Genomic DNA, 118,057 nt, shown 5'->3' with positions numbered 1-118,057 from the left:
CATTGATGTGGAAGGTAAATGATATTAGGCATGAAATTATTTGCTTAAAACATGCATGACATGTGTGGGTTGACACAGTAGGGTTCACAGCTGCAAGTTCAGGTCAGCACTCCATAGAAACTGTCAAGGTTGTTTCCAAAGGACAACGTTAAGGGGCAAAAGCTTGCTTTCCTAATTTAGGAAAGTCAGAACAAAAATTATCTTTGCAACAAGACGCACACTGCAAATATTCTGCCTAGCTTCTTAAGACCGAGATGAAAATTTTCTAATCACTTTCTCTATGAAGTCGGATCTCTTCACAATTAAAAGTCTCTCAAATGTATTGGATAGATCATAAATACATAAATACATACATACAAAATATATAGATTGTACGTGGGGAAAAAAAAAAAAGCACAAAACACTATGCAAGTACACAATGAACGCAGTGGAACTGAAAGACTAGCCTGAGCCATGGTTTCAAGGAAATGTATCACTTGCAAGCACGTCTAGCACCCCACGTGCCTGCACAGCAGGAAAGCCCATGCAGAGCAGCTCGCGACTGGAGGTTCCTCCTCAGCAAGCAAGGATTTGCCCAGGCAGGTGTGTAAGGGAGCACAGCACAGCAGAAAGGACAATTCCTGGAAAGAGCAGGGGGCCAGAAAGGCTTTCTCACAGTGGCAGCATTCGCCCAGCAGCTCCTTGCAATGCAGAAATGGGAATTAACCCAAAATTTCCTTCCTACCCATCTGGCTGTAGCTTTGACACCGATAGGAGCAGCTGCATGTCACCTGTTATCTATAGAGTGCTTGCTGGCCAAGAAACCTGTGTCACTCCCTTTGGGTTTTAAGTTTTAATTTTCACCTGCTGTGGAAAGATAAAATGAATTCCAGTTCAGCTTGAAGATCCTGCCTGCGCAGGTGTGCTGCAAGAATACCACTGCAATGTTCAGTTTAAAGCTGGGTGAATGCTTTGGATGACTACAGTAATTATCAAAACAACTGGTTTTAGTCCTCCCCACTTTAATCTGAATGAGTTTTGCCAAATAATTTCTGATGACCTTTTTCCCAGATAAATAGATCTGGAGGAGGAAAAGGAAACGTTCCTGCCTCCTTTAACACAGTATCCAGCACTTGAATTATGTACAACACAGGGGCTCTATATTCAAGACCTTCCTCTTCATGGAACTATATGAATTCAGATTTTTATTTTCCTACATAAATTCATCCTCTAATTATCGTGTTTTTCCTGGGTGCAGTCCTCAGTCCCTGCTCATGATACTGGCATATATTGTGTGTATAACCAACCACTGCCCAGCACCTTGCCATGGCTGCAAGCAGGGCATGGGGAAGGCTTGGAGGAGCTCAAGGGGACCGTGAAGGTGCCCACCTGCAGGCTCTTCTGCTCTCCTCAGCTGGTGATGGGGGGTGAGAGCTGGTATTTGGTGTGCATTTTGTACAGAAGCAGGATGGAAGAGTTGTCACCCTCCTGTCTCTTGAGGCTGCGGGATCCATCCCAACTCCACTGTTTTCTCCATGGGTTGGGTGGGGAATTTAACCCAGGTTCTTACATCTCCCTAAAAGACCAACAGTGTGGCCATGCAGCTGTTAAGCAGGTGGAACCCATGACTCTAAACTTCTGTGAAACAAGCCCTTTGATTTTTCCTATTTTCTAACTACCCCTAAATAAAGCATCAAACTTCCCACACAATGGAAAAACGTATGCAAATTGAAACTTCTTTAGTTTTTCTTTTCATCAAGAAAAATTGAAAACATTCATTGTGAGTCAGTCCAAATAAATTTTAATTTATTTTTAATTTTTCAGTTTGGCAACTGATCAAAAAATCATCAGTACAGTTCTAGCTCCACTGTTATGACTGAATATTTTGTATAAATATAGCAAGCACTCTGCACACTAAAAAGAGCTTGTACAGAGAAAAAAAAAAAAAAAAAGAACAACAACAAAACAACTAGGACACAAAAGTACACCTAGGTTATTTCTCTTTGTGTTACTAGCAATATGTCAGTGAAATTAGGCCATCAGTGACATGTTTATAATCTACAATTTTTAAATTCCCATCCAGTTACACCTATGCCACTCCTTTGTTTTCAGTGGCATTATATAGGATTAACTGCAGAAGGAATTGAGTCCTCAGAGTTAATGAAAATGTTGGTGGTGTCGATCAGGAAGGCATAGTCAGAAGCTACAGGTAAAGAGATTTAGATGCTCAATATGAGGCAGTGGGGCAGTTGTGGCCAGGCTTTGAAGATCATTATCTGTAGAAGAAAAATGCTGCTGGGTTCTTGCAGTGGTGAAACTGCAAGCTAAAGGCAGGGTAAAGTATAGCTGGTAGGCTTCCCTCGGAGGCTCCTGTTTTGTCCTTCCTCTGGAGGCCCTGTTCTTCTCAGTCTGGTGCTGCTACATCTTTAATAAGATCAATAATCTTCCCCTGCTTTAGCAGCTTCATGAATTCTGATTAAGCTCCATGACAGTGGCTGTGCATTAAGAATAATAGGTAAGAAGAAGACTTTAGTGTCTCAATCCATGAGACATTATAGCTCCTTCTTTAGGCAAACTGCTATTGATTTGATCTTTTTTCTTTTTTTTTTTTTTCCTTTTTTTTTTTTCTTTTTTTTTTTTTTTTCAGTGTGGCCTCTGTAAATAAAGCGCAGGCACACAGCACACTTACTGTACCACTCCTCTTCCCTACTGACCAATTGTTCCTAATGAAGACTTACTTTAATTGTTCCATGACTACTGACATGTTTAATTAAAGGCTCACACGGCTAGGTCTTTGGTGAGAAAATGGAAGGTGCTCGCAAGAATTAATATCATCAGAAATCACAAAGGTACACTCAGAGGCAAAATACTCAAATGATCTCTAGTGCTGTGTCTCAACAAAACACCAGTACATGAGTTTCTGCCCAACATTAAAATTCAATTAAGTATTTTTTGGGAAAAAAAAAAAAAAAGACTACCACTGACAGAGTAAGTCATCTGACCACAGGAAGCTGTGTTGACAAAAATTCATAAAGTAGAAATTGGAAACCCATGCTCTCAAGCTTTCTTGTATTAACAGTTTAATGTCCAACCATGTCATATATAATTTATGAGAACTCTCTAATGTGATCCAGCCTTGCATATTTTGCCAACTATTATTCTTATTTAGAAAGCAGTGAAGACCAAACCACTCTCTCTGATTTCCAAAGCCATTTTTTACCATTTAAAATATATATTTCTTATGGTAATTTTCCACAGACTCTGCTTTTTGCAAATCCCTACTTTCAGTCCTCACTAATGGGCTCATTTGGGTTCTCTTCTTTGCCACTGTTTTCTTTTTGGAGATGGAGAAGTTTAGGGTAATTAGACGTCTGTGTGTGGGGATGAGGCAGCTGTGCAGGAACATGGACAGAATTATGTTGTTGCTTCGTTGTTTTTTATGGAAGTGTCATCTAAATGCAGTTCTGGAATGACTCCTTTTCATCTGTTGGGACTTCATCTATGTAAAAACATCCATAAAACCTCTTTCCATCCTTGTAATGTTTTGTTTTCTATGATCTTGTATATACTTCATGTTTTAAAAGTAGATTTCTTTGTCACTTATGGTCCTTCTGTGACTTAAGTAGCATCTAAGCATCTTGGTTTAATGGCTTTATGGTTCTTTTTCTGTATTGAAACCCTTTTATTTCAGCTGCTTTTTGTGAAATGGATTATGTGGAAGAGTGCCCTGTAAAACCCCTTTGTAAATGCCATTTTTGTTTTTTAATATCTGCTACTAGTTGTGAGCATCCATTCCACTGGGAGCCCTCAAGAGATATGATAGATGCCAAAAGCAGCATATTTGGAAGTGGGCCTGCAGTAGAATGAGAAAAAAATGATCAACATGCTTTATTTGGGAAGGTTTCCATGGCCCAAGACAGGCTTTAAAAAATAGAAAGGGAGGAGAGAGACAGCAGAATATGAAAATATTGACAGGAATAATAAGCAATGGGTTGAAAATACTGTGGGATGGAATGGGAAGGAGCAGTGGGTGAGCCCCGTGGTAGCTGCCCTGGTAGAGGTGACCATGCCCTTCAGAGCAGTTGCCTCTGCAGTTAGATGAGGAAGCAGATATCCACGGTCTCGGGAGCACCCTGCAGCACAATAAATATGCCACAAAGGTGAAGCGAGGGGGAAATTGAATCCAGAAACAGGGAAACTAAAATTAAATGGGAAACAGTCTGATAAGGAGAAGTGAATGAATAATCAGTGCATGGAGACTAAAAGGGAGACATTTTTAATAAGTTATTTCAAGATGCAAATGCTTCCTCCACTGTTTCCTATTTGCATTTTAAAATACTTCGGTATCTTGGACTCAAGGTATCTAGAAGAGGACTAACCTGCTTCGGGTCAGTTGAAAGGTGACACAGAAGAGTATCCAAAACAGGTCTGCTAAAAAAATAAACTTTGCTGAAGTTTACTTTAAACTTTAACATACTGTTGCTCCAAGGACTATTCGAGACTGCTGTAAGTGAAAAATGGAGGTGGAGAGAAAGGTCAATTTTTTTGTCTCTTAATATTGTATGTGTAGGTATTTTCTTATTGCTTTTTTGTTTTGTTTTTAAATGAAAATATTCCTATTGATTGTGTCTTTCTAGTAGGAACAATGAAAAAATAAATACATTTTTAAAAAGAGCAGTACAAGCCTCACCGCTACTTTAAAATCACTTTAGAACAGAGCAACTTTCAAGCTGGCAGCATGCTTGTAGATCCCAGTACACCAGCGGGCAGTGAGTGCCAAGGAGATGTGCACCAGTGCTGTGGCCAAAATGAGGACCTCCTCTAATCCCTACTCCACTGACTGCGGGGCACTCTGACCCACAAGCACTCAGGTTCAGGTGTTTGAGCACAGCATTGCCTTTTCTTCACCAATCCTACACGTACAGACAAAGCGGCTTTGCCAGTTGTGCAGTGGCGTAAAAATAAAGGAAATTTTCGTCTTTGTCCTCTGTAACGATTTGTGTGCTTCCAGCCTACTCCAGCTTGCACTGCAGTGTGTGTGCAGTAAGGCTTAATCACATAGAAGCCAAGATGAAACTGGAGGAGCCCAGTAACCATGGAGATTAGTGATCAATAATATAATACTATTTGTTTATAAATTATCCATAGCCCCCATATCATTTTGTAAAAAGCAAATAGGCAAGTGAGAGCCAGGCAGCATGTTCAATTTATAATTATTTTTCAAAATCAAATGTGATTATGCTTTCTGTGGGTGACTACCTTCCCATTAATAACGTTATTTTCAAATTGTTCAATACAATATGGATCGGTGGAGATGACTGTGTTTCGAGGAGAAATATAATGCTCCTCAATAAAGGAGCCACTACAGAGCTACATCTGAAGGCTCTGTAGTGGAAACAGCTTCTTCTTTTGACCAAAACTCTTAGGAGATACCACTAGGCTGTGTTACATCTTGTGGTGGATTAGGAAAAAGATCTAAAAGCATGTGCACCAAACACAAAATGCAAGTCACATTCCTAATTCCTTTTACAGTTATAAAAAAGTCCTCATCATGAAGTTCAGTAATGGTGGCAACCATAATTTGAAAGCTATCTCAGAGAATGGCAAAGAAGAACCTGGAGGAGCTTTCAAGCCTTATAGGTGCTTTTCCTTTTGGGTCAGACTAAGAAATGTTCTAACTAAGCCTTGTTTATCTTCCTCCTAATTTGTAGAGAAGAAACTAATCAGTTTTACTGACTGTAGTTTCCACTGGAGTGCTGGTAGTCATCAAAATTTAAACTTTTCACTAGTCTGGCAAATTTGGAAGGAAAAAAATAATTTTCCTTCATTGGTATCTATTTCAATGCTTTTTGTGGTATTTCCACATCTTTAAGATTTCTAAATTGTTTTTTGAATCACTTTGCTAAAAATAGATACTAAAAGCAGAAAATATTTTTTATATGATTTTATAATTTTAAGTAATGCAAACACATCAATGACCTGTTTTGTGTTTCACTCCATGATGAGTTTGTTTGGGAATGTTAATTTAAACATTTTTACCACAGAATACAAATTCTGCCTCCTTAGCAGCTACGTGTATAAAAGGCAAAGCATGGAGAAACAGGAAACATTTCAGAATAATCTACTGGAGTATTTAAGCATGCCCAGAGAGTGAATGAAAGTCAGAAGCTGGGTGATATTCTGAAATAAAAATATAGTTACATGATCTGCATTGAGAGGATAAGAATTAACTGATTATGACAAATCCCGCTTTTGTAATAATTACATAATAATTATGTAATTGTCATAACAAATCCCACTTTTGTGACTTCACAAGAACATACATTATCTCTGCCCTTTAATCCTGTGCCTGAGGAATCCTTGCAGTGAAGTCCTGTTTAAATACAAGGGGCACATATACATGTATGTTGGCATTTCATCTTGGAAGTCAGTCTCCTTGTCATCCCAACTTACCATGCTTTTGTTTGAGTCCTGGAGTAATCTTGGAGTGTGCAAACTCGTTTCCTTTGAATGAAGGAAAGAAGATAACACCAGAAGATGTGCTGCAGAGTCCAGTGGGCATTTGGCCCATTGGACAACAGCAACAACAATCTGACCTAGAAATGTGTGTTAGGGTGGGTGTTGAGCCCTCAGCCTCAACCTTTTTACCCTCCAGATCCACTCCTGTTGGCCTGCTTTATTTACTAGAGCATGGTCATGGCTAAAGGGAAGTGTTAATACCCTGAGTGCAGTACCGAGAGTATAATCTTAAACTGATGCCAAGTTTAAGAGAATGAAGGGGTCTTGGGATTTTCTGAAAATCTCACGTTCTCCACAGACGTGGCCATCCCATAGGAACTTCAAACCAAGCTATTCCACTGTTTGCTGCTCCCAGGTTCCTTCAAAGACTTGCACAGCACATTCAGAAGCTGTGATTGCACCAGGCCCAAAATGAGAAGTCTTACCAGTTGCCCTATTAAGACTGATTTTACATTGGCCCTGCTGACTCTCCAAGTGCCGGATAGAGCTGGTGCTGGCTGTATGTGAGATTTGGTCCTGGAGCCTCCTGCAGAGGAGCAACACTTTCACAGCCAGCAGAGACCTCGCTGCTCTGCCCCGAGGGAGCTGCGGTGTTGCTGTGGTGAACCCAAGCGTGGAGAACTTGTTTGCCCATGACATCAGGCTTAGTTCCTCCTTCACTGCAACACCTGGGAACATTTGTTTTTCAATGGTATTTTTATTTTGACTGTGAACAGACTACTCGAACGATCTCTCTTGGATTGTTTTTCTTAAAACCTTCTGTTCATTATATCCAGCCTGTAAAAGCAGAACACAGACTCCTCTGTCTGAGGTGGAGGAGGAAGGCAAGGATTAAATTCTGACTCAAGAACCCCTCAGGAAAGCTGTCATGCTGCTGCTGAGCATGGCCTTGGGGAGGGATGCTCTGGGACACAGGGTGCTGAGGACTGAGGTCCTGGATCTCTGTCGTTGCGGGTGGGGATGTGCAGAAAGGCACCACATTTCTACCCACACACATTCTTACCATGTGAAGGCAACACAGGGAAAAAACAGTAGGTGCCAAGGCCTCGTCTTGCTGTGTACCCGGGACGCAGCTTGGGTGTGTGTCTGAGTCTGGAAGTCGGTGTCTCTAACTCCTGAATTAGATGTGTAATTACTAGGAACTGTGACACAAGGGCTGGTGTCTGTGAGAAACAGAGTTCAGATCCAGCAGGAGCTTGGAAATGGGGGCAGCAACCAGGAACAGGAGCAAAATTTTGCCTTTGTAGGAAAGCAAAGCTCCTGGCTTCCAATTGATCTTCTCGCTTCCACTGAGATCAATGATCGCTCTGTCTCCAGGAACAGCAGGAGAACCCAGTGAGGGGCTGCAGGCTCAAATCCGTGTCAGCGAGACAGGCAATTAGCTGAACGTGCTACCCTACAAAGCACAGCTCCCATGTCAGCTGCTGCCTTTTAGGATCCCTGCAGTAACAGCTACTTTGCTGAGTTTCTGGAAATACTCCAGATAGAGACTATTCCCCCCAAAGAAGGAGAATTCTCCTGCTCAGCTTTGCAATCTTGACGCTCTTGTAGATCAGAATTGATACGTTTGTAATTGCCTAGATTTAAGAAAGAGAAACAACCCCAGGGCAAGGCAGACCCAGCTCTTGCCCAGGATCCCATCACATTGGCTCCAGTTGCCATGCCACCTGGGCTATCAACACCACCAAGCTACAACACCCTCACCAGGCTGATCGCTGAAAGCATCCAGACACAGCAGACTATACCAATGAATTTCCCTGCTTAGTAGAGCCGAAAAAAGGTGAGACGTAGTTGCCTAAAAATAGCAATGAGATGCAATCATGGGGTGAGTCCTGTTAATGAGAACACACAAGTCGCACGCAGGCTCCTTGGCAGGCATTGCGCATGCAAACAGCACATTTTTACATTTTTAACAAGCATGGAAGCCAGCCACTAGTGAATAGACTTTCTCCCTGTCCATTTTTAGTCCTTCTTTGAAGAAGAGGTCACCACAATTCTTTTTCCCGAGCTTCAGTCTTGGAAATAACCAAGTTGCTTACACTTGAAAAAAAAAAAAAAAAAAAGTAGGAAAATAGGAAAATGTAGATAAACATAGGCAAAAGACATGTGATATGTTTAGACGTCTCCCTAACAAGAGGAATCACTGTTCTTGACCATATTTTGCCAGTTCTTTTGTTATGATGATTTTCCCCACATTTAACACTTAAAATCAATCACCAGGAGAGGGATGAGATGGGGAGTGAAGGAAGGGCAGCAATCAAAATAATAAACAATTTGGTTCCTGTGAGAGACTTTATCTGTAATAAATGGTGAGAAAAATGTAATGGTGAGTTTTCTTTTGTGTTCATGAAAAATATTTTCATACAAAATCAGTATTAGCACTCTAAAAAAGCTTTAAAAACATACGATCAGGTTTTGTAGTTAAGATGGGAAAACATTTTAAATTGGAAATGTGAATTTAATCTCCTCAATTAAATGTAAAATATTTAAATACTTAACCTGATTGCTGCCAACTGCAATTTCCTCTAATAAGGAATTATGAGGATAGAGAGTAGTTCTTAAAGGTACATAGCTCACATGAAGTTATCAAAGACTCAGATCTAGAAATTGCACCTTCACCTATTTGTATAGCCACTTGTAATTAGCCACTTCACACAAACTGCAATTGGGAAAATTTTGAGTACTATTTCCATTGGGTATAAAATAATAATAATACTAATAACAACAAAAACGATAATAAACAAAAACCACCACCACCACCACAACAACAAAAAACATAATCTTTTTTTTTTTTTCTTCAGGTGAATTATCTGGTAATTGTGTTATTAACAGGAGACATGGCAAAACAACACAGGATTCCAGCCAGTAGAGCCATGTGAAGCATCTGACATCTGAACTAAAAGGACGTAAGAAAATTCTTCAGGAAAAGCTGAAAGCAACACATTTCTTTGTGAATAACCATTTTATTTATATATATATATATTATATATACATATTTATATATATATGCACACACACTATATATATATATATATATATATATATCATGAGCTCATATATTTATGAACATGGTTCTGCTACCCAAACTTTTTTTATAGCTTTTGCTATAAGCTTTAGAACAAGTCTTGTTCTCAGTTATGACAATGTTAATTATAACAACTTTGATGAAACCCAAGTTTATGAAAAAATCTCTTTTTCCTTTCAGAACTGCTTTTGTGTGTGTGTGTGTTCATAATATCTCCATGATGTGGACAAGATGTAGGCAACAACTGGAAATTGAGCTTCCTGAAAAATATGTGAGCTCACAAGGACAATTTCCCACGTGTTTGGAGAAAGAAGAAGATCAAAAAACTACAAGTCCTACAATAAAGTGTATGTTCTGAATTCAGAATAAATCCTTTTTAGGAAGTGGTCATTATAAATTAACTTTCTCTACATCTCACTACTTTGAACTGTTGTTCACAGCATAACTAAAACTGCACATACAAAATGAATTATTATTTTTATTTGACTTTTTCTTTAAATGCTACATATTCTAATTTCCCCCTTCTCCCTCCATGGCTGGCAGCACACCAGCTCTTTCATTATATTTGGAGCAAAGAAACACTTTACTGAGCCTTTCCCAGACCACATTTTCAGTACTTAAACACTCTGAACAAATCAAAATACTTATTTAAAAGTAAATGAATTCCCATTTGTAATACAGCCTTCCACTCTTAATGACAGGCCTGATCTCCACAGAAATAATTCATCAGAAGAGAAGTAGGGCAAAAAGACTGAGATAAATTCAGCCAATTTCCAAGCACTTAGCTGGAGCCATGGCTGGCAGTAACAGCCACACTTGGCTCCCCTTGTAGACAGCCAAAGGAAGAGAGGACGAGCCAGAAGGTAATTCTGATCTTAAAGCTGGCTGAAGAGCTTCTTTCCCTCCTCTCCTGCAAGTAGATGGAAACTCGGATGGCTGGGATTGTAATTAGGTATATAAGCATGAAGAAAACAGAGAACAGAGATTTGCATCTGAGAAATTTTCCTCTTGGACCTTCTGGCCTGCATTGAGCCTGCACAGTGTATTAGGCACCTAAAAGTGCAGGTTGGATGTGTCTGGGACAAAAAGTTCAAGGGCGGAAATTCTCAGATAAGAATCTTCTCTCTTCTCTGTTTACTCCATATTTCATCATCTCAGTAATATAATAAACACCACAGAAGAGGCTTTCTCTAGGTCAAAGGAGTTTAAGATCAATAGATATATACAAGGGGAAAAGGTAAACAGAGTAAGCCAAGTTTTACTGAGTTACCATGGACTGGCAGGTTACTGGGTCCTCATTCCCAGACTAAAATGGCAAATCAGAAGTCAAATGTATTTAAAAGGAGAACTTTTTCAGCATTATATTCATAGAATGCTTCTTCAGAGAAGACTGTCAGCCTGTGGATGAGTGAAAAGAATTCGAGTCAAGATGATGCAGTACATCCCAGAAAGGCCTTGCTTTCCAGACTAATTGTAATTCGTCTAAAACAATATTCTACTCTCAAGTTTCAAGTTTTCAAGACATGTTAGGAACACTGTTCCTGTTGCATGTCATGAAGATGAGGGTGAACAACCTCACCTAAGTGATCACTACAGAGTACTTTTTTTTAGTCACTGTGCACATATTCTTATGAACAGATAGAGTGCCATTGCTACACAAGATCCTCACAGAACAAGTCTTCTCTGGCTTCTTCTTGATGTCTAAGATGTGTATAATCAGTCTGGGGATGACTTCACCATCCAGGAGATAGCCTTTAGCATCTTGGCCTGCATCTCCCATTGTGGTCTAAACAAGGTGAAATGGCTCAGGCAATCTGCTAAGATTGATGGATTACTATAAGTTGATCTTGCTCAGTTCAAAGTATTTAAAAATATCTGGTTTATCAAGAAGACAAAGTAAGATTTCAGCATGACCTTACATGCTTAAAACAATTGTGTCAAGTCTCTGTTGTTACATGAATAGTCATGTAGGAGACAGAAATGGAATTTCATCCAGTCTGTATTGTTTTTGCCCACAGGGTATCAGTGTAGGACATGCTTTTTTAAGGACTATAAGCACTGAGATACTTGTCTACCAGGATATGCCTTAACCCAGAAGCAAAGCATCTGGCAAGACCCAAGGGGTTGGAGCAGAGTATCCCCTGAGAGGCATTCAACTGATGTCCCTGACACAGGGCACACTCTGAAGTCCCTCTGCTGAAGGAGGGAGGGCCACTGGAGGTGCTGGGGAAGAGGGATATTTTGAGAAATGCAGAGATTATAACCACACTTAGAGGTCCTAAATATGGCAGTGAACTGGCTTGGATGAAACCTATAATCTTGGAATAGTTTTTTTTTTCCTAGACAATTCTCTCAGATTTGTACACATGAACAGCTAGAAGGAGTTTGTCATACATTTTTTTTTTTATATATATATATTTTTTACAGAAATAACTGCAACATGAATAGAGGTAATTTCACTAGCTAGTCTCTAAGTAAACAAAATACATCATCTGCTTTTGATCATTCACTCTAATTTTTACAGCTGTCTTAAGACTTAAAATTTGTCTTCAATTTAATTTGTATTAAGATTCAAAATGAATATTAATACTGATTTCTACTGTAAAGCTTTTTAGAGATCTACAGCAAAATGCTGCATTGCAATTTCTCAATCAACAGACTCTTATTTGATGCCATTTAAAAATCTGATGGCAACTTCTAGCTTTGAAGCAGTAATTTTAACTTCATCATTGACAGTGGATGCATATACTGCACAGCACATGCAGTAAAAATATATAAAGGTAGTAATTTTAAATCCTTGTATTAATCCAATATCCACTGCCCATATGACACCTTACCAGTTTGTCTGCCCAAAAAGCACAAGTTAAATTACAATATGAATTAACCTACATCAGTAATACAGAGAATAAGTTAACCCTGTCAACCATGATAAAAATTTGTCCATAACTATTCTAAGACAGATCTATAATACCTACAAGTACTGTAAAACTACTTGAAAAAAGGATTTGGCAATCCTTTCTGGGATAAATTTAATGCATATGTTCTATTCGATCCTATCAAGTAGAGGGAGAAGTGGAGAAGTGTAAATGTTTTTTATTTGAGACAACTGAAGGAGAACTAACTAAACTACAAAAGACATTAAAGTCAAACAAAAACAAAAGGATCCTTTGACTCAAGTTGGTAAGATAAATATTACATCTTTGACAAAAGCCCTATATAAACATAAAATAGACAAAATCAGAGCTACAGGAATCTAAAAATGTCTAAGAGCAGAATAAGCCAAGCAGATGCACCAGTAGTTTCTAAAAACAGCTGAAAAAGGAAATTACAGCATAGTTCCCAAAGCACCACACATTTCTTGGTTTTCTTGAGGAAAACAAACAGCAGATTTCTTCATAAAAAAAGGGTGACACAATGGTCAGACTGAAGTCCCAGTCTTTTTCCGTTCTAACAAGTATCAGTTCCTTTAAGTAAGCAATTCTCTTCTCATCATGGTGGCCCACTTTACCTGAGGCTCTGTTTCCTGAGCTCACCTGGCTTCTTTTCCAGCGTGATTTAGATGGATGCCCAAAGCTGACCTCTCGGTGCAGTTCCATGAATATTTGGATATGAGTGGCTACTCTAACCATACTGCTGATACCCACAAACAGTTGGATGAGGGATGTTTATAATTGAGGCTCATCTTTTTTTTGTTTGCTTCTGAGCAGTTTCTTTTATGTTCTGTTATTGAAGTGCATGTGTTGAATGACTTAAGAGGACAGCCTTGTAAATGAGATCTTTGATCTCAATAGTTTATTTTATCTTTGCAGCAAGGAAAAGTGAATTGAATTGGCTGGCAGAACTAAGCCCCCTCTTTCCTCTGTTCTACAGCTGCTACATCCTTCTGGGGTCATCACAGTTTCCACTTCCACCACTAGATACTCTATTTTGCTGAAGAATTAAAGAAAGGCTTCTCTGGCATTTCATCATAACCTGCAGCACAATGCTGAAAGCTCTGCAGCTCCTGGTTTATTGTATGAACCATGCAGCACACTCAGACTGTTTTGCTTCTGTAGAAGGAATGTGTTGGATAAACCACTGAGCTCTGATACAGCAAAACTCTGTGAGCTACCCTGATGCCTCATGAGAAAGCAAACTTTAATATTCACTGTCCTTTTTTTTTTTTTTTTTTGTAAAATACAGTCTAGAAAGACTACAACATGGAAGGTTGCAGACAGAACACAAGTATTTGTGCTGAGATGTTGAAAGAAATATGAGTTCAGTCGTTCCTCTCCCACTATCTATATTAATGCACAGAGGCATTACCATTAGGGACCACTGTGCTAGCTACTACACATACACACAACAAAAACAGACACCACAGGGCACAATACCAATTTGCCTCCTGGTTTGGATCGCCAATATATTATCGTCATATTGTTACCACCTGCACTTCATTTAGTTTCTGCATTTTCATTACAGCCAATGTTAGCTGCTATAGAAATAATGCACAATGAAAACTTCGCTACGTCTTTCCTGTCCATCCCGTCATTATCCCCCACCCCAGTTTAATTTAATTCTACTATGTATTTTTCCTTCTAAGCAACTAAAAGAAATAATGGATACATGAGAACTCTGCCATGTGATAGCAGGTAGATTTTTGTACAAAGACAGTAATTTTTAATTGCCTCAAAGTCATTGCATGCAGAATAGTCAAGACATGCCAGGCTTAGTCAAGACCTCTAGCATCCTCCATGAAAGCCTATGCTCATGAAGAGATGAAGCACCACAGAAAGGCTGAAGGAACCCAGCGTGGCTTAAACCTTCTTCTTCCCTCAGCACTAAAAAGAAGCCTGCCTTTGGATTTTAAGGAGTTATTCGGTGGGTTCTGCCTCTCTGTTGCTGTAACAGACACTGACTGGCTTTGAAAGGAAATCTGGTCAATCTGGAATTGCCTCGTCACCAGAGGAGCAGTTGCAGTTACCCAAGAAGGGAAGGAGTTATCCCCTATTAGTTGCAGTTCTGGTTCCTCTCCATGCTCACTAGGCTGAGAACAGAAAACCCAAAGCAAGATGAATTGTCATGTCATAACAAAAGGGAGGTGGTGGGGAGGAGAGAAAAGCGGTTTCTCAAGCACAAGTTTCAGGCTATTGTTCTGAACAACCCACTTGTCTTGCAGGGGAGGCTGCTTTTTTTTTTTTTTTTTTTTTTTTTTTAACATGACAGGTTCTCTAGCTAAAATGCAATGAACTGTGCATTATTTTGAGCTATTTTAATTACCATAGTGACTATGCTCCTTGTCTTTTCCCTTTTTTTGCTCTAGGGTCAAAACCTCTCATCTGTGACCACACAAGTGTGCATTGCCAGCTGCAGTACTACTGTAGCATCGAGGTTCAGATCATACTTTACAGAAAATGTCAGAAAGTGGATCTGCAGCCATCTCCTTGACTGACCTCCTGTGCACCGCGTTGTCTGGTTCCACTTCGGGGTTCGCCACCAGGGAATTGTCTGTAGGGACTAGCTCACGCTCAGCCTTCTGTTAGGCTGTTCTGGATGCAATTATTCTTTGATTTACCTCTGAACATGTGGGTTTCGCTCTCCTTTTTCTACATTTAAAATTGGACTTTTCCAGAGGCCTGTATTTACAACTTTTCCAGAGGAAATAGGAAGTGTCTTGTTATGTTTGATTTATTGGAAAGCTCCATAAGGAAGCTATCATGCAAAGCAGAGTACACCTCTTGCAAGGAAAATGTACAGAACTGCAAACAAAACTCAAACTCTCCCATGAACCAAACTCAACCTAAATAAACTGTTAAATGGAGGAGTAAAGGCCTAGTATTATGTCCACTAATGGCAGTAACGAAGCTGCCATTTACAGCACTCCACTGGCACAGGATCACACCTCAGTCTTTCATTATTAGTTCTGGAGCTGACAATTTGCCTTGATGTTGCTGATACCAGCTATGAAGTATCTTTCAGTTCTGTCTAAACAATTTACGCGTGTATTCATAACACAAAGCAAACAGTTCTGTTCAAGTTCTCATTTTCATACAAAGAACATACAGAAAGGACTGCCAGGGCATTTTAGTATTTTGATCCTAGTATTGATTATAATAATGTGGGTTAAAATCTTTGGTCAAATGTTTGAAGGCCATTATATAGAACCATTCAGTTCTCACAGTGACAGAGGAATTTTTTTTTCTATGTAACAATCACCTAGCATACGATGCTAATTATGCCACACACAAGTGCTACGCATTTTTATATGAATTAAGACTGTTTGAAATCTTTCATTTTATGAAGATTTTGTGCCATCTTCATGTTATTAGTGGGCAAATGGTAATATCCATAAATCTTAGTAATTTATAACAGTTTAAGTGTATTTTTTCTTTTCCCAGTGGGAAGAACTTCACCTTTGCTGTCTGGATACCATTAGGCTTCAAGCCACTTTTTATGGATGATGTCAAGCAAGGGAGAGATCTGAGCCCCAACCCTTGCTGGAGAGAGGGCAGTGAAGAGACGCATTCCCGGTACCCCTGCTCATTATGAGTATTCTTGCTATGTGTAAATTTTACCCTTTATGGAACATGGCTAAGGATGCAGGCCAAATGTTTAACCTACTGTCCATATTTCTCATCATGGGTGAATAAAACCTCCTCCCCACCCTCCTTTGCATTTTATTTTCTTTTGAAAGGATGGGATATTGACTTGTGAGTGTAACAGAGCACAATTTTGACAAGATATAATTATTTTAGATGAATTATCTAAGATTAATAAAAAATGAATGCCAGAAAAGTTATATGCTATGTCAGCTAAGAAGGAAAGAACAAGTATTGTGAGTTTGTTGGCTTTCCAGCAGCGTCATGCAGTTCTGCTTCTAGAGCCAGGGAAACATTTCAGACTTGAAATGAACAGCTTGAATGGAAACAAGCTATTTGCAGAATGGTTAATTTTTAAAGGTTAAATATAAAACAAACATGGAAATTAAAGTTAGTGCTTCAGGTACTTGTTAACTAGAAAACTCAGCACACAAAAAAGTACAAAGCAGCTTTGTAAAAATAATTCTTCCTTCTAAGAAGTCTGAGCACCTCCTAGCTCACAGCAGTACTATTCTCTGAACAGTGTCATGGACACCAGCAACCTTTGCAGGTCACCAACATGGTATACAGAAGACATCAGGTAAAGGTGTGATATACTTGCTCAAAAAGACTTTTTTTTTTCCTTTTAAAATCAGGTCCTGACTTTTAAATGGCACTGAAAAAAATAATAATTCCAAATTAAAGCAAGCTCAAACTCCTGTAAAGCTGAATGGTCACAGCTATAGAGAACAACACAGGTCAAGCCAAGTTAAATTCTCACACATTATTTAACACATTTTTATTGAGAGTGCAGCACAGATACTTTCCCTGAAACAATTACTTCAAAACATTTATGAACATAAATTGTCAAAAATATGCTAACAAATATACTTAAATACATACATTAAAAAAAAATCTGGAAAACAAATATTTAACAGCCTAAGACACATTCACAATGTAATTTCTCCATCATTTATGTTTTTTATCTCTAACACAAGAGGACACAGGTCTGAAAATCTGCATATATTAAGCTATCACAGAGCACAGAAATTATATGAAAATATCTACTAGCATTTGGCACAATGCAAATATTCTACCCCAAGAGAAAAAAAAAAAAACACAGTGTAATCTTTTGAGATACACAGATTGTTATTCACGCAAATTGTGATGTTACAACAGCAACTCTTGTTTTAGTTGGAAAAACCCAAAGGTGGTGAGCAGGGGAGACGGTGGTTTGTGAGAAAGCATGTTTAGGTACTTAGCCATCTAATTTAGCTGGATAAGGAACAATGTAATGTTTTCCTGTTGTTAAACATTGCCATCTGTATCTCTGGCACACAAATTAAAAAAAGAAGGGTGTGACCATTAAAAGTACGTGTCCTGAGATTTCCTTCTTTAGGGGGCAAAGAGGTTAAAATGGAAAAGCTGATCCGTGTATAAATCAGGAACACATGTGGCAGTGAGAACAAACAGCAGCCAACAGGCAGCCCAGGAGGACTTCTCCAGGCAACAGGAGCGGCACAAAACAGGGAGGCCACAAATACCATCTAATGGGAAGACAGCGCAGTAACTGGTTGTAACTTTTGAATCAGTAAGTTTAATTGACTGGGTGAAGTACTCCTAACTATTTCAGTACTCAGAATTAAGCCTGAGTTTTAAAAGTTTTTGGCTGGGAAGCTCTCTGTCCAGTAGAACAAAGAAGCATTGCTGTAACATTAATACTGGCTTCTATCTGCAGAAAATCAAAGACGATCTTAAAGAAACATGTAGAACAGGATATATGTGCTTAGTATCAGAGTGAAATAACAAAACAGCGCAGATGTGCGTAGACTTCATCTTAAAGTTATGAAATGTTTGCGCCTACAGCCTACCTACGGGAAGTAGATACCAACAGCCAGCCCAGGCTGAAACAGCTTTACTTGATTTCTTTGGAGATAAACAGATACCTTACTTAGCAAGTTACAGTTCACTTAAAGCTAAAGAATATAACATAGTACCGAATAATAATCCTTTGGATCCAATGGATCTCACATCCAGTGGTAGGCCCCCAAAATATGAAGATGTTTAAAATGAGTTTTTATGTTCACGTTAAGACTTTTTCCTTGACACATACAGAAAAGATCAAGAAAACATTACAGATCACAAAGCACTGAATTTTCAAGTGTAAAGTCATACCAAAATCTTGATAAATTGTCATTGATGTCATAGGTGAGCAGTCGGTCAGGAACGTCATTACGGGTGCCCTGTACTGCTAACACATGTGGTGCTAGGGCAAAGGGTACATCACTCAGAAGATCTGACATGAAAGGGCTGCTTTCCAAATTTTGACTCCTTCCATTTCCCATCTCTGCACTTGATACCGTCAACTGCGATCGGTGCCCGGTATTTGTCTGAAGAGAACAGAAGAACAATAATTTAGACATTACAGACCAGGCAGCTAAGGCTTTTTACTTAGAACCATCATGACCTATTAATGAATAATAATAATAATAAAAATAGTTGCAGAGTTTAGTTCAGGTAGATCTGAATTAGCAAATCCTAATGCATATCGATACAATACTTTGGATTAAGTTGATTTTAATTAAGGCTGAAAACAACATTTTATTTCTTGAATGGTTTAGTGTAATTTCTCTATCTAATGTTATTCTGCATTTAAGAAAACAAAGGCTAAGGGGACTTTTTGTCATCAAGACTAGTCTTGTTTAGGGGAAATTACTGCATATAATTTCTTTCTTAAACCGATGAAGAACCTTCTGAAACACAGAATTTTGTTCTCCCACCCCCTTTCAGAAGTCATCCTACAAATGTAGGACTCTGGTTATTAAAACAACAACAACAACAACAACAAAACCCTCCTAGCCTAGTTCTTTCAAAGTATTCCCAATATTGATTTCCAATTTGAAACAGAGTTGTTTCACTAGCCAGTGAGGCCTGTAATATGTCAATTTATGCGTTGACAAATATGTGCTTTATAGATTATTAGAAAAGCCCAGTTAACAAAACTAAAACAAACAAACAAACAAACCCTCTAAACCAAAACAAACAATGAAATAAAATGTCCTGCCATACAGAATAAATCAATATAATTTACGGAAAATGCCATCAGATAGGATGCTGGACCCAACAGTCTTACAAGCTTTGATATTGGCTTACCAAAATGACCTTATTAAGTGTCTATCCTAAAAGTTCCACCATTTTAAAAACAAAGAAAATACTATTTACTCTGCCTCTGAAAGCAAATTTAACTTCCTTTACTATTTGTAGCAACAATGTGCTTTATAAACCAATAGTCCTCACATCATCTCAAAGAGTAAGATGATTGCCATAGGGATTTCTAATACATATAAGCACATACATAAATATTTAAATTTGACTTGTTCAAAAGTGCTTAACAAGTCACGTCAGCTAAAAACATTGTACATGAATTTCTGATTGCAGTCCTGACTTCTTCCTTTCAACCCACACATCCAGAAAAATCCAAAACTTACACTGTTGTTAGGGAAAGGAAAGCACTGAAAGCTTTAAATTTGCTAATCTGATGTTCAGCTGATCATAAGAGTCAAACGGGTTTAGTTGTTATGGAAGTTGCTTTCCTCCTAAATTATGTCACGATCTGAAGGTGAGTTGTGCTTCTCCAGATCTGACCTGTGCTAGCGCTGAATGTTACAGACCGTGGTTAGTACAGAGAATCTGAGGCCATGGCTGTTTGGCAGGAGGAGGGTTTTGGGTGGTGAGGTGGCAGTAGTGGGGCCTATGTACCTTGGAGAGTACATAACCTAAGCATTTAGCCACGTACAGCGCGCTCCATCTGCTTCTTAAAGGAAGGGCTGGAGCTGACTTGAGTGCAACCCGAGAACTAGTCATTTCTTACACAATCCAAAATCTCACCTAGTAGGATGGATAAACAAACATTAAACCTATTTAAGTATCAACAGTTAAACAGACAGATAATCTTGCCCACCCAAGCCAAACGCTTTTCTTTGCTGAGCAGAAGCTCACTGCTCCATGTGCTGTAGGGACAGAAGGGGTTAGTGGTGCTCCACGCTCTGAAGTAAACAAGATTTGGAAGCTTTTGTTGTTAGTCATGATGACTGGACACCCAAAGCTTAAGCTAAGCTTCCCAAGATCCATTACCAGTATGACACAGCATATTAATGTAAAATTCCCTAAGGCTAAGAAGTTTTAATAAAAGGAATGACTGCCAGATTATCACCCAATACAGAAGAGGAGCAGAGGAGCTCCAAAGCAGGCCAGTAATGAAAGCAGCTTCCTACCGAGCTGCTGGGACTTGCTTCCCAGCATACATCCTATTTGATTCTTTTCCTCTCTTTCAGATCACTTTCTTACTGATTGGCATTAAACTTCATTCTATGTAATAGGTATCAGAAAGGACAGAGTAGTCTCATCTTTGCCTATTCTTCCAGGCCACTTCAGAGCTTTCTGGAGATAAACAAGATACACGTCTGGGTTTCTCCTGTTTTCATAATATTCTGCACCCTGCCTCTGAGCCACTGTAATTCTGACATGTCTGTACTACGCAATTCCTCCAGTTCTAGTTTACAGGTCTTTCTGTCATATCCCTCAGCTTTTCTTTCTTCTCTTCTTTATTCTTATGAGTACGTAACAGCAATTCAGAAAGTGACATGCAACAGTAAAGGCAAGAGTTGATAAAGATTTCTTTTAGCTTTCCTTGCTGATTCTGGTACCTGTAGAGGGTAAGGAACATAGGAAAGCTAACAGATAAGTTAGAAAGATAGCCTGCAGAGCTGTCTTATGGCAGCTTTCCAAGCTCTGAGAATTAAATAAAATTAAAAAATAAAAATAAAAATTAGAAGAAAAAGAAAAAAGAAAAAACACACCACAACCAATAGCACCATAGTCTGTAAGTTCAGGAAAAACCCTAAAACCTCTTTTATTTGTCTCTTCTGATCAGCACAGTTATCTTCAAGTTGAAGACCTGCAGCTCTCACTTTAAAGGAGATCTTAGCTTCTGTAGTCGCTAATCAATTAGCAACACTTACAGGGAAGCCTTCCTTCTTGTCATGGCCGAATAGGCTCAGGGTGTGCATCAGAACAAATTCAACAAGATATTTCTGATATAGACATGCAGGTTTACTAAGAACACTACCAAACACACAGAACATGTATTTATGTTAATGATGTTTATCTGGAAAAACAAAACAAAACAAGAAACAGCACACTTCAAATATGTACTTAAACTTGCAGCTGCTGTATATTTCAAAGCTTCCCTGTAAAGTCTACTATGCACAGATTTCTTATATTCCCTCCTGAAAGAAAGAACTGGCGGAGCTTTTATTGAGGTGCCGGTATTTGCTTGTATGTCATCAGTCCTGTATTCTGAAGAGGAGAGCAAAGCCAGAAAGCCCAAAATGAAAAACAGGAAAAGGTTACATCTAGGAATCAATTAAACAAAATCTTCAAAGGACCTCCTGCCTCCCCCACTCCCACATTCCAGGGAAAAACGATCTCTCACTCGTTGTCCTATTCCCATAGCTCGGATGATAATCAGAAATCCCTACAATGCAATGTTTATTTTGTTTGGCAAATCATATATTTAAGAACACCTGTTTCTATCTTAATTGTCCCTCAAGCTGGATGAACTCAATTTACAATGCAAATTAGACCATCATGTGGCAAAACTAACTTCAAAGAGGGAAAAAAATGGGAGACAGCACAAAGCATCTTGGATCTTCTTTTTTCTCCCAGGAGCCTTACAGTTGTTAGAAGGGTGCCAAGTGGGCAGCCCCAGAAATGAAACCCTTTCTGCACACAGCAGATACTGTGTATTGACAGAGATAGGGCAACGACCAGCTGTCCTTATTCTCAGTCCCACTCCAAGTTTCAAAGGAAGGAAGGATGAATTACGTCAGAAATATTTTATAGTTAAACACTATTTTACCATACTCAATCTCTATATGAGGTTGTGAAGTTCTTAATCATCTGTAGATGCTGATACTATTTAAATGAACAAAACAATATAATAAACAAAGTCTAAAAGGGATGGGAGGAACATAGTGCAGACAAGTAGGGAACAAAGGAAAAAAAGTGTCTGGTCAGTATAACAAATGCTATAATCTGACCTCTGATCCAATAGTACTTGTGTCTCAGTCCATCCATCCCCTCATGAGAAGGCCTTGGGTCCAATATCACAAGCTTACATCAGAAATGAGAAAAGAACTCAAGATTTCCTATTTCAGTTCCACACATAAACCACTACTAACTCCCAAGAAAAAAAAAAGCTTTTTTTTTTTTTTTTTAAATCCAGATCCAAATTTCCCCACGCTTTCCCTTTTTTTTTTTTTTTTTTTTTGGTTATTTTTGTTTGTTTGTTTGTTTTTTAAATTACCTTAAAATGCTCGTGTTTACTTTCTCATTTCTAGAAAGTCACATCTTACTTTATTGGACTGACTTCCCTGGAAATTATGCAATGTGAAAAAAACATAACCTGGGGAGGATGCCTGTTCAACGCAGTGTGCAAACCCCAAGTGTGGTAGAAACACACTGGCCAAAGTCAACCTGGTCATACCTCCCTGCTCCTATGCTGGTCAGATAAGCAGGGCTTAAAAATGCAAGGGGCAGCATTAAAGTATGCTGCAAAGTTGTCTCTTTGGACACTTTGCCCCCTTCCAAAAGCAAGAACAACTGCTCCAGTGTGCAGAGATGGAGGCCGTGATAGACAGTATAAGCAATGCCGAGCATTGAGGATGGACAGCTGGAAAAATGGTCACATTTGCAGTTTAAATCCTTGAATACTGTGGACCTCATCTTTTTACCTGGTACAGTTTCATGTCCACTTTGGCAGCGCCCATTACCTGCCAGCTATCTACATACACAGACAAAAAGTTCCTGTCCTGAAAAATTCAGGTTGCACAAAGTATTTTTATGGTTTTGCCCAGTGCAGTCATTGCAGGCAATTTTTGGTCTTCGCTATGAAGAATTGTTTCTGAACACTCTTAAAATGATATTCAGATAATGGCCTCATGTGTAAGATCTTACCAAGCTAGATATGTTTGTCTTTGTCCTAATCATAAAGGCGTCCTATACAAGGGCTGAGACATATTTCACTCACATGCTGGAGAACCCACATCAGCGAACAGAGCTTGATGGGGCCAACCTGACCAGCAGGCTGTTATGGTGTCCGTGGTACTGGAAGGAAGAACTGGACACCCTAGTAGAGAACATCCATCACCCATCAGGGCTAAATCACCAAGCTGGTTACACTGCAAACACCAGCAGAAAGCTGCGTTACGCAATCAAAACCAAGGTTATGAAATGGCTTATGTTCTCATGCACGCATTCCTCAGGCACATATAGAACTGCAAGTCCTAGAGAATTTGATATCTCACATTAGTCACACTGCTTTCTACTTAAATGTCTAACTTATTTATCCAGAACACAATCTATTCAGAGCATATTCTCTGGACATTAGCTAAACAAAGCACTGCCAAATGCTATGACACACAATCCCGCTATGAGAAATATTAATTGAATGCACTTAGAATATCACCAAACAATTTACATTTCGCCAAGCACTGGGGAGTTCAAAAAATCAGTTAAAATTACAGAAGGTATGGTACTCAGACTTAATTCAAACAAGAAAGGTGTTTTCTTCGTTCTTGGCTTGGAACCCAAATGAAGAGGGATGAAAGAAGCAGTATGGAAACATATACGGTAGCTGGCTACCGGCTACTAATTGTGACAGCAAGGGTGTTATATGTTATTTCAAAACCAACAAAGTATAAAATTATCATCTGAAGTAAATTTCTCCTCTTACACTCTTATATCTTTATTTTTTATATCCCTCAGATGCCTTTAAAAACATCTAATTCGCTGCATCTATGTGTGCTAACCGCAAAGTCTGCCAAGAGCCTCATAAGGAAGAAAAAATGCAGTTTACAATGTACTGGGAAGCTGGATTTACAGTGCTCTGAAGCAAAATCAAAGATCAGTGCCAACATTATTATCATCCAAATTATTGAACAAGGTTTTCTACCAAAAAGTGATTTATCTCAAGAAATGCGTACTTTCTGTAAAAGAGGCTTTTTTTTTTTTTTCTGAGAAGCAGATCAATTTTCCTTAAAAAGCCAGCCTTAAGAAACAAGCAGTATGTTCAGCATCCCCACAATATCATACCTATGCCAAAGACAGAGACCTACAACACTGATGTTGATATAGAAATATTATCTTTAATTCAAGCAATTTTGCGGTATTATAGCCCATAGTGTGTTATAACGTGTCTTACAACGTAGGCAGCATTATGCAGTTATTTCTGATGTATCTAGAAATGGAAATTGTCTCAGTGGATTCATCTTCCAATTGTGTTTCAACTGATGCTTTTAAGATATTCACTGGGCCTCTTTAGAAAATTTGTAGGAATTCCAGAGTGAGCATCACCAGTGATGATAATGATCTTTGCCATTACTTTTCTTATTTGAAAAGAGGAACAGATGGAAAAAGAAGAATTACTTGCAAGGCTCGCTGAATGTTTAGCACATTGTATTCAGAAGTTTAAGTGAGGAGAAAAGGATCAGTCAGACCTTGCTGGAGGGGAGGAAAAGTGTACATGACAGCTTCTAAATATCACAAAGAAACAAACCCAAAACAACAGAAACAGAAGAAAAACAAACAAACAAACAAAAACCATACCCGATATACACCAATAAGTATATGGCCAACATCTTTACAGAATTCACCCAGGCTAGTAAAATACAGAAGCCACTGAAAAGGCTCAGAAAACTTCACAAGTGTTGGGAGCTGCTATTCTTTCGAGGTTCAATTGAAAGTTTACTCAGCATCCCCTCCAGGGACTCCAGAAGAAATTTGTTTCTGCTTTGGAACAACAAAAGCAGGTGGAAGAAAAAGTGCAGGAGACCTCGTAGTAGCTGGCTGCAGTACCGTAATGGCTTCTGGTCAGTGTATTTCTTTCTGAAGAGAAATGCAGCGAATGTAATTGTAATCCTAGTCTCAGATCAGTGTTGTCATTGGTTCCAACAGGGACGACTTGCACGCTGAAAGCTCCTGGCGAAGATCGAGTCCTTGGAGAGGCTTTTAGAGCAACAATGGCTGTCAATGGAAATCAGCTTTCCTGTTTGCTTTGGGCTCTCGTTTCCCAACTTTTCATGACTCATAGTCTGTAATACAGCACCGATCTGTCTTTCTTAAAGAGCTCCTGCTACCTGCACAAATGTCATGTCTTAGTACACAGCATGTTTTTTTCTCCATTTATCAATATTGCTACTCCAAATAACACAGAACCAGGTTCTAAAATAAGCTTTTAAGTATATTTTTTACTGATTTGTGACATATATTTTAGGTATTTTTCTTTTCTCTCTTCCTCTTTAAAGCACGCTTTTCAGCTTTTTCCTAGACTAGGACAGAATCAGGTTAACGTTCCTGAGATCTTAAATAAAATTCTAAAGAAATAGTAAAAAGTGCCTCTGACATTCTACAGTTTATTTTATTTTATTATTATAATAGAAAAACTCCCCACAGAGTATTCTAGCACACTGACAGCAATAGGGGAATCTGCTAAACCACACTTTCGTATTAGCAATGATATGCATTTCTACTTCTTTAGTAGAAATGCATAAGTAGACTTAAAGCAATTAGAAAAGTGTAATTGTTCAGAACTGGCTTTTTCAGTCATGCAGGAACAATTTGATATTCTAAATGCAGAATGAGCTGCCTGTATTTAATACATGCTCCTTGCCCCCTCAAACAGCTAAAACTGTTAATCACTGTAGAGGGGAAGCACTGCAAGGTTGCCATTTGAACTTGTGATACTTTGAATAGTTGCGTGGTTAAAGTGTGTTAATTATCCTAGTAAATACTAGAGATGCCTGTTAACACTTGTAAAATGCAATTCCACCCTGAAAAGTTTTAAGTAACACAAAAGACTGCATATCTGGAGTCTAAAGCATCTATGTCTTTATTATGTCCTTATATTATGTCCTTATATTATGCCCTTAGAAGAAAAACATTGTTTTTCTTAGTTAACAATTTTACAAACTCCAACTGAAATAAGATTAAGCTTCTGTTTTACTCAAACCCTTATAATAATGATTTGACACATGAAATACTTGGAGGGTGTTTGGTGATAAATTTAGCTAAGATATTGAACTTCATATAACTGAGATTGTAGAATGATATTTTTATTTCTAAATCCTACTTCTATACCTTTATTCCTAATACCATGTATTTTACTTAACTGTTTTATTCATTGTTTAAAGACAGAAGATCATAACATCTCAAATGTGAGCATCTAGAACAGGAAATTACATAATTGTGAACAGGGATGCAACATGAGGAAAAACTGTAGAACTAACAAAAAGTAAAAATAGGAAGAAGGCAGAAAATAATTCTAAATCTTCATTAAAAATAGGTCCTAATTTCCCACCATAATTAAAATAATATTTTTGCCATATGAATTTGGGCTATATAAACTTCTACAAAGAATATATCTAGGTCCCCATACAATGAAAATAACATCAAATTGTACAAGCCAAAAATGCAGAATCTCAAAGATCCAAAAATAGTAACTGATCTGAGTAAGAGGTGATACTGCTCTGAGCCTGCCACAGATTTGGAGCTTTGTCACTCAGTGTAGAAAAATACCACATTGAAAAGAATGCCTGATCTTCATGCTGATCATGATGTAAGGTTTGAACTAAAAGATGCAAAAAAGAAAAAAACAAAACAAAACATATAAGCCTAGTTTCTGCATTAAGCCCTATGTAGGTGAGGTAGGACCAGTGAAGGGCCATTTTTGTTTTGTTTTGTTTTGAGTGCCCAAATTTATTTTTTCTTTAATATAATTCATTTTCTTCTTCCCCTTTCCTGGAACCAGGGATATTCCAGCACACAAATGATTTTGTCACCAATTTAAGATGTCAGAACTCACTTCTGTCTTAGAACAATACTGTATCATGGGATCCTTCTACAGCAAAATGTTTTTATACTAAAAATATTTTTTTAACAATTACATTTGTATTGGAATAAAAACTTTATTCCCCTCCTTATCTTCCCTTCAATTGCAACCAATTCCAGCACTTCTGAATATTAATATGTAACATGCATACCAGCCCTCATGCACCCTCAGCAGCAGGGTTCCCTTTCCTGCTGCATTCCTGCACCCCTCTGCAGGCCCTAGAGCACAGGGCACAGTCTTAATACATGAATTTTGGACAACTTTCCCCTTTACAACATGAATACCATGATAAGAATTATCTTAGAAGAGACAGAGAGATGTGGGTTTAGTAAGGAACAATTTATCTAGTTCCTCTGTTCCTTTGAAGCGCTGTGCAAGCTATTCATAGCAAAGACCTCATACAGTATAATAAGCAACATGAACAATATTCAACACGTTGTGCTCGTGCCAGTGCCAGGAAACGTTGCTAACTAGGCCAGATTGTTATATTTTTTGCTGTAGCACATATGCCTAAAGATTAAAAAGTTCACGAAGATCACTACAGTGAGCAAACTACCAGCCAGAAGAACTGCAACTGAAAAAACGGGCAACTCCAGCCATCCAGCAGTGCATTCCTCAGCCAGAAGGCAGAGGTGAAGGACAAGGCAATATACTGCAAAATGAACAGAGAAGTCTGATAACTGCTGATAATGGATTTCTTCAGCAACTTCAGGGTCATCCCAAAGCACAAAATACTCACATTTATTTTGCTGCTACCTTAATTTCTGCTGGAATACAAATCTTTGATATGCACTGCTAAAATTCAGTTATCTATTGAAGCAACTTTGAGCCATGAATGAATTCCTTGTATGTGGAGCAGTATTTTTTGAGCAACTGGAATGCCAATGTTACTTATCCCCCCCAAAATACTCTTCTAATTGGGCTGAAATCAGGAGCAAAGTTTATATTTTATCTTTTTGACAGAGCCAGAGAACATACTAAGAAATGAATTTCCCATAAAATATTAATTGTATATTTAAATAAACACTATTTAAATTACCTATTTTAATTTATCAGCTACGTTTAGTCACTGTAGTTATCTCTAGGTCACTTGTAGCGACAAGATTTGAGTTTCTCTATACTGCTCCAGGCAAAAAAAAAAATAAAACCTTAAGACCTTTTGGGCATGTGACATCCTGAATGGGAGGAGCTCAGACAAACTGAGTCCCTGCTTCCATATCTTGTTCCCAACCCCTGCTACCGTAGAAGCTCCAAAACAGTAATCTACTGTGACAGAAGAAAGATGACAGTTTCTCTGAGATGGTAGATGGGTGTGGAGCAAAACCTCTAAAAAAGAGGGTAACACTTCATTCTCATTGTTCTACTCCTAAATGTATGAAAATCCAAGGACTCGGAGAGAAAGCTGTCTACTTCAGAAAAGAACCTAGAAAAGTCAAATGAAAATAAGAGACTAGTAGGAACATAGTTGGCCAACACGGTTTCACAAAAGAAATCTGTAATTTTTTCAGCAAATAGGACCAACTGGGAAAAGTTGCCTAAATGTGAAGTTAAAATGATGTTATTATTTGACAAGAAAAGTAAATCTCTCCTTGAGTTGTCACAGTAGTAAAGACATCCAGAAAATGTCTCCCTAGAATGTAAGCATCAGTGAGAGGAAAAAGACAGATGGGTCACTTCCATCTACAGCAAGAGCAAAATTTTCTTGGATTTGGTCTTTTGGCCTTCTGAAAGTGCTAATTGGTTACAGCTATTATAGGAAAGAAAATTACTAGTCTGAACCCAGGTGAAGCTTTGCTCCAGTGATAACTGCAACCAATGTTTTTGCAGTCCTTCATGAAGTTTTAGTTGGCAACTGAATCCCCAGATCTTCCCAGCAATCTCTCTCCTCAGTCTTGAAGAATATAAATGGATCCTCGGGCAGATGTATGAATAAAAATCACTGCACTAAGTGCTTTGTTCTGAGTTGTTTTTTTTTTTAATCCTGTTGCATATATATAAACCCAAGCTTGTGGCAAGAGTAGCACTACATTCTCTCTCAAAATTAAAAATGTTCTAAGTCTGAAGTGGTGAATTAGGCAAGTTGCCTAATGCAACTTTCTACCTGCTCTCCCCACAGAGATTCAAGTGAGAAATAAGAGAAAGGAAGGCTAGATATTTGACTCCAAGTTCCTCCATACACATCGTGTAGCTGGAGCACTCGTCAAGAGCACCGTCAGCAAAGACCTTACCAGGAGCTGGAGTCTGTCAGGCTTGGATCTACGAACACTAATTACAAAGACTAAGTTGTCCTCAGCACTTACTGCTTAGGCTTTTGAGACACAGGAATAAGAGTAAGATGACTCTCAAAGCAGAAAAGCACTAAATAAATAAATAAATAAATAAAAATAAACAAATATTGGCCACCTCTTTCAATTATGTAGGCCTCCTGCAGGCTCCTGGTTTTCTGTGGAAGGAAGACAATTGAACCACAATGAAAAGGAAGAAATGTAATTTTTTAATGTTTAAAATAGACTTGTTTTTCTAGAAAGTAGATCTCCTATTTGCATCGCAACACTAGAAAAGTATTCTTAAAATTTGTAACAATGTGGAAACAAACAAACAAAAATGTGCAAACAAATTTTATCTTGTTGTATTTTTAAAAAATACTTCAGAACAAAATTTGACTGTGTGCTACCCAGTCTTAAAAATCTGATGCAGATGAGAAGTGGTGAGGTTTTGGGGGATTTTTTTTAAGATTGAAATTAAAGCAGTAGCACATTACGAAGAAATAATCAATAAAATTATCAAACCACACTGATAGAAAGTACAGAAAAACATATTCCTGTCTTACCAACCTTGCATTTTGGACTGAAACGAGGCATTTTTGTGTGTTTTTTTCCTTTCCATTAAAATGGACTGGGTACTGCTGGTTTTTTTTGTTTGGTTGGTTGGCTGGTTTGTTTTGTGACAGTGAGACTAACCTAAGAACACTATTACTTTCCTTACATGGTGTTTAGAGTAATTATTAATAAGCTGCCCTATACCGCAGTCTTTTAGCCACCATTTTACACTAATGCATCATGTTGTAAATATCACTGTACCATCAGGCTATATTAGCATGCTGTCTCATCAAATGATGTATGATCTACATTGTATTTTAGATCAATTTTAATATTTTGAAAGCCCAGAAGGGTTACTCCCAGAGGCAGGATGACTGACCGATCAATGTGTTGACAGCAGCAAAGTGAACCAGCATTACTGGCTTTTAGTCCAACTGCATGTGTTTGGGCAAGAGATACAGGATAATCAGTAGTTTTATCTGGGGATTAACTTAGTCAGAAGATTCCAAAATTAGACAAAGGCTAAAAAATGTGAGTGGGAACATCTGGGCACCTAATTTGAGCATCTCCTACTACAAATAACCAGCAAGTGTAACCGAATAAGCACGCAATTTCATAAAGCATATAGCAAGTCTCTGCACAAACTAAATAGCGAGATATGCGAATTGTGCTTCTGGATACATGTGCCTTGGTCATTAGTTGGAGTACACGTGCCTCTGCCAAAGTCTAGGTCTCCAAATGAAGAGGCTGCCAATCAGGCTGATTTTACTATTTTATAACTTCTCCATGTGGGCATATACTTTGCTATCTGTAGGCAGTAAACAAGGTAAGTAAACAATGATGCTTATGGGCCACTTTTTCCCTACAGGAGGTGGTTTTGTCTGGTGCTGTGCAAGCCTCCCCAGTGGTACAGACTGATCACAGCAGTGGCTCCGCGCTCCCCAAGCATGGTGGTGGGAGGCAGGGATATCCAAAATGCCCGTGTTGGTGCTTGGCTTCTGCTTACAAGTATTTGCTAACCAGGCAGGACATTCAAGTCTCTTAAAAGAAGGTTAAGCATCCTCAGTTCTTGTCATAATGAAATCTCAACAGATGTTAAACAAAGGGATGATGTTACAAGTAGTAGTTAACTTGCAAACTGCTGTAGGAAAACACATTGTAAGAAAGCTGCATTACATTTTTGAAAATGAACTGGTTTTGATGAATTCAGATAGGAAGCTGGTGGCAACCACGTTAATTCACATCTCTCCATTCCCACTCCAGTTCCCTATATCTAAAACTACACTTCCCTTAAAAAAAAGACCATTGACATAGCCTTCTTGATGTTACTATGATTGCTAAGTATCTGATGTAACCCCAACTGTATATCACATTACACAGATAATGAATCTAACTATTCACTTCAGAATTGAAAAAAAATTCTGAAGGTGGTACTCTTATAAGACAAGGTGGTATTCTTATAAGACAAGCCCAGGTCTCACTGGTTGACTCTAGGTCAATAGATTGCTTGAATCTGAGTTCACACAGTATTTTTTGTGAGGCCACAGTAACTTATCCTTTGTGATGTGTATAAGCAGTCTTTCTCATGGACAATCACATTGCTTAAATTTTACACGTGCATGTATGTATACATAATATATGTACACACCCACACACCCCCAAGGTGCCCAACTATGAAGTGCAAGAAGTCCACTGGTCAGCAAGTTCTGGAGATCTTCCTTGGTCTTCCTAAGTCTTTGGTCTTCCTAAGACTCTTAGGTATTTTGAGCAATTATCAAACAGGTAGCAATATGAACATTACAATGTAATTAAGCTCTAAGAAGTAAATATCTATTACAATGTCATTGCTGACTTTTAGCTGACAGGGCTATTTACCTTCTTTCTCAGTAAGGTCACAACCATGTACCGCAACCTTCTTATTACATGGCAGCTCTGCTCTGTAGGCACTCTCAGTCTGTGCCTAGGGCTGTGTGGTAAATGCAGGTCCCCCAAAAACCTGTCAGCTACATACCTACTATACATGCAAAGGATGCAGAGAGCTAAGAAAGAAGGTGTCCACTGCAAGCACCAATACTGAAAACTTCACCTCCTTTAAAATTAACGTAAAAACTTAACTTCCTACAGTTTATACATAACATTTGAATAAAACATAAGACCTTCTTCTGAAGGTACCAGCATTCAGATAAAAGTGTGTGCTTGATGACCTGATGCAGACAGCCTTATTCCCTTCTAAGAGTGGATAATTTCATTAAGTGATTACTGCTTTACATACCCAATTAAGAAGAGAGAAAATATGGAGCAACTTGCTTTAAGGGCTTTATAGGTGAAGAAGTACTTGTAGTTAATATGACATATGACAAGCAATTAATCTAACCAGGCCACAACTAGAATCCTATTTTAAGAGGGCTTTAAAAAAAAAACAAAAAAAAAAAAAACAAAACCAAAACAAAACAAAAACCCCTAATCTGCTAATCTTAGCTGTTACATTTTCTATAAACGTTAAAATTTGTCAAAATGAAGCAAACTAATTACAAATGTTGGCCAATAATTTTGAAATATCAGCCACCTACTCTAAAGCAAAAGTAGGGAATTTGAAATGATGCAGCAAATCTAACCCAGAACATCCTTCCTGAATTTTTAAATCTGGAATCTTCTGAACCATAACCTAAGAGTTGGCTTCTCTTTCTCTGGTAACTTGTAAAAATATTAATGCCAGCCAAGCTTTAGTAAACACTAGATGATAACAGGTCTGGAAGAACTGATTAATTAATACACATATACATACATATATATATATTTAAAAAGAAAACAAGGCAGCATTAGTGTTATTCATGTGCTGGAATTGTATCAGATGATTGCCAGGTGATCTGCCCAAAAGGAGATCTTAAACGTCTATCAGCTTCAGCAGTACTTACTAATTTCTGTAGAAGACTAAAAGTAACAATAAAGTCTTTTTTTTTCCCTTCATTTTTATACTGTGCACTTACAACTTGCACAATGTTTTCCTTGGTATTTTATATCTTATGATATTTCTGTTTTCCCAACTGAAAAGTATGGCCCCAAAACAAACACAAAAGAAGTTGTTATTTACATCTATTCAAAATTCTTAAACAGCAGAGCTTTAAAAAAGATCAATTTAATGAAGATATTCTCTTCACATTCTGGTATATTTTTTTTTTCTAATTTATTTGAATACTCAGCCAAAATAGTGCACAGTAGTGTCTATATGGAGAAAGCCATAGATAATTTTAAATTTAGGTCAGGAAACATGTCCTTTCTGTCTGCTACTTCTCAGTTTATAGTATCAAATTATGCAAACAAAGGTCACAAGAACTATAACACAACAACTGCAATTCATAACAAAAGCTATGTCCTACAATGATAAGTATAACAGCAAGGTATATAATTAAGAGTGGCTATAACAGCAACATATAAATTAGATAATTATGGATTAAGCAGTCCCTTGGAGGATTCTCTCTTGCCCTAGAAAACGTATAACAAGCTCCTTAGATAGAAGGCAATAGCAATTAAGTATTTGAGGGAGAAATAGGACTATAAAGAAAACCAAAAACCAACACACAGTGAGAGGAAAATCTTAATTTACAATCTAAACATGGCTCTCATTTTTGGTAGTTTATTTTAATGCACTTACTGGGACAGTTTCCACCCATTAAATCTGCTGACATCTGTTGGCTAAAGAGCGCATGTCAGATTATCAAGAAGTGCAATATCAAATAAACACGAGCTGCTTCTTAAGGTGACAGTATGGAGATGCAAAACACTGCAGCTATTATCAGATTTTTTTTTCTTTCTTGCATCAATTTAATAATCCCAGGTGCCCTGGACACCAGACATACAATAATCTTCATAAATCCTAGTTCACAGCCGTACCATCTGTCAAAAATATTTTTTATGTCTCCTAATAGATATGCTACATAATTGCTTTCACAGTAGGACAAAAAAATATGGTTGCGCTAATTTGGTTTACCAATGGAATAGCTCATTATCAAAAATAACCCCATCGCATTACTGGAGTTTCCAGCACTCTTCATATATCAAAACAAACCTTTCCATTTGGTTACTATCTATAAGCTTAAATTCCCAATGAAAGCAGATAAAGATTGAATTATCTGGAAATTGTACTATAATAATGGAAAACCCACAAGCATGAAAAAAATAAGACCATAATATCTGTTTCTATTACAATGGTGTTGCACTGTTAAAATTAGCTTTGCATTTCATAGTCACAAAGAGACTAATTTCTCAGTCCTGCAGAGTGCTAAGCATTTTGGCCCCCATCCAGAAAAGCACTTAAATGCACGTCTAACTTTTAGTTCATGAGCCTGAAGCAACTTCAGTGGGATCGTACATGCTTGATTAGGCCCAGAGCACTCATTAGCCTGCAGGATGACCCGTCTCCCTAGGACAAACCTGGCATCAGGAGATGACCCTCCCAAGCCTCTGTCTACTCGCTGGCGATGGAAAGGATGCTCCACATGGGACTGTTCTAAGCAGGAGCTTCTGTTCCCACCCCTTGCAGCAAAAGGATAAACTTTGAGACTAAACTGAAAACACCTTTCCTCCTACAAGTTTCTAAATATCTGCAGTTCCTCTGACAGCACTACATGCAATGCGAAAACCTCGTAAAACAATGCAGAGTGCTGGGAGTGCAATTCTTAAGGGAGGTTCTGTTAAATGTTGCTAGCTGCAGCAAGATGGTCTTGTTCCAATCTTTTATTTCTGCAGTAGTTTACATAAAGTAAGCAATATTATACAGAAATATGTATTGGAGAATTCAATAATTGTGCAGAAAACAACTCCAGTAGTACCTAAGTAAGTGGGAAATTCCAAAGACAATGACAGTTACAAACAATACTCCAGAAAACATTTTGTTCAAAAATCAACCTCAGCTTCATTTCCCTTTTGACTAAGGAAGTGACCCACGAACAAAGCATTACTTTATCCTTCTTTAAATCACATTTCTAAAAGCACTTGTTCATGTTCCACAAAGTTGACATCTATTAAAATGTCACATAGATAATATTTAAAAACAAAACCAAGTTTCCAGAAACTGAAAGATTCAGTTGAAGAACTAAACACTTTTCTGTTCAACTATGCACGACAAATGTCTGGTACTACTTTGCAGTCAAACAAATATCTTTTAACATACTGCACTGTGTTTATGAAGGATTTTTGTTCTAATGCTAACAATATTATTACTTCAATTAATGTTCTATGTCTCAATGACATATTGAGTAGGTAATACAATGCTTTTCCAGTTTTGCTAAATTGGTAGATTTCTGCCACAAATTTATAAAAGCATACTCATTACTGCAAATGGAAATATTGTTTTCCTAATATCCCAAATTATCCATTTCATTTGATGATCCTCAGTTACTACATTTAATTTGAGAAACTGAGAGCTCCTTTGAGTAAATGTGAAGTCCAAACACCCAAATCCAGAGACTGGAATTAAAATGTATCTTAGTTGATGTTGTCAATTTGTACAAACATTTTTGCAACATACAAATCTGATTTTTTATTTTGAAAATTGCTTCTTTTCTCTAACTCATAAAAACTTTAATCTGTAATATTCTACAAGTTCCTGTTTTCTGAAGCTCCACAGAACTGAACAAACCATGGATGCTATAATGACCATCAGTTCACCATACCTAGCAAGAACACCACATTAAGGGAAACCACGTTTGTGCAGTAACAACAATACCAATGCATTTTAGTGCCTCAAAATTGCAGGACTTCAGTGGCAAAACACCTTGCTCAGATGTGCATAGATACAGAAATCAGACTAAAGTTTTGAAGAATGAAAGATTTCTGTGTCAGGCCCAGTTTTTAATTTACAAAGAAAAAATGGAGCTCTAGAACACACCCACCCACACATGGAGCATTCTTAGATGAGCAACATCAACGCACACACCTCTGATATACCAAGGAACTTACCAATATATATTGCAATGTCATTGAGAAGAGAGACAGAGACACTGTTAGTTTCAATGTTAGATATGAGAAAGAGAGAGAGAAAGAAAGGGTTAAGCAAAAAAAAAAAAAAAAAGGCACCACAAAAGCATAAAAATACAAACAAAATGTTTTATAGTTATCTTGCACATATCTAGGACTACACGGCAATGGAAAACAGGTTCATACTCATTGCAAAAACATTTTCAGAGGAGGTGGAGAAGAAAAATACGTGTACACCATATGCAAAAATCTTCTGGAAAGCCCTTTTTGGCATACACAGATTAAATATTAAATAAACCAGATGAAGAAAAAGAAGTCCAGATTTACAGCCACACAGTACTGAAACAAAACAAATACACAATAAAGACAGTCTATTATACTCACACATTTGCAACACGTAACATATAACAGTAACTGGGGAAATAAATAACTTATGTAAACGTTTGACAATTTCCATCACTGCTCACTACACTAATACTTGTATGCAATTCATTAACACTCCAGCTACAGTTCCATGTTTTCAAATCTTAAATATAAAAATAAGATTAACAGCAATAGCACACAGCCCAGCCTTCCCTTCTTACTGTTTCTTTTTCAAATCAATATCGGTGGCCTTGACAGTATTGTCATCTAATTACTAGTAATGCTTCTTTTTTGAGGAGGCACTTAGTCTGCAGAGGATGTGAATGTATTGAGACCTTCTCCTTCTCATTCATACTTCTCAAATGATCTGCTATCAAAGTTTCAGCATGCATGAGTAAAGACCTAATCTCCTACCTGTGAAGGTTGGCTGTAGGTCGGTCTGGTCTCTGGAAATGAAGTTTTGTCCTTTGACTCTCTGTTTTGATCATCAGCTGTCTCACCTAGCAAAGAAAGAAAATACCTATTAAATCACTGAAATCCTTCATGTGTTATAGGGAGTAAGAAAAGACCTTGAGTTTCCCTAAAACCAAATAGTACAATTCATTGGAGAATCAAATTCAGAATCAGAGTTCTCAAAGGGAGAACTCTGTTTATATTTATATTTTACAGTTTTGAACATGAGAAAACAAACACTGAGTAGTGGTCTGTGAAGACCAGGAGTAAATCTGTCTCAATTTGTTAAAGTGAAAAATACAGAGAAACAAAGAAAAAGAAAGAAAAAATAATAATAAAAAGGGGTCCCCTATTTTTTGAACACTTAGGACTGGCCATTAAATTCTAATAATGGCAAAGTGTCAAGCAAAGGAGATGTAGCAGTGCAAAGGCCATACCTGGTACAAGCATCATTCATGTCTCTCCAAGTCAAGCTAGGAGGACATGTGCATGGTTATTCTATCCTCATTTACAACCTAGTTTCTGTACAGGAGATATCTGTGCACAAGTTTCAAAAAAGAGATGCAGCATAAGAAAAGAAATTCCCTGGTTTTGGCCATAAAGGGAAAATGACTACTGGGCAGGCTGGACATTAACCTCATCCCATTGCATGGATGTGGCTACCTCTTTCTAGGATTTTGCAGCTGAGACATGATCTCCCAAAAGCTGCAGCTGGTACCAATCTAAGATGGGTAGATCACAGCAATAAACTAGAGGCAGAGTATTTAAGTTTATTTTAGAGAGAAGTTACATCAGTAATTTTAGTAAAAATGTAAAGGCAGTAAAACAAAAAAGCAGTGTTTCTCAGATATGGTAAAAAAAAAAATCTAACTTATTTCTCTAATTGTCTTTGACTGTGGGATGTTGTACAAAAAACTGTAAAAATCTTGTGGATTATCTCTTTATGCTGTTAGTTCAACTCAGCAAATAGTTGGTAAGAAGAGACAACTTAGAAAGATGAAAAAAGATTCAGTTGTGTCATTCTGGTTTTATTTTTATTTGAACTGATGGTGCTTTCTGTAATGGATTATTTTGGAAGCCTGTCTTCTTAAAAAGTCCTGCCGCCACAGTTCTAAATGAAGGGGTTTGAGTTACTGTAGCTTAACTCCTTTGCTAAGCCTGTGTTTTTGGCTTTCCTGTGCCCTTTTCTCCAGAGGTTTGTTTTGAAGTGGTGCACCTGGCAGAGGCTGCAGTGAACAGCAGCCAGCTTCTGCCCATTCCCAGTCAGCCTGGAAGCTGCGTGTGCTTGCACCAAGCTGTCACCCACCCCCAAGGACCCACAGTCAGACCCCTGGGTACACTGCAATATTTGGAAAAGTACCTTATGAAATCTAGCAGTAGTGTTTAGTCATCAGGTTTGTTTTAATACTCTAGGATAATTCCTAACAGTGTCAAGAGTGTCAGGAGCATCATCAGTAAATACATGTTGTAGGTCATTAATGCCTACACACTTCATTAGTGTCTACACCTTTTAGAACCTTCCTGGAGTTGAAAAATACTTCTCAGTTAGCCTGTAGTTCTCTCCATAAAATACTCCAAAGTACTTGCATTCATAGCGTCTCTTTAAAAAAAAAAAAAAAAAAAAAAAAAAAGATAAATGCATGAGGGAAGGGGAGAAGTGCAAAAAAAGTGGGAAGAGAACACAGGAGAAGGGGAGTCAGAGCATCTTCAATACCTCCTCATGACACTGTGAAAAATGAAATTTGTAAGCACCTATAAGATTATGATATAAGTAATTGCCATTAAAATAAATCATGTCAACCAATTAGTTTACATATGTACTGAAGTAGAAGTCTGCAAAGAAAAATTATTAGAGGTCTTGTGAATGCCATCTGCAATGAAATATTGCAAAAACTTGGAGAGGCGTGAAAATAGTTGGCAGATGTATGAAGAGGAGAATAAAACATATTTTTGGTACATTTGCTGTGGATGAGAGTGCAAACAAGTTGAAATCATAACAAATTGAGGCTAGATCAGCTTCTCCAGAAGTGAGGCTGGTTGAGCGCTTGGATCAACTGCTTCAGGAAGTAGTGGAATGTCCCCCTCTAAAGGGCTGCGGAGAGAGGCTGAAGAAACATCTGTTATGAATGGCTTCAGCCCTGCCAAGACAAGGAGGATGAATGACCTTTTGTATTCCCTCCCAGTCCTGTGCGCTATGAAAGATGCGGGAGGAAAAACACAGGATACCCCTCCCTGAGATCATGATTCGTCAAGGGAACAGGCAGATACTGGCTGCACAGAGACTTGTGAAGATGCAAGCAGACTGCAGCTAGCTGGACAAAGGCTAAGCAAGTGTGTAAGGGCTGGGTAGCCAGTCTGCAGCAAAGGGACAGGTAACAGAAATCAGTGAGAGGACTCTTATTGGGTAAAGCTGGGAGTATGCAGAAACATACTGAAAGACTTACACTGGAGATCTAAGAAACACATGAACCAACTTCTTCCTCCTCATCCTTACATACTATTCCTGAAAAAGCACTTGAAAGTTTTTATATTCGAAGAAACAAAAGACCTAATTGATATGTGTTAGTGCTATCCAGAATATACTTTTTTTTTTTTTTTTTCCTATGATTGGTTTTCCCTAAGATGAAAAGAAACCATTGCTTGAAATCTGGACCAAAAGGTCAAAAATGTAAAAACCTTCACAGGAAACGAGGAATAAGAACAGCTCATTGGGAGAGAAATTAAAGATTTTTTTGACTTAGAACTTTGACATCCAACTCCCACAGGTGGGAAGTTCATGGTATCTGGTGTTTCACAACCTGAATTGACTTTGTAAACTGAACTTTAATGCAGATCTCCTTGTTAAAAAAAAATGCAAATGAGAAAACCTCAACATGTTCCCAGATTTTCAGGTATATGCAAAAATAACCCATGAATCTTCACATAGATTGGTATTATTTGACTTAATGGAATTAAAGCAGTTATAGGCAGCTGCACACTAAGCTACCTAAGACATCCGCTTGGATAGTATAGTTTTCTAGAGGAAAAAAAAAATATTTTTGGTGTACTTCTTTGAAAGCTTCCTTTCTCAAATATCCAAATAGATTAATCAACATTATTATCACTCTATTTCTGCTAGCCCAAGTGATAAATTGACTTTCACATACCTCCCCAATCCCAGCCTCTCCCAGCTCCAACAGTTCCCAACCTATTATGCTTGCCATAACCGATGCATCTTGTCTCACCACACCCAAATTTTTTGTTCAGCTTGCCTTGGTTTCCTATTGACCTCAGTTCTAATCTCTTCCTTCAGTGCAATTCAAAGTTTCTCTTCCCTCTTCAGTCTCTGCCTCTTAAATGTTTTCCCTTCCGATCTGGTTTTACTCTTCTCTGCTGCAGCCCTACGACCTTCTTTTCTTGTCTGTTGAGATGTTAGGAAGGCGGATAAAGGTAAATGCTGATCAGACAGACAGCCTTGGGAGCAGGAACTAAGATAGGTTCCTGTGAACACCTTACACCCCCAGGTTTGCAGTTTTTTAATGGAAAGAGAAAAAAAAAAAAAAAAGTACACAATCCTGACATAAATAGGTATGTAATTACAATTTTGCCAAACTAAGCAACTGAAATCTGGCTCTGAAAAAATCAAGAGCACATAACGTTAGTCGACAGGGCTATCAGCTCGCCTCCCTCCCCCCGGTCCAGTCTTTCATCAGAACTGAATAGCAAATCCGTTCACAGGGCCAGAGGGACCATTGTAATCATCCTGCCTAACCCCCTGTATAAATATAGGCTATAAGATTTCTTGAATTAATTTGTTTGAACTAGAGCAAGTTTAAAGCTGTATTTTAATTAAGAGATAACAGGCAAAATGATTCATTTTACAAGACAATTAGATTCCTGGCTCATATATCCCTTGGTTTAAAAGCATTATGCAAAGTTTTAGTCATAAAACTCCTATTAAAAAATGAAGTCATGTACCTAAAATGTCATACACTACTCAGAGAACATACGAATTAGAAACGAAGGGATGCTGTGTGCAGTGTAATGTGGTTCAAACACTAGTCGCATAATCCAGATATGCAGGACATCACTGGGGGAATTTATCAGGAAAAAAAGTCACGCTCATTCCTGTAAAAAATTCCTTTACTTATCAATGAAAATATATTTTCATGTTTGAAAGGAGAGCAGTAGACTTTTATCCTACTGCCCAGATGAAGACGTATTTCAAGTCCTCAGTCTTGTTTTTAAGCTACATGAAGCCTCTTGCAGGTCCAAATGAATGATGTTGCACTCCAAGGTCAGAGATAGGTTTTTCGTTCCGCTGAGCTGGTGCTGGATTTGCACCAGCACTCCCCAAGCTTCACTGGCACCTTCTTTTTCCATGAGGGGCAGACAGGTGTTGCCCAGGAAAGAAAAATGCAGCCTAATCTACAGTATGTACTCTGTACACCCCCCTGCCCCACCTCAGATTTTTTGGCATCTTCAAAAATCGGCATTTACCTTCCTATCTGGACCTCAGCAAACTCTTGTATATAAAGGTTCAACCACAAGTTTGGCTTCTACTCAACAAGGAAGTGGGGTTTCTATTTATACTCTTTCCTCTTCCAGCATTTTGTCATCCTCAAGCTGTGTAGTCTCTTGATCAACAGACAGCATTTAAAAGTCTATCGTACCCTCAGATTAGAAAAAAGAATTGTAAATACATGTTAAAGTCCTCTGTAACTTGGTCTGCCATTTGTTGTGCTCTGTGCAAGAATCTGTGAGAAAGTAAACCATGTGCAGCACAGCAAGCAGTAACTAGATATCAAATACACAAATTTCCACATCATATTCAGCTTCAAAAGGAAGACGGTTATTTTTCATTATACTTTAGTTAGTTCCTTAACTATTTCTTGCCTGTCACTGCTTTTTCTATCCTACCTAAAAATGGCGGGATAGTAGTATTCTGGCTTCTGCTTAGAAACAAAAAGGCAAACAGTTTGAAGACAGGATTAGTGGGATCTGAAAATGGGGGAAGCTAACGCCATGGAAGCAAAAAGGTTTTATTGCCGTTTCTTGCCCCTCTTTTCTATTCATAAATCTTCCCCTCCTTCCCTCAGATAAGGAAGAAGGAACAGACACACCAAGTTTAAGTCACTAACAGAACTTCAAACTTCAGTTCATCAACAGTTGTACCACTATAACACTATCAACCTAGGGAGGTGTTTAGGAAGTACTGAAGTTCCCTCTCCCCTCCAATCATCTGACTCTCAGGTCTGCCTACAATCTCGCTTGTGTGCAGAAGTGTGGTTTGATAGTATCGCTTTTCAGTCCTGCTCTTCTCTCAGCCTCATTTAGCAGCTTCCGGTGACTTCAACTTCCATTGGTTTCCAGATCCAAGCTTTTTTAGTAAAAAGTTCCTCTTCTCCTTTCTCTGTGCACACAACACACGAGCAATCAGCAATGGACAATAAGCTGCTGCTATTTTCCTCCCTGCCATTTCCATCCTTAAACCTTGTCTCAACAGCTGCAGTTGCTTTTAAGAAGAGTCCACAGCCACATTTAGCACCAAAGAATAGTGCAGAGCTGCCACTCCAGAATATCAGTCAAAGATGTTTTCCATGTATATATTTCCATATATCTTTTGCAGGCACCACTTGCCCAATGAGCGAGCTGTGGACTGCGGTGGGGTGGTTCCAGGGAACACAGCTATTTCCAGAACTTTGGAAATCTTTGCTAATGAACACATATTGTATTCAAATACAGCAAAGTGGGATAAATTGTGATTTGACACTTGCCATTACAGATTAACATAACACTCACTGATTCACCTGAATCACATAAGGCACCGACCAGGTGCTATCCTCTTCAATGCATGAGATAGGACATGGATGGATGGGTGGTTCTTTTTTCTTAAAGTAGGACTACCATTTTGTATAGCATTAATGCTGTGCAACCTATACATTAACTCTTGTTAGCTTCTATGTATAGTTGGCAAAACAATGAGGTCATCCTAGTTTCAGGTCACCTCATCCTGGTTTCATATTAAAGCTTTTCATATTAACAGCAGTTTCATTTCAACAAGCTAATAATACCTCCTAAAAATCCAATATATCAGCAAAAAGAATCTCCACATCTGCAATTTTCAGCAAAACAAAAGTTTAAGAGTTTATACTGCATATGGGTAAAAGAGAAGGAAGTCTGAGTAAGCCCATGCTAAAGCACAGGTCTGTGTTAGTCTAAGCAGGCCCACAGTAAGGTTTCGGCAGCCCTATGTGGAATTTTAACAGTGCTTTTATGGCTGGATATTATGGGGTCCTATAAATGAACCTTTTAGCAGTAGTAAAACTTACCAGTATCTACCCTAGTTATTCTGATGAACCATGAGAAAATCTGTATAAAGTTTGCAGAGTGAGGACCCAGAAAGGCTGATTTCTTCATTTGTAAATTTCTTCAAATTTGTAAAAAGGGAAGGGAGGAAAATGTAACAAGGTAAACATTATCATAAATGTTCTTGCATTTGCAGACATGAAGCTAAAACGTCCAGTCCTTATTAAGAGGAACAGTAAACCAAACCTCTGCACATGCTACCAAAGATCATAGGTGTGCAACTCCAAATTTCCACCCGGTTGTATTTTGGCATCCCTTCCTTCTGTAGGTAATCTTAATGCAGAGTCTCCATCTTGCTAAACAATTATGTCACAGTCTTCTCAACCCACATCCCACTATCAAGACCACAGATCAAACACTCCCCAGCAGACTTTTTTTTTTTTTTTTTCCAAGCTGAAGCTCTTCGACGATGGCAACAGAAAAAACATTACAAGAGTTTCTCATGTATCTCCTGTAGAGTTTCAGTATCACAGATCTACATACTGATAAATTTGCAAAAAGCTTTTTACTCCTGTGTTTTTATTTTTTATAATTTATATCCAGCTTCTTAAAGTTTGACTTCTTTCAAAGCTTTCCTGGATCCTAAAACAACGGAATCTTACAGCTTAAAACCCAATCCATCATCCACTTCAGTAAGACTAAAGCATTCCCTCTCCCTGCAGTTACCAGGCTTTCTTTTAGGAGTGGTAAGGTCTTTCAGAAAACTGATTAATTGAAATATTCAACAAAATCAGGGAAGGGATCCCTGGAGGTCACATTAGCCCAATCTCCAGTTCAGTGTGGAGCTAACTTCAAAGTTAAACCATGTTGCTCAGGTCCTTGTCCAGATGAATTTTTAAAGTCTCCAAAGATGCAGATTCCACAGCCTCTCAGCTCTCATTTAGATCTATCCCTTTACTATTTGATCCCTCCAACCCACAGACACATTTCAAAGAAAGCTGTAGAATTCATTCATTAATGACTTGTTATGTTTCCCCCTTATGATGAAGTTTTACTTTTCTTTTTTTTTAAAAATAACTTACAATACTTCCATGTCAAGCAAAAAGAAAGGTTGAGGATCAATCCCATTCTGTTTTATGCTTCCATGTAAGTAATTTCCCCATTATGCTCTCCTACCAATCTTTCTAAGTGGCCCACAAGAACACCGATTCCCCTCATCACTTTCAGAAGACTTCACTCATCCATTTTGCTGTTTGGAAATCCCATTCTCAAATTCACTACCCTATATGCTGCCACACCTTTCATACTTTGTTATCAGTGTATTGCCCATGCCTAAGGGAGAACTTCACAACTATTCACTACTCTTCCTGTGTTACTATTACTGCTACTGCTTTATGGATAAGTCACACCATATCTATTACGTGTTAGCATTTTTCATGAATGTTGCCCCTGCAAAAAAATCTACAGAACTGCCTGGAAGGCATAGATTAGATGCCACATGCCAGTCTCCACATGCATTTGGTTGCAGTTCTTGACATTCCTAGAGAATCTTTAGTTCTTCCTGTCATTCACTCTAGCTGTCAATAAAGCCCCTTCTCTTCACATGAAAACAAATGCTACCTCCTAAGCCCAAGTGAATCATACTTTACTGGGGAAGTAAGCCATCTAACCTACCTTTTTTTTTTTTTTTTTTTTTTTTTTTTTTAAATTAGTTTCTTCTTTCTTTAGACTTACTGTTTACATAATCACTGAGAATTTACTGTCATGGTCATCTAGACCAGCTCAACCATCCTAGAATAACTAGGCTGTGTGTTAAGGTTAAGAATAGAATAAGAAGTCCCTTAAAATTTTATATATTTGAAGAAATTTAGACTTAAATTATATTATCTCTTTCCTTTCCATCTCAAGCTCAAATCTGCTTCCTGGGTAGTGACTTAGCACAATCCAACTTTGTTATATGGTGAGTCTGGTATGCAGCAACTGCAATAGCAGCCTCAGTTTGCAAGCCAGACTTTCTCCTAAGGTTACAGTCTTTTCACAAATCCTGTTTGCTTTTTCAAAGGAGGGAGGTAAAGATAATATTATTTGCCTTTATTTGTTCTATGTCTCTTGCTTAACTGAATGATATGGCAGACATGATTATCACAATCCCTCCTGCATTTTCTTACTTGAATTGGAAGGACAATAAGAAGTTTAAACTTAGAACAATACAAGTCTTTACCTCTTCAGTTCCTGATGAGTGGCAAAAGGCTATGGGGAAACAGTAACAACAACAAACTTCACTGAAGACTACAGCAGAGCTCACAGAGCATACTGTTGGTGAGCAACCTCCCCTTAGAAACACTTAGCAGTATCGTTTCCTTGCTACTAGTTCCACTAACCAATAAAACCTATATCAGAAAGAAACATTTATTATACCACCCAAATTTTCACTATGAAATTAAGCTTATTTTACTATACTTGTTTCACTGTGAGGTTAAGGCTCCCACCCATTTTATTCATGGTGTGGTTCTGAAGGCAATCCGGGCCAGAATGAAAACAGCATTTTGAACCCCACTTTGGTCAGGACAGAAAAACATTTTCCTAGCACTTAAAAATCTGCAGCATGGTCTGCCTGTTCAGACAGACACTGAACTTGCATGCCAATAAGGCCAGCATGCACTGAAATGATTTGCCTGACAAAAATTTTGGTGCTCATCATCTCATATTTGCATGTGAAAGTTGCTACATAAATGCAAATTATGTTAGAAAACCTGATGTAAATGTAAATTTAAGCTTTCCTAAGGAATTGGATTTATATCACCACTCTTCTGTCCCTGATAAGACAGGAAAACATTGTCAAATGTGGTTCAAACTGGACAGATACAGAAGAACCAGATTTTTACAGAATATAATCATCTGCAGGAAAAACCCATTGTACTCTTCTGCTCTTCTTGGCACAACTAGCAAATATCACTGTGGTTGGTCCCTGTGAATGACGGTAAGGGAAAAGCAAGAAGCAAAACTCCCTAAACAATGCATGGAAATAGCTATGGCTATTGTAGAGGAGTAGGACTAAGCAAAGAGGTTGCTGAGAAACTGAATGCCAGCATTTCCCCTATTCCACGGATCATGTTTTATTCTGCCTTGCATGAGCAGCTACCTAGGACATTCATGTTAGTTATTAAGAACTTTTTTTTTTTTTTTTTTTTTTTAAGTCTTCTAGAAACTCTGAAAGCTGATTTAATGCCTCCTGGAAGAAGAATTAATACCTAGGACAGAACACTCATTTAAGGTAACTTTTATGGTACAAAATTGTAAGAAATATTCTCTGAATATTTCACCACTTCAGAGCACTACCATGGTCCCAGAGATGTGGCAGTCCCCCACTCAACTCCAAAACAAAATTAAGCAGAATGAATTTAAAACATAAACAACTCACATAAAGTTATATCTATGCACCGGTAACACTGTGTGACACACAGGCACCAATACACCTGATGCAGAAGTTAAGTCATAATACCCAAGCTTCTGTCCAATGTGCTTTAGACAAGGCTTATAAATATTCTGGCTCACAAAGTTCCTTTTCCCTCTTTTTTCTGCTTTTGCATTTCAGACATATGCTTGCATGACATTTTAGAGCACAGCATATTTTGCTTTCCTCTAAAAAGAAGTGTAAGTTCTCTGTTAGGAGTTTGCATACTAACAAACACAAGTTTCTGAATACACTTACAATTGTTTTACAGAGATTGTGAATATAAAAAAGGAAAACTTACATCCAAAAGCAATTGTAATACATTATTTAATGAAACAAGCAAAGCATCTCTGACTCCAAAACTTCTTGAAATATTAGTTTTGGCTTCTAATATTAATTTCATTTTATTGCTACCACCATCTGATTTACTTCAATGTTAGGAAAAAGATAATAACATTGAAAAGCAAACTAACAAAAGAGGTTAACAAGTAGGCAGTCTCCTCAAAAAATTAAACATGAATCCATTTAACCCGTCCTCAGAAATGGCAAAAACAGCACAGTAGCTAATCTTTGGATCAGACTTCTCTCATGAATAACTAGCTTCATACAGATGATTAAAGGACTGCATATTTTTATTTATTTATTTATTTATTTAGAGCACATAGGTCAATAATGTGGATTAAGTAGGATTAAAGTGTTATTTTCCGATTACTTTTGTGGTTTAAGCAGGGTTAGTACTTCTAGGAACTTTATTTTAAATCCATCTTTGTAGAAGAAACTACGGCATAGAACTTCTTGTTTACTTTTGACTTGTAGGTAAACAACATGGAAATGTTCACTTTAACATATGATCAGTAGACTACATGATTTTAAAGACAGTGGGATAAATAGTATCAAAAATTCACAGATTTTTAGTATGTTTGATTAAGTATGTTAAAAACTTTCTAACCACTGCTTGGGCCCTCAAACTGCATTTCTGCGTTACACAGAATGGCATAGATTTGTGAAAATTTGAAGCATCAGCAAAAAAACGCTAGCAGAATTCCTTAAAACCATACTAAAAGGAAGGCAGAAGCTGTTAAAGAAATAGCGGGGGAGAGAAAGTGACAATTTCTGAAGAGACAGAAAAGCATAGTTTATGTAGTCTAAAAGAAAAAAATGTTAAAATATCTGTTTACAATGATAACAGATCAAAAAAGTCTAGCTGGAATGTTTTTGCTTGTGTTGTTCAATGAAACATCCAAACATTTGCATACACACAAAAAAAGTGATATTAACACTGCCCACAAAGCAACGAGGAAGAAATTACTTTAAAAAAATGTGCAGTATTTCAATTTTTCATTAAAATAAAATTACCAGGGCTTTGTACTGTATTCTTATCATGCATGGAGAAACTTAACAAAGACCACAGCCGGCTCTGACTTTTATCACCAACTGTTAATGCTGTGGAAGTGCCTGATGGCAGCGATCATATATACCAAGTTATGCCTACACTGTACATTAATCCCTTCCCTGAACTCTGCAAGGAAACAGCATCTTCCAACTGAAACCAAAGCATTTCAACTGTCCAAACCCATTGACAAGGAACCCACGTAGTATTGTGTGAGCTTCAAGAGCACAAAGGGTGACAGGCAGTTTTTGACGAGCAGCACTTCTGGTTTCCTGATGCAGCAATCACGCACCTCCCCAGCAGCCCCTGGGACCTGGTGGGGTGACCTGCAGTGGGTTTCATGCTCTGCAGCCAGGGTTCTCAGAGAACGTCAGACTTATGGGAGCCCGAGATGCAAGGCAATGTGTCAGTGATGTTAAAGGGGGCTACCAGATATGAGAAAAACATCCTAATGCTCAAAGATGAAGCTGTCCCAGGATGTCAAGCTTGCAAGATTCAGCAGTACAAAGGCCCCTAAATTCCCCCAAATCCAATAGGCAGACTGATTCAGAGTCTGATGTACAAATTTTTCCAGCTTACCTAGTTGCTCAACGTCAAGTTCCCAGGTATGCCCAATACATGCAACTTTTCTGCAGAATGATTGTGTCATTACATGAAAACTGAGTATCTATTTCGAAACCCAACACACCGAAAACAGCCAAAGCCACCCTACAAAAACAAACCACACACATCTGGCAACTCTCGTCTGGCTGCTATTTGAAGAAGTGTAATTCAGTCTGTAGCACGATCGCTATTACCCAAGGGTGAGTTTTCACCCCGTGGCTGAGCCAGGCTCACAGCTCAGTGCTGCCAAAAGGAGCAGCCCTGCCTCTTCCCCTGGTCCCATCGATGCCCCGCTGCTCCTGCAGTTGTCTTTGTGGTGACTCCCACTGAGGTCTTGTCAGCCACCTCAGCCCATTGAACCAGAACAGAAAAAAAATGAACAATTTATTATATTAGGAAATGCTCTTTTTTTTTTTTTTTTTTTTTTTTTTTCTTTCCAGAACAGATACGGATATCAGTGGGATGTAAGAAATTAGAGAAATACGTATTTTTAGTTTTCCCCTTTTCCCTCCCAAGTGGTCAACAGCACAGCCATCTTTTGCTTTATCCTCTTGAGAAACTTGCATAAGCTTTTGTGTTGGCAGCCCCTGGGAATCAGACAAGTCAACACCCACCATGCAAAGCTGAATCGCTGTGTTTAAGGAGCCACCTCTTGAAGCAAACAACATTAGTCTGGATGACAGGTCTGTCAGGATTTACATAAATGGGCTTTAAGAATTATTACGGGCAAAATAATTTTATGGAAAATCTGAAATTTTACTTGGTCAAAGAGCCCAGGCAAGTACTTTATTTCTTGTTGGTATATCACTTAAAATGTATGTAAGGTCATGCAACTTTTATAAGTTCTGATTAGGATGCACTTAAGTAAACCCTGAAGATGTGGAATTTTGCAAAGTTGAGACCGAAACATTCATAGCCATATTCTTTCCCATTTTTAGCCATATTCCTAACCAACTTAATTTTGAATTCAGTACTCATTTAGAGAAAAGCATGGACCAAAACTATCACTGTGTTTTCATATAAAACAAGCCAGCAAACTAACCCAGCCCACACAAAGGGATCCTATTCAACTGGTTGAGGACTAGCAGATGAATTTCTAGGTCACAAAGGCCTGAACAATTGTATCTGATAGGCAGCTGCTATGGTAGATTAATGATTTTCCCCAAACAAGACCAAATTCAGTTTCCATAATGAAGTTATCATATTACATGTACTCTACTCGGAAACATGTCCTGTCTTTGGAACCTGAAATTATTGTGCCACAACCTGCCCACAATCATTTTGCAGCCTGGTATGTGACAAAAAATAGAAGGGGAAAAAATAAAACCAAGGGCCATGAGCTCAAAATGATACTCCTTTCTTTGCCAAAGAACACGGCATCTGTCTCGAAGGCAAATAATTACAAAGCTCCTTCTAAGAGGAGGTGAGGAAGGCAGGCTGAGTGCCCAGAGGCCTACAAACACAAGCACTGCCACAGGACACATATCACACATGGTTGCCATCGGGCCAACTCAGTGCTGCCACAGTGTATAGGCCCTTCCTTCCTCTTTGCTTTGGGCTGTTTGCTCTTGCCTTTGACCTCATCCATTTTGGGACTAGTCCAGTTCCTCAGGGCTTCGGTTCAGCTCTCTAATCCAAAAGGTCTCTTTCTGCTGGCTGAATTTGCTGTCTTCTTAGTCTCACTAGCAGGCACCTGAATAGTACTGCCCCATGAGACACTAGGAGGTAATCGAGCAGCTCACCCATGCTCAAGGATGTGTTTCCATTCACTCTTCCCTTTTTCTCAGCACTCTGTCTTCCTTCTTCCCTTCCCTGGCTCTATCACTCAACCCCTTTGAGCCAATTCCCTTTGCTAGGGCAACACAACACTAACCCAGAAGAGAAACAGCTCACAAAATTGCAAAAAATCAAATGGCGAGCCTGCAGAGTCTGCAGTGGGATGAAGGACCTGGCCCTCCATCAGGAGGCCACAAAATCAACTCAGCTACATACAGAGCTAGCCTAAGACAGGGAGATTTCCTCAACAGAGCAGCTATTGCTGTGTGCAATATGATCAGTCATCTTCAATTTTTGCTTGGATAAGGTCTGTGGGACCAGGAGAGCTGACAGAATTGCTTGCTGCCACTGAGGAACGGCGTTCTTCCCTCACCCTCAAATGCCCTGCCCTTCCTGCGACCTAACCCAGCAGAAATCTTCACAACATTTTTCTGAGAATTGAGCTGGTTCACAAAGAAGTCCAGGAAACATTGGAGCTGGGGGGCAAAGGAAGATCCACTGAAGTGGAGTAAAGTAGCACCTTTGATTTTGGGTGGCAACAAACTGACAAAATCAGATTATCCTCTCTCTCGAAAACAATACTAGCCAAACAACTCTAAGATGAGTAACTCTAAGATCAGACACGAGAGAAGATGACATGAAGGATTTTGCCTTTGAGATATCCCACAGTAGTTAACTGTAAAGCTTTTGTCGTTTGCTTTACTGTCCTGCCTTAAAGGGATTAATTAGGAACTAAGGCCTCAAAACCAGTCTCCAACTTCTAGGCAACTTGAAAGATAGAAGACCATGCCTGTTTTGAGTGTGCTAAAATGTAGGTGTGGTGTACAAATGTATAGACTACTTTGGGGCTCATTTAAGGGGAAGGGAACAGCTCAACAGACACCTAAGTTAGGAGACCACACTGTTACTGCTAATAGACTTCTTCAAAAGGTGTGAAGGAGGCACCTAAATTATACACCTGCTCCATATGCAGAGAAGTGTCTTTCCATCCAGTGACTAAGTTGGAAGAATTGTTCCCAAATGAAGGGATCTGAAGTCAAACACTCCTGTAAATGATCTAATTGCTGATTCCTGCAGCATTCTGCAGCACGAAGGGTAGATCTTATCTAGGCAGCCCTCCTGAAAGGCTGCAATCGGGAGAAAAGCTCTGCTACACTGACAGCAAGTTCAGAGAGGGGTTGTGAGCATGCTTCCACAGCCCCCAGCCACTAAAGAGATTTGGGGGGAGAAGAAAATGCTTCAGAGCACAAGAGATGCCCCCACCCCCTTTAGCTACCTGAGGTCCATCCCAAATTGCTGCCGCCCCGCATATGCTTCCTTTTAGGCATCAGTGCAGGCAAAACAATGCCTGCAGTGAAAGAATGACCTGTGAACATGGATCTCTGCCTTAATCATGGGAAGATCCAAGCCAGAAGCAGCAGGGGACAGGAGCAGATGCTTTGTCTGGACTCAAAGCTTCTTCCAATGTATACATATAAGACAGGGATTCGGAGTTTGCCTTGCTTGAATTTGCTTCTAAATTAATAAAAAGCACTGTAAAAAGCAACAGCTACAAAAGCCTTCAGAAGCATGACTTCCTTCTCCCCATCTGCTGCTTTAATCAGTTTATTGTTGTAGTTGCAATCAGAAGTAATGAAAACACACTACATCTTGGAATTAGCATATCTTTACTACTTTCCCAGAATCATAAATTAAAAGCTCAGGATAGAACATAGAAACATTATTGCTGTATTAATATGTTACAAGAGATGTTGGGTTTAAGACAGGGGCTTTCAGTTGCACAGACCCTGCAAATAGTCGCACTGCTATGCAAATAGTGACTTTCTTCTTTCATCACCTGACTTCTAACACGGTGCCAGGTGAGCACACCCACAGCCAGAGCCTCCAGCAGCACATCAGAGAAGGGAGTTCAGAGCACAACTTGACCACTTTTTGATCTACCACGTGTAAGCTTAAAATATCCCAGCCCTACCAACACTCCCATTGATCCCAGGGGTCCAGCAGGAAAACAGGATTATTTTCTTATCTTGACCCACATGGCATGGATATATTTACCTGTATTAACCTGAGACCAGGGCTGTTCTTGTTCAAGGCCTGCTTTACCTGACATCCTTCCAGCTTGCTCCCCACAAAACTAAGTGTCATTTGTGATAATCGGTGCTAAGTGAACCAGAAAAGAGAGAATGGCAGGGATCCAGCTGACTCATTAATACCAGTGTAACGGATTAACCCTTTTACATTGTCTTCCCCACCCCCCCCAATTAGTCAGCATCAAAGAGGTTAGAGACTGCACACATCGGAAACATAAAATGGGACAAAGTGTTTGAAAACAAAGGAGGACATAGAGGAGCAAGATAGTATCTGCCGCAAGGACCGCTATCTTCAGGGGTCCCTTTATACAACTGGAAATAGTATTTTTATTTTTATTTTTTTTTTTAAGTTAGGCTAAATGTTATGTAAAAGGCATCAAAAGAATGAAATAGATGGTCTGGAAAGAGTGAAACACTCTGATCTGTATAATTAACCACAGATCCATAGCAAACTGGTCACGTATATGAGGAATGTATAGTTCAGCATGAAACATACAACTGGCCACTTCAAGTTCAAACTACTTATTAGCTGTGGCTATAGAATTACTACAAAATGTTAAAACTCAATTTTTTTTTCTTCTCTTTTTTTTTTTTTTTCTTTTCTCTTTCACATGGGCAGCACTTTCTGATTTGTGATCTGAAACAAGATATTTTTGTTTCAGTCAAACACTGCTATTTAGAAAATTCCCTTCTAAAACAAACTGTCAGTCTGAGGTTTCACGTTATAGGGGATGGAACACGTATTTCCCTGTACTTAACCTGCTTCAAAATGTTCTTCTAAATGTGTAACTGCCGTAACTGCCACTAAAGATTAATGACTGCCCCTTGTGCCTCCAGTAGCCTTCTATTCCACCTGATAAAATACAAGCAACATTATTTGTTAAAATAAGCATATGTATTAAAGTGTAACATGCATTAAGTATTGCCATGCAGACAAACAACACATCCCAGACAATTTAAGAAAGAGACCTCAGCTGTATTTGTAACAAAGTTTTTGGAAATGTGGAACATTTCTTGGTGTGCAGTTATGTACACACACATTGTCACCAAAACCTGCATTATTATTCCATGCTATAACTTCCATGCTAATGCTGAAGACTTAAACCCTTTTTTATGCAATATATTTAAGAACATTTCTCTATGTAAAATGTTTCATCATGTAGTAAATTCCCTTCTGTATAAATGCTTCTCAACCCTTTAAAAATTCAGTAACAGTTTAGTGAACAGTTTTCTGCTTTTAAGACACCCATTCGGCATTTATATTTGCTTCACATAGTCTGTCTCAATTATACTACAGCTGTCTCACAGGGCAGAGCTGGCCATCTCCATCATGAACAACCACCGCAGAATCTGAAGTTCTTGATTAAAAAGCAAATGGTTTTGTGAGCCAAGCTAAAACTACCGCAGCTGCTCCATTTCACAAACCGAGCACCATTCAGCTGGGAAGAATGGCACCGACTATGAATTGTTCTTCCTGAGAGTTTTCACAATAAAAACAAACCACACTACTCCCAAATTGTCAAAGACTTTAAAAAAAAGAAAAGAAAAGACGACGAAGAAGAAAAAAGGTCTCCTCTATTCTGGAAACAAGTGTTTTCTTTTTAGTCTGGACTTTTGATTTCTACGTCAGTGTTCCTCCATGAATCAAAAAAAAAAAAACAACAAAAAAAAAACAAAAAAACCCTCCCCCAGGCATGCACACACACACACCATGGGTTCCTGGAGATGCCCTTAATAATTATTTACAACAAGTTTTCAGATTTATTAAATAGGAACAGCAGTGCTCAACTTTAAACAAAAAAAATAACCCAAGAGATACTGCTCATCAGCCGATCTTTTCTGATGCTGTTGAGTGCCATATTCAGTGATACGATAACTCAAGGGAGATATAATAATTATTTATATATGTTAACACAATGATGGAAAGAAGCCATAATTTTATTCATGAAGAAAAAATGTCAGTCAACGCCTGATCACTTGCACTCCAAGAACTTACCTGTTTTTTCTACAGCATATGAAATAAAACAATCTTGCTAAAGTCAAAGTGGGGCAAATTAGGTCATAAAAAAAAGTTGAGTTTCATTGGGGAATTTTCTTTAAAATATTGTCTTTATTTAATTTATTTTGTCTTTATTCCTATTGTAGTTGAGCTAGATTACGACAAACCAGGTTAAATACACTGTAGACATTATACATTATACATTGCATTATACAATGCTTCAGAATACTGTCTTCTTAGCACAGAATAAGAGGAAAAAAAAACTTTATCTTACTTTTCTTTTTATCTTTAGGAGTTAGAAAAGTTTTGATTTTGTGTTGCCAATTAATGAGGACAATTTTTAGGCTATACATAGCACTGCAGCATTTTAGCAAAATTAAATTCAAGCAAAACTAAAATTTTTGTTGCTTTTAAGATGTAGTCTGAGAGTAGTAACTGAGGATAATAAACTATCACCACTGGATATCTTTTAAGTATTAAAACAAAACAAACAAAAAAAAAAACCCTCAGCATTTTGAAAACAAAATGGTTGATGGGTTTTGCTTCACAAATCAATATACTCCATATGAAGAGGTTAGCAGGTTTGTAAATTGCTTCTAAAGATTTTTTTTTAGTCCCTGCTGTAAAGAAAAAAGACACTGTGAAAGATGAAGAGAAAGAATGTTTATCTGCAAACAAACAAAGATTTCAAAGGAAAGACTATTTTCTGAAAACCTTATATTCCATGGCACAGAACTGATCTGTTTGGGTGTTTTATTTTATTTTTAATAGAAAAGTTTTGTCCCTAAGAAAAATAAGGATTTACAAGGGTTTAACTGCAGCTCCTGTCACAAAGTTATTCTGCCACTTCCATTTTTTTAATTGTCTTTCAAGCAGTTAAATTCAGCATGAATTTTGAACTTTGTTAAACAGAAGTACTTTTTTACTTAATTTTAGAGTTACTCTTTAGTAATTGTTGAACGATACTTTCACATTAATAAGACTGCATACAAAATAGAAATATGAATTTTCTATACTAATGCTAAGAACAGAGCCTAACACATTGAAAATGCATTTGATTTTCACTCTAGCATACATATTTATCGAAAGACAGAGAAAAGAATCCTGCTGTGCTTTCCATTTTCAACACTGTTACTTCAGAAGACAAGGAAAATTCAGGCTCTATGGAGCCCACCTGGCAAGGAAAAGACTTGAAAATATTGTCAAATTTCTGGTATTTGGAGAATTATGCACACTACTCTATACATTATAACTCAGTAAAGAGAGAGTGTTCAAAATTTTCCCCAAAGTACAGTTTCTAGCAATATTCAGGCCACATTAAGATTGAAAAACAAACAAACAAAAAAACACATTCAACAATGCATGCAACAGCCGCTATTTCAATGTGGTCTTCTAAGAGGAGCAAGCAACCCATTTCGACCAAGTGACAAATGGATGTAAGTCTCAAAACCAATTACATCTTCACAGGTTTTGTGAACAAAGGAGAGGGACAGACAGAAAGTAACACTCCAAATGCAGAAAAACCTTCTAACAGATCTTGCAATAAAACATGAGACAAATCCATAGGAGTCAGGACTGCAATAATTGCCCAAAACCACCAGTATAATTCTCACTCTCTCTTTTTTTTTTTTTTTTTTTTTTTCTTCAGGTTAACTGTCATGTGCAAGGAGCAGAGGGGAAGAAGGAGGGACTGACAGGACCCCCAGGACCTACTTACTGAACCTATATTCACTTTTGAATATTTACATCCTTATCTACTCCAAGCTCTCCAAGATTTTTAGAGAGAGACCAAGGTACTTCTTTGCTGGCTGCTCCCCTGATTCAAAGCTCACCATTAAATCATGGGTGGGCCCAGCAGGAAAACATCTCACTTGAATTCATCAAACATGTGGGAGTGGGGTGGGGAGAGACAAATACTACAAGTTTTGGTGGAAAATCCATTTGATCTGTTAGGTTGTGCATCTCCCGTGACACCATTTTTGCACTCTATGCATTACTTGTTTGGCAACTGAATATTTCTTAACTGGGAGACTGAGAAAGTTAAGAGAAGTCTGATCTTTAATAATGTAATAACTGCTTTATCAAGAACATTAGCTAGTCAGGAGGATCTGAATTAAATGAAATGCAGAATCATCATTATGGTGCAAATTAAAGAAACTGTTTTAAAATATAACAGAGTATTATGAAACCACTATTGTAGTTTTTACTTTTGATAATACTCTCCAATTCACTCAGATGGAAGACCTGCTACTGCAGCAATGTTAGTAAGATAAATCAGGTGACATTCCTCAAGGGCTCAAGAGAAAGCTAGTAAAGAGTACATAAACTAAGGTCAAAAATGAGTCAGCTTCAAAAAAGTCTTGAGGTCTGCACTTACAAACACATTCTTCCTAAATAGCTACTTCAAAAGGAAGCTAACCTCGTTCAGACATTCAGAAAAGTAAAATAAAAACTAACCACAATCGATATAACTTTATGAACACCAAAATGCACCATACACATACAGCAGTTGTTGTTAGTCATTTAGCCGGTATGAAGGTTTGTGCTGGGTATTACAAGGCAATAAAATACCTTTTCTGAAATCCCAGCTAGTTAAGATTGATGGGGATTTTGTGACAGAGCGCAAGGCACAATCTCCAAAGTCTAGATCAAAAATAATATCAGAAGCAGAAATAAACAGACCTAAGAGTATTCCAGCGGGCAAGAGGGAGTGTTTGGATTCAATTCCCACTTTGATAAAATATCCTAGCAGTAATGGAATCAACTGGATACTATCATAATCTTTGTTTAGAAGTAAATCTTGATAAATGTTTTGACCAAGCTATATACATTGTCACTTACTATGAAAAGCAGTAAAATCCCAGGCATTTTCCTCCCACTTAGTATTAGTATGTTTTAAGGTCGAGTTCTGGCTAAAATAATCCAGGATTAAAACCATTCAAATCACATGAACCCTTTGTTCTCAGTCATCTGCGCTTCCATTAATTTGAAAACAGCAGTGCTGATACTAATGCTTGGAAACGTACAACATCTCCAGATTCAGAATCCACGACATTTTTTCAATTCAAAAAAAAAAAAATAATTATACAGGTCCTTTTTTGTCTGGACAACTGAAAGAGGTAATTTCAAGAGACAATGGATTAGCTTCAGTACTGCTACACTAACATTAAAAATAAGGGGACATGTATGAAAAAGCAACACTAACATCTTTTTACTGTGATGGAATGCTTTCCATATCCCATAAAGCTTACCTTCTCATTCCCTTATTATTTTTCTATCCCAACATCCAAGACATGGGTGAGCAACCTAGAGCAATGATTGTATAGAAAGTCATTGAAGGATGAGCTTTATAGTTTGCATTCTGTTTTATTGATCATGATAGGTGACAATTTTATTTCCTTACACAGCACTTATTGACACAACTTTGTCCTGAGAAGGTAATAAGTCTGTTCAGAAAGAGGCAGTATGAGTAGCAAGCTACAGGCCTGGAAGGTAAGACTGAGAGGCTAAGGTCACTGACATACGGAGTGGGAGCAGAAAACAAAGGCTCTGTGTTTTTGTAATATAACTTGCCTACAAAGGCTTTGGTCTATGCTACTAGAGCCACTGTGTGGCCAAGTTTCCATTGTCACATTTCACAAAGACACCACCCAGTTTGCAGGGTGACCTCCTTTCTCAGCATTAGATCAGAGGCCAAGTGGCTTCTGCACAGTTTTGGTCATATTTCTTGCTAAATTTGCACCATTTCAGAGAACTGTCAAAGGCTGATTTTATCATTTGCATATTTTTGAGATTAGAGGAGTGATGTAACTAGTACACAAAATCAGCATATTGCTGTCTGCAAGCTTTCATTTAACTAATAAAACATTTGTTAGTGATCAATATATATTTCTTTGGTCTAATGAACCAATGCAAACATCAAGGTACTGGCTATAAAAGGGCTAAAGGCTTAGAAAATTATTTATTTATGAAACAGCAGAAAAATATGCCATAATGCTGCTTGGGCCCATTTACAAGTTAAGGTAAATGGGAATTAACATTTGGGAAGACTGTGCTGCTTTGGGCTAAAAGATACTCCCCACAGCTTAGATTGGAGGTTCTTGACAGCAATATTCATCTTCCAGGGCTATTGCTAGCAGAACAAAAAAAAAAAAGTCGTTCAACACCTCCTGTCTTTCTTTGCTCTTAATGAAGCTCTTCTACACAGTTCTGCCACTTCCTTTCTGTGCTCTCATTACTGCTGCACCTTTGTTCAACAGCAGCAGAGCATCTCTGCGCTTTTACTGCAGCTCAGAACGCATGACCTCTGAATAGTATCTCAAGCTGATTTTACAAAGCATTTACCTGAAGTAACATGACTTTGTTTCTTACAAATTATAGACCAAATTAAGTCCTTGCTGCCAGCAGAAGTGCTGGCCCTTCACACCGTGTCTGCTCATCACCTGATGCTTTGCTGAGAGTTCAGTTTGCTAAGCAGGCAGGAAACCCCAACACGTGTGTGTGTGGGGGGGGTGACTTGTTTTTCACCAGCTTAGTGAAATGAATCAAATTACCAAGAAATCAGACAAGTGGCGAGACTGACTCCAGGCACGAGGGAGAAAAGGCCAAGCCCCTCTTGGTGACACAGATCTGTTAAATTAACTCATCAGTCCTATCGACACCTTAAGTGGGAGCCTCTTCTGGGTGAAGCCCCATGAGATTAGTCTCCACTACTCACAAATTATCTTGCTTTTTTTTTTTTTTCCTTTTAAACAAAAGGATGTTTTAAAAATGGTACTTGAAGCTAGTGCTGGACTGTGCCTCAGAACTGGGGTGTGTGTGTGAAAACCAAAAGACAACTATTGCAGATAATATTACAGACAATTTCAGATAATAATCAAAAAACAGTGATCCACTGAGCTCTAAAATTTCATCACTTATTACACATTAGTAGGACAGTGTTTACTGCACAAAGTTTTAATATACAAGTCCACCAATAATAATGCACCATTTCTTTGGTGCTATTTTATATTAAATATTTGTGATGGGTTTCTTCAGGGGCAGGCATGAGGGATTGTTTTCAAATTCCTCCTGCTTTGAAATTACCCACCATAAATAGAATATTTCCTTAAAATTCTTTACAGCAGAAGCTGCTGGCATTTTATAGTTGCAATGGCAGAGTAGTACCCCCACAGAGGAGAAGAAAAAAAAAACACAAAACAAAACAAAAAAACTATTATAGCTCTGCTGAAAATGAAAGAGAGGAATTTTTTAAAAAATCACTTCATGCATGTCCAATGGAATCCAAATGACTTCTTTAAATTGCAACCTGGGATTTAGTGTAAAACACCATGCTGTGCATACCCCAGATTTCATTTGCATTTGAGTCTGTAATTCCTATTCTGTGTATCCTAAGATATTAGTACATTTTCAAACACTGAATACCAAATGTTTTGGGGCATTCACAATTTCTAGGATGTTGCCACTGTTGCCCAACATTACATTTAAATCACCTCTACAGTGGACAAAGGTCTTAAAACACTGCAGAAGAAAAAAAAAAAAAGTTGTAAGCATGCAAACCAAAGACAAAACAAGCTGTTGGACAAGGTTTGCATGCTCTTATCTGACTGCAGCACCACTAGATCAAGAATATTACACTACGTATGGTCCTTGGGCTAGGCTGCAGAGACTAACAACTACTGTACTGGCCCAGAAGCTGATAAAAACCACATTCAAAATGCCTACAACTCAGACATATTTATTTTACTCTTTGTGTGCTCTGATAAGGATTGCTTTACTTAATTTCCAACAAGTCCATATTCTTGTTGGCACCATTCATTTGTAGGTAAAAGAGGCAATGCAGAGTCAAGTTGTTTCCCCCCCCACATTCTGTTCCCTTCCTGTTCACTGTTTCTGGAGTTGACTTAGATTAGGATTGCATTTTTACCTCTCCCTTTTAAATGAGGCCCAATATTTCCTTTATTATTATTATTATTAATGATGGATGGGGAAAGAGGGAAGGATTTGTGTTTGTTTTTTTTTTTGTGTGTGTGTGTGTGTGTGTGTGTGTGTGTGTGTGTGTGTGTGGTTTTTTTTTGCTCATAACCAGAGGAGTACTATAAAGTTATGTATGTTTTGCAATAGAAATTTTAAAATCATTAAGTAAACAGAGTAAAGACCAGCTGTTATCATTAGCAAATTTAGCACATCTTTTAAAACTCTCCTGAACATCTACTTGGCATCAGTCTTCTTCAGAATACATTAAAAAAAAATTACTTAAAAAAAAAAATGCCACGCAGATCCCCATGCGATTTGGAGACTAAATGGAAATTTGTACTATTCCAACAGCCCTGACACGTAATGCTTGGAAAAGCTGCAGAGAAGCCAGAAATTCCAGATAACAATGTTTTCAGATAGTGTTATTGCTTCCCTTAATTGTGTTACCTTTAAAATATCCTTGTATCCTCTCATGGGGTTTGATCCCAGTCCTATGAAAAGTAAGTAGGCAGCTTTAGTGATACAGGATTAAACCTACTCTTGGAGGAGCAAGGTTCCACTATCTATATATCAAAAATGAGCTTTACGCAGATAACCATATGATCCAATACAAGGAATTCAATGAAGGCACCTACATTAGAGCCTAGTGAGTTAACACAGTCACCAATGCTTTCTGGGGGACACTTTAAAGTATTGAAGTAGAAAAGCTAAATGTTTTATAGTAAGATTTGACTCTGTAACAAGAGTTCTTGAATTGTTTGTAACTGTTTTCTCTCTGTATATAACACAATAATGCTTCCTCGCCTCCCTGTTTTTCTAACTTAGAACACTGCCATTATTCAGCTACTAAGGAAAAGGAAGGGAAGAAACATTAATCATATCCTTACTTGCTAACTTTCAACTGATAATTTGAGATTTTTGCAGTTAGTTTGAATAACGATTGCTATACCTAGATTGTCAAGCCTACAATCACATTTACCACAACCTACACACCTAGCTGTGCTTTGTGTATGTGTTTTTATATAAAATAGCATCATTCATCTGCTATTTAAAAAAAAAAAATCTATTATTAAAACATACACAGATTTATTTGCAAACACCCTTTTTTTAAAAAAAAAAACAAAAACAAAACAAAAAAAAACTTCTTGACTTCTGATCTATTAATTGTCTCAGTTTTGTGATTCTTTGTATAGCCTTCATGCTGTAGAGACAGATGATGTTTCTTTGTTAAATGCTTTGCTGTTTCCCGTTGTGAGAAATTAATTGACTGTTACTATTCGAGTCCTAACAAACAGCATTTCTACTGTCCTTTGTTAATTACGCCATGCCTGCGTTTTACATAACATTTCACACTACATTTGTTTTTCTACTTTATATTTTAGGGAAGCTTATTAGTAAGAATGTGCATTTATGTTCATATTATCTTGACCTAACAGACCAGATCTGATTGCTTTTTAAACGTATGCGAATAATTGCCTTGGAAACAACAGACAAACACAAGTGCTGCATTTACTGGGACTGCGAGAAAAGTTAAATTGGGCTGGCACTTTAAATAAGCTCAACTTGCCATTTGAAGCGCATGCTTTGCTTTGGTCCTAATAATAATATAATGGATCTAGTAATAATATAATGGAGCTATCTTTGGGATAATAATGTCTACTTATCTCACTGAAAAACAAGTGCTAGAACAAGTGCTAGAGATCCCAAACCTGCCAGAGAACCCAAATAGTAGATTATGGTAGATGTAAAATGGCTGTTAAAGAAAGAGTGAAGGGGAAAATTTCCAGGATGACCTCTTGGTATTACCATGCACACTCTCAGATAACTAAAATTGATTTGCCAAAGAAGAACAGGATCTTTCTACTACTTTTACAACAGTTAAAGTATGTGAACTCAAAATTAAAGAGCTAGCATACGTAACTGCCAAAAGATCAAATAGTAAAACAGGAATTGTTTTGGTTGTCAGTCAAAAGGTGTTATTTAAGATTGGTTTCTTAACAAAAGGCAAAAGCATACAAAAAAATGGGTAGGTACCAGAATAAAATAAAAGTGTTAGGGCATGGACAAATAGCAAGTAACTTTTAAAAGCAACTGTGACAATGTTGTTGTAGTTATAAAGGTCTAAGAACTGCAGGCAGGACAAAGTCTATAGGCAGAGGTAGTATAATATATCTTATTAGATCAACTAGAGTAGACAGAAATATTAGACTTTGGGTCTCAGACACCCTTTTAGCCTAAAACTGGAAGCTATAGCTTTGAAAACGAGCAACAAATACAAAATGATTGTTCAAAGCTGACTACAGATTTACACAGTTTGTAAGTAGTACCTGTTATTTTATCTGATGGACACTAAAAACCATGGCCTCAGAAAAGATCCTCATTTTACAGCAATTCTAAATGCCCATTTTCTCCCTCTAAAAAAATGAATCCATCATCTTTCTTCCCACCTCATCAGCTCTTCCTCCCCTTTCAAAAGCACCAGCCATTTTTCTTCCCAGGATGGGGCTGTTTACCTACATTTTGAGCCACTGTCTCAGATGTTATGTGGCTGAGGAGCTACAGCTTTCCTTTTTACACCTGAAAAAGGGCTAGTCTCTCCAAAAACCTAGTCTTGTGGTTTTTTTTTTTTGTAAAGACATTTGTGGTTAATGGGAGATATTACCTCTGCCTTTGACAGTTGTCCTGCCTCAAGGCTTTTTACCAAACAAACAGATAAAATATGTAAAATACAACTTAAATGAATAAAAAATAATCCTGAAAGACAAACTTTATGCTAGTTGCAGAGAGCTCAGGTTACCTCACAGTTCCAACTGTTCAGCACTGCCTTTCAGAAGTAGGGCAGAAATACAGAAGCTTTCAATATAGCATGCAAGTATGTTTTCATACAACGTGACTTAGCAAGAGAAAATCTGAACTAAAAATTCAAAGACTAATCTGCTTTTGAAACATGAAGCAAATTCAATTACATTTCTGTAATTTTAAGTTCAAAGACATTAGACCAAATAATTCATAGCACAAGGCAAAAATCATTTTTAAGCACAGAAGGCAACACAGAGTCACATCTTAAACATTTCTGTTTTAAAATAGCCTGTTGTCATTAATTAGAGCCGTTACTGTGACATGTACAGACAAACAGTTAACACGGTGTAATCAAGCCTTAACTTGTGCATTTCCTGAGTTTGGTTCTCAGTTCCATAACTGACACCATCTGGACAAAACCTCATGTATGGCCTCGCATGTTATCACAGTCCAGATAACAATTTGATTTCCTTCTATGATAAGGTCACCTACTTGGTGGATGAAGGGAAGGCAGTGCATATAATCTTTCTGGATTTCAGTAAGGTCTTTGATACCGTCCCTCACAGCACCCTCCTGGACAAGTTGGCCAACTGTGAGATGAACAGGTTCACGCTATCTGAGGTGATGAACTGGCTCAATGGTAAAGTTCAAAGGGTTGCAGTAAACGAGGCTACATCTGGCTGGTGGCTGGTCACTAGAGATGTTCCACAGGGCTCAGTTGTAGGGCCAGTCCTGTCCCACATTTGTATTGGTGATCTGGATGCAGGAGTGGAGTACATCCTCAGGAAGTTTGCCAATGACACTGAACTGGAAGGCGCTGTTCACTTCCCTGGAGGGAAGAGAGGCCTCGCAGAGGGATCTAGACAGACTAGACATGACTGCACTGGGCAGTCATCAGTGACGTGGAACTCAACAAGGGTTCCGGAGTGCTGCAGCTGGGATGGAGCGATGCCAGGCCCAGGCCAGCGACGAGTGGCTGGGGAGCAGCTCAGCAGAAAGGGACCTGGGGATGCTGGTGACAGCAGGTGCAGAGAGAGCCAGCAGCGTGCCCTGGCAGCCAGGAGGGCAAACCCCATGTTGGGGTGCCCTGAGCACAGCACAGCCAGCCAGGCGATCCTCCCTCCTGCTGCATCAAGCCACCCCACCTCGACTGCTGTGTGCATGGCTTAGGCATCGTTACAGCTAAGACTGTGAAGATGTGCTCCAGATAATTACCAAATTACTACTGATACCAAAATCATTCTAAGATCCTTTTCTGACTCCATCTCATTTCTAACCTTTCCATATTAGCTCCTTCATCTGAATAAACCTTCTCTATGTTTATTGCTGCTATTTTTCCTTTCCAAATTACAATATTCATAAGAGTTTTCAAGACAGTTCCCCAAATCCTGTTGGAACATGTAGACCAAATTGCCATTTGGTAACAACCATCCCAACTTTATTTCAGAGGAAATCAAAACCAAAACCAAAAAACAAAACAAACACCTCCACAACCTTCCATATTTTTATTGATTTATGCATCTCTTATCTATCTTTCAGATGACAAATTTGTAGGGTATGCATATCACAAAAAAGTTAATTGTGATATGCACACACCTTCCATATCACTGTATCATACAGTTGGCTGCTAGACAAAACTAAGTTATTACCCAACAGGAATTACTGCTATACAATGATTTTGTTTAAATATGAGCTGAAATATAGCTTTTATTACAAAGACAAAGGGGATGAGATGGAAAAGAGAGTAAGTAACTGCAGCTGTAATTTTCTGGAAGCTATGTGCAACCTTTTTTTATTGCATCCCTAAAGTGAAGTGTCTGGATTTGGCCTTTAATATGTCCATGTCCAATACAGAAATTAAGGTAGTTTATTACCTTTTATTTTGCTCTAATGGACTGTTTCTTTTCAAGCTATAGCCCCTGAACTAACCCAATAAAATCTTTTTTGAAAAAAAGAGTTTTGCTTCAGCAAGGACTTCAGAACAAGACTCTCAGAAAATAATCCAATGTCCGTTCCTCTAATGAGTAGCCAGCAGGAGTGTTCAGGCACAGTGTAATCACTCCTCCACTGTACCCATCACTATTGCATTAAACTATAATTCAGTTGATCTGCTGCTGGGAGTCATTTATTACATTCCGAGTTCTGGGGATGGGAATAGTGCCATAAATGAAGCTATAAAAACCAAACTCTTATCAATTGGATATATATTTCTGTTACATAAAAGTTTGGTAAATATGAAGATTTATTACTTGACCAATGCTCTACGAGAACATTGTTTATACATTAAAGCAGAGGTGATTTTTCTCTTTCATTCTGTAGTTTTCTTCATTGGCTACTTGCACATTGTTTGAAAGTTGAATTGGTTACAGATTTTTAATGTGCATGTGTATCTCAAAGTGAGATTTAATTCTTGACAAACTACGAGTTTTTAAAAGTATGTCTGATCAAGACTGAAACATTATATTGGTAACACATTGTGTCAGTATCTGCATGTTTTCCTAAGGTTAGTGAGCAGTGACAGTACACGAATAGTTGTTTTGAACTGACATGCCCCTAGTCCCATGCTCTGTGAAGGCTAGGATTTGAATACAGCACTAGATTGAGACCCAAAGGTTCAGAATGGTCAATTAAAACTGTACATTCCGTAGGTATCGAATAGCTATCTATTTTCACACACACTCCCACCCCACAATTTTAAGGAGCAAATTACTCTTGGTCTGCATTTAACAGAACTTTTCAGTAAAAACAAACTTCTAAATGATGTCACCTAACAGGAAGTCACAATCAAGCAATCAGGCAAACTAGACAACCTTTTTCTTTTAAAAACTGAAAAAAATATTAATATTATATTTTTAATTACTGCAAATACAGGTCAAATACCATGCCTATGAAAAGCATGCACATCGATCTTTGCTGGCATTTAAGAACCCTCTCCATCTGTGTGATTTTAAGCAAAGCTGCAAATAGCACTGAAGCACAGTGCAAGGAAGGAGCTAGTTTTACTAGGGTTTTCACACAAACTTCTTAAGATTTCCTATGAAGCAGTATGTCCTGGTTTTAAACTGTTAAGTGAGAATGCCTAAAATCCCCAACATGTTAAACATATGGGGGGGAGGGAGGAGGGGCATTTCTGAATGTTAAGAATGCACTAATTTTTGCTCAGTTTGGCGATACTCTTGCAAAAACAAAAAGTAAAATAAAAAGAAACTGCATGAAAAACACTGTTAGTCATTAAAAAAAAAAAAAGTCAAAACACACCATAAATGAACTCAGAAATTAGAAGTTTTCAGTCCGATTTTTTATGGAAGAAATTTTTTCTTGTTTAATACCAAGACTCTATCAGCTGCTTAAAGTATATTCCTTACCTAGAAACCAAGACCTGTATTTGACTTAAACTTTGTCAGAATAGAATTTTGCACCTCCAGAAAATTCTAACCAAGCCTAAAGGGCCACAAAAGCCCGTCAGAGATCTGCATACTGTATTGTGATCTCTACCTCCTCAATAGTTTAACCTGCTGAGTCTATCTGTGCAACACAAATGCAATGAAATTCAGTAAGACTATCAAGTTAGACCAACACACAGAGGGTGAACTACTGACTTACTGTGTGCATGGAATCACTACAGGGATGATACACTAACTCAAACTGAGCTTTCATTTACTTCACCATATTTTCTGCTTAATTGTAAGATACATTTCTTGGTACTTTTTCCTACTCTTGAGTTTTAAAAGTGGCCATTTTTCAGAAAAAGAACCACTACTGAAAACAAGCCTCCCTTGCATTGCCCTACATACCTCTTCTGATCAAAGCACCCTAGAATTCACACATGAAAAAACAAGAGCATTTACAACAAAAATGCACACAACTGTAATAATCTTGTCATAAATTGTGCTAGATTTTCCTCATCACATTTTTCTTCTCAAAAATTTAGTAGTATACACACAGATGTGTACACACCAGGGCTGTTTTCACAGTCAATATGACCAACTGAAGTACAAACTGCAGCAAAAAAAGGCCACACTGCCACCACATCACCATCCTGGCCAGACTACTGACACATAGCTGATTCCTTGATCAGTTCTTTACCCAACCTATGCAAAGCCACACCAGTAACGCTGGCACATGGAACGTGTGTGGCTGTTACTTTTCAGGGGTTACACATATAGGCTTGCAAAAAACAATCTGCAAGCCTCTCCCAAAATAGCATGCAAGACAGCAAATGTCATGGTTAGGAGTAATTACAATAAACAATGGAATATAGATTTCCACATGTGTTATTTGGCAAATGACACATTGATTTGCTTTATATATGCTCTGTATCCACCCTACAATCATTTTACAGACAGTATAACATTGCATGTGCAAAAAAACTACTTACCCAGGTCTTACAACAAGTGGGTTTGGGGTTTTTCTTATTCTTATTTCACATGGTAACCAAATGTCAGAATTCTTTCAATCACAATTAAGGGAACGAGTTACTCTCCACTCTAGCAGGTTGTTTGCGTCATTTGAAATTAATTAGCTGAAGCTTAGATTCTAGATGTCTTCTTGTAAAGCACTAGGAGTGTCCTTAATTGGCACACTTGATGAAAACTTCTGTTTACTATACTACAGAGTCTGTACTGGGTCACCAAAACTATCTGTGTTATTACCAATGAAAGTGATGAGTGTTTGCTGCACAAGAAGTGTGCTACAGCTGAGTCCTGAATTATTCAGCCAACGAAGAGCCTCTAAGTTTTATATCTTACAGAGATTTAGACTTCAATAAATTGGTAAGACAGAAATCAGAATTTTCAATGTTCAAATAATTGTTTTCAAGATTACACTGCGTGGATGTATGATTAAAAGCCAAAATAGATCTTAATCATACAGCAATACACTACAGTGACTCACTGAATACAAATGTCAACAAGAGATCTCAGTGAATTCATTTTTAATACATTATTCAGGACCAGACAAACACAAAAGTGAAAGAAAAAGATCAAGGATGAGGTTCTCTGCTAGCTAAACATGCTTATCACAGGATGTAGTGGGAAATTAACCTGGTTCACCATAGAGATTTACAATACAAAAAACAAACAAACATGAAACCATCAACATGCACAAATCAGGATAAAGTTCTAAAGGGAAACAATTACTGGTAAAGTCTGAATTTCCCCATGCCTTCCAAGTAGGTAAATATGGTCCTTAATATCAAACAAACAGCAAAGAATCAGACAAGCGCTTTAGTAAACAGTTAGATTGAACTATTACAGATCAGCTGAGATTGAACTATTACAGATCATCTGTACAACCTTTCACTACACCAGATTTATGCTATCTGTCAAAGGAAAAATTTCTTGAGCAAACAAAAATATCAAAACCAAAAGAGTCTTCAAAATATTCCACATCTGCAATTTTAGTGGCTCTCCTAAAATCAGCAGCTGGTCAGAAATACCATGGCAAAAATCAAATGTAAATATATCTGACAACTATTTACGATATGTTGTACACAACTTTAACTATTTTACCTTGTAAGTTGACATCTACAGGATTTTCCAGTTAATGGAAAACTCCTCATAAGACTTCTAACATCAGGCCCTGCCAACCTGGCTAATTTTGCTATGTTATTTTAAACAAAATGCGGAAAAAAACAAACCACTGTCCTCTCTCCAACATTTTTTTTTTTTTTGTCAACTACAAATATATACAAAACACTTTTAGACCAAGATAAGATGCAAATGACTATAGTCTTAACATTAACAGTGTTAAAATAAATCTTTACAAAACGTGGCAGCACCTATGGCTAAATGAATATTTCTATGCATCCCCACTCAGATGATGTTTTGAACAACATAACATCTGTAAAAACTGAGCGAAGTCATATGCTGGTATCAGATTCACAGAGCAGGAGAAGCCTTTTTGACTTCTCTCAATCAAGGAAGTATTCATATCCAGCACATTTGGCCACAGAAGAGATTACTCACTATTTTTTTTTATTTTAGTTAAGGAAGCATTAAACATATCCTTGCGGAGAAGTCAACAATTTTTTTTTTATTGGCAAGTCCCCAAATCCTCAGACGTTTGTTTCCATCCTATTTTGGACAATCTATTTATCTGAAGAGTGGGCCAGAACCGTAGACAACATTACTATAAAAACAGCAGATTTCTGGTAAGCACAGTGTGAAGAAGAGGAAGAGATATTCAGACACCCTGCCATGTAAGATGCTATACTGTGCCTTGACAATGTACAGGGTCTGCCAATGAAGATCTAAAATTAGGTAGAATCTACATACATATTTTTTTCCATTTCTTCTGTTTACTAATGCACAGGGAAGGAGATGATTGTTCTAAAAATCAAATGATCTGTCTCTGACCACTTGATCAATAAGTTGCAATAAGAAAAAAAAAAAATCAAAAAGCACAACTCTACTTCAGTTTCTGAAGACAACATGACATTTGGACACAACTGAAGAAAGTCTATCACGGCATATGCTTTTTTAAGAATGACAAAATGTTATAGTTATTTGAGTTAAATACTAGGCTTTAAGGAAAGTGCCCAAATGCAATCAAAACGCTTCACTAAAAATAATCTCTACTGGGAAAATGGTAAGAGTTGATAACAGATTTAAGTGAACTTCTTACTAAACAGGTTTGGATTGGGTTTTGATACACAAAAAAGGCATTTAGTATGGTTTCCTTTCCTTGAATCTGCTCAAACGACTGTAAGACATGTGACCTGAAGTTCAAATGCAGCCTCCCTGCATTATATTTGACTGGAATGACAATGTAAAATAAGTTATGGTATACATTATATATATATGACTAGTAGCTGTTACATATTTAAGTTCTACTGGTCTTATGAACTTGAAGTATCACCTCGATAATCTTTTAAACCACATGGTTTCTGGACACAAGACACAAATGAGTAACATATTTTCCACTGAGACCGAGGATGTGCATATATACATGTAGCTATACGATGGCAGACAACCTCCTTTGACAACCTTTCTACACCAGCAGGAGACAAGGCAGCTCCACCTTGAACCATGTAGCTCCATTACTGCGTCACTAGGTTCAAGATCTCCAAAACCTTGCTCTCAGCAGGTCATCAGCTCAGGCACAGGTAAACTCTGTTGCATTTAAAATCAGCGTGGAAGTTCCACATCCAGAAAACCTACCTGCAAAATGAACTGGACTCTGTCTGGGCTTATCCATACAGACAAACCCAGACACACTGAAGATGAGTGAAATCAACTGCAAAAGCCACAGACCATCCACACAGAAGGGCTTAAGAAAATCCGCAGCAGTATCACTGTTATTCTTTCCTATAAAGTTTTACTAAGGCAAAGACATAGCAGCAAAAAGTTAAAAATACAGTGATGGCCTTATTATTTGCTTAGGAGCACCCACCACTTCACATCTTGATTCTGACACATGGGAGTGGCAATGAGGTGTTGTACTCAGATGAAAAAAGCCAGGCCTAGCCAAACCTTCTGCTCATGTGTTCTTCTGGCAAATTTTGGTGTTCATCTCCCCCTGGTGGACTATATACAGAGAAGGGAAATTGCTCCACCTAGAACAGGGAAGTCCCCCTCTAGAACAGACCTAACTCCTTTTGTCTTCCAGTAACTATAAAATCTTCAACCTTGATGCAGCACCAACTGGCAAAATCATCTAGAGTAAGCAGGTTGTGAGACATCAGCGTGGTCAGCATGTGGCCAGGTGGGCAGGGGTAGCTCTCGTTCTGGAACACACTGTCCTGAACACACAGAACAGTTAATTTAACACATATACATTGTCTTATGTGCTTACCAGCTGTGGCACTGGAAGACTCAACTAGAGTTCACTTTGCATATGGAAAGGATGGAATTCAACAGTGTGTGAAAGAACATCCATAATCGGTGCAGATATATCATATGAGATCTGGATCAGTAACACATGAGTATACAGAACCAGAAGTCCTAATAGACTTATTTACATTTCCACAAAGAGGTCAAAATACTAAGCTTCTAGTATTGTGCAGATGCCACAGAAGACTTCATCAACAGAAGTGCATAAGGAAGTGAAGGAGAAGTCAATCAATCTTCCTTGGCTGATAATAGCATTAAGCTTTGGTCAGCAGAGCAAACACAACCAGACCTCACTCAACTTCCCTGCTTAACACACTCCATCTCATGAATTGCTGCAGCTCCCTTAGTTTTATACCAAACATTTTTTTGTATTACTGTACCTTCATATTCTGACATTTCCGCAGAGCTTTAGGTGAAGAAATGGAAGGATAATGTTCCAGTCACCTCTACTGAAACATAATTTAAAGATGAAGCACAGCAAACCTGATTTATGCATGGCATATGAACATCTTCATCTTAATTGCAGCTTTGTCAATCTAGCCAAATTTACTGTTCACTGCAGTATTTGGTCTATATCAGACAAGCAACAAAACAAGAGAACATGTGGATAAATGCTAGAATTAAAATCTGTGCAAGACAGCAAAATAAGATATTTTGTCTTTGTCTTGTTGAATTTTATTATTTGAAAAAAACATGAGATTCACCTTACCCATCTCTTTCTACGTAATACACCTACTAGGACTTTATTCTGTTTTTTCTTGCTTTGTATCCATCAACAATCTGAAGATTTCAGAAAATGGGCAATAGTTTGGCATTAGTTCTGCCCTTACCATCTATTTCCCAAAATCTACTTTAAAAGTGTGGGTATACTTTTAAAGTATAAAAGTATACTTTTATATACTTTTGAAGTTTATACTTGAATACTTGAAGCTTATACTTGAGAATAAGCTTCAAATACAGCAGAAAGGGCTACATGCTTCTATTCTGTATTTTCTAGGCCCCCAAAATTTACCAACGTTTACTTACTACAAGGACTTACAGCAATGGAGACAACGTAGATGGATGAACTCTTTCAATATCAAATCAAATCTACCAGCTACACTGTGTTATACTCACAAATCAGCATGGTGAACGGAAAAACTAAAAGATGTCTCCTCCCCACTGAGTTAGTACAAGCTAAGACTTGCCACTGTAAACTTTCAAGGTGACAAATGCTCTGCTCAGCACTTGTGAATTCTTAAGCACTTATACTTTATTAAAAATAAACTTGAAGGTACTATCTTTAGGCAATATTAAGCACCTTATCTCAATGTGTTAAGTATACAAAACTGTTTAACTTTCTATAAACTTCACTTAATCATATCAAGACTTCACAATTCTTAATGAAAGCTAACCTGGTCAACATGGAGGAAGGAGAAAAAACAGAGAAGTCTGTATATATAGAGCAGAAATACAGATTATAATTCTACTTCTCTTGAAGATTTACAGATATTTTTTTTTTTTTTGCAGCCTGACAAAATGTTCCAAATTCACCTGAGTCTGCTGTTAGTCAGCTATCTTTTATGCTAGCACTGGAATAAGTTTCCCAACCTTCTTCAACCTGAATTCACTGTGGGACACAGCATACGTACATAATTCCTGTGAAAAAAACTGCTTTCACTCCACTTCTGAAAAAGTTCTAATTTAAGAAACATGCTTTCTTAAATGTAACCAGGTGTTGTAGTAAGCACCTTAAACATACCAGTAAAACCACCTAAGCTTCAGTTGAAAACACCCTGAAATCTACCAGCTTAAACATCAAATTTGCAATGGCTACACAGATGCATCCATATACATCCAAGTACTACATCAGTATTTTTTCCAACAACATCAATCAATTTAGGAATCTGCATTGTTTGGATGACACTTGGTTTTTATAGTTACGTGGATCCAAAGCTATCAAGCAATACTTCTGTAGAGTTGTCTGCTTTTTTCTACTACATATCGCTCTTCATCCATCTATTCTCAGTCACTTTCACTACTATCCCAGGTGGAAACTTGTGCTCTTAGGATCGAAGCAGTCCCCTTTCATGGGACTTCTAAAACCCCCAAATTTTGTTTGTTCTAAAACATTTTTCTTGTATTATCGTTACTCCTTTTTTGAGAACTCCATCTGAGATATCAAATAATCCAGGTATCTAGTTAGCACAGATATTCGCAAAAGCAAGCAACTTTCTTCTACAGAATGATGCACCTGTGACCCATCATTGGCTTACATATTCTCAAGGTGGCTTTTGGCATGTGGTTGCTCTCAGCCAAGTTGCCTATAGTTGTTACCGCTCAAATCTGTGAGCTCACCAGTGCCAGACTTTCAATTCACCTAGTAAGATGCTTTTAGAGACTGCAAAGTTCATAGCTTTATTTCTGCAGTCACCACACTCAATGTATGCTCCTGCACATTTGTTTCACTGCATGCTTACTTCTTGATACCTTGCACACATTTGCATCTACTTTAATTCGGGGGTTTCAACGAGTTTCCTGCCAGGAGAGCACATCCCATAACACCCAAGTTTATATAAGAGCTAGATGGCTTCTCAACTTCCTCTGGCATAGGCACAAATGATGAAAAACTGACATGCCACATAGAACAGTGAGAATGAAGTCCATGGGAACCACCAGTGCTAATGTTTTTCTCAACTGAAACATACCACCTTTTCGTGGGACTCCTGAAAATTCCTTTCTTACCAAGGCAAGTCAAGTATAGACTTCTTAAAATCAAACAATGACCACTAACACCACCAAAAAAAAAAAAAAAAAAAAAAAAAAAAAAAAGATTAAATGTGGGGTAAAAAGCTGCAGAATTTATGAAGTGATGTGAACAGAATTTTAGTCTCCCTGATGGAGATAGTAGGGAATGGAAACAAATGTCTTCTGCACACTGGCAGACCATGCTAAGAGCTGCACATTCTAGCACTTTTCCTTCAAGGAATCTCTTAACAATTTCCCACCCTAGGGTGTAAAAAAAACAAATCTGATAATTCCAGAAAAACAAACAGAACAGGCGTTGTGATGGGTGGTGCCCCGTGCCTGTCAGTGCTCAAGGGACGTTTGGACAATGCCCTCGGTGACACGCTTCTGCTTATGGTCAGTCCTGGAGGGGTCGGGCAGAGACTCCATGGTCTTTGTGTGGCCCTTCCAACTGAACTGTTGTTCTATTCTAAATCAAAAAAAAATAATAATAATAATAAAATAAACACCATACCAAACCAAAACAGTTACAGTATAGCAAGACTGCAATTGTGCTGTGAAACCAGCTGAGCTGCAGACACTTGAGTTTTTGTAAACCTTAACTACCTAGTCTTGTATATATGCACAACACCGCACAATAAAAAACAGTGCTGAACCACTCCATTTTAAAAGAAAAATAACAGCAGCTAGTCAAAGTTTAAGATTTTTCCTAGTTTTAATAAAGTTTTATGTAAATGTTGCAAGAAATGAAAAAAATTTTTAAAGGTTGGAAATTATTTCTAAAACAAAAGGTTAGTTTAGAATAACAATACCCTTTCACAGGTACAAAAAAAAAAATAGGCTTTTGCAGTTGCATGGCCTGTTTTCCTTCATTACTCATTAATAACCTTATGATCATTGACCTGAGTCAATTAAGCCTCAGGAAAGTCTCTAAAATAGAGCCGCTAAACCAGCTCAGCACAGGCAAGGGTTGCACGACTGCACGCTGCCTCTCAAGGCCTTTGTCGCCCACCAGCAGCCCAGAGCTAAGCATTCTGCCAGGATGAGAGTGCCGGCTGAGATGCATGACTGCATGACTTTGGACAAGCACACTAGCTTGTCTCCAGAGTGCCAGTTCTTGCCATGCGGTAAGGCCAGAGTTAAAGGACAGCTTCATGAGTGAAATGATGGGACTGCGGGAGAAAAAGAAGTTACGTGCTAGCTAAGGCTAGCATGTAACAAAGCCACAGGAGGCCAGACTATATTGGTTTTGCTCGTGATGCAACTAGCAGTTATTTTGAAAAGTTTTTACTTTCGGAGGCATTATATATTTATTTCATTGTAGAGCACTCATTTGACTCACAGAATGCATAATTTTCTTACCTAGTTACAAGCCTGCAAGCCACAAGTTTAGTAGATGATGATACATTTAAAGAGCATAACTATCCTATTAGAACTTCAATTTTTACACCTAGAAATAAATAGTAAGTTAGAAATACTGTAAATATATACATATATATATATATTTTATTTAATTAGCTTCCTCTGGAAAGAAAAACTAAGACTGATATTTTTTTCCATCAATGCAGAAGTGAACTGTTACCAAAAAAACTATTCATTTTTTTTAAGGCCAAAGATCATGACTGATCTATGATAAGTAAATTCTTTACCTCCCTAAAAACCAATGAGCAAAGCATGCCTTTTTTTTTTTTCAGATAAGACACACTTTATTTTGTTACTATTTTTCTTGGGCACAGGCACCATTCCGTGCCATAACTTCAAATGTTTAAAATAAATATATCATACTCAACTTTCATTACATCACACAGATTTTTAAAGAGTCAGTAATGCATATGACAAAAATAAATCTGGAGAGGAAATGAAGGTATTTTCTAGAACTATTTATAGTAATCCAGTCATGTAGAACTGATTGTATTTCCTCCTATACTGAAAATGCACAGACAGCTGCATACAAAATAGATGTCATCAGCTTTCAACTTATATCCAGTGCAAAAACTAGTAGGGAACCTCACTAGAAAGTACACTAACACTACTTTCAGTTTACACAGGGAAAAACAACTTTGCTGTGACCAGATCTCAAAACTAACAATTTGCATAGATAATCACATATCTCTGCAGAATATATTCACATATAAAAACTACAAACAATTATATTCATTTCCTTAAGAACTAAATTTCCACAATGGTACAACATTTATTTTAACGAAAGCACTTAAATACAAAGTAAATTCTTGGCAGCATGGAGTTGTTTTGTATTTTTTTTTTAATTAAAAGAAGCTGTAAAACATAATTATAACCTAAAGTTTCCCTCCAAATGTCTGGAATCTGGCCAAGAGTTATTCATTACTCTAAGATTTAAGTCTTTTGAGCACCAGAAGATGAATTCTGAACAGGGATAGCTAATACTTTGCATTATGTCTTTTGTAAGTTACGTTTTTTCTACTTGTCTACCTATTCATTTTAAAATTTGTTAGGTTTAGGGGCAGAAGGGCACTCTAATTTACATGGACAAACTAATCTAGCGGACAGGCCACCTGAATCTGGTTAGTTCAAGGGTAAATTAAAGACATACTTGGTCCCTTCCCCATTTCATCTCATGTTCCAAGGCATTTACAGAGCATCTACAATTTAATTGCAGTAGTTCCATTATATGCAATGTTTAATGCTCTGAAATTCCCCTCTGTCAAGAGGGCATGACCATGGATGATACTAATCCTCCCTACATCCTGGTATTCTTCCAGTGAATGCCAGAAAGAAATGGTGTTGTGAAACTAGACCAGATATTTACCATTTGTCTTTTTCTACTCTGCTTACCTGTTATTTGACTGTTTGAGGGTGTTCAATGGGAGATCTAACAGCAAAAATTCAGGAACTGTGAAACTCTGCTTCACTTGATTAACTTAGAATTTAACTTTGATCTTTTCAATACTACACCAAAATCATCTCCAGTGCACACACTTGTTTTAATTGAAGCTACTTCTTCAATTCACTGTGACGAAAACAATTCATTAAATTCAGATTGGCCGCTGAAAACCATATACATTTAATGCACTAAAAATATTTTGTTCAGAAGCAGGTAGTGCAGCAAAATTTTAGTAACATTCATTAAGAATCAATTCCACAGTGTAATATTTCCTCTGTATTTTGTAAAACATGAAAATAAAGGCAACAATTAACGTTCAATGCTAAAATATGGGCTGATTTTAGGGGGAAAAAGGTAACCAGACACTCAGTTTACATCAAACTAAATATAACGTAGCCTCCCCCATCCATAACGCTGTTTACTTAATTTATATTTATTCAAGCTATATTTATTCAACCCATCTACATCAAAACTTACATCAAGATCCAAAACATCCAAACATTTCCCTCATAACTGTATCATGGCTTACTGTCACCACCAAGAGAACCCCAAGAGCTCAACCAACAAAAATAATTGCATATAAATCCAACTTGGGAGAGCAAGAAGGCAAGAGACATGACCATGACCCTCAATACACATGTTTTTTAAGGTTTCAAGGGAATATACAAACTGTCCCCAAGTTTCTTCACTAGATACCTCAGTGAGAGTCCATCATGCTTAGCTTAATGGTGCTTCAGTAAGTACAAATAAGATGTCAAGACATGCTTCCATTTAAGGAGGAAAATTATTTTGTATTAACTAGTATCCCATAAAATGTAATGTGTGCATATATATATATATATAGGTTATACATGTTCCTTTAGATGCATTTTGTCTGACAAATATACAATCCAAGACTCTTTTAACTGTCTTTAATAAATATACCAGAAACTTGAAATATTTAAAAGTAGAGAGGATTTCAACAACTGGAAACACTAAATGCACTTGACTAGCAATTCAGCACATTTCTAAAGCAGTGAGGGTCATATTACTTATTCTAAATACCTGCACATTGTACTACAGCAACTACGTTTCATACAGGGCCTTCAATTTCTAATTCTGAATATGGCATCCCAGCTAGAAGCACTGGGTGTTTTGGAGGGAGAAAAGGAGGACAAGGAGAATGTTACATTCTGTTCTAGCTTGCAGATTATTTCTGGATGCAGTTTATATTGCATTTATCTGTTTAATTATCTTAAAGAATATACCCCAAGTCCCCACCAACTGCTCTTTTTTTGTTTGTTTTTGTTTTTTAATTTCAACACCAGTTCTGTTCTTCTGGGTGGTTTAACAGTAACAAAAAACACATGAGACACACTCACAGAGTAGAACTATAAGCAGAAGTCAAATAACATCCCCACAGTATACCAGCTATCATCTGCTTGCAGGTCATCGTAGTGGCACATCATCCTTTCAGTCCTTTCAAAAGGGGCTGAACACACTGGACTTTGACACATTAGATTGACAGGCTGGCCCTTAACACTCCAAATGTCACATGTGAGCATTTCTGTTATTTTAAGTCACACAGACAAGACAACAAAATTAATTGTTGGTTGTTCTCCATTTGGCAAAGATAACAGAGGGTATATTTGAGAAAAGCTATCAGTAGCAGAGCGGAAAGAGAGGTTTTGAAGTAAGAGCCCCTAATAACATGTGGTTTCTATCCCACATTAAGGTTGATCTTCAGAGTCTAGATCAGAAGTGCCTAGACATGTTCTCACCAGAAAGGCCTTAACTTTGTAATTTATCCTCTGCACATGAAGTTCATTGACTTTAGGTACAGACTGTAAGCAAACAGATGTCTGATGCTGCCAGGAACATGCAGAGGATTCGGAAGTTTCACTGGACCCAAGGGAGAGGGTGGGAGAGGAGACAAGGGAGGTAGTAGGCAAAAACACACATACCACGCCTTCTCAAATGAGAACACAAAAGAACAACATGAACATCTTTAGCTTTCCATCCGATTTATCAAAAAGAGGCTATAAAAGAAAGCATTTATTGCTCAAGTGTAGCTGCTAAGAAGGTAAGTGAATAAGATGGGCAGCTGAAAGATACCTGCTTAAGGTTAAGCTTCTCTTGCTCAACCAGTGAAAGGTATCAGGAGAATATCATGGAATCGTAATGGTTGGAAAAGACCTCCAAGATTGTCTGATCCAACCATCCCCCTACCAGCAATGCCACCCACTAAACCACATCCCTAAGCACCACATCCAACATTTCCTTGACCACGCCCAGGGACAGTGAGTCTACCTGGGCAACCCGTCCCAATGCCTGACTGCTCTTTCTGAGAAGAAATGTCTCCTCATTTCCAACCTGAACCTCCCCTGGCACAACTTGAGGCCATTCCCTCTAATCTTATTCCTAGTTACCTGTGAGAAGAGGCCGACCCCCAGCTCCCCACACCTTGCTTTCAGGTAGTTGTAGAGAGCAATGAGGTCTCCCCTGAGCCTCCTCTTCTCCAGACTAAACAACCCCAGTTCCCTCAACTGCCCCTCATAAGACTTGTGCTCCAGACCCTTACTAACAGGGAAAAGCCCTGTTCTATTTTAAACCAATTTCCACAGCAGTACTGCCTGCTTCAGGCTTAAAATATTATTTCTCTGCATGTATATATATATATTTACTGAGAACTTCAAAATGTAAAATATTCAATAACTTCTTACAATCACACATAGAACAAGAATGTGGCAGACAGCTTTTACTTATTTATTTGTTTGATTTAAAGAGAAGACAACCCCATTTCTTTTACAAGCCAGTGTTGTCAGCCCCAGTCCCCCATGGAGCTGGAAAAGGTCCACACTAGTCAGGTCTCAGTGCTGGCAGCAGAGGGAGCCCAGAGGAGCTCTGCTGCTCAAAACCTGTGCCTGCAACACACCTCCCAGCTTAAGGCTGTGACAAGTTGCCAAAAAGTATGATCTTCAATTGTTTTGCTTAAAGTTCTCCCCCTTTTTTCTCCTCATATTTTCTTAATATTTCTAAAATGGTAATTTAGTCTAATAGCAAAGATCTGATATAGTACTAAACTGTAGTCAAATTCTATTTAAAATCAAAAGCGTATTATAACAAACCACAACTCATTATCTTCACACAGTACGCATATTTTGCTATCAACAACAAGATTAGGATGGGTATGATGTCTGGAAAGGCATATCCAAAACAATAATCAAAAAATGCAGCTGTCTCAAGCCACAAAAAGAATTACAGATCTAAATTCATTAGCTGTAGCTTCTGCACATGAACAGAAGTGTCCTGGATCTGACCGGGAAGCAGCTTAACTCCTGCCTCGCCTTGCCTCCCTTGTGGCACACTGAAAGCATAACCAGCACTTTTTTTTTTTTTTTTTTTTTCCTGAAAAACAAACAGGGGAAACCAGAGCAGATCTCACTTTTCTCCTCACTTCCTAACCGGCCCACCCTAGATGCAATGAACATGAGATTTGGGCCCCACAGTCTGAAGGTATTCAGGGTTCTGCCCATCACAGAGCCCTCCTGGCCACCTATACTTGAATTTGCTTGGGGCACCTTTTTCCCCTTCCATTAGAGGCTGGACCTGGCTCACACAGAAAGGAATGGTCACCTTGGATAGAGTTGAACCAAGCCAGAAAGGGGCCAAGAGCCTGATGCCTAAAAGATGGCAACACGTTAATGTCTCTTCACACTGTTTTATGGTCTTTTTGTTTTTAATCTTTTGTCATCTCAATTAAAGAAAACAAAAATTACAACATACACCGGCTAGGGAGCAGAGACCACTATTCCAGTTTCCCTACTCTGATATCGCTGCAGCTCAATGAGTTATGCAGTGTCAGAGAAGTTCCTACATTGTGCATTATTGAAGTAGAACCACTATGCAGCCAGAATAAACAGTGGTTGTCCTCCCTTCTGGGCTGTTTTAGACTTTGATGCTAGACAATGTGCTAAGCCCATGCAAAACTAGATTTTGAGGTCTCCTACTTCTTGGATGAATGCTTGAATAAGCACAAATACACACCAAATGCATTTCAAGAAGAACATTCTGTAACTTCAGCTTTTGGTTTTGAATCAAGTGTACAGATGTGCCTGATGTACGGTGCCTTGATTCTAACACTTTAGCTCCAGAGCATACCAAGAATTCAAGCTTACTCCTTGGTTAGTGGGTCATTTTAGGCAAATATGCTCAAAACATTCTGTAAGCTGAATTTCAGAGACATTTAATTCAATTTATCAGCTCACTCTTTCCTAATTTTCTATAACAAAATGCACAAGTTGGAAACTCTGTGTGGCTTCTTTCTGGGTCTCAGCTCTAGCTCACAGAGCAGTAAAGCAGGAGTAAATTTTTGTAAGTTCAGAGTCTGTATATACATATGAATATATGAAGTTTATATTCTTCTATATATGAAGAAATATGAAGTTTATATTCAACTTGAGTCAGTATATCCAATTTCCTTTAAATCTTAGCAAAGCTCCTCCTTGTGCACTTCCTCATAACTGTGTTGACTTAATTTGTGAGTTAGTAAAAGAAAATAGTTCTAGGAAAAAAACAAATCTCTCTCCTTATTCTCTATCCTAATAAAGTGTGCACTGGTATGTGTACTTAATATCCATGTTTTAAAGATAATACCGACTACTTTCTGCTACAACAGCTATGGTAATGCTTTTGTAAATCAAATCTTCTTTTGTTGTAGCCTTCCCCAGCTGCAAGAACCAAACATGAAATCATTCTGAAGAAATTTAGGCAGGTTTCCTTTAAAAAAAAAAAAAATGGCAAAGAAATAGCCATGAGTTCCCATTCTCTCCGTCTCAAAAAAACAAAACAAAACAAAACAAAACAAAAAAAAAAAAAAACACATACAAAATTAAAAAAGGATAAAAAGTAATCCCAGGGGGTTTATGTTGTTCCTCCCCCTTACTCACCCTGGAACAGGAAAGCTATGAGCTTGAACTCCTGAGCAACTGCAGTATATTCCTGATCTAGACAGGTCTGAGCAGAAAGAGCTTTGGAATGATACGGTCTGTCAGGAAAAATCCTCTCCCTGCCTCCCACCCGGCCTTCCCCAGGATAGGCCTGGGACTCTGAATCATTTTAAGGAAGTTTGCCTGTTTAGAAATAGAAATGAGAATTTGTATGTGTTTAATGGTGGTCAGATGCTAAAGACCTCATCATTAATCTGGGCATAACTGGAAGAAAACAAAAAGAAAACACCAGAACAAACCAAAAGACACCCTCACAACTGACAGCTTACTAATACTGGCTATGAGAGCTCTCTCCACAGTTTGTACTCATTCTCCTAGACAAAATACAGAAATCCAGATTCACCTAGATGCCCTGACAAAAACAAACAAACAAAAAACACCACACCAGCACAAAAAAAAACAAGGACATAAAAGGCTGTACATATGTGCTGAGTGTATTTAAAGTCCCACATTTATCACAACTGCTGAGAAAGGGTCAAAGCAGAGACATTCACATCCTAACAATATTCCTGACTTCAACTGACTTAAGCTTTTGCATGATTTTCTGTCCCATCATCATTTTTGCCACACACACAGCTTTTGTAGCAAGTTACCAAGCTTAAACTGAGGAACCAATATACAAAATTAAGATTGTGATTGCAGCCTGTGATCAACACAGTTAACTATAACAACATGAAACTGTGTGCTAATTATTACAGAAACACTACACAAACTTTTCAAATTGCTCGTTCTGTCCCAAGGCAGCCCACAACTTTAGGAAGGCCTTTTATTCCCTCATTCCACACACCCCCACTCTTTTTTTTAAAAACTTTTTTTTTTTTTTTTTTTAATCATGTCACAGGATATCCTCATAACAGTGGTAGCATTACAAGAATAATTTAAACATGCAAAAATCATAAAGTGAAGTGATCATGATCACCCACGCTCCCAAAACAAACAAACAAAAATCTAGCTGGGGATATTATCCATATAGTAATCCCTGGTCAATGTTGTGAGCAAAAGCTTACTTCTGGTGGATAGAACAGAGAATAATTTCAGAACTGACTCTGTGCAGCCCTCAATTGCTGGGGGAAAGCAGCATAAAGAAGCTGAAGATCATTCGTCTGCATGAGCAGAGATCAGAAAGTACATTACATTTTTGGCAAACACCAAAGATGTGTAATGGCAAAAGTAGATGAAATAGCGCTGAAGTGCAAAACAATTGCCTGGATAAATCATCCATATCCTTTAATTTCTTTGGCCCTTACTGAAAGGTTCTAACTAGTGTATCAAGAAAGAGCAGCTAGGGAAAAAACACCTTTATGCACAAGGTAACAAGTCACATTTCACATGGATGCCTACAATGTAAGTGACCTGAAACATTTGTGAAACACAGAAGGTAAACTGTTTGAGTTCCTTTAAATTACCTAAATAAAAAAATAAAAACACATAAAAATAAGACAATGTCTCTCAGGCTCTCACGTCTCTCAGATAAACAGAGGTAAACAGTCTACAGTTTGGTATCTTTTCTTCATCTACTGAAAAAATGCACCAAAACATTTACCAGAGATAGGAGGGGACGTGTGTAAAATCAGCTCAACGTGACATTTCCTTCGGAGAAAATTAACAGTGGTTAACATCTGTGTAAGGCTGAATAACTTCAACCAGACAGACAGTGATTGCATGGGCTAATGACTAGGGCTCTCTTTGGAAAGAATGATGTTCTAACTATGCTGTAAATTGCTAAAAGACAGACTCCAACGTGAATTTATCATTTGCCAGGATAGCAACTTACACTCCTGGAACACATTTTCCAGCACTCTGTTTTTCAGTTAGCCGAGCCGTAAGTTCGTCTTATGCCTTTTTTAGTCCAAACCTCATTTTCCTACAGATCCCGAACAATTTTCATAACATCATAAAGAAGTTTCTGCTGCTAGAATCGATATAAGGACCAGCATAAGTTGGGAAATAAAGTTTACAGCCAGCATTTGAAAATCCCTACTTTTACTCTACATTTTGCTGTTCCTACAATAAGCAGCCAGGATTTTCCTTTCTTATATTCCAACCACACATTGCTTCAAGAACGCTACACAGACCAGCGTCACCAGACTGAGGCGCTACATACTTAGTATCATTGTACTATGTATGGGAGTAAAATTGTCAGAATCCAGGTGTCAGAAGCGAACAGAACACTATGAACAAGGGTTAAAGAACATGAGGACAACTATGTAAATACATCGCTGCGGGACTGTCAAGTCCAAGGAATGCCCAGATCTTTCCTGAGGATAAGTGTGGGGGGAGTAAAAGGGGCTGGGGGAAGGGGATTTTCTTAGCGTATTCTGCTTCCATCACTATTTTCAAGTTTTACAATCAGTAGGAACAAACCTCTCAGGAGCACTTTGGAGACCTGCACACTTAGAAGGTGACTATTATATATCAAGTCAGAAGGCAGTTAATATGAAAAACAGGAACACAACTCCAACCAATATTTTCTTAGTGGGCTGGCAGCAAACTGTCAGATGCATGTGTGACCTCAAAACAACCTTTTGCCAGATGCCTCTTTAACCTCTTACAATTACATCAATTTCTAAGAAGACTGGTACATTTTACCATTTTCCTCCTTTGGTTATGCAAATTAAGAATATGTACTTAAAAGACTGATTAAAAATGTTTGTTTCTGTGCAATTTCATCTATCTTAAAGCCTCAAAATAATTACCTCTAATACACCAGCAAATATTTAAACTTATTTTTTCCTCCCCAGGAATAAAACTGCTATAAGAGTTAAACAAGAAGTATTTATCTTCTTTCTTTTCTCCTTCCTTTAGTCAAATTCAAAATGAGATAACTTTAATATAGCTGTGAATAAAGGGGCCAAGACAGCATTTAGCCTAACCATCAAAGAAAAAAAAAAAGTGTTAATGCCTTTTTACCATTTTAAAGCATTTTTATCATAAAAAGTATGTTATATATCTTTCATTGTAACCAACAAACATAAATACATTGATTTGCATTATTCATACTCAAAATTCATCTGTATGCTAACATTTAAAGAAAGGCATTTTTTCAAATTTAAATTAAAAAATCAAATACATATCATAATTGTGTTTATAGGGTCTCAAGCCTAGGAAAGCAAAGAAAAATGTAATGAAATGAAAAGTAGGTCATGTACACTAAAGTGCTAAACATTCTAACATCTGATCTGTGACTGAGAAAACTATTTTAAAATCTAGAAGTACACCAGTAAATGAACAATCCAACAGTCCTTTGTTGACAGAAAAATCCACTTTGATGAGGCATTAAAAAAAAAGATTTTCTGCACTGTACAGCGTCTAGGAAAAAATATTTCCTTTAAGAAATATACCTACTTATGCAGCAAAACAATGAATTTCGGTTGTTCTGTAACCCAGTTCCTTTAATCTGCATAAGAGATGCTGACTGAGTTCACTCAACCAAATCACTACTGGCTTTCAGAATACAATCAACACATGCTTTTCAACAGTATTAATATAGCATGAAGCTTGTGCTCCTAATTATTCATGTTTTTGCATTCTGTTTTTCCCCCTGCTGTAAAATATGCAAATTTACTTCTTTGTGTTATTTAGGTCCCACATGGGCCTCAACAGATCTGCTTGGAAGGAATTACAAGCCAACATCTAGATACATGCTGTCAACATTTCAAGCTTCATTATTTTTATTATTTTGGAATGCCATTATAAATTTGATATTAGGTTTTTAAAAGCTTTTTATAAATCTGATGAAAACCTACAGTCTAATAAAATGGTGTACTGATAATTACTACTACTCGACTTTGTGTGCACGCGCACGGGCGTATGAGCGAGACAGAGAAAAGCACTACAACTACTGAATACAAGAGCAATCACCATCTAGCGGTACTATGGAAAAACGCAGTTTGTTTTTGTGAAAAAATCAGTACCCAGGAGGATTAGTTTGACTTCATTACTGAATGGAGGGTAGCCATTACCTCTGTATGCAGCTAAAGATCAGTAACAGGAGAGGACTGTTTCTTCTCTTTCTGAATTCTTCTCTCCTCTCTTTTCAGTCAACTCTAACTAGAAAATTCAGTGCCCAGATGAGCTAACTATTTTTAAGTATAAAATCCAAAAAGCAGAAGTTCAAGAAATAGGTCACTTAATACAGCAACTTCTTGGAGTGCACCAAAGCAATCACTTACCTTGGTGTAAGTTAACACATATGAAATATTATATAGAATTCCCTAAAATCTCAGATTATTGTAAAATTAGTATTAAATGTTTTAAACCTAAACAAAAAAAAAAAAAAAAAAAGAAAAAAAAAAGAAATGGCAGCTTTTTTATTTTATTTATTTTATTTTTTTTTGGAAAACTGCAACATTGGAAAGAGATACACAAACACTCGTATAAAAAAACATAACATAAGCCTACTGATGCAGAAAGAGGACTGTGAGCCACTGCTTTTTTCCAACTGGTACAAAGCCTTGTGCATTTCTTAAATGTAATAGTATATTTTAAAACACTGCAGCATCCCAGCCTTCCTTACTAGTGCCACTAAAAGCTCTTCAAATATTAATGAAAAAAACAGTGTAGAGATTCACAGGAATCTACTACACGTCACTACCAACTCATAGAAACCAAACAGCAGCAGCAACACCAAGATCTTACAGATCTTTCTTGATGCATTTCATCTCTGAGGTATACATACACACAGGAAAAGCCAAAAAACTATTTGAATTGTACTAATAAAATAGTATGGAGGTAGTCCTTTTATTTGGAAGGGTCAGTATATTTCTCTGTCATAATACGTTCACTCTTGAAAATTTTAAAACTGCAGATTTTTCTCAGAAGCAAAAATTTAAGATCTTCAACATGTATGTAGAGATCTATTTTACTAAGAACAACATGTAAACAATACAGATTTTATTTTAAGACATATTTACACATTGAGTGACAACGTGGGTGTCCCTTAATTCAAATGTGCAATTTAACCAGTTCTTCATTCCAAAGTAGAGTACCCCAAAAAATATCCATATGTAGATTAAATTAATGGAAACACAGAAATGACGAGAGAAACAATATATGCAATATTACTCTACAAAAAAACATAGTTTTTCTGTTTTCCAAAACTAAAGACTGACTGGTGTCAATCATTTTACTATTTTATATCTCTGGTACAGAAGACTTCCTGATTTAAGGATATTAATTTGCAATGTAACTACGGTTAACACAGGGAAACATTCAGGTGGCTGTAAATCATACCTTTCACAGTCTCATAGCTAAATGATGATGCTTCTGCCTACAGATGAGGATAAGTCCATATAAAAGGAGTTATAATACTGAATTAACTCAGTAATATACATTCTGAATATATCAGAGGAAGGTTCAAGTACTTCACTGCAGATAAAACCAAAGTATGATTGCTTTGCAGAGATTGGGTTAAGATAGGAAGTCATAACTGACAACCAAAATTTGGACATAAGAATATCTGCTATCATAATTTATCAAACTAGTTGCAAGTCTGACCACACTTGTGTTGTTGAACTCCTTCTCTTTAGACAGGAACAGTGAAACTGAAGGTACATTCAATGCACCTGGATTCACTTAAATATCACAAGTCCTCCTCCTTAGTGGCAAAAGTGTTTTGAAATCTTTTTTTTTTTTTTTTTTTTGGTGTGACTACTTGTATTCTTTTTAGAGGAAAAGTAACAGGCAAAAATCACGCTTACTCTAGTAATGATAAACATAATAAACAGGTATTAATCCAAAAGTTGTTTACTATTTCTGCATGGCCTCCAAGAATCTAGAAGGCAGTCGGGAAAAGGTAGGCTTATAGAACAGACCTATCTTCTCGAAGTTCCTACCAACCCTTCTCGTCATGATCATAACTTCTCTGTGACTGTGACAGTAATTCCACTCCGTTGAGAATCCCATGCCTTGCCATTTTTTCCTTGAATACTTACTCTTGTATCTTTGAAAAATTCTACAACTGAATAGTTTGACCTCAAAAAAAGACCTCTAGGTGACAGTCAGGTGCAATAATAGTCCCTAAAAGTTAGATACTTTTACAAATCAGGCTTATCAGTATCAGCAACTGAACTATTTCTCCAAGCCACTTACTCCATTCCAATTTGCCACATAAAAAGTCCCCTGAAACAAAACAAAACAATAAAACAACTCTTAAATCCATGAAACAGAACGGTCTTCAAAACACAAATAAAAATAGATAAAGCAGACTTGAAATTGGGCACTGTCAAAGAGCTCCTCCAAATACTAGGAAGTCAACTCTGTCCAGCCCCAAGTGCACCCATCAGGCTCTGCAGCCTCTTCCCCAGCTCCATGGGTTTGGCTGTCCGTGCCCATGGATGGCACTGATGTAGCACAACGAAAGGATGTGGACCAGGATTTTTCCCACAGCTTAGAGATGTTCTGGTCTCCTTGTTTAGGCAGCATGGGGCTATGCCCCTCCTTGGTGAGGTCTCTGCCCGTGCCTGCCTGTCCTCTCATCACCTCTGCTGGCTGCAGGCTTACCTGCCTTATGGAGCAGCCGCCCTTGCTGCTCCTGAACACTGGCTTATTTCTAATTTTGCTGCAAGAGTAATTAAGACCCTGCACATCAGCATCTTAAAATAAATCTGAAAACAAAATGAACAGTTAGCAGTAGTTTTTTTAAGAGAACGTGCAGAACAATATCCTGAAACAAGTACGATTTCAGTTGTCTTAAAACTAACAAAAAAACTCTCACCACCCATCACAGCAGAACCATCAGCATTATGTGGATGTTTGCAGAGCTTCTGATTGTCTTGCCAAAAAAACACACAGAAACAGCACTGCTGCCTCAATTCTCCAATTCCTGATCTTTGACTGATAATAGGAGTACCAATCACGTGCATCTTTGTTATCTGATGGGAGATTTTCAGCTGTGTGTCAAACCAATGCACTAGTACTAATATTTCTTCTACATGGCTATCAATAATAAGAATGGATGATGGACTGGAATGTGTGTAATAAAAGCCAAAAAAGATCTTTAAAAAACAGCTACTCTTCAAGAACCCTAAGCTAACTCAAAACAAACAATGGCATTCAGAACATTAACTTGAAAAGCAATTTGTGATGATCAGACAAACCCTTGAAACATTTTTCATACCTCTATGTTTGATTCACGGTTCAAAATCAATTGCATGTGCTGTGCGTATCTCATATTTTTCAGAATAATAGCTGTGCTTGTTTCAAAACAAGCATCACTTTTTCAGATTCACAAAGAGATGAGACGACCAGCATCTGGAAAATGGGTGAACTGGTAATCAGGCATAAAAATGCTTCAGTTTCTGTTGTTAAAATTATATTTTATATTTATTTTGTAGAGAATGAGTCGATAATTTTTTTCTTAGCTCCTCTGTAGGCAGATTTCTCCCTAAAATTAAAATACAGAATTTCTTTGAGTTACTATGCTGCAAAGTTGATTTTTGTTGCTTCTGATGTTTTTATGAGTTGTCCTTCTACTAGAAGAATTTAATTCAGATATTGAAATTCCAAATATATAAATATTCTACAAGTATATTTTTAAAATATTGAAACACATAACAGCACTTGGAGGAGTTAAGAAAAAAAAAGCAAAAAATATCCTCAAGATTTCACAGGGGATAGCTCTGGTGGTACTTTCTCAATAAACCATCAAATCTCTTTCCCCCATTTTCAAAAATCAGATGATACAGAGAGAAAATAATTACATATCGTTAATTTTATCTACACTGAATTGGGATGCCAAGTACTCTAATTACATTATTATATAGACTTATTTTATACTTGTAAAGGACACAGCATTTGATTATTTCTTGATAAATCTCTTTGAGACCCCCAGTAAGATTCCTTAATGCCCTTATTAGTGGTGCATGGTATGAACAGCCTTGCAAGGAACTTGTAACAGACAAGCTTCTCCTTATTACAAGAGTGGAAATCAGGAGAAAGCATCCCCTGAAGATGTATTTTTCTCTTCTTTTTTCTCCATGAAAGAGAAGCAAAGAACTTCCTCACTTGTCCACAGAGTATTAGTGAACGAGGCTTTTTGTTCTTATATGCTTTGAATGAAAGACTGGATTTAGGAACCAACCTAAAATATACGAAACTTAATTCTTACCTCCCTTTGACACTGTTCACTGCCTAAAGCGGTATTCACATTAACAACCTGGAAGTGTAGTTCTAAAGATGGCTGTCCTTAAACTACTGCTGAGATTAGCTGAAGACTTTTAGTGGTGGTGTTCTAGAACACTTACATATGAATTTTAAAAAGTTTCAATACCTCCCATCTGAGCAAGAAAAAACAAACTTGCAGAATAGCTATGGTTTTTGGACTGCCACTATTCGTAGACAAACAAAACTTCTACATATCTACTTACATGTACTTAATTCTGCAACTGTCTGTACACAGCAAGACAATGTGCTCAACTGGTGAGACTGACAGTAATTCTTTTGCCAAGTAGAAGTTAGGATGAATAGACAGTCTATTTCATCATGGTCTGCAAAATTAATTGCTGTCCAAACAAAAAAATAGTAAATAGAAATAACAGAAAATTAAAGCATAATTGATAATTCTTCAAAATTTAAATAGTCACTGAGAGCATTTAAGGAAAAAGGAACAAAGCTAAATTAAAAACAGAATCGGGACCAGCAGTTGTGGCACATAAGCAATCTTTGGATGCAGATCTCTCTGCCTATTACACAATTTGAAGCTCTAAATAGCCTCCAAATTTTGCGGGATAATGGTGTATCCCCTTCCACCTTTCCAGAGTGAAAGTGTTGGAGCAATTTGATGTAGACATCAAAACACAGAGTCACATGTGAAATCAGATCTATTTTAACAACTGATTGATAGTTGGGGATATTTATTTTAATGGAAAACTATTACAAAGGATGTAAGTAAGCTTTCCTAAGAATGAGTTCCAGTAGTCTCTCGTATTATTAGATTTTGATAATCCAGCAGCTCTCTCGATTTCAGAATGCTCAAGCAACATTTGCATAGGTAAACACTGCAAGATTCCTGACAAGAACTCAGTAAATTAAAGCAGCAGAAACTGAGTATTAATGATGATAGTTTTACAAGGAGGAAAACTCTATTTTTCAAAAGAAGAAAAAATGGAAAGGATCAGTTGCAGCTTGGCAACAATAATTTCTGTATCCCCTGCATGCTTGAGCCATCCTACAGGACTGTGAAAGAGCTTACCTAAAGCTGCAGATTTGGCCAGTTCACAGGTGAACACACTCGAGATTAAGTTTTGAATAACATAAAGACTTTGATGAAAATAAATCAGTTTAGGGTTTTAAACTAATCAAAAGTCACATTCTGAATTAGAACCACTCATCTTGCCTTCTAATATAAAAAGACATTTGGGGTAACACCAAAAGGACGGAAACTAATAAAGAAAGTCATCTAACAGCTGCAATGATATATTTTTAACCCTAACCATAAAGCTAGAAGCATCAACTTTGAAGTTTCTTGCTCTGTAAGGAAATAACATCTCCTTGTTTATAATATGAAAGGAAAATACAAAATTGCATTTTCAGTGATCTTGAATAAGAGTTTGCACCTATTCAGAAAACAACATGAAGAAACAAAGTTTCAGCTATTTAGTCTGTATAATGAGGGTAGGCATATAAACTCCTTCAGGAACAGTAAGAATTCTGAGTAATTTTTGTCATGGCTTCTTTTAACTCTTTTTATTTGATCTAAGCATCTCAAAGACCTCTTTACATTTCAAAGATGACAAGAATCATTTCATACAGAAGCATCACTTACCCACAATAACAAATCCATCTGCTTCTCTCTCTGGCACTGCAATCTTCTTTGAATCTTGACTTTTTCGGAAGAAGCTGAACATAGCCTCTTTTTTTCTTCCTCTAAGTTGTTATCTAAAACGAAGACAATACATGTTAAGTAAATACAAGATAGCAGAATAGCATAAGAAGTTCATACCACTCTGAATGCAAAATACATGATAACACAGCTAAATCTCTATTAACAGAGTTGAAGTATCAGGCATTTGCACATCAGACAGAGTACCTCGTTAATGTAGCAATCGACTTCAATAAGCAAAAAGAATAAATTACAAAAGGCCCTTCTATGAATTTATGGAGTAGAACTATTAAAAAAAATCTCAATCTTTCTAAGGGAAAGTAAAAGAAGGAAACTACTGTAAGCTTTTACCAAGAACTTTTGAGTGTTCTTCTGCTACTTCAAACTGTTGTTACACAAACTAACTGTAGTTAGTTCTCAAGTTCTTAAACTTGGAAGCCCAAAACACAATCCTATAGGAAATGCAACTTCATAATGCAGCAGTACTTGAATGAAGTAAATTACAGTAGATACTCAGTCTTAAGCATCTGTGCATCAGTTATAAAGATAAAACAACAACAACAAAATACACAATATCTGCAAATATCCATTTTCATTTTTCAAGTTTGTAAACCTACAGACAGCTTAACATTTTGGTGCATTTGATTAAGTTAACACTAATTCCCTTAAAAGAAACTGTAACAGGATTGAGCAGTTTTTCATAACCGTAATTCACTCAATAATTCATAATCTTCCAAACTGGGTAAGAACTATGACTTCACATCAGCTAGAAAAAAGCAGGTAAAGCATAACACGAATGGGATGGATGTGTTAACTGGAAAAGATTATGCTCAGTATCTCTTTCAGGAGCGGAAGACAATATTGAAGCAATGTTAATAGCTTAAAAAGGACAAATCCATCTGAAAAACCTTACAAGCATTAGCCACACGATGGCCAAAGGGGCCAGCTTTCACCAAATTAAGTCCTATGCATCCCATATAGTTGGATAGATCAAGAAACGTTCTAAGCAAATTCTCTAATGATTCTGAACTTTAAGTTGCAGACTTGAGGAAGATTCATTCCTTTAATTAACAGAGTTGTAAGAAAAACTTCCTAAGCAAGCCCCACTCTTCTGAAGACCAAACAACAGAAGCCATAAAGCACGTATGTACAGGTTCAGCTCACTGAGAGGACTACTGATGTGCCACCACCTACTTTCTGTGCTCTATATAAAGTGCACACCATGCAGTGCAGCAACTCCAACTCTCCACTGCCTCCTCCAGCAACAGCAGCTCACTTCTACAGAGCTGAGACAATGAAAAAAGGAAACCAGCACTCACCAGCAGCTGCCACTTGGACATTATTAGCCCTCCTCCAGCTCCCTGGCAGAGAAGTGCCCCAAGTGCTGCCACGGGACCCTGGACATTGCTGCCCTGCACAGCAGCCTGCACGTGGTCTGGCTCAAAGTGCCAGGTGTCAAACAGCCACCAGGGTTTAAGGAAAGGTACAGAAAACCTTTCTCTGCTAACATATCAGTATCAAATAGAGAAAGTCAAATAATTTTGAGTCCAAGGCAGAGTTTGAGAAGTAGAATCCTGATTAACTTCCCCGACACACATTTCAAGGTGAAGGGACTGACAAACCGACAGCAACGCATACACCCTGACATACACACCCAGGAAAATCAAAGCCAAACCTGAAGAAAACAGGCACACTACTGATAATATTGTTTTGCACTATATCTAACAAAGAAGAATTATTGTGAGTGAACCACAGAAGACCACAATGTAATATTTGTATTCAAAAAAATATAAAACCAAACCGCTGGATTAATTATTTGCCAGAACTCCTCACTTCCCACCCAAGTATTCATGATACCATAAGCAAGACTTTTTGTGCCCTGGCCAGTGACCTGCAGCACTTCACTTGACAATCAGCACCAACTATTCACCGCGTATAAACCACCTCGCACCCTGCCGTTAGGAGCATATCAAATACTTGCACGCAGCACATCACAGAAAGCCCTTTCTGAAGCGTAAGCATCAGCTTTCAGAAGGGCGTATAAATAGCATGTTGCAAAAATCAGCAGCGATTCAAGCCGGGGGCTGATACCCACGAATGAAATAGAGTACCCCAGAGGCTGGCCAGCTACTGCTTGCTATGCTGACGCAGTGGAATTTCTATCAATCAACCAGCCAGTCTCAGGTACGTGGTAATACCAAAAATAAATGTTAATTATCTGCACTTTATTCTTTTGCGCTTGTTTTCTTACCTTAGCACGTGAAATACTGATATTTCCAGCCCCGTGGAGATTGCATAGGCAAACTCCTAATTGCCTCATTTATTCCTTACCTTCCCCCCACACCCGGGCTCAACACATGGCGCCAGCAGCATATTCCTTTTTTAGCCCTTAGGGAATAAGTCTTCTGCTGCTACCAATTAGGGTTGTCAGTCCCATAGTTCAAGTGGTAAAAACCTGTGCTGCAATGCTCCAGAGTCAGGTTTCTGCTCCAATGATGTATGAAGGGGAGGCAGTTGTGGAACAGTTTAAAATGCAATTTTACCTTCTTCGTAAGCACGCAACAAGAAGGAAAATCAACGTGATGTGTAAAATCTTATAGGTAGCTTTGGTAAAGACTCAGATTCCAGCCAGCCACTTAAGGTGCCAGAGCTGCAGTTGCTCCAATCACATTTTTCTCTTGGAGATCTGCGTTACTGTACAGTTTGCAGCTGTGTCGGGCACCGTTCTCCCTCCTCTCTTTCTTGCACACAGAAAAGCATCTTACATATATACGTAACATCTGCACAATAAAGTTGTATAGGAAACCATGAATGCAATCTTTTAAATCCTGCATATTTAATGTAATCTTCAGTGCTTTAAAAAACAACAACAACAAAAAAAAAACAGTGCAGCCATTACAACTCAGAGTAGGTTAACAATCGGTATGATTCGATCTAGCCAAATTAACATTACAAGCACTTTCATGTGCTCTTTTTTTGTTGCTGTTGACAAAAGATCAAACTTTTGGGAAAAAAATGGGATACTGAGAAAAAGGTAAAATTCATCCTATTTACATAAGGCTCAATCTTTACTTTGTAGCTTTCAGTTTGTGAAGTGGCTTCTTTACCTAAATTGCACAGCCAGCAGTTTATTTTTTTTTTTCTTCTAGAGAAATAAACACATCTTTTTGTTTGAAACAGAAAAAGAAACAAAGTACCCCATAAACTCAGGCCCCTGATAAAACCACTGGGCCAGCAGTGAGAAATACGCCCTGCTTGGGGATTGTGAATGTTGGGAGGGTGGTAAGGAATCTGCATATTAAAACAGACAAGCATGCTTTGTGAGGCCATTTCCTTCTCTGGGTGTTCACCACTTCAAAACAAAACTTGTGCCTGTAGATCACCCAGATCTGTGTAACTGATGTGGAGGCAGGAACTCACTGACTATTACTTGCCATATTTCAGTATCGTTCCTGAACACAATTAACTTTAAATTAAATAAGAAACAAAAAAGAAAAGAGGGGGGGGGGGGGGGGCACAGAAACAACAAGTAGAGCTGTATTAAGTATGGTATAGGTAAAGGAAAAGTCCTAGATGGGCAATACATTAGTGATATTTGCTCTCTTTAAGAATTTTATCCACATGGTACTTCAAAAGCAAATATAAATCTCTCCAGCAATGTGAAATGCAAACACTGTTTCTTGAATTACATGTTAAAAACAGAACAAAGAAACACAGAGTTGAATGGAAACACTCATGCTCTGGAAGATAGGAGCACAGTTTAAGCACTTACAGAGTCAGACTGAGTTTTACTACTTGTAGATAAGTTGAGGTTTCATTTAACTAAAGCTGAAAACAACTGATTTCTGCACAAATTTCATTTCAGAGTAAAAACTAAATCTGAAGCTGGCAAATCTGGATGCACGTTCACATAAACCAGACAGAAAAGCATTTAAGGATTTTTTTTGTCGATGGTGGTGGGTTTATTCGCGTTCAGTTTTTTTTTTTTTTTTTTTTTTTTTTTTAAATTAAGCAGTCAGCACAAAATCACAGAAAACACATCCACCAGTCAGAGACAGCACCACGTTTCTGCAGTAATCTATCCTATATAGCACAGCACTTTCCACTTCCAGATGGGTTTAATTGTATTTCTGTAAGAGACCTGAAATTGAATTCACTGCCTAAAGATAAAAATCTCCCTTGGCAGGAATATGTAATTCCCGTCTCCTCATGTTTCCCCCTCACCAAAAAGCGAGAATAGTTTTTTTTCCCTTTCTCCGATCTCAATTGTTAAGAATAATGCTTTTGGCACCACTTCAGTCATTAACAAGTAATAAACTGCAAACTGTAACAATCCTATGAGGCTGCAAGAAATATTTTGTCTTTACGTGAGGCTCTGAGCCCATACATGGGATTGGGCGAAGATGAGTTACAGAGCTGCACAAAGGGGTTAATTTATTCCTCGTGCACTTTGCCAGTCTCCTTCAACAAGAGCTATGGGTGACCTTTGAGCCAAACCAATATGTTACATCCCAATACCATTTTTTGTATGCAGCAAGGACCCTAGCATTTTTAGCATTACTTTTCAGCTTTCTCCTGCATGTTCACAAGTGGCAGAAGAAGAAAGATAATTCAGTATTTAAAAAAAAAAAAAAAAAAAAAAAGCAAAGATGTAGACTAAGATAAAGAGAGGATGCTTGGGAATTCAGCAAAGCAGAATTGCAGTGGCACTGCTGGTAAATAAATGATGAAAAGAGCTCAGAAAAGATGCAAAGCTGATCTTAAAGAAACAGACTAATTTCACAGGCAGCTGTTTAAGCTACGCAGCCTATGGAAAGAGAAAACAATAGGGCGATTCTCTCTTCCATATAAACACCCACTGTTATTCATCAATAAATTAACAGCAAGAGCAGCGAGACCGTACAGTCTATAGCACTGCACAACCCGCTTATGACATGAAACCGACCAATTTAGAGTCAAGACCACGCATGTCAAAAGGATTTTTTTCTGTGACACCAAGAGATGAGTTTAAAAGCTTTTAACATAGTACAATTTACTATGTGAAGAATTAAAAAAAAAAAATAGATAGTTTTTTTATCTGGTATTAACATCAGTCTTATTCCTGTAGTTTAAGCTTTTTCAAAGTATAAGAAAGGAAAATAAGCGCCAAGAGGAGCACACATACAAATATAAATATATTTATATATTTAACAAAACACTAAGGAAGGCATTTTTTCTTAAATTCAATTTGAGTATTTATTTTTATAGCTTTTAAAGTCGAAGGGAATCAGAAATACCAAGAACCCGCATTCCCCAGCCCTACGGCAACCCAAATTCCCACCACGTAACAACACTCAAGAGATGCTGAGTCACCGAGAGCCACCCCAATTAAGCCAGGCAATAAAAGCACAGGCGACAGAGCTACAGCCGGGAAGGAAACAGCGGCACTCAAATCGCTGCCAGCGTTCAAAACGCTGGGGAGACGGGGCTGAGACCACGACACCCCCGTCGCGAAGGGCTGCGGAGGCCGGGCCGGGGGCCGAGACCCCCGCGAAGACGGGAACCGGCCGGGCCCGGCCGGTTCCCGTCTTCGCGGGGGTCTCGGCCCCCGGCCCGGCCTCCCCCGCCTCGGCCCGCGGTCACCCACCGGCCCGGCCGCCGCCTCCACTTCCGCCTCGCCGAGTCCCCCCTAGCAACGCCCGCTCTTCCGCTGACGTCAGAGCAGCGCGGCCAGCCGATTGGCCAAACCTCGCCTCTTCCCCTTCCCCGCTTCCCCGTTGCTAAGGGCGACGGGCGGGAAGGGGCGGCCGCCATGGTGGGGGAGCCGCCGCCATGATGGAGGACGCGCATGAGGCGCCGCGGCACCGCATCGCCGCCGCCCAGCTGGCGCAGCACATCGGCCGGCCCGTCTGCTTCGTGGGGCGGCTCCACAAGGTTTGGAAACGCGGCATGGGGTCGGGCCCGGCCGCCGGGGGTGCTGCGTGGGCGTCAGCACCCCCTGGGACACGCGGTTTGTTTTGCAGGTGCACCCCAGCGGGAAGCTTTTCGTGCTGGTGGACGGCGAGGGGAAGCAGGCGACCGTGGAGCTGAGCGAGCCCGTGAGTTACGGCCCCTCCTCGCGTTTCTGTTTTTAAATCTGAGCGCAGTTTTCCCGCTTCTCCGTTTTGCACCGTCCCTGCTCCGCCCATCTTCAAGCTAGCTACCGCGGTCTTAACGTTAATTAGTTATCTTTGTCAATTATACTTGGCCGTGGGGTGGTCCTGTGTGGAGCCAGCAGTTGGACTCGGTGGCCCTTGTGGGTCCCTTCCAGCATCATACCAGCCTATGAATTTGCGGCTGGAGTTAGGAGAGACATTTCCTTCCTTTTAAGGCGCATCCCTCTGTGGCTACTTTGTCTTACTCACCTTCGTGCATATCTTAGTTTCATTTTCCTTGCACTTCTTCCTTTGACTTTTTATTCACTGTCTTCCTTTCCCTAACAGAATATTTTTTAAAGGTAATCCCAAAACTTCAAGAATATGGTATTCTTAAGTTTGTTGAGTTGACCTTTCACTCCCATCCTAAAATACTTCTCGTAGCATTTCAATAAACTTCAGAGTTTGCTCGAAGCATTCTTTCTTAAGAATGGATAGCATTCCAATCTTTGAAAATGGGAATGCTTCAAGTATAGGAACTACTTAATTGGTTAAAAAGTCAACTAAGCAATTCCTATACCCATTGCATTGTAACTAATGTGCAGAAATACAGCTTTGATATCAAGTATTGGTAACGGGCTAAGACCCAGGCATTTCCTTCTGTGTGTTTGTTTGTTTTTGCCTCTGAGAAATGTTGTGACTGAAGGATTATTATGGTTATGACACCGCTTGATGGCTAAATTGAGCATGTCAGTAGACGTCCCATTTTTCCCGCTGAATGAGTCGTTAAATGCTGGCAAGTCTGTCCATTTTGATATGAAATATTTGCATGTGATACCTTGATTTTCAAGACTTGAGTCCTGTTGATTTAAAAAAAAAAAAAAGAAATGCAGTTTCTTCTAGTGAGGAGTTTTGTCGTACAATTGTGAAACTTGCTGTCTTCATTTCCAAATTGCAAGAAAATGTCTTTCCTAGAAGTTCTGGCCTGTATGTAAATCCTTCCTGAGTCCATGTGTTTCCTGTGTTGGACTGTTACAGCGTTGCATGTCAGTATCCAACCAATGATTCTCCAGCTTTCTGGGAAAGAGTAAATGGGTGAATTTTATAAATATGTAGCTACGGTGTTAGGCACTTCACAGCCTGTTCCACTGCTGTAATAAGTATGTAAGGAAGAAACTTGGTATGTGCAGAAATAACGTGCAGGAGTTCTATATTGGAAGGACATAAGTGAAGTAGTACCACATTTCCAGTAGTTTCCCCAGTAGTAGTGTATTGCTTGATATGGAATTTCAAGCACTTTGTTGTTCCTAGCTCCAGTGCTGTGCAGCAGAATCAGCAGGTAATTTGGTGATACTAATTTGATTTCTGGTATGTTTTCTAGCTAGATGAAGAGATCTCAGGAGTTATTGAAGTGGTGGGAAGAGTAACAAATCAGGCAACCATCATGTGCATGTCGTACGTCCAGTTCAGAGAAGATAAAAGTCCATTTGGTAAGTAAGGATATATGTTAAGAGAAATCAAATTTGTGTTCTGAACATTTCTTCATTAAATGAGAAGAGCATGATTATCTGTTCTTATGGACAAGGTTATTCTTCAAGCTCACTGAAAAATAGTAAATGGACACAGGTGTGGGAATTACATACTGAATATGCTGTTTTACAGGCGAAAAGCAGGGACTGACTCAAGGCCTGAGCTGGTCAAGGTCCTTGTCTTGGTCTGATCATCCTCCCAGTCCCGGGTTCTTTGTCTTCCCTTGCCTTGTACTCCTTTTGTGATTGTCCAGTTAGCAGGTCTAAAAAATAATCCTCCAGGTAGAAAGCAATGAGATGTGGCAGGCTTGGGAAAACTGGGGAGGGTGAGAGGGACTGAAAACACTCAGCTGTACCGCTTTCAAATAAGCAGTGCTTTAATGCTGTGGTTTGCTAGTGGGGAACTTAACAAGCTTTTCCTTGCCCTCTTTCAGATCTGGAACTCTACAACGAAGCACTGAAAATTATTCACGAATTCCCTGAATACTTCCCATTGGGCACCGGGAGGAACAACTGATTCTTCTTAGCATATATTTAGAGCTTCAGAGGGTGCAGCAGTACCTTAGCTTTCCTGCTTGACAGCATGATAATAGTTGCATCAGTTTCCACCATGCAGCTGTTGTATGCGCCAGGTGTGGCTGGTGAAATTTACTTTCTCTGAAATTGAAAAGGAAGAAGCAGAACATTTCTGTGGCTGTCTCACTGTCTGTATATATTTAACCCTTTTGCATTCGTGAGGAATGGTCTCTTGCAGGATTTGACTTGCTAGAAATGGAAGTTTTGTAGGCATCTTTTTTTTGTTGTTGTTTATTGAGGTTCCAGGATATTTAACACAAAACTTGTATTGAAGACATTCGGTGGGGTTTTAATGTAAAAATATTTTTTAATTTCATTTGCTTTGGTATCAGTTTATTAAATGGGGGGGGGGAGTTTTATTTTGCATCTTTATAATGGTCACTTCTACAATAAAAAGGTCTGATTATGTTTAACTACTTGTGTCAGTATTTTATCTTTGAGTACCGTTTTCAGTGATACAGGGTGATTCCTATTCTACCTGCACACATAATTTAATTTTAACAAAATTGAGTACAAGGTACTTGCCTTTTGCACTGATGTTAAACACTTTAAAGCTGTAAGTGTCTAACTGAGCTTGAGAATTTCAAGTGCTATTGAGTTCCCATCACAACCTTCGTTCTTGGTGGACGTCAAGGTAGAAGTACCAGGATTCAGCTGGCATGTCATGATGACTTTAATCATACAAACTTCCACACAATTTCCAGTTTCATTACTATCCAGGCTATTTAACAGCACATAGAGTTCTTACACTTCTTAAAGTAATACAATCAAAGTGAAATCTAACTTCTGAAATACTGTGAAGTAAAAAGTGAAACAGTTCAAAGCATTTTAAATCAATATTTTATTTGGATCCATGTTCATTAATATTTAAGAGAAACAGGCTGCAGTTTTAACAATGAGATTTAGAGCCTTATCGAGATTGCTAGCATTGTGCTTGTTCATGGATATCTCAATTTTCAGTCAAGGAATTTATGTTTTAAAGACTCCTTATTTATCAAAGTTACCACAAATGACAGCCCTACTCTTAATTTGTGCAAATCATTAATGGATTATTAGTTCACCCATCCCCGGGGTAGATGATCAAGTTAACAGGTGATCTGTTTTTTCCAGATACTTAGAAGACAGAAAGTGACAAAGTTACTGTCACTGGAAGGAAGAACAACCTATGAAGTGTGGGGTCAGTCTCATAGAGCAAACAAGAAGGTGCCAATGGCACAATACCATGCTTTGTCCTGTAGTGCCGTCCCTGCTACATTGTAGTGCTTAGCAAAATAAAATGTTGTTAATAATTACGTGCTTATTTTACTAGCATTTAACTCTCATGAATTATTCTTTAGAAAAAAATACGTGCTTATATATACATGTATATTCAGTAAAATGTTACGTTCAAGTAGTCCTTACCAAGGCCTATCTAGCCTAAAAGACTAGATTCGACCGCTAGATGGCTATAGCACTTTACCCTGACACAGAGACCGTCCTTCGATATGTGGCTGTGAGTGTAAATATTTGGCATCTGAGTGGTAAGTGCTGTAAGTCCCTTTGAGGTCAAAAAGGAGTTCTGGTGTACAAAGTCACCTTCATATAGCTATCAGACTCCAGAAGATTGCAGAAAACTGGGCAAGCTCAGGAAGCGCAGGCTAGATGAGTAGACAGGGAGGTGGATTGAATGAATAACCCCAAGCACCAGTACAAGCATGTGCTGGCCTGAGAACTGTCAGCCCAGGAGCTGTACCACAGTGTGCAGTCCTTCAGGAATGGACTGCTCCAGCATGGGCTGCTCTCCACCAAGCAGCACAGCAAGCTTCTCAGACGAAAGGAGCTCCATCTGGGGTAAAAATGGGTTTGGGGTAAAAAAACAAGTGCCCAGCCTGGACCCCAGCCTGGCAGACGTTGCTCCTGTGAGCATGGAGCAGCCATTTCACATCAGAATTTTCTCACAACAGTCACATCAATTCCCTAAGTGTCTCCATCAGGGGCACCCCAAGAGCCGTGTGATGTCACCATGGAGTCACTGCCACCCAATGGCCTCACAAAAGGCAGCAGGCTATAAATGCCCCAAGCGTCCAGCCTGTGTTCAGTCCGGCTGGTGACACTTGAGAGGTTGAGGTCCCACTGCTGGAACGTGCGAGGTGGTGTTGCGAGTGGAAGGTGTGACGTTGAGGTCCTTCCTGTGGGACGCGAGACGTCAAAATCCTTCCTGTGACACGAGAGACGCGAGGTCCTGCTGGGTGGCAGGTGAGGTACCCCAGTCCTGCTGGGGGAACTGGAGATGTCAAGGTCCTTCTGGGGGCATATGAGATGCTGAGGTGTCTCTGGTTGCAGGCCAAGCATCGAGATCCTGAGGTGCCGCTGGTGGGCTGTGATTTTGAGGTTGTGCCGTTGACCTGCGAGGGAGGTGCTGAGGACCAGAGGCGCTTGATACCCATTTGCCATCGGAGCAGCGTCCTGCAGAGGACCAGCACCTCCACGCCACAGCAGCTGCAGGCACAATGAGCCAGCCACGCCAGGAGCTGCCAGTGGAGGCACCCAGGCAAGACACCTGCACCATTTGCCTGGGCCCGCTGGCCGATGCAGCACGACTGGAACCCTGCAGGCACTCATTCTGCAGGGAGTGCATCGAGCCGTGGGCTGCTCACAGAGCCACCTGACCACTCTGCCGGCGGCCCATCCTAGCCATTGTCAGGCTGGTGCCACCTGCCCTGCACGATGCTTTGGCCCGCTGGACCGGGGGAAGGTTCCAGCGCAATGCTGGGCTGGGGTGGCGGCGGCAGCAGCAGCGGAGGAGGAGACCCTCCAGCTACAGGTCCCGCAGCATCTCGCCCAGGCGCAGGGACCGCAGCCCCGCAACCGCACGACAGCTCGTCTGCAGCTTCTCCTGGCACTGGGAGCAGGACGGGCGCAGACGGCCCCGGTCCCTGCTGAACGCCAATGCCGGGGACATGTCGTGGATGCAAAGGGCCCAGCAGGAGGAGCCAGGGGCTGGCGACCACACAGGCCGCCAGGCTGAGCCCCGCATTTAAAGAAAAAAATAAATCAATCTTAAAAAGCAACCCAGAGGGAAGTCATTTAGGGGATGGGAAATCATCAAGGGACTGGGTAACTGGGTGAGGGCAGCAGCCATAAAGGTGACTAGGCCCTAATGGGAACAAGGCTGACAGAAAAAGTCTCCTGAGCCCGGGTCAGAAGAAAATGCCTGCCTGCCTGAGGACTGCTAGCCTGGGGGCTGTACCACAGTGTACAGTCCTTCAGGACTGGACTGCTCCAGCATGGGCTGCCCTCCACCAAGCAGCACAGCAAGTTTCTTAGACGAAAGGAGCTCCATCTGGGGTAAAAATCAGGCCCGTTTTATACCTTTCGTAATTGTTACACCTAAGAAAGCAGAGGACACAAACCACTATGGTAAAAATTGTGCCTGTTTTATACCATTAACACCTTTTACCTGTAAGAAGGCATAGGACAGGGGGAATGTTCTTAAACGGAGAGAGTATACATTAGGCATTAGGAGGAACTTCTTCACTGTGGAAGGGTGGTGAGGCCCTGGAACAGGTTGCCCAGGGAAGCTGTGGATGCCCCTCACTGGAAGTGTTCAAGGCCAGGCTGGATTGGCCCTTGGCCAACCTGATCTAGTTGGTGGCACCTCTGTCTGTGGCAGGGGGGCTGGAGTTAGATGATCTTTAAGGTCCCTTCCAACCCGAGCCGATCTTGGTTGCCTGTAGCTAGTGGTGTCCCTGAGGAAAGTATTGTTCAACTAGTAATACTAGGAAAGTATTGTTCAACTTACTCATCAACAACCCGGCTGATACAATGCAGCGCACCCCCAGCAGCTTTGCTAATGACACCAAGCTGGGAGGAGTGGCTGATACCCCAGAGGGCTGTGCTGCCATTCAGAGGGACCTTGACAGGCTGGAGCATTGAGCTGAGAGGAACTTCATGAAATTCAACAAAGGCAAGTGCAGGGTTCTGCACCCATGGAGGAATAACCCCAAGCACCAGGACAGGCTGGGGGCTGACCTGCTGGAGAGCAGCTCTGCAGAGAGAGTCCTGGAGCCCTGGTGGACAATAGGCTGACCACAAGCCAACAGTGGGCCTTGGGGCAAAGAAGGCCAACAGGATCCTGAGTTGCATTCAGAAGGGTGCTACCAGCAGGACAAGGGAGGCGATCCTCCCCCTCTACTCAGCCCTGGTGAGGCCACAGCTGAAGTAGTGTCCAGTTCTGCGCTCCTCAGTCCAAGAGGGACACAGAACTACTTGAGTGAGTTCAGAGGAGGGCTAAGACAATGAGAGGACCGGAGCACCTGTCATAGAGACAGGCTCAGAGAAGTGGGACTATTTAGCCTGGAGAAGAGCAGGCTGAGGGGAGACCTACTTAATGCATATATACATGTGTATCTGAGGGTATGTATGCGTATGGAGAGGATGGAGCCAGTCTCTTTCCAGTTGTGCCCAGTGACAGGACAAGAGGCAACAGGCACAAACTGAAGCACAGGAGGTTCCGGCTGAATAGCGGTGGGCACTTCTTTACCGTGAGGGTGACAGAGCACTGGCACAGCTTGCCCAGAGAGGTTGCGGAGTCTCCTTCTCTGGAGACAGCATCCAGGTGTGTTTTGACTATCTCATGCTCTAGGCAATCCTGCTCAGCAGGAATGTTGGACTAGATGATCTTCAAAGGTCCCTTCCAACCTTGTCCGTTTTGTGATTCTGCAACTGCAGCTAATAAAATAGCTGTAGCTATAGTTTTCTTAGAAAGCAACAAATCTTCCCCAAAAGCATGATTTTATTATTTAAAAGCAAAAACAAGGAAAAAAAAAAAAAGATGAGTAAACACACCTCTTATAGAATAAGTTTTGCAAATAGTGTAATTATTAGCCTGAAACCCCAAATACCCATTACAACACCCAAAGCTGATACTTTACAGTGGACCCGAGTATGTACATATTTCATAATCTAGAACACTTCAAAGACATGCTAAATGTCAAAGTAAGCATCTAATTTAATGAAATGATGGTAATTGAAACAAACAGTCAGGTCAAAAATGTTACAAATATGGCTTTTTTTTTTTTACATAAGAAAATTAGACATTAAGTACGTACATTCCAGACATGGAATTTTATCTGGTAAATTTAGTAATAGTTGGTATTATTACAGAGGAATAAAAATATATCCTTGACACTTACAAATCCTCATTTTCATAAAGCAAGTTTTATTGCCTGTGTTTATATAAATAGGGTATCATACATTAAACCCCAGTTTACATTTATTAATGGAGAACATTTTAAAGAGCTCTTCAAGAGCAACATAAGGTGTGCAAAAATACCAGAAAGAGAAATAAATATTCTAACACAAAAACCATTAACTGCTCTCCCATGACAGTCTGACTACAAATATCGAGTACCTCTTAGATTTAACTTTAAAAATATCTTTGTCAATTAGGCAAGAATCGTAGATCAGAATAAATGTAGCAGATGTATTACAACATTAATTAGACAATATAACTGAAAGTCCAAAATGTAATTATGTACACCCACAGAAAATGTTTCCACAATTTATCCTGTTGCAACTACACTAGAGCACTTAGAACCAGTGGTATATTACAACATACTCTGTTTTAAAACAACATATTTCACAGTCCTGGCAATATGGTACCAGTTTATTGCTAGCACTCCATTTAGTATTTCATAGCACGCAAGTGTTAAGTAACTCATACTGTTTCTAATAGTAAATAAACACACACCAAGTAAACTGATGTTATTTTCACATACCTTAAAACAGGTTTTTTCCCTAATTTATGTGAATTTCGTTGCCTACAAAATCAAGGACAACAATACTGATTATGTCCTTGCACAGTATTAGCAAGATATCATTGACTCTCAAGATAATAAATAACTTAATTCCAGCTGATAACATACCTAGTACCATTTCTAGTCAATGACCTAAAATTGTGCAGCCTTTTGGGAGCATACTGGTGTCCAGCAGTGACCTGAAGCAGGATATAAATTACTTCACTTCGCACATCCCAGAATGTTTCAGAAGTGCAGGAAAATCCCGTTCATCCCAAAGTCTTAAAAATTCAAATATGTTTGTAGTCAAAACTCAGCACATAGTTTAAAACTTAAATATTTACAAGCCTCCAGTCCTTGAGATTTCAGATCTTCACAGTACTGTGTTCAAAATAAAACCTCTTGTAGCTCACCTGCATTCTGCACTCGAAGTTACACATGAATTTTCAGGAAACTCTTCTACAGGATATCAACCTTGTTAGGAGACAAAGCTCCTGAATTCCTTAGCATTAAAATTCACATCAGCTAGGTAATATAGGTACATTAAATAAGATCTTGAATTGCAAAGATATTGCTTACTATTAACAAATCTTGAGAAAAGAAAGAAATGGGTTTTTCTTTAAATATCTTTAGAATGCGATTAACAGTGGCACACAATTAATTTACAAGGAAATGATTGCATTCGAGGAAGTGTCATCAATCAATGAAAAGGATGCCACAGCGTCATTCTGCCATCCTCTAGAGAACACTTTTCAGTTGTTTATTTTGAATTTTCACTTTTACTAAGCACTGTATGTAAACACTGCTTTGTTTAGAAAACTGATAAAAGGGCCAATAAGCATTATCCTGAAAACTTCATTAAAAGTTCATTGAATTTAACAAAGCTACTAGGAGTGCTTTTTAACTTTTAAGTTCACTGAACAAGGCCCACACCAGAGGCTCATTCCAGGATTATCAGTTTCTACCAAGCACAGTCATACGCATGTTATTTTACTAATCTGACAGCAATTTATTTTTTCACAGTAAGTCACAAATGACCTTTGTCTAAAATATATGCTTGGACTATGATGGACATCCATTAGAGAGCCCCATGTTTTCAAGCCTGTACAGTCTCTGCTGGAATGAGATTCCCTGTTGTATCCAGCTGCATACACTTACATGAACAGGCAGACACGGGGCACTCAGTGTGGTCCCTGGACAGCAATAGCAGAAAAAAAGAAAAAACAGGTAAAATAAAACTACCAAGAATTTTGCATTCTACAAATTTAAGAATGTACAGGAACACTATCTCAAAGAAAACTTAGCAGCATGGTAAGCTCTGCAAGTGTTCTAAAACAAAACATCTTAATTGTAGATAAAACTAAGGAGTTGTGTCCTACTTGGTGCAGCATGCACAAGTGAAACACAGAAGACTTGAACAACTTACCTGAACCAGCTAAGCATATGCCCAGCGTGTCCACCATGCCTACAGTTGTGACACCAAGTAAACCAGTTGTTGAACTGGGCTAGCTTCTTGTCTTTGCTAAGATCCACTTTTTCATCTGACTTAGATCCTCCTGTGAAAAAGCAAACCCATCCCCACAGATATGCCTGTAAATCCTTGTTTCATTTATATTGCAATTGCAGTAACAGCATTACAATAAATTTGGAATTAGGAACTTGAAGCAAAGACGTAGCCTGATTTTAAAAGGGAAGTTGATAAAATTATTAAATAAGAACTGACAGAAAATCAAAACAAGAATTATACTGCTCAGCTAATGCTTTGCATCTTATGGATGCGCTACACTTGCCTATTAAACTTTGAAGACAATCTCTTTCAACAGTGATTTATGTCTCAGTGATTGATTTCAGTTCCAGTGAATTATATATTGGTTTTTCCGCACATGGGATTTTTGGCTTTAAAATATATATATGTATGTGTGCATGTATAAATATACACAATTCACCAAGTCTCAGTTATGAAGTAGAACAATTGCAACAGTAAGTCATAACAAAGACCAGTGAAAGAATTAGAGGAGGTACACAGACAACTGTACAGCTGTCAATAACTCTTTAACAAGTCTGACCTAAAAATATGGGCAAAATGAGTTTCACTTAAACCTTATATAATGCTGAGCCCAAGACATTTAGAACCAAGAGATTCTATTGATAGTATTTCTTAGATGTGCCAGCAGCACCCATAAATTCTTTCATGCTCAGCCACAGAAAGTATACATGTACATTATATTTATTCTGTCTTCTTTCAGTTAAAAATCAATTGGTAAATTCCAATATTTCTGCAGCCTCCCATCAATTCATCCCAAGAAAACACACCTCCCATTTCCTGCAATTTTAAAGCTCGTATTGCAAAACACTATGATACTCGAATCTTTGTCTGTTTAAGCCATGGGATTCCACTAACAACCCCACTGGTAAAAATGGTCAAAACCAGGTAACTGCATACCAGCTGACACCAAAAAATTGAAACACAGGTTTTATCATAACATTAGATGGGATGTAAACACATTTACATGTTCACTATGGTCTCTCTCCCTTATAATTAAGGGTATGAATACTTACAGTATGAGAATAAACAGAAAGGTGCAACAGACGATCTTCCACAAGAACTGTTAATTAGGCCTGTACCTAGCACTCTAGCTGAATAGCTAAAAAACAGTATGTCATACCTGGACAGCTGGAAACCGGAGTTCCCATATTTATCAAGCAAAGTGCACAGCGAGGAAGGGGCTTACGACAACCAGGACAGCTTGTAACTTTTGACTTAGTTGGTGAGCCACTAACTCCGTATTGGCTAAAACCCCGCCCCTGATGAGGAATGGCTGAACAGCTGTACGAGATGGATTTTCCACAGAAATTGCAACTCACAAACACCTAAAGAGAACAAAAGCTCGTTAATTTTTCAGTTTGGTTCTACAACTATAAGTGAATTTGTTCAACCTAGCAAATACTCATTTACCAGATACTCTTGATAGTGCACTGGAAAGTTACTCTCTTGTGAAGGTATTGCCAACATCTTGGCTTATAGACTTGACATGCAGTTCTGTGAAGCAGGCCTTAACGATGCCCAGTTACCTCAACAGCACATAACACCATGCATTACTGCTTAGAGAGGTATTATTTAAGATTATGAAAAGCTGTATGTGAAGGTATGAAAGAAGTTTACTCTACTGGTCTCTCCCTCATTCTATTTGGGTAACCCACTCCAGAGTCCTGAACGTGTGGATTTTCCTAGCAATCTTTACCTGCACATTTAATGCCACAGGTTGAGGTGTGATATAGAGGAAAGCACAGACTTTACACTCTTTAGGGATTATTTACAATGCTCACATAAGGCAGGAGCAGTAAACTCCCTTCTACCTGCAACAGTATGGATGGAGCTCCCCTTAAACAGCTGTGAAGGACACATGAATTCTAATATAGCCTTCCTTAAAAGCCCTTGGGACCATAAAGCTTGTAACGCGCATGCTGAGCAAATATGAGCGAGTGTCAGTTGCTGTGGCCAGACCACACTGGAAAAAAAAATGCTACCAGATAATATTTGTACAGGGCGTCAGTTTTCAGTTTAGCTTATGTTCTGAACTGATAATAAAAGTTGCTGTTCACTTTAGTTTAGGTTCAAGGGCTTCAAAGTAGCTTGGAGGTTCAGATCATTTAAAACAAAGTCAATTTGAACTGGTTCTTGGTTCAATTCCCTGGTTTCAGCATCATCCTCACCATGATAATGATTATTTCCTTGATTAGACGAAAAAAAAAAAGTACATTTGTTTACCTTATTTCCCTGCTCTCTACCAAAACAGTTAAGTCCTTTCTCCAAACTATTTTGAAAAACAAACAAATATGTTTACCCTTTTAGGGTAGCCTTAGTTTAAATCTTTCTTTTGCACATGAACCTTCAGGAAAGCCAAGATGCAGCCACCATTTTTGTTTCTATGCTACCGTGCTACCTTCCTTTCTGGATTGGTCGTATTTCATAGAAGAAATAAATTTACCTGGGCTAAAGGCTTTGAACTAGGATCCAGCTTACTCCTGTGGATATCAAATTCTGCACGTTTATGCCAAAATCTCCATGCATCTAAGAGATTCCTGTAGTTCTCAATCCAGTACTGAACCCTCTCATCCTTAAGTACATCTGATGGAGAACCCTAAATCAGGTAGGAAAAAATGCCAGTCACACACTGAAGATACACAATGCAAATTATTCACATTTTCATACGGCTTTACAAAGCATACTACAATGTATGAGAAATAATGTAATTTGTCTAAAGAGAAATAATGTAATTTGTCTAAAGAAAGACAACATCTGCTAAAATTTAACCTGAGTTTCATAAACATTTTCTTCAGTCTGCCTCTCAGGTTGAGAATACTGGTGCTGCCACATTCTCCTGAACACTTGCATCTGTCATACAAAGGATTATACGTTTTTGTCACGTATCCCAGTATATATGTAAAATATGTAACCATAAAAATGATACGTGCACAGCGTTAGAAGTAGCTGCAGCTGTGCCAATAAGGACCACAACAAGACCAACCAAAAAAAATATATTACGACACCCAAACCACAACCCCCCCCCAAACACACACAAAAAAACACCACAATAAACTCAACACCAATACTCACTGCCAAAAACAAACAAACACACAAACAAACAAACAAAAAAAAACACACCACACCTCACTTCTCCATCAAAATCCTGGAAGTAAAAATGTATACTTTGAACCTACCAGAAAACACACCAGTAATAAGCAGGGGAACAGGTATTCCCACTGCTGCTACTTTTGCTTTTTCTCCTCTTTTCCCTATTATCACTCACTTTCTCTTGTTGAGATAACTTGAAGATACAAGTTTGTAGTTAACCTCAAGTGGTTTGGATGATTCCACAATATCATCTCTATATCCATTATAAAAATCCACATATCACAGCATGATATATGCTGTCAAGATGTACCACAAAAAATACTTTTTAGTTCGCAAGATTCAGTACTATGCTGCTAAAGAAACTATTGTTCTCTCATGTTACTATTTATTTTTGAGTGAAACACTAACCTGTAACATGCAATAGCTCGCTGTCTGGACATCTCCTGTTCTGTCAACGTAACTTTCCATCAAGTCCACTCCATCTTTTGTCAGCCCTGTTAATAGTATTCCCTCCAAATTCCCAGCATCTTTCATTTCATTTGTCAGCTTTTCAATAAATCTGTTCAGCTACAAAAAACAAAACAAAACAAAAACCACTAACTTTTGCTGTCTGTTCGTGTCCTTGTAACTCATTTATGACATAATGGCAAAACTTTCTACAATTTGAACAGCTTTCGTTAAGAGTGTCTTTTGCTAACAGAATATGCTGCTTGCTGCATGTTACGCAGGAAAATTTATATGGCAATATCTACTATATTGCAAGAATTTAAATTTTTATATATATACTTTAAACCTCCTGACACAAAGTGCAAAGAGATTTTTTAATTTTTAATAATTAACCTATTTTTAAACACTTAAACATTCCTACTGCAAAATGAAACATTTATTCAATGGAAAGTAAATGTCTGGAAATAAATAAATATACACTCCATTAAGAGAGACATACAAGCCATACAACAATTTTAAAAAATAGTATGTCGTGAATATTATAAAAAAAAAAAAAAAAGTCAAAAATCAAGCTGAAGTTACAAACTGAAGATCAGATTATACCACGGCTTATATCCTATTGTGAGGAGAAAAACAAATCCCTCGTGAATCATTGCTTCTACTGTTCACCTCTCCACCCCAGATCTTCTTCCCTCTCTAAATAAAGCCCAGCTTAATAGTTTGCTTGAGTGTCCAACCATAGACTTACCTGAGTATCATTGAGGAACTTGCAAGCGAACGCAACTCTGTCTCGTACAGCTACATTATTTTCATACTTTGGAGAGAAAAATGGGAATACTACCATCACATACAAATTTCCAATTTTGCAATACATTGTTTGCAAAAGTCAGAACATTTACCTGAATGTATAGCTAATATTAATGAATTTGATTATGTACAAAGAAAGCACCCGAAAAAAGCTAACACTAAATATCAGACAAACTGTTTATATTCAGATATATGCATCAGATCAAGACTGAGGCTAACAGGAGCAATTTACTCATCTGGCAGGAAAGGCTGGTTCAACACATCAAATGTGGCTTTCGAAACTAGAAACATATTTCCAAAGCATGTAGGGCTGGGCTATCGTGATTATGGCACGGTATTCTGACACCCCCAGGTCCCTTTCTGCTAAGCTGCTCCCCAGCCACTCGTCGCCTGGCCTGGGCCTAGCATTGCTCCATTCCAGCTGCAGCACCTGGCATTTCCCTTTGCTGAACTTCAGGCCATGCTGATTGCCCAGTGCTCCATCTATCTAAATCCCTTTGCAAGGCTTCTCTTCCTTTCAGGGAGTCAACAGCACCTCCCAGTTCATCAACCTTTCTCCTGCTTAAATTATTTTGATAATATACTCCTAATGGTTCAAGAATTCCATGCCACAAAAAAAAAAAAAACAAAAAAAACCAGAAACCTCCTCTAAGAACTGTGTGAACTCTGTTGGATACGCCCATTTTTATACGGTTTGTACACTAACACAATGTTCATTAATACGAGAACTCTGTTTAGAAGAAAAAACATTACCTGCCAGTATGAGGAAAAAAACAATACATTCTAAACTGATTAATTCATGGAGCATGTAACACTTCCCCTATACATGAATGTATTTATGCACACCTATTATTTAAAGGAATTTAACATAAATTTACTCACCAAAACACCATCGTATGAACCAGACTCACTTGTCAGAAAAGCAAACATAGCACACAAGTAGGGGTTGTTCAACTGCAGTCTCAGAGTACTGCACATTTCTCTCCAAAGCGAGTTCTTCTCATCTGTGTAGCCTGATAGAGCCATTGCTACTACATTAAGGTTCAGATCACCTGATTTATTAAAAAACAACCAACAATATTCAAGTTCAAGACTTAAAAAAGAAATCAATTAAAACCATAATTGAACACATCAGTTTGAAACTGAATACTCTGCAGAATACCTGACAAAATCTGGTAGAGTTATCATGAGCTAAAACAACATTACATACGCGAGCTTTTTGCAGTTTCTGCTTTCAATGACTCAGTTTCTGTTCTCAAAGTCACAAGCCCACACGCATGACAGCCTGAGTTATACTTTAAGCAACATCACTCTAGTTCTGGTGTTCTGCAATAGTTTGGAACTGCTACATGCATTCTTACTGCTTTCACAAAAGGTTGTTGTTACCATAGTTCATATCCACAAGAAGTGAAAGTACTGGAATACACACATAACCATTACATAACAGACCATGCTGGTGGATGACAACTGTTACGGTTTTAAGTCAAAAAAAAAATAATCCTAAAATCATTAAATCTATTTTATCTAAATAGTTATTGTCAGAAAGTTCAATTTTCTTTTTTTGATTCAAAGACAGCCAGTCACTGTTCTGAACCTTCCCTACAGAAAACATACGTACTTCCTCCAAATCTAAAGCAGGCAAGACAGTATTTTAAATTTAGTAAGAGAACACAGATGCAAATCAGAGATATAGGACGAATACTGGCAAGAAAACATAACAAAATATCTCCGTCTCTTAGCTCTAAAATTGTTATTTTTTCCTTCATACACTGTAACACTTCCCAAATACTATTCCAAAACAAATGTCTTCTGTAAATCCTGAATGTTATATTTTAGTTATTCCACAGCCATTGCACTGGCAGAAAGCCCCATACGGCCCAACTGAAGGAGACATACATGACAGCTGACCAATGTGCAATTCCATTACAGGAAAAAAATCCTGCTACTTCTGTGTGTAACACTTTGTGTCATATATTAATATGAAATTCTAAAACATGCAATGCATTTTAATTAGACAGTAAGGCATATTATAATCTGAGTAGCGAAAAAACAAGATTTGTCAGATTCTGAGTCTCCAATCCAGCTACTTCAAGTAAATATTTAAAAAGACAGCAGACACCTTTTCCTACCACCTTCCAGAATTCTGTTTACAGAAAAATCCACCAAGGTGATGTAATTCCAAAAGAAGAAAGACACGAAAACGCAATACACACCTTTTCCTGAGGAAGCACCTTTATTTAGAATTTGTATTGCTCGCCGTATGTCCAAATTGAACAGTGCTACAGCAGCAGCTCGTTCCCAGTCTCCTTCCTGTTCCAATGAATTTAAAAAAGGTTCCACATCTAAGTCTGCTCCCTTCTTTATCCACCCACAGAGCTGCAAAGCCAAGGATCTCTCCTCACTCAGATACTGAATAATATCTGCCTGTCTATCAGATCCACTCCTGCTGTGCCTGAGGTTCTCTGTTGTTCCTAAAAATGGGAAATATGTTAAATTATGCTTTAATCACAATTTAAATTGCAGCCACAGTGCTTTGATTTCAACCATAAAGCAGAAAGAAAAGCAAAGTATCATACTTTACTACTTTAAATTAACCTTACTATTAACTCGGTTGTAAGGAGCAGCATATACAAAATAATTTTATTCTGATCTCCTAATAATCATGCACCTAAACTTGACATTTATCCCCTACTGAGTCCTTTTTCTTTCCTCTCCATCCTGAGTTTTTGGAGGTTCTTGTTACACAGCTGACAGGAATGATCAGCGTGTCCAACTTCAAAATACAGCCAAGCACCTGCTCTACCAGTTCTCCTCTTCTTAGCAAGCATCAATGTGCTACAAGCTTTCCCACTGCTGAGGAGTTGCCTTTGCTTCAAGCAGCATAAATATAAGACACATAATGAACAGGGAAGGAGAGATTCTAATAACAGATACCACTAAAAAATACTTCACTAAGCATAAGAGGCATAATGTGATGCACAAGGGCTGATTACCACTTCAAAATAAGATAGCTTATTTAAACATGGTTATATAAATATACTTTGGCTACACTGAAGTCAGCTTTCTAGAACTACACTCCCATGTGGAGCTTTGAGAACTTTAACAAATAGTTACGTGCTGAGCAAGACTTTTCAGTGTCACTGTCAATCACTGAATGTTTGAAATAGTTCAGTTGAAGATTTACCTCTGAGGTTATTTTGTTTTTCTGATCATTGACCTCCAAAGAAAAGCAAAAATTCAGGAAATTACTGTAAGATAAACTATTTACCCACATATATTAAATCACAAACTTAAATACTTTGTTCCTATTATTTTTATAGTCTTTCAATAATTTTTAAAGACAAACCCATGAGTGCATCATTCTGTAAATATACTATAATATAGCTTATCAAAGTTGGAATATTCTTACCCAAAGATGACTTCACAATTGACTTAATGCCAGCATAAACTAAGGGACCTTTGTTTCCTGTAAGTTTTTGATCCATATCTTCAGTATACTGCTTCATAAGTATTTACATGTATAGGAACCTTAATTTTTCCCAAGCATTTGAAAAATACTTTTTTAAAGTTAAAAGTCATATCCTATTAACATATGCAAAGTTTTTAGAACATGTTGTATTATGTTCAAAGACTTTCATGCATTTTGTATAATTGGTTTACACACAAAGTGCAGGCAACTTCTTAAAATAAACTACAGTAAAATAAAGGATATAATGCAGAGTGTACCAAAGTGATTTCAGCTGGGGATCTTCGTTTCCAGCTAGGAGGTGATTTCTCCAAACTTGTTCAGTATCAAGACCATACCTTGACAATGCTCTGAGCCGCATTTTGGTTGCTATGTCTTTTTCCAAGGAATTAGCTTTTCCCTCTTCTGTACATTCATATAGATGTCGTCCACAAGCCCACATTAAGGACGTCACGGGACTCCATGCAAGAGAAATTCTTTCAAACACTGTGAAGTCAGACATAGTCCTGTTGTGAGTCACCACGACCATTCGATTTTGGCTCGTGGGATGCCAGGCAAACGAAGCAATGTAGTTTTCACATGGTTGGACACTTCTTTCGATGATTGTAGGCTCAGTTTCATCCCCAATAGGCGTAGGAGTATGCTGCATGTCATACAGCCTAATGATATTACTGTCCCTTGTTAAAGTAGCTAACAGCCCAGTTCTTGTAGGACACCATGCAACTTTTGTTAAAGGCTTTGGTTGCTCTGTCAAGGTCAAAACAGGCTTTTCAAACTTCCTTAAATCCCATATGGCAACCTGACCTTCATAGAAGGAAGCTACACGATCGTGGAAATATGGATCGACAGTCACCCCTTGGACAGCCTTGGTGTTAACAAATATTTTTTGGCTTGTATTCCTCAGATCAAAAATAGCCAGATTTCGATGCATTCCAGCTAAAAGAAGCTTTTGATCCCGTGGCAGCCAACAAAGAGAGAGGCAAGCATCATTCTGCCCTAATTCATAGAGTGGCTTTGTTACTACCAGTCCTACTTCTGGATCGCCTGTGGAAAGCCTCACTTTCTCTGTAGCAACCGCAGTCTCTGGAGCATATTTGCTACTGATATCCCAGATGAGCACTGAAAAGTCAGCCCGATGTTTATCTAATCCAGCAGCAAGCCAGTTACTATCCAGTGGGTTCCACGCCAGGGTATTGCATTGCCGTGCGTGCTTGGGAACAAACTCTTTGCCTATCAAATCTTTAGATTTTGAGTTGTGATCCTGGCCAAGGCTTGTAAGTACCACTCGACCATTGGCCTGTCCAACGGCAAGAAGACATTCGGGATCATACTTTGGATACCAAGCCACGCATTTCATATATGGTGTATCTGAATTTATGGACAACAGCGTGGCTGTAGTTTCTTCTGAGAGCCGCAAGGACCCTGCCTTGAGTTCTGAACTTACGGCAGAGTCAATGTGGTACAGGCTCAGTTCCGAATCACACACAACAAAGCGGTCAACATGGTGCGGGGCCCACAGAATATCAGGTTTGGAGCCACTCATGTTTAGGGTGAGTTTACAAGCAGTTTAAACTCTTGTAGGAAGATTCAGGTGATATCCATTCATATGGAAACTGTTGAGAAAACAATTTGTAGGAACGTTATCAAACGCAAATTTGTCATCTGAGATCATCGTAAAGCAAACACAAATATGGTTCTGAATTACTTTTAGCCTCAGGATTTACCATGGATATATTTCAGGCCCAAACCCTCAGCATTCTCCATGTTACATCCCTTTCCCTGTCGCACGCGTTGATTTTGATTACGCTGACTGAGGCAAAAACCAACACAGCCAAGCAGACAGCAGGGTCTGCTGTGTTTACAAACTCCGCAGCAGTACGATTTTGTTATTAGGGAAGGAAGGATTAAGCCAAACACGGTGTGTGGGTGTGCTGCCAGTAAAGCGCCACTCCCTAAAACATGAAGAAAACATCTCTGCCTAATTGCAGCGCGCTGGCTGACAGAAACCAGCCTCCCTGCTTCGCCTCAAGCCTGACCCTGTTTGAAGAGCTGCATAAATGACTTTATAATTCCTAAACGACTTAAAAGAGCTGTATAAATACATGACTTCCCACCCCTAACCTTCCTCTGCTGCTCCCATCACACCTCAGCCCGGCCGACCTCGGCTCTTTCCCCACCTTTACGGCCCCACGGCTCTGCCACCGCGTCCCCGTGCCCTCCTTCCCAGCAAACACAAGGCTTGCCCCGCGCTGACCCCCACCGCCCTCTGCAGCACCACGGGACACCCACGGCTGCGGCCGGGGGAGGACAAAAGGCAGCGCCCGGCTCCCCCCGGCCTCCCCCTGCCTCCCCTCCCCGCTGCGGGGGGCGCGGGGGCCCCGCTCCCGCCCCGGCCCCGCACCTCAGGCCCCGCTCCGGCCCCAGCGGCAGCCGCGCGGCCCCTTCCGGCTGCGCGGGCAGCGGGGGAAGGAAGCGGCGGGGCAGGGCCGCGGGCCCAGGGCGCTTCCGGGGGCCGGCCGGGATGGCGGAGCGCGGCGTGACGTCACGGCAGGCGGGGCGGGGCGGGCTGTGAGGGAGGCTGAGGGAGCTCGGCTGTGGCTTGAAAAAGTAATAAAAAGAGAGGATTTCTGTCCAGGTAGCTCGCCTGGAGTTTGTTTTTCTCCGTGTCTCCCTCACGGACGTGCGGATTTCCTCACGCGTGTGCAATAAGCTCCTGCAAACAAGGACAGGGAGCGGAATAATAAAGAAAGGGTGACAGGCGGTTTTTTGGTGGGAAGCCGTGGGGGGAGGTTCCTAAATAAAATGGTAATTCTGTGTGGAGTCGTACTCCTTTCTTTAAAAGTGATTGTGATGTATTAGTGCAACTAAAAAATGAAAAAAAAAAAAAACAAAAACAAAAAAAAAGTGTAATTGAAAATGAGCACACCTGTTGCAAATGGCAGCACAGCTAAGAGGACTCTGTGGTTATTGCCTGCTGAGAAGGTTGTGGCAACCAAGGACTCATCTCTTTGCAGACACAAATTTTTCCTTAGTCCTCCCTTGTAACCAGCTTTGTGTGATTTCATTTCCAGGAAAAAATTCCCTTTCCCCCCTGTCCCCCCCCGTCAAGTATTTTGTCCCCACAAATTGCACACAGGCACAGACCACAAATACCATGGGAATTAGCCTGTTACGTAAATGTCAAAAGGGATTGTCCAAAGGGAGGTTGGCCTAAAAGAAGAGATTGCAGGACCTGAGTTTTATATCACAATGTATGCTGCTCTTTAGCTTTGTAGGGGTTGTTGTTTTGTATATCTCCAAGAAAAAAATAAATACGTCTTAAGTGAAGTATTTCAGTGCTGGACAAAGTCTTCCCTAAATACCAGATTTTTTGCATTACAAGAATATGTTAAAAAATGAAATATATTGAAAAATTATTAAGAATAATAGAAATCCTTAAAATAAACTTTACAATTATATTAA

The 118,057-nt window shown here is 38.6% G+C and overlaps 3 protein-coding genes across 5 annotated transcripts; 1 reads left to right on the top strand and 2 right to left on the bottom strand.

Annotated features, from left to right (window-relative positions):
- Nucleotides 1-16,862: 16,862 nt before the first annotated feature.
- On the bottom strand, nucleotides 16,863-96,914 carry UMAD1 (UBAP1-MVB12-associated (UMA) domain containing 1). Of its 3 annotated transcripts, none has more exons than XM_084306691.1 (4): nucleotides 96,871-96,914; nucleotides 91,188-91,300; nucleotides 36,601-36,686; nucleotides 16,863-18,470 (listed from the first exon to the last, which is right to left on the bottom strand). In XM_084306691.1, the coding sequence occupies exons 2-4, from the start codon at nucleotides 91,267-91,269 to the stop codon at nucleotides 18,213-18,215; spliced, it is 426 nt and encodes a 141-aa protein (XP_084162817.1). In that variant the 5' UTR covers nucleotides 91,270-91,300; nucleotides 96,871-96,914; the 3' UTR covers nucleotides 16,863-18,212. The 3 variants fall into 3 exon arrangements, with proteins under 3 accessions (XP_084162817.1, XP_084162819.1, XP_084162818.1); XM_084306693.1 differs by lacking the exon at nucleotides 96,871-96,914 and adding an exon at nucleotides 93,136-93,242; XM_084306692.1 differs by lacking the exon at nucleotides 96,871-96,914 and adding an exon at nucleotides 92,564-92,645.
- A 106-nt stretch (nucleotides 96,915-97,020) lies between these two features.
- RPA3 (replication protein A3) lies at nucleotides 97,021-99,816 on the top strand. Its single transcript, XM_084281927.1, has 4 exons — nucleotides 97,021-97,157; nucleotides 97,247-97,321; nucleotides 98,739-98,847; nucleotides 99,321-99,816. Exons 1-4 carry the CDS (start codon nucleotides 97,056-97,058, stop codon nucleotides 99,401-99,403), a joined length of 369 nt encoding a protein of 122 aa, XP_084138053.1. The 5' UTR covers nucleotides 97,021-97,055; the 3' UTR covers nucleotides 99,404-99,816.
- Nucleotides 99,817-104,230: 4,414 nt separating this feature from the next.
- MIOS (meiosis regulator for oocyte development) lies at nucleotides 104,231-117,104 on the bottom strand. Its single transcript, XM_084282036.1, has 11 exons — nucleotides 116,997-117,104; nucleotides 114,842-116,208; nucleotides 114,539-114,637; nucleotides 113,343-113,600; nucleotides 112,012-112,181; nucleotides 111,071-111,136; nucleotides 110,284-110,442; nucleotides 109,229-109,381; nucleotides 107,906-108,110; nucleotides 106,666-106,795; nucleotides 104,231-106,432 (listed from the first exon to the last, which is right to left on the bottom strand). Exons 2-11 carry the CDS (start codon nucleotides 116,136-116,138, stop codon nucleotides 106,336-106,338), a joined length of 2,634 nt encoding a protein of 877 aa, XP_084138162.1. The 5' UTR covers nucleotides 116,139-116,208; nucleotides 116,997-117,104; the 3' UTR covers nucleotides 104,231-106,335.
- Nucleotides 117,105-118,057: the final 953 nt, after the last annotated feature.

Source organism: Netta rufina (genome assembly GCF_964035555.1).
Source record: "Netta rufina genome assembly, chromosome: 2".
Taxonomy (NCBI): domain Eukaryota; kingdom Metazoa; phylum Chordata; class Aves; order Anseriformes; family Anatidae; genus Netta; species Netta rufina.
The sequence above is the reverse complement of the archived record's forward strand: the minus strand, read 5'-3'. Positions and strand labels throughout refer to the sequence as shown.

Coding starts and splice junctions, on each gene's coding strand:
- RPA3 (XM_084281927.1), top strand. CDS start 97,056: ATGATGGAGGACGCGCATGAGGCGCCGCGGCACCGCATCGCCGCCGCC. Junction 97,322..98,738: donor CCGTGGAGCTGAGCGAGCCC/GTGAGTTACGGC, acceptor TATGTTTTCTAG/CTAGATGAAGAGATCTCAGG. Junction 98,848..99,320: donor AGAAGATAAAAGTCCATTTG/GTAAGTAAGGAT, acceptor GCCCTCTTTCAG/ATCTGGAACTCTACAACGAA.
- MIOS (XM_084282036.1), bottom strand. CDS start 116,138: ATGAGTGGCTCCAAACCTGATATTCTGTGGGCCCCGCACCATGTTGAC. Junction 110,443..111,070: donor AGTTCCTCAATGATACTCAG/GTAAGTCTATGG, acceptor TGTTTTTTGTAG/CTGAACAGATTTATTGAAAA. Junction 106,796..107,905: donor TCCGGTTTCCAGCTGTCCAG/GTATGACATACT, acceptor GCTTTTTCACAG/GAGGATCTAAGTCAGATGAA.
- UMAD1 (XM_084306691.1), bottom strand. CDS start 91,269: ATGTTCAGCTTCTTCCGAAAAAGTCAAGATTCAAAGAAGATTGCAGTG. Junction 36,687..91,187: donor AGATGGATTTGTTATTGTGG/GTAAGTGATGCT, acceptor TTTCTTTGCTAG/GTGAGACAGCTGATGATCAA. Junction 18,471..36,600: donor CCTACAGCCAACCTTCACAG/GTAGGAGATTAG, acceptor TGTTCTCTTCAG/ACAAATACCGGGCACCGATC.